General features: G+C 39.5%; 7 protein-coding genes and 1 long non-coding RNA gene across 10 annotated transcripts; 2 read left to right on the plus strand and 6 right to left on the minus strand.

Annotated features, from left to right (window-relative positions):
* Positions 1-11,798: 11,798 nt before the first annotated feature.
* Positions 11,799-13,286, minus strand: foxg1a (forkhead box G1a). Its single transcript, XM_027000377.2, has one exon. It carries the CDS (start codon positions 13,055-13,057, stop codon positions 11,837-11,839), a length of 1,221 nt encoding a protein of 406 aa, XP_026856178.1. The 5' UTR covers positions 13,058-13,286; the 3' UTR covers positions 11,799-11,836.
* Positions 13,287-17,205: 3,919 nt separating this feature from the next.
* On the minus strand, positions 17,206-59,862 carry sptbn5 (spectrin, beta, non-erythrocytic 5). Its single transcript, XM_035532476.1, is given in 72 exon segments — positions 17,206-17,901; positions 18,366-18,470; positions 18,555-18,652; positions 18,834-18,947; positions 19,208-19,299; positions 19,517-19,600; positions 19,745-19,810; positions 19,909-20,694; positions 25,190-25,297; positions 25,584-25,760; positions 26,377-26,566; positions 26,649-26,866; positions 27,040-27,195; positions 27,446-27,622; positions 27,880-28,084; positions 28,367-28,563; positions 28,923-29,135; positions 30,849-31,036; positions 31,147-31,207; positions 31,209-31,403; positions 31,590-31,727; positions 31,893-32,039; positions 32,254-32,344; positions 32,449-32,621; positions 33,023-33,100; positions 33,179-33,367; positions 33,596-33,758; positions 33,836-33,957; positions 34,115-34,228; positions 34,709-34,823; positions 35,021-35,139; positions 35,275-35,370; positions 35,506-35,697; positions 35,819-35,974; positions 36,072-36,263; positions 39,905-40,009; positions 40,282-40,431; positions 40,703-40,906; positions 40,991-41,170; positions 41,312-41,422; positions 41,507-41,621; positions 41,924-42,069; positions 42,193-42,325; positions 42,408-42,565; positions 42,655-42,768; positions 42,871-43,071; positions 43,498-43,684; positions 44,050-44,276; positions 44,639-44,803; positions 45,090-45,260; positions 45,390-45,489; positions 45,572-45,711; positions 45,863-46,106; positions 46,185-46,472; positions 47,189-47,440; positions 47,630-47,760; positions 47,913-48,065; positions 48,338-48,541; positions 48,687-48,823; positions 48,951-49,113; positions 49,533-49,739; positions 50,069-50,269; positions 50,577-50,730; positions 51,235-51,458; positions 51,655-51,793; positions 52,007-52,640; positions 55,162-55,394; positions 55,503-55,660; positions 56,104-56,220; positions 56,416-56,583; positions 58,909-59,034; positions 59,741-59,862. Coding segments are annotated over 71 exon segments (12,189 nt in total). The 5' UTR covers positions 59,741-59,862; the 3' UTR covers positions 17,206-17,767.
* Positions 59,863-61,501: 1,639 nt separating this feature from the next.
* Positions 61,502-75,712, minus strand: ehd4 (EH-domain containing 4). Its single transcript, XM_027000376.2, has 6 exons — positions 75,230-75,712; positions 73,827-74,003; positions 72,006-72,103; positions 67,363-67,775; positions 65,576-65,740; positions 61,502-64,284 (listed from the first exon to the last, which is right to left on the minus strand). The coding sequence occupies exons 1-6, from the start codon at positions 75,457-75,459 to the stop codon at positions 63,727-63,729; spliced, it is 1,641 nt and encodes a 546-aa protein (XP_026856177.1). The 5' UTR covers positions 75,460-75,712; the 3' UTR covers positions 61,502-63,726.
* Positions 75,713-76,579: 867 nt separating this feature from the next.
* Positions 76,580-87,646, minus strand: traf3 (TNF receptor-associated factor 3). 2 transcript variants are annotated; one of them, XM_027000318.2, is made up of 11 exons: positions 87,303-87,646; positions 83,044-83,255; positions 81,978-82,029; positions 81,730-81,834; positions 81,172-81,336; positions 80,645-80,725; positions 80,372-80,446; positions 80,015-80,107; positions 79,482-79,622; positions 78,731-78,908; positions 76,580-78,321 (listed from the first exon to the last, which is right to left on the minus strand). In XM_027000318.2, exons 2-11 carry the CDS (start codon positions 83,250-83,252, stop codon positions 77,750-77,752), a joined length of 1,671 nt encoding a protein of 556 aa, XP_026856119.1. In that variant the 5' UTR covers positions 83,253-83,255; positions 87,303-87,646; the 3' UTR covers positions 76,580-77,749. The 2 variants fall into 2 exon arrangements, with proteins under 2 accessions (XP_026856119.1, XP_026856120.1); XM_027000319.2 differs by lacking the exon at positions 83,044-83,255.
* Positions 78,811-80,633, plus strand: LOC113571408. The gene is made up of 3 exons (XR_003409997.2): positions 78,811-78,890; positions 80,027-80,118; positions 80,379-80,633. It is a non-coding gene; the product is annotated as an uncharacterized LOC113571408 (long non-coding RNA).
* A 1,060-nt stretch (positions 87,647-88,706) lies between the features above and the next one.
* rcor1 (REST corepressor 1) lies at positions 88,707-97,127 on the minus strand. 2 transcript variants are annotated; one of them, XM_027000321.2, is made up of 12 exons: positions 95,719-97,127; positions 95,562-95,615; positions 94,848-94,928; positions 94,502-94,554; positions 94,181-94,342; positions 93,403-93,521; positions 93,089-93,167; positions 92,435-92,638; positions 92,215-92,292; positions 91,947-92,004; positions 90,787-91,025; positions 88,707-90,611 (listed from the first exon to the last, which is right to left on the minus strand). In XM_027000321.2, exons 1-12 carry the CDS (start codon positions 95,873-95,875, stop codon positions 90,570-90,572), a joined length of 1,326 nt encoding a protein of 441 aa, XP_026856122.2. In that variant the 5' UTR covers positions 95,876-97,127; the 3' UTR covers positions 88,707-90,569. The 2 variants fall into 2 exon arrangements, with proteins under 2 accessions (XP_026856122.2, XP_026856121.2); XM_027000320.2 differs by having other exon boundaries at positions 95,562-95,621; positions 95,719-97,126.
* Positions 97,128-97,238: 111 nt separating this feature from the next.
* ankrd9 (ankyrin repeat domain 9) lies at positions 97,239-100,356 on the plus strand. Its single transcript, XM_027000309.2, has one exon. It carries the CDS (start codon positions 99,273-99,275, stop codon positions 100,128-100,130), a length of 858 nt encoding a protein of 285 aa, XP_026856110.1. The 5' UTR covers positions 97,239-99,272; the 3' UTR covers positions 100,131-100,356.
* Positions 100,357-101,721: 1,365 nt separating this feature from the next.
* Positions 101,722-120,393, minus strand: tecpr2 (tectonin beta-propeller repeat containing 2). Its single transcript, XM_027000307.2, has 20 exons — positions 120,246-120,393; positions 119,197-119,448; positions 118,972-119,100; positions 118,552-118,683; positions 117,783-117,940; positions 115,603-115,909; positions 115,179-115,311; positions 114,290-114,733; positions 113,307-114,028; positions 112,043-112,226; positions 111,135-111,308; positions 109,451-109,631; positions 109,152-109,293; positions 108,682-108,922; positions 108,259-108,348; positions 107,409-107,642; positions 104,181-104,329; positions 103,651-103,792; positions 103,163-103,312; positions 101,722-102,921 (listed from the first exon to the last, which is right to left on the minus strand). Exons 2-20 carry the CDS (start codon positions 119,413-119,415, stop codon positions 102,770-102,772), a joined length of 4,083 nt encoding a protein of 1,360 aa, XP_026856108.2. The 5' UTR covers positions 119,416-119,448; positions 120,246-120,393; the 3' UTR covers positions 101,722-102,769.
* Between the last annotated feature and the right edge of the window lie 23,494 nt (positions 120,394-143,887).

Genomic DNA, 143,887 nt, shown 5'->3' on the forward strand with positions numbered 1-143,887 from the left:
TTTAAAAATCGTAAATTTAGCGAAGGTGCCTTGACCTAATGAGTCTTTGTATGAAGAAAATGCAAAATAGCAAATGTCTACACATTCAATACACGGTAAATGAAATGGCTTTCTTTTATTTGGAACTGGAAAAAACTGGATGGAAACGTAACCATGCGTCAGGTTTACTTTACTTAAACAGATCTTTCATGTGTAAAGGCATGCTACACCATATAGTTCAAATACACAGAGACTTTCATTTCTTATATACAAATCGAAATATCATACTGATTTTAATTTCACATATATCGAGTTTAATTTCAGTTTATTACAGTAGTAATCGTCTTTATTAACAAGTAACGTGCACATCTTCCTCTTCCACCAGCGTAGTGCACATCTCCTTCTTCCACCAGCGTAGTGGGCCGATTTATGCCACTTTTACATTCAATCAGAATACAGCAAGGCATTTCTTTATAATGTGATGCTTCCTGTTAGCCTTCAAAAGTTTCCTCTTGTAATATTATCTTCAGAAACTTTGAAAACAGTAGTGAAAAGAAAATGGACGTTTCTTTTTGATAAACAGGGCTTCGGATTCCATGCACGATGTCGTTATTAGAAGAAAGCGTTCTCGTGACACTCCAACTTTGCAGGGGGAATCAAAACTTTGAATTTTTTTAGTAAGATAACTCTGTCCGACACAATGCCTTGGTTTTAGCCAAAAAAAAACAAACAAACCCACCACCAACAACAACAACAATAATGATAATAATAATAATAATAATAATAATAATAATAATAATAATAGTAGTAGTAGTAGTAGTAGTAGTAGTTGTTGTTGTTGTTGTTGTTATTGTTATCTGGGTATACAAAGCCAGCACCAGGTTTTAGTTTAAGCACTAAAAATGGTCCAATTAGCCTACAAGTACTGATGTCTTAGAATGCTGTCAGGCAAGTGAAGTAATGCTTGTATTTTCCAAAATGGCCCCTATTTATTTATTTCATACAAATAATCCTAAAAAAAGAAAAGAAGTAACTGAAATTATACCCTGACAAATGTTTACTATAAGACAAGTAAAGTAGCCAAGTAATGTGTTCTTACATATTTCACATATTTGCCCCAATTAAATGTCATATTACATTAAGAATGCTGGCCCCTATGTAAGTAATAAATTACAATAAAGATATTCTCTAATATAATAGAAAAAAAAATTGTTGTTTGCTTGCTTATTTTGTCTAGTATGTGAACTGTTATATATATATATATATATATATATATATATATATATATATATATATATATATATATATATATATATATATATATATATAATTTATTTATTTATTTATTTTAAATTTCTCTCTCTACAGTGTATAATTATCTATCAAATTGGGCAAATAAGTGACTTAATATTGCTTCTTCTTTCCTTGTTTATCTCCTTTTTTTCCCTCCCTTTTTCACTTTTTTTCTCCTTGAAGTGCAATCACTCTGATGGATGGATGGTGAAAACTATTCAGCATGTCACAGGATTGAGCACAGAGCATTAGAGGGCCTGGGCTTAGGTCAGGATAAGGGCTGCCCACATATCCTCCCATCCACCCAAGCTGAAGACCCCAGACTCCTCACTGTAGATGAGGACACTCTCACTTCCTTTGCACACTTTCCTTTCTTGCCCACAATATCTGATTCGTGCATATAAACCCCCCCAACACCCACCCACCCACCCACCAGTGTTTCCTTGAAGGCTCACATTCCTCATCCTTTAATCCAGACGCACGTCCCACTGGGCATACAGCCCTGTTTCCACATTGATATCTGCTTGATTTGTGTGTGATTCTGTTGAATAAATGTCACATTTTGTTGCCTTTACAGAAATCTCGCTAAGCAACAGACAGCTAGTTCACACTTGAAATCACATTGGGGTGTAGAATATGACCAAATGTAAACAATATTAACTTTAATTATGAATACAGCATTTATTTCAGGCCACAGTATGTGGATAGCTGACACAGTATAGGAATGTAAATCTGCTAGCTGGGCTGTTTCTTCGATTCCTTCATAAAAACATATTCTTCAGTCTGCACTCCTGCTCTTACTCATGCTCAAGTCATTTAATGTTGGCCGCCTTTGATTCACATCAAGTCAGCACATCTACACTTTCTCACTGTCCACCCGTTCCTATTTACCCCTAATACCTTTCTGTAACCTGGGAAAACTCCTGGAGAACAGTTCCTCTTTTGCAAGGAGGCCCTGGATGGAGCTGGGGTTAAGGGGAGCATGGTAACATGATGCAGCACTCAACTTAGGGTTAAGTGCTTCGCTCAGGTACACAACATTTGTTCTTTACATTGGGACCCTCTCATTGCCTATTCATTGTCCTTGGTGCCTTATTGGGGGAATAAGGCCTGCCTGCCTCCCATTTGAGGTCAGGAGCTACCCAATCCGAACATATGGACTCTGTCAGAATTCCCATCTAATTTTGTACAGTTCCCATGTCTTGTTCCCCAAATCTAAGTCTGTTCAAACTCCAGTGGTGTCTGTACAGTTTGGCTTCCAATCCAGGTGTCCGGCCCTACATCAGCATTAAAAAAAAAAGCATTTTAAAAGAGTGGCTAGTGTAGAGGGACACCTGGGAGATTTCATGTAGATTATGGAGCTGGACTTGTTTGTTGAATGGTCAGAGCCCAGTAGAGGCACCTGTTTTTGACATCCTAAAAAGTGCCCTGATGAGATTCTCCTTTGAACTAGTGGAAACCTCCGTCTGCTATATTTGGACTTACACCACAACAACCATTTTACTGAATACTGCCTATTTCCAGAAGTATACTTCATAGGTGTGAAGCTGAGCTTCAGGAGTGTTTGTTCTGGAGTGTAGCACATTTGCACATCAGCTGTTGAAGAGGCTGTTGAAGAAATTCTTTAATTTTCTTTACAGTGGAAGCAAAATAGGGGTTAAAAACACAGTGGCAAAGTATTTGTATCTTAAGTATGGAGAGTCTTCTGTTTTCTTGAGTAGAATCTGTAATGTAATGTTTAAATAGACAACAGTAGAATCCATTGACTATTTAAACATTAATAGCAAATAATAATACATAGATGATAAGTGACTTAGTTTGTTAACAGTAATCATTAGTATATTATTTTCACTAGACCTACAGTCAGTAATCCCAAACTTGCAATATTTTGTCTCATGAAAATATTTCTTCTGCTTTCTTTGTATTAAAGACGGGTTAATGACCTAACTTAAATGTACCCACATAAAAGGAGTAATAAGCATTAGATGAAATGAAAAATCTATTTGGCTTCCAAGAATATAACAAATATGCCATGAACAAATGGCTAACATTTGCTTCTGATAATGCATTATTTACAAAGGAATATCTGATTAGCCTCATTGGACTGACACCACAACTCTCTGGCAAAAGGCACCACACTTCCCTCCCTGGCTGTTGGCGGTCTATCAGCTGCACCGTGTACGGAACATACTGATAAAGCGGTGTGGTGGGTGAAGGTTGTATGAATGAATCTCCGTGGCACCACTGGAGACGAATAGTCCTACAAGATCTGAAACTAATCTTGATATGTTTAACAAGCAGCTCAAGGAGAGGCCTGATGAATAATAAAGGAGCTTTTAGTGGATCCATTTTATGAAACATTAACTGGTGGGCCATAATGGAAGTAATTAGTTTTATCTCACGTTGAATGTTATTGGACACTGCCCCCGCTGAAGGAAAACTTTTATTTTCCGGCTTAATTGTAAAGACAACGGGAGGGTAATTTTCTGCAGCGGGAAAGAAGGGTGGTCTCGTATGCTACACGCCAGCTCGAGAGATCTGGATGTTCAAGATACAACACAGTGTTTATGTAGTACTCCCAAATGTGTATCAAAGCTCACATCCATGGAAATAAAAGAAATGTCAAACAAAACAAGCATTAGACTGCATAAAGTAAAGTATGGACAAGGGGAACAGGTGAGGCTTTGTTTAGGTGGCTGAGGTAGATCAATATCTCGGCTTGCAAGCCAGGAATCTTGCCCGTTTTCCTCTAGCACTTTGCAGATCAGCTTACGGCTTGTAGACAGACTGTCGCCTATACCTCACTGACAGACAACCTGCCTCACCCCAAACGTACGGAATAGGAAAAATATCTCCATTCTTCTTCTGGGAGAGAAAAAAGTGGGTTAAAGTAGTTCACCATTTAAGAGGTATTTTGTCTTGGGTTGGGCGAACACAGTAAATAAAGTGATGTGTATGCAGATTGATAAATCAATTAGGCACTGTAGGCTTGTCCTTTCAGTTTTTTGTATTTTGTTGTGTAGGATGACCAAAAAAAAAAAAAAATGCAATTTATGAAAATGATGTGTGCACATATGTAAAGAGTGGATTCATAGTTATGAGCATGCTAATTGACTAAGTCTTAGTTATGGCCTATTTGAATACAAATAAGTACATTTTAAAAAATAAAATAAATGAATGAATGATTGACCAACATATCAACCATTCGATTTTAGACAAAACTGGATTCAATGGTCAATTCTTTATATCCAAATTCAAAATCATAATTTCACCATAGCCTAATGACCTGCCAGTTCATTAGTTACTTTAACAATTGACAGCGTAACTCTACAGCTCCCTTGGGTGGAAATCGAGAGGCTCAAAAACTCTGTACTTGGACAAAGACACCAAATATCCGATCTACAAGAAATCCTCTTGTAGAGAAATCTCTTGCATAAAGGCCTTGGTCTTTGTCGTTTGTAGCATTTTTATCTATAGCACGTCTATTCTTAGCTGTCACAATTTAGACCAATATGCTGACAATGTTATTGCTAGCCAGGCAGCTTGGAAGTATCTGTGTTTCAGTACAATTTTAAGTAGGCTTAACAAAAGCACCAAGACAACAACAATAACAATGTATTATTATTGTTGTTGTTGTTGTTGTTGTTGTTGTACAATATCTTTAGCTATGTTATCTTTGCTGTTGCTTTTGCATCAGTAGCAGAGGTTCTTATTTAAAATGCAGGCAATTTATATTGTATTTATATATATGAAAACCCTAAGGATGCCCAGGTGTTTACAGCAAAAACATGAAGAGTAACATATTGCAAGTAAACAGTAGATGGATTAATTTTTAAAAAAAACATGCATTCGAGTACTAAGAGTGTGAGCACTTTTAAAAGAGCTTGGTCGATTTGGAACTGGGCAAAGCCAGGTTATTGCTCAATTACCCCAATTGTAGTAGTATATTAAAACTGGCATTAGAGAACCTAACACCTGAGGCCTCATGCCTGGTTATAGAATATGCTTTAAGTTAAAGGAAGATACAGGCGGAGCCGCAGCCTAGATGGCTGAGGAAACTGGCTTGCTTAAAAAGAAAAATTAAATCCTGATGAATATTACCACATTTGTATAAGTGCTTGTTATAATAGCTTACTGTCGTTTCAGAGTCACTAGAGAGAATTCATCACAATCGGGCAGGCCTTTTTGTCGGCCTGTTGGTTCCGTTTCGGATAGTCAAGCTGCACTGCGAGTGTGCAATGTGATACCAGCACAGCCGTGATTCCACGCGTTGTCTCCAGGCGGCTTGCCTCACAGCTAAGACAGTGATGTCAGCGGCAAAAACATAGTGGCGATCATTTCATATCAAAAGCAACAATAACAACAACAATAATAATAATAATAATTATTATTATTATTATTATTATTATTATAAATGTAACAACACACTTTACTGGCAATAACTGATTAAGCAAACACGAAACATTGCTCACAGTGATATCATTATGACTCTTAAATTGATTTACGATTTGTCTTGGGGGCGGTAGGGCAAAAGAAGTCATATCAACTTTCAGATCCACTGAGTTTATCTTGCTGAGCAGTTAAAACAAACAAATAATTTAACAACATAAAAATGAGCAGGCTAAATTACTGCCAGCAACTAACATGCCAGCGTTTTTGTATGGCGTAATGCTACGCAGACCCTGGCGTTTTAATAAACACATTTACAACAAGCCCACCAAATTTATTCATGTCATGGATAAACAAACATACGCACCAAGAGTCACTCTCTAGTTAACACGCTGGCCTATCGTTATACTGGATTAGGCGTGTTAACAGATTTTGAAGTTGCGTATTTCGCGTTTCGTTTTTGACTGGCATCTCTGCTAGTGATTACACTGTATATTTTTATAATCTGATACACCAAACGGCTGTTGAGTATTCGAGTAGCTAATGCACTGTTAGAATGATCAAGTTCAGTTTGCGCGTGAGCGAAATCGTGACTAAACGCGAGCACAGAGTGAGTGAACGTGCATGCGCGCGAGAGAGAACGAGCAAGCGCGAACAAGGAGGAGGCGTGCGCATGGGTCAAGGGACAAGCGGCCACTCTCGAGAGCTTCCACATCAAGAACTTTAAGTCGAACAGAAAGTCTTTCATATCTAATGAATATTTGCACAATATTTGCATATTACCATACTATATCGATATCAGTTATTTAGCATCTAGGCTACCTTTATACGATTGATCATTTGATTCTCTCCACATTACTGTTTCCCAAAAGCAAAGTAGCCAAAAGATCACAATAAAGTGAATATTGTATCAGCTTTCTAATCTAATCTTTAAGACCTTGGGAACCGTTGCTCGATATGGTACACGATTTACTAAGTTAGTTAAAGCTATAGGCTATGTCGAAATTACATTAAACAAAAGTATGTTAAATACACCACGTTTCTGACGAAACAGTACGACAAGCGTAACATCGGGCAAACGTATGGCAAACGTTTTTGAGGAGACTCTCCCATTTTTTAATAATTAAATAAATTAAATAATTAGTAAAAAAAAAAAAATTATAAAAGAAATTAGGCATTGGTTAGTTTTTGCTGTCCTTAAACAAATATATTAATATAATATAATAATTAAACCCTAAAATTTACATTTGAAATGTTTAAACGCTTTAATATTAATGGTTTGTAATATAGTATATTTCAGTATAGAATAGTATTATTTTTGTTATTGACAAAATTAACTTTACTGTGTATGATCTTTGGACATACTGAAAGAGGCAATGGATTGGAATGACACCATTTTGCACTTAAACAATCAGATGTCGTCACGGCACAAATTGTTTGTTTAACCCGACAGGTCGGTACCAAGTCGCACGATTTGCAGAGACTCATTAAAACGATTATTTACGTTCTGTCGAATGTTTTCTAAAACGTTCTGGAGAAACTCATTTGCTAAAGTTCAAGCCTGGTATCGAAAACCCTCAAGTTACAAATCAGCCTGTTGCTTCAGTAACAAAGGAACATTTAGCTAATGTTAACAGCCATAACAGCTCCAGATTTTGAATTTGCTATGTTGTGCAAATTAAAATATAAATGGTATATTCATGTTGGCTAATTACACAAGCCTAATATTAGGCATAAATATCACATCTGATTTAAAATAAGAAATTCTGACATTTACTAATGTATAATAAAGTAAACTTTGCCCTCCATCATACTAAAAGCATTAGATGAATGGTAAATGGTAAAAAGCATTTATTGGGCTGTCAATTGTTCTTGTCTGTTGTTCTTGTGAACAATGAAAAAATGCATTTTTTACAATAACCAGCAGCATTATTTGCTTCCTGATAATAGTAGCATCAGTAATGCTCTGTAGGTTAAGCTGCTTATTATTGTACAATATGTAAGATAATAATAAATGTTCGGCTACAACAACGATAACAACAACAACAGTAACAACAACAATAATAATAACAATAATAATAATTATATATATATATATATATATATATATATATATATATATATATATATATATATATATATATATATATATATATATATATATATATATATATATGTGTGTGTGTGTGTGTGTGTGTGTATAATTTTTTTTTTAAGAACAAAAATATTTTTAAAATATTGCTTACTGATTTTGCAACCCTCAAACACTCTTGTTAAAAAGATCAATATGGCTAAAGAGCACGCTATTACACACAACGGATATGCATTATTTTCTGTTTGTTTATTTCCTTTTCCCAACATGTTGTTTTACATGTCAGAGGGGTATGTAAAACTTTTAGGATGTGCATTGTAACCTGCCGTGTTATAAGGTAGGTGTCTCCAGTATTTTGCGTCACTCTAGCGCCCTCACTCTGCTTGGCTCATATTACATTAAGGGAGGAAACTTCCATTTACCATTTAGAAGAATTTGGATAGTTTACAAAAGTTCTCAACTTAGATAAACAACTCTGAAATATATACCACTGTGGAACCGATCACTTTACATTGAATTTTTCCCCTTTGCATAGGAAAGAAAAAAAACATCACTAGCTGAAGAGGAATGCTACAAAGTTTAGGATATATTTAGTAAAATTAGGTTAGTCGGATTGTCTAACCTCTCCAAATAATCTACAAACATATAGCTGAAATATTTCTATAATTAGACCAATGTATAATAATTAGATAAATTCCTATAATTTAGTAAATGCATCGTGTAAGATGGTTAAGAGATGCAGAAGCTCGGTTGCATGAATAAAACTCCCCAAACGTCTTGCGCAACCATTCAAAGTGTTATCATTGTGTCAACTCAACCAATATCAATAATAAATTATGTTATTCAATGTAACGTCCATATAATGTAAACAATAAATGCACACGATATGATTTCCATGTAATCTATGTTTACATAAAGGTTGTGATGGAAGAATGAGAATGTTAACAAAAATACGGTGCGATATTTATATTTTATACGATAAGATCTCTGCACTATGGTCTATGGAGTATAATATATCTATTTCTATTTTTCATGAATTAAATGTCATTAGGCGTATTCGCCTTATCCAAAAAGTATCGTCGTTCAGTATTAGTCTGAGGACATACTGTAACAAAATAATTACGATCATAATAAAGCAGATGGTAGGCTATTTACAATCTAACTATATCATTATAAAGTGGCGGTAAGTAAATCGTCAATCACGTCAAAAATCTCGACTATAGTGAAAACAAATAAATGGGCTATGTAATGCCAAAATACGTTTTGTTGTATTTAAATATGATTTAAATCAGTATAAGGAATGAATGCATCCGCGAATAATCCGCGAAGACCATTTGCAGTGGAGATTCATTCGTAACACCACACCTTTTGCTTATTGTACTATTTTAGCCGACACTAAACTTATACTAAACGCTAAACCTTACCTCGAGACTATAGTGACAGTAAGCTGGCCAGTCTCATAACGTTTTTGCCCACGTGCTCCAGGTAAGAATAGGAAACCATATCTTTTTCCTATCATAAGATTGGGCTGTATATGTATATAATAGGCATATATAATATCAATATATAACAGAAATATATAAATATGTTTATAAAATAAAAGCAGTGAAAACTCTATACCGTTTTCACATAAATGTCTTTAAGAAGATACAAGCTTTCCGCATGCAGCATATTGTGCTCTGTGGGCCCGCAACGGTGCAACGAACGGTGATTCACTCCAATCTCAATTGATGCTTTGTATTCGGTGCGATTTGAGGCCTAGTTTATAGTTCAGGTACACTGAGGCAAAAAAGGGAGAAGATGGGGACTAATTAAAACTTCCAGTACAACGCACAACAATCACTGCTTCAAGCTCATTGCTTTGTTGTCACAGCAGCATCTTGCCATCAGTGCAACGTAATTTTTTCCCCCCAGCTAATGCACACAGTAGCACGCAATATATAGGTTATACAAATATGCATGTACCAACCATGAAATTGAATTCGCACACTCAGACATTAAAACATTAATATTAGTTAATACGTACTCAAACAAGAATCCAAACAAATACGATAAATTTACAAATAAGTAGCCACCCTTTTCTATATTTTAAATTCGTATTAACTGACGTAATCCTGACTGGAAAAAATAGCATGTGATTAGCAGAGAGTGGGCCTATTCGACCTGCCTAAATTAAGATTAGGACAGTCTCTGTTTGAGCAACCAGGTTCACATGGTGCCCAAGTTTAATTACTTTAGCGGTTATAGTGTATTTCTAACATTCAGAGAATATTGTCCCTCTAAATTTAACCCCTAGTCTCTTAGTCTTTGTCTTCTGAGTGGTCACCCCGTTTAACATTTGAGTGATAACATCTTGCAAGGAGATATTGAGTTCCACCAGTCCTTTGTGAAAAGCAGTGAGGTTATTGCATTACAGCTGGGCACATTTAACACGATGCCTCTTTAAGAAATGAACAAATTACTGAACTAAATGTAGTGAAAACTAAGTTCTATTTCATTGCAACTAACGACTCTGTTGTCTACGGAAATACAAAATAAAGATGAAAGTTAAGACTAGGTCTATGCACTAGTCAGTAAATAGCGAACAAGTCCTATTTAAATACTACGAAATGTATTAAGCCGAAAAAAGACCAGCCTATTTATGCCAAAGAAGCAATCGCAAGAGATTCGGGAAAATTTGGCAGAAGTTGGCGAATAGACCCATAACAAATCTCTGCGGTCACGTCAACAGTACGCTGTCTTGAGTAGCATTTATGATACGCGGCACGTGCGGTTTAAAGGGTAAATTTGAGATATTTTGCGCTCCCTTGTTATTTTGTAAATTTACATGAAACGGTAAAATAGCCAGAAAAAAACAATTTGGTAAGTTTATCCAAATCAAGACCGAATCTCTCGCCACCCGCAAACTGTCGCTTAAATGTCAGAACGAAGTAAACAAACAATGTATGACTCAAAGCTATTTTATTTACCTAAATTTTGAATCTGCAAAAACGACAAAATGTTCATGATAAATGAACGTAACCTATTCTTTTTATTTTGTTCGGTTAACAGTTTAAGCGACAAACACGGGCATAAGACCACAAAATCACAACCATGGAATTTAAAGACGACATAAACATTCACTTAATATTGTATGAGGCATTTACTCAACATGGTTACACTTCGCAGAGTTAACCTATAATTACAACAGGAATTGACATTTCACTAATTACAAAAATAATGTGACCTGGTGGTGACCACATACAGTAGCCTAAAATATGCAAAACACAAGCTAAAAGCATTCATTCATTCTGTTCCCTTCAAAATTGTCTGTCAGATGGTGAATACTGAAAAAAAATGTATTTCGATACCCATTCTTTGGTCTATAAAGAAACTGTACTTTGTATAAAAGATATGTATAAAAGAATGCATTATGAATGCATTTATTCCATTAACAATAGCCTATGAAAAGGACAAAATAACAAGGAGCCATGGATTTGAACGGGTATTCTGCACTTATAGAGCACATTTATTTAAAAAATGAAAATAAAAATTTGTGTTAATTTGTAAAGTCGTACTCCACCGGTGCGTTCATGATACGTGTAATACTGCAAACATGAAGACTGGTGTTTTATACGATGGTATTAGATTTTTTTTTTTTTAACATTTCAAATTAGACAAATCTGAAACCACTATTTAAATACACATTCTAATGCAATTTTACTGCCTTTCCCCAAAACGCTACGCTTTACCCTCTTTTTTATCTTGTCACATTGCACGTTGCTGACAGTGGAATAATAAACACTTCCGCGACACTTGACGTTTGTATACAGAAATAAAGGAGAAGAATAATACAAAATACCTGGAGTTCGGCTGCTTGCATTTTCCTTTATCTCCCAGTATTTTTCCGTTAGCCTATATATATATATATATATATATATATATATATATATATATATATATATATATATATATATATATATATATATATATATATATATATATATATATATATATATATATATATATATATATATATATATATATATTACAGTGTAAATGGGTGTAAAATGTTCACTTACAGTCTGATCCTGTGGATGTTAGTTAGTGTATAAGTGGATTTGATGTTGACCCTTGATTTTGATGTGTAAAGTAGTCAGAAAGTCCGCCAGACAGTCCCGAAGAGAAACTTGGAAGGGAAGGCCTTAAAGATTCACACGGGAGCGAGGAGGCCGCTTGCGGCGACGAGGACGAAGCAGCCCGGGAGCTCATCGAAGTGCTGCTCTGGGATGTCATTGACGGGTGAGGAACGTGGGGGAAAAAATAACTGGTTTGTCCTGCGAGCAGGTTAACTGAGCAGGGGTTCAAAGAATAAGTCCCGGAGCAAGGTACAGAGAGCCCACATGGCACGGACGCGGCCAAAGCTGCCGCTGTTAAGTGGTGAGTAGCGTAAGGAATTTCTCCATTCACAAGTCTGTCAACACTTAGGCCATTGGAGGCTGGGAAAGAGTGGTTGTTGCCCAAACTGTTTTGAGTCAACATTGTGCTATACGACATTGGGTGACTAGGGTAAGCTGACGATGTGCCATTGTAACTCAGTGCACTACTTGCCCTTGGATGATGAAGTGAAAGAAACGGTGACATTGGCCAGTATAAAGACCCAGCTCTATCCATGAACGTAAGCCCAGTTGATGTTAGCCGTGCGCCCCGTTTAAAAGCTAACTTTGCCCTAGAAGTCGTTGATCTCCTCCGAAGTTTGCCCGTTGTCCCACCGATGAACACATCGTCACTAGAGGGGTCAAGCATCCAGTAGTTTCCCTTGCCTGGGTCATCGTAATGCCGGGGAACTTTGACAAAACATTTGTTAAGACTTAAGTTGTGTCTGATGGAATTCTGCCAGCCCTGTTTATTCTCCCGATAGTAAGGAAAATTTTTCATAATGAACTCGTAAATGCCGTTCAGAGTTAATCGTTTCTCCGGACTCTGCCTGATGGCCATCATAATCAATGCATTATAACTGAAAGGTGGTTTCTCGTACTTGCCGTTTTTCTTTTCCCCGTCTTTTCCAGCTTCACCCTCTTTGGAGTCCTTTTTGTCTTCTTGCTTTTCCTTGTCATCCGTGCAATTCGATTCAGAATTGTCACTTTTAGCACAAGTGTTCTCCGACTTTGCATCCTGCGCTATAGGTAAAGGGATCTTTTCCTCTTCTTCGGGGATGGTTCTGTGGTGGTTGTCACTTTGGACGGCTTCAGGCACCAAACTGTTTATACTGAACGATGATTTCGGAATCATTTTTACTTCTTTCCGTTCTCCCATATCCAACATCACACGTAAAGGTAGAATAGCAACAACCAGCAGCACAGTTGGATCTCAATGTCTAACGCCGCCAACTCCTTCGATAAAAAAAAACACAACACAACAACTATTTCATGGTCCTTGAAAACGCATCGATAAGAGACAGCTAGCTACAATTAATTACGGAGCCACAGACACTAAGCTGTAAAAAAATTGGTTGAACCTTTACAGACTACAGCCAACCACATCACCATAAGTATTAAAGCGTCCTCCCTCCTTGCAGCCAATCATTGAGCAGTTTTTAGCGGTTGTTCAAGTGCGTAAGGATACACAGGGTCCACCAATGCAATGAAGAGTGCGCTCACACAGTCAACAATGGCTCTCATTTCTGCAGCAAACTCCTACCAAGAAAATAGACCACATAACCTCAATCCATTCCACAGTTTTTGATAATTTTAGAGTGCTGTTTCAACATACCCGTACGCTCTCACATTTGTTTTCATACCGCGGGGGGAAACAAAAGGGATTCAAAGGTAGCCACCGAATAGAGGTACTACTTCCTGTATCGGATATTATTTTTTAATACAACATGAACATATTGCCTACCTAAATTCATAATCTCCAGTGCACGGATTTCGCGTGCATTTTGCATTTACCGTACTTCTTTGCAGAGAGATGATAGCCTATCATAACAAATAAGATTTATTTATGAATCCACACGTTTGACGCAGGTTCGTTATAATTTGTGGTTTATGAGAGAAGAAAGTCCTTATATTTAGCGTATCTTAGGAATGTTTTGCTTGTTTGATAGGCGTCCCTGTTACACTACACACTAATTCATTGTATTTTATATAGTATGCTACATAAACGCAATGTTAATCACAGTTATTCATTCAACAACGATAAAATGCTATCGATAACAATTAATCCTAAAAAAATGTAAAAAATCTAATAATTATAGGTGAACAAATACGATATCTTACAACTTAAAATTTATTGATGTCTGCACGACATGACAGTTCTAACTGCATGAAGAAGTTACATATAAATGGGAAGATAGAAAGCTTGCAATTGCTAACTAACGTCGTTTAAGGAAGGCCAAAATTAATTTGTAACCATAAAAATCCTGTGACAGAATATGGACTTGCACTAACTGTTTCTGTAAAATGTATTTAATCCTATAATTCCTCACCTGAAAACCCAGCCACCGAAAAGCCTTTCTCTAGTGAAGACGTAAAAGGACTTAGAGTATTAAGTGAAAAATTCTAAGTAACTCTAAGTTGCATGCAATAGTTCATTTTATTTTAAAGATAAGAAACAAGGGACATCGATATTAACTGAAATATTGAAAGATAAATACTGTGGTTTGAATTAGGCTGAATTTTAAATGCCTGATATGTATCTCGGAGCACTAAATGGGGTTCAACTGAAAGAACAACAGACACATGCACGATACACACATAATCACATCCGCCAACAAATTGTCCACTCAGAGATACACACATAACAGCAAGCATGCGTGCACACACAAACAGAAGGTTTACGAGACTACGGACACATTTGCATACTGGCGTTTTTTTAAGGCCCGATAACTTTTTTTTTTTTTTTTTTTTTAATTAAAAACTGTCGTGAAGGATGCATTGCAGTAGATTCTAATTTGTGAAAGTTTTGAAAATAGCAACTGTTTACGACAATACATGTAAGTAAGTAAAATAAGCGCTATAACACACCTGGTTAAAGGTGGTTCTTAAGGCTTAATCTAATTCATTTTCTTTTGCCATTCTTCTCTTGTATTTGCAGAAGTAGATTTGTTACATAAGCGTTACTTTACCAAGATTAATATGGCTAATAATTACAGTGTACTCTGGATAAACTGAAATGATCGTTGTATTATTATTATTATTATTATTATTATTATTATTATTATTATTATTATTATTATACATTAATATGGATATATAAATATATTTTCTGGTCACTTAGACATTGAACACAATGTGTTAGGCCCTGGATGCATTCTTAAACACTCAATTGTTTTTGACACCAGACATACACTCATTTTCGTCGAACTGAATATTCCAGATGACACAATAATTAAAATATATAATTAATGAATAAAAGTGGATGCATTTCGTCTTTCTTTGAATTTTGGGCGCTTTCTCAATTAAATAAATATGAAACATTTAAGACTTTAGGCAGCTTTTGTTTACACCCACGTGTTGCTTAAAATACATTATGTAATTATTTAATATATCGATCTGGTTAACCATTCCTTAAACTGAAGAAATACAAGTTTAAGAAAGTTTTTGTCTTTTTTAGCGTAGTCTTTTTTAATAAATACGCATGAAGTCCTTGACTTTGAACTTATTTTTTAACTTTACTTTTTCTTTTGGACGTCAAAGTAATCTAATAGACAGCGAGGATGTATGTTCTACGTTCTCACTGAAGTAGAAAATATTTGACAACTGTAAAGAGTTTGGCTTGTATGTTTTTATTGCGACTTGTACTCAGATCCGATATCGGGTTAGAAAAAAAAATAGTTGTATCAACTTAAAATTGTGTAACGTTTTCATTTATTTGTATATATCATAAACCAGGATGTTCGCAGTTTATTTAGAAGTGTTCGTGTTCATTTGCGGTTTTGCGGCGAATAAGGCATTTTAAGCAAAACCGGGAATAAGTTACTAAAACATTCAATATTCTAGCATCTGGAGTTTGGTTACTGGACAATGTATGCAATATACATTTAGTATGTCAAGATTTAATTCGAAATTTTAAGATCACGACCCGAGAAAAGACAGAATAGCTTCATAACCTTATCTTTTTGCCATCTTAATGTATGCTATTACAAGACGAACGAGGGTTATATGCCTGAATTTCATGTTTTATAGGAAATACGCAATTAGGCATAAATTAGACAATATTCTTATTTCAGGCATGTTCCTAAATATCAGCTCCAGGTCTTACTTAAATGAGAGATAACATCAGTTCAAAGACATAGCTTCACTTCATGGACAACAGTGATGCAAAGTTACTGGAGAGAAAGCAGTTGTTGACCATCCTATAACTAATCTAAAGGAAGGTTGTACCCCCGCGCAAACCCGATATGTTCATGCTGTACTGAATAAACATAGTTACAATATACTTCAATTTATATACACCGAGACGTCGAAATGATAAAGCTTTCCTCTCTGTACGCAAAGTATTTGAAGTGTTTTAAACCTTTAATATAGTAAGAGCACCTCCCTGTGGCTAGAGAAATGACTGCATGTTTGATCTTTATGTAGATTGTGAGCGGCTGATCGTTCCACTCTTTTGGGGTTTTGGGCAATGATGTCTAGAGTGTGGAATAAGTAACATGTTTTCATGTAATTTTCTGCTCAGTTTTGGAATTTTATAGTATGTATCCTCCTGTGTCTATTTTATGCCCTGGGTCGAAATTTTAAAACAGTGTCAATTCCACCAGCATAAGAAATGGTCCAAGGCGTAATTGTAGGTACATTTTAAGAAGTCGACATTATTAGTTAGTTGAATAACCTAGCCTAAATGTAGGTAACTTGTTAAATATATTTATATCATTAAAAACTCTGGCTATTGTGACTGCAATTAAGTTTATAATCTTATAGAAAGATGTAGTTAGTTGTATCAGTCCGAAAAACTACAATACTCTGAAATACACATTTTAATTAACGTTTTGTCTTTTTATTCAGACAACTTGCGCTTGAACTTCTGCAATTTTCAAAAACAATTTTACATAGTTCTATGTAAAACTAATTTAATGTTATGACTGAAAAATGGTTGTTAGACCTGCTTTTTGGCCTTTAAGTAAACAGATATTTGCCTTTAAGCAAACATTGCGATGACGACAATTCTTCTTCCTCTTCTTCTGCTTCTTCTTTTTCGCAGACTTGTAGGCTAGCAGGCTATATGTCACACACATTACACAAATAAAATCTAGAGTGCAATAATAATTGCTAAACTGCTACATTTACTTTGGTGTGATTTAAACATATGCGATCTGTGAAGCCACCTATGTCAGCGTAGTAGTATTTAGCGTCGGAATTGGGAAAAAACATTTTATATATATATATATATATATATATATATATATATATATATATATATATATATATATATATATATATATATATATATATATATATATATGAAAATGCCTAAATTATAACAGCTATTGCAAATTATTATATATAACATTTCTGAGCTAGACCTTTGAACAGTTCAAAATAAAAGCTTCAAGGCGTTCCTGGACACACCACGGTCTCCAAAGTCTTTAGCGCCATCATGTGGTAAAATTATCATGTGCTATTTCGAGCCAATCTGTGGTCCAATGCAAGCTATTGTTCACTATGCTTATGACCAAAAGCTTTCCAAAAAATATTTTCTCGAATTGAGCGCATCCCCATCTTGGGACGCACTCAAACAGAACAGGCTGTTCTTTTGATAACATTTAAGGTTAAAAATAAAGTTCATAGATCTCAGCATAGCTCTCATGTCACATACTTGTTAGCGATTTAATACATCTGTAATTAAATAATTCAGTTTACAAAATATATGAGAATGCTTAAATTACATCAGCTATTGCAAATTATTAAATGTAATTTAATTGTTTGATTTCATACTGCTATCACTGATTTTGTATTACAAATCAACTTCCACTGAAGACCAAGCAATGAAATCAATATGGGCTGGCCATAGACCATTTCTGCTAAGCTGCACAAATTATATTTTGAACAATTTCTTGAAAACATTCTTGTTTTTCGATTTTTCTTTGCTTCCACTTTCCTGTTGGTTTGGGGGAGGAAGGGGTGGAGGAAAGCAGGGAGGTTGGTTCCTTTGCAGAGTTTGCAAAGTTGCTGAATATAAACAAATAAAAACAGCACAGGTTAAGCCAAATCTAAATTTATATTCCAATATTCCAAATTTCTGACTTGTTTCTCACAGGAACTTTTCTGAGAAAGGACTTACATAGAAATGGTTTAAAATTCAATATAACATGTTTGGAATAAAATTTTATTTAATTTTTCTGGTGATTTTTTATGTTTAAGGCATGTCATCCATTATATATGTCAAAGTTCTATCCTAGAACAAATTGTCCTACAAGTACAGATATTTGGACCTTAAAACTTGGAGCTGGGAAGTTTTATGGTTTAGATAACTTTTGACGACAGTACAATGAAGAGGTAAACAAGCAGCACCTCATCACATGTCTATGTTTCATTCATAAACTGGAAACATATTGAAATAATACTTTGGAATGTAAATGCCATGGCCAAGAAGTGGCGTTTTGGAAAACTGGAAGATCCATGATTCATCTCACCTGAGACTCGCCCCTCTCCTCCATCTGGGTAGCAGTGTTTGTCATAGTATGTGTGTGGCGGCTTTGGGGGTGGCTCCCTCTCCATCTCTGAACTCTCAGTGGACTCTATAGGTTCAGATCCATAGGATGGCAATGTGTACATGCCTGCATGCAGACCCACATACATACAGACTTTGTTCAGTTCCTCACCTTTTTGCGGCACTGGCTCTATGGTCTGTATAACTGTGGTGTCAGCTGTCACCGAGACCTGCTGCTTCACTGCCTCTTCCTTTTCTAATGTGCTCATCCTGAAAAAAATCATACATAACAGTGCTGCTATAAAACTATGATATATTTAATATAATATTTAACTTATATTTAATATTTAACAAGAAGCATATACATCTAAAACACTGTGGTAGCTATATGCATATGTACACCATATACAGAAGGTGGCTGAGAAAAGCATTTCTATATCTGTTTGTTTACCCAGTATCCACTGTGAAGTTTCTCTGACCAGTGCAGCTCTGTAGCTCTTTCATCCACTTCTGCTGTTCAGTTTGGGATGATGCAGCAAACAGGTAGTGGCTGCCATCATTCAAACTTAAGCAGGCAGAGCGAGAACAGAGTTATGACTTTACTTTCTAATCAGTTTTGCTTGGGTCTGGAATGGTTTACTGTGAGTAGTTATGGGAAGGTAAATAACTAATAAGACATTTGGATCACAGACTTATATTCAAAGTTTGGGTCTTGCAGAAGGGACTGGTGCTGCAGTGAGTCCTGGAAACACTAGTAATGGGAAATCCCAGCTGGGGTTTCCCTAACCATTAGAAGAACCACAAAATCTACTGTTTTTTACTCACATCAATTTGAAGGTATATTTTTTTCTCCTGTAGTATGGGTTATCTTTACAAATGGCTCCAGCTATAGTGATAGGCGGCCATCGGGTGCACCTCTGTAAAGGATTAGATATATATGATTTAGTGTAACAAGTTGTATTGAAACTTTCTATATGCTGTTTTTGCACATAGTTGTGTTGAATTTGACACTTTGTTTATAAATATGATTTCAGTCCTTCTCTCTTTTCGGTCCTCTTTCTTATTCTCTTCCCTCAGTGTATTTGAGTACAAGGGGGAGCATATCTGTATATGTAAGAGTTCATTATGCAACACCTTCTCAGCAGCATCTGGGTCTTTAAACAGACTGAATGTCTCTTCCTCTAGTAGTACATAGATGGTTTCCCAGTGATCCACACCCTGGTCCAAGTCAACACACCAATATTCCACAATTAAATCAAACTAATCCTAGTACTAACACACACAGATTAGATTGGATATATGTAATTATAAAAAAGGTTAGGGCAATCAATATATGCATTTGATGTCAGTTATATGGCTTACTTGAATCCCTCCTTGTTTCAGTTTAATCTCCAATTGACCCATCATTTTGACAGGCTCTGCTGCAGTCTAAAGGGTACAAATAATTTATTCCCCCAAATTTAAAAATGCTGCATATAAACACTAAAGTAATTACCAGCAGAAAAGCAATGTACTTCAGGCTTCACCTTGCTAGTTACAGGAGATAGCACTGGAGAATCATCAGAAGTTTCCTCGTTTACTCTCTCAGCTTCCTCACTTTTCATCAGTGAGGGTGGAGATGATGGTGATGGTGGACGTGATGGTGGTGGAGATGGAGGAAAGGTATTTTCTGAAGCAGTACTGGCGACTGCAGGTGTCCCTGGCAAGACTACAGAATGTTCTAGAGATGCAGGTGTAAGAGGTTCCACAATCTCTTCTTTTGGGCTTAATGATCTCACCTCTCTGGAGGCAATTCTTGGTTTGTGTACATGAAAAGAGGAGGGTTTGAAGCTTTGCTCAGTTTGTTCTGAGGCATCAACTTCATGCCCAATTATAGGAGTTTGGTTTTGTTTTTTGGAGGGGATTGGATGGGATCTGTAAATAGCACTGGTGGAAACTGAAGACAATGATTTTTCTACAGAGTTCTGTTCTTCAGGAGAGTCAAAGGATGGTTTGACAGAGGGAGTCTTGGAAGCTACAGCATCACTACTGCTGCCAGTGCTCCTCCTGAGTAAAGATGCCACTCGAGGAGCTGCAGAGGAAGCTTCACCCTTGCCACTGCTGTTTCTCCTCAGAATCAATGGCTTTGTGGGAGAGGTCAACTCTGAGCTATTACTCTTGACACTGTTTCTATTCATGATGGTGTTGGATATGGTAGGCTGAAGGGTTGAGGCAAGTTGATCTGATGACTTTCTCTTTAGGGAAGTCACACGAACAGGCTTCTTCCTGGAGCCATCATCTCCTCCATAGGTTTTGTTCATCTTCTGCTCTTTCTGAAATGCCACAGAGTTCATTACTGGATTTATTGATATTGCATACTATTGTTCCGTCTCCAAATATTTTTAAACTGGTTGGACCTCTGTAGTTCTGATTCATCTATGGTCCCTGGTCCTGCCTCCTTTTTTTACTATGCATTTGGAATCCTATGCAAAACATTCTAGATCATCATTCAGTTCAGTTGTTATTCTGCTACTTTCATGGATTTTCACAATAACTGTGAAGGGTGTCTAATAAAAAAAAAAAAAAAATTAATCAGAACACAGACTGACAGTATGTTACTTTAACATGTCATTTCCACCTTATATGAAAATTTAATTTAACTGGAAACAATGATAAATTTATATGGTAGCAGATAAATGAGGTAGCAGGGGAATAAACTTCAGAGAGCTGGCATGTTACTTTTCTAAAACTAGCATGAAAAGAAATAGCATTTTATATGCTAAATGAATATGTATGGCACCTTGCAGTTATTAGTGATATCTGCTAATCTGCATTATATCTGTGCTGCAGTAGGTGATGCAAATGTCTCAGTAATTTGTATGAACACATAGCTAGCAAACTAACTGAAATGATGTGTAGGGTGATTTGTCACTGCAGCGTTCTGTGGACTGTCATAACCATAGAATAGAGCATTCCATACATTCCTTTCTGATATTATGTTTGCCTGTTGGCATAAAAGCATGTGATGTTTTTTCTGCTACTGGAAGATACTACAATACTACAATCCACAAGTTATACAATGAACGTGGACATAGCATTTTAGTACCTCACTGTTCTACAGGAGAAATTCATTGGCTTTACAGTATCAATGACAAGGAACTAATCATGTTATATAACTTTGACAAGTCATGAGTTGCACACTGATGTCTGCATTGAATTTCATAGTGTAATTGAAGATGGCCAAATACTAATTGGTTGCACGCCCTATGTGCGAAGAAGAAGGCAATAAATCTCGCCTTGTCATGTCTATGGTGTAAGTGAAATACTAGAAGAAAATGACTTGCTTGTATTTGAAGCATTGATTCTACTGCAGTGATAAGCTGTTAACTGATAATGGGAATTTTCACACAATTACAGGGGAGAGTTAGGGATATGATAAAAGTGGCAGACATCCAGACACTCAAGGAGCAGTGGAACATTGTGAGAGCATGTGAGACCAGTGAGCAGTTTCTTCCTGTTTGTTGATTGTGTGTCTGTTGTGGCCCACTTGTTTTTCAACATTTGGCAAAAATTAAATATTTCATAATGAAATGATACATTTTGCAACTTTCAGATAAGACTGAAGGACCTTTGTGTTTTGCATATGATAGTATTCTCTGTTTTATTGCACAGCTTATGACAGGTGACTTGTCAGAAATGTAGGTGCTATGTTTGTTGTGGGTGACTGAGAAAGTGTAAAGGTTAAAGTAAACAAAAAGGTTAAAGGAAAAAAGGGGCCTCCAAGTAATCTATACCAAAGTTATTTGGCAACAAAGACAAAGACTGGTTTCTGATCCCTGTAGTACATTATGCTAGCAATGTGGGGCATTGGATCCTATTAGCATAAATCATCCAAAGCAAGTGAGAAAAGGGACAGGACTGCTGAATCACCCATGATTATCATGATCCCTCTAGATTAACCCTGACCTGGAGTGGAGTTTGATAATCAAGTTAAACATCACACTGGATACTTATGTTCTAAGTATTGATATTTTGAATTCTGTGTTTAAGTACTTATTTACAGAATTATCAATATACCACGAAATTATTAAAACTTCAAATGGAACTTTTAAGACATCCGTCACGCTCCAGCCAGTACCTACCCAGGACTGGCACACCAATTACGTCTCCATTCCACTTCCCTGCTCACAATCACTAGTTTACTGATTATTAATTGCATATGTTTTATTTCAAACCACCTATTTAAAACCCACTGGTGCACCTAGCCTTGACTCTGCTGTACTGTCCTAATGCTTTTCTTTGTTTTCATAAATAAAGTTATGACATTTCTTTCACTCGCCACTCGCTTGTGCTTCTGCAGTGTCAGCCCATCAAAATAGGAGGAACTTGGAAGGGGCTGTATTTTACATTTACATTTATGGCATTTAGCTGAATTTAGCTGTATCTTGTTCTTTGGTCTGAAGGGATTTATGCTAACCTGTTCCTTTGGGACAGATTTTTTTCTTTTCCACTTTTGGGGCAGTAGTTTGGATTCAGGCTCAAACTTATTCTTTTAGTAAAAAGAAAGTGACACTTCATTAGGCTTTAGGGGGGAAAAAGGTAAACAGTAAAAGGTAAAGAGGCCACATTGATTTCTTCTTTTTCAAAGTTTCTGTTGACAGGAAGATCGTAGGAGAGCTTGTTAAGGCTAATATATCAGTTTTTGTTCTGGGGCTCATGTCATGGGGAAACTTTGCTGCAACAGTTTCATTTGTGTTCATTATCTTTCCATTTGGACTATTTTCAAGTGCATTTCATAGCCTTGTAGACTTTTTGCCATATTTGCAGTTGCTGCCTCATCTATTTATATGATATAACTTTGGGAGAACCTTTGATGTCAAAAGCTCTGACATCTTCAGTTGGTGCTGAAAACTCCAGACTTCAGTTGCCTGTTATAATGTTGCTGATGAAACAATTGATGAATCTTAAGAAAATGTTGCTGAGAACATGATCAACCCCATGTGGATTATATACTATTTCTTCTTAAAAATTATAAAATACATTTTATATGGCTTGTGAAAAAAGTCAGGGGCCTATGTTAAACCAGTACAATTTATCACAAATTTGAGGAATTGTAGCAATTTAAGTATATTTATACCTTTGTGATTTTGACTTATTTTTCACAAAGAAAAATAGTAATTTTGGACATAACAGTGGGTCTAAAAAATCTAGATAACTGCCAGAGATGAGGAAAATTACAATGGATTCTCCTTGGTTGCCAAATCATGCAAAGCTAGCAATAAATAAATAAATAATACCCATGAAAAATACTTATACAGTGGACATCCTCCAGGAATCTTGGATGGCGTGGTTTTTCCTCATCCAGTAAGCATAGCGGATGATAAATTCCACAATTGTACAATGAATTGACCTCACCAGGACTGAACTGAGGTAGCTCCAGTTAGCACTGCTTAGATCACTACATGAAGAGAGGCCTTACTGACTTCAAAGAACCACAGCAGGTGATGCACCTGCATCGACCAGTCAAAACACATCAGTACTGCCCACACAATAAGGTCATTATTAGCAGAAAGACTGGAATCTTCAGTGAAATCCAGTAATGTTCTGTTTGTATTAGTGGCTCAAGCCTGGCTGCTGGGTGAGCACAAGGGATACAGACACCCTTAGGAAAGGCACTGACCAAACTATGTATGTGTCCTTAGGCATAGTTCATTGATTTTGAATCACTCATCATGAGATCAAGTGGAAACAATGTAAATTTAGGTATGGAAGGATAATGGTCTTTATCCAGGAAGTCATTTAGGAACAGCAGTACCACTGAGCACTAATGGCAACAGAAATGTGAGGCAAAAGGTTCCCTTGACCTCAGGCCCTTTTGGTGATTGATGTAAGATAAAAACCCATAGCTTTGTTGTCTGACCTTATAAGCACAAGGTGGTGCAACAGCATTGGCACAAAGTGACTAAGCCCAGATAAATAGCACATAATTCCATCTGAGTGGTATGTAACCCTGAACATGGTGCATTTTGGTTTAACAGGGTCCAAAATCAAGATTTGAAATCAAAATTGCCAAACTGCAGACATCCCAGAAATATCCTAGTAAATGTAGGGGACAGAGGAGTGCAAGGAATATCCCAAGGAATATCTCAAGGAATATCCCAAGCTCAAGTAAGAAATCAGGAGGGCATCATAAGACATGGGACATTGAAAGAGCTAAAGACTAAATTCTGAATTGGGGTGGTGCAGGGTCACAAAACTCAAAGTTTGTGTGGGGTACAATCTGAATATGAAGAACAAAACAGTGCAGCTAAACTCTGTAATTTTTCTGGCTACACTAGATGTAGTTAGTTATATCATTAATGCTAATGCTTAGAGTTAGCATTTAGCATCCAGAGGTTTTGCCATGGATACACAAGACTCAACTATGTGTGTAGCTACTGTTACAATGACAGGAAAGCAGTTATCTTTTCAGCTAGGTCACAAAAGAAGAGTGGACAATGTCCAGGAGTACCAGAGTATATCTTTAAGAATTTATATTTTTTCCCAGTGCTTTGCAAATTAAGAATTCATTTTACCAACAGGAGACATAGACAACCCTGTATGGATAGACTGAGCGGGTAATATTGGTCCTTAAGAACGGAAACTCTGGGAAACCCCACATTATGAATGCAAACTAATAGTTAACTAGTGTGGGTGCCACTCTGGGGAAACCAGTGATTGAAGTCCATGCTACTAAAGTCTCTTTCACAGACCTTGCAACACAGAACATGGTTCCAAAGAATAGAGAAAAAGTGTGTAATGATCACACATACTTTTCTACTTGTTTACCTGAGTTTTCTTTTCATATAAGGTGTTAAATCGTTCACTCTGAGCTACTATCATGGCCTCCAGATCCTCCTGTTTTTTCATTAGCTCCAGAACATCAGAAACTGAGTCCTAAAACACAAAGAATACTGTTGTGTGCATGTGTGTCTGTATGTATGTGTGTGTGTATATATATATATATATATATATATATATATATATATATATATATATATATATATATATATATATATATATATGTGTGTGTGTGTGTGTGTGTGTGTTTGTGTGTGTATGTGTGTGTATGTGTGTGTTTGTGTGTGTGTGTGTGTGTGTGTGTGTGTATATTTGTGTGTGTGTGTGTGTGTGTGTGTGTGTGTGTGTGTGTGTGTGTATATAGGTACTGTTTCATCCTCACCCCATAATCCTTTTCACAGAGTGCATTTTCATACGCGTTCAGCCAGTGTTCAGCTTGCTCCAGCTCTCTCTGCAGCTGCTCCTGCTCCAGCTCCTTTTGATAATGATCTTTCCTCTCAGCCCAACTCTGAAGGACTTGCACCTCAAGCTCCTGCAGCTCTGCTATATGCTCCTCCAGCTGCAGAGCACATATGCACTCATGCATAAATGTTCACATGCACACATGAACGCACAAACACACAGGCACACACACACACACACAGGCACACACATATACACACAGGCACACACACACACACAAAGCTAAGCTTATTAGCCTCTCTACTGGCTCTGTTAGAGTAGCTGACTGCATCAAAAAAAGAGTCAGAAAATAAATGTGTCCAGTCTTAGCTGCAAGTTCTCATCACAACCAAGGTGCAGCTTGTTATGTTGGCTACTTTTTAGCCAACTTAAATATTTGTAGTATTTATATAATGTTTATAGTGTTTGTCTAGTTATTTAGTGATTATAATATGTTATACTGAAGGCTGATAGGAAGTGTTAAGCAATGATTTAATTGTACAGCACAACTGTGGGTTCCCTGTGCATATGGCAATAAATTATCTTGAGTGCAACTAATATCATTGAATTATCCATTTGGTCTCAGCCTTTAAACAAATAATCATGTGTGCTCCCACTGAACAGGTGTGCTCCCATACTGCACTGGAAAAGACTGGACACTTCTGTGATAAAGTATCATCAGAAAGTATCATCAGTCTGTTAGTGTGTTGTTGGTAGGTGTAACTTTTCCATACCTCTTGACTCATGAAGTTTCCTTCCTGTATTAGACATCTCCCCTCATTTTTCACAGTTTCTGATTTGCCAAGTTGTCGATCAATCTGGGTACGATATTCCTCATGCCTTTTGATTAGCTGTGCCAAATCTTTGACTTCACCTCTGAGCTCCTCCCCCATCACCAGAGACAGCGACTCTTTAAGCCATGCCCTGGGTAGATATTAGAAATATTTGACAGGTCCAATGGCATATAACATCATAAAATGACAAAATGATAAAATTAACGACTTGCATGAGCTCCCTCCAGTCAGTCAGATATCTCTGGACTGCTTCAACCTGCTGGAGCCTGTGTTTACGCTGGCTGGCTTTCTCCATCAGGTTGGCCCAGCTGTCTTCCACCTCCTGCAGCCTCTCAGACAGACTCTCCCTCACCTGGGGATGTCGCCTGACCAAGTCCCTGCCCTCTTCCCACTGGCTTTGCACATCCTCCTCTATGACTGCCAAATCTCTCTAGAGGGAGAAGATGGTATGATATGTCTGTATTGATGTTGATAAATTGCCATTCTGATGGGTACTATAATCTTATATTCTTCTGATGTCAAATTTCTGCTGGTCTAGCCCCAGATGCTAATTCATAGGTGCTTTATGGTTTTATTGCTTTTGTGTTAATGTTTACTCTGTACCTCAAGGCTGGTATGTTGTCGAATCAGAGCCTGGACACTGAGCAAGTCATTTTCCTGGTCCTCTGTGTCCAGTGCCATTTCCTTCTCATTCATCCAGCTCTTCAGTTCATCTAAGTCATGGTCAAATTGGTGAATCTCACGAGCAGATATCAGATTCTGTGGAAAATAATCAATGTCAAGATACAGCAGAACCATATAAAATGTTAACGTTGAAATTAGTTAAAACCATGTTTCAGGATAATATGTGTTATATGTCACTTCAAATTGTCATACATAAAATAAACAGTGAAATTTCCAGGGTTTACTTATTTATCTATGTTCCAGATTCAGTAATAAACTTATTCTTTATATGAATTAAATCAAAATAAAATGGTTATATCCTTTCACGTATTTGTTAGTCAGTTACCTCTGCTCGTGTTTTCACAGCTTTGTTTAAGTCTTCCCATAAATTAAGTAGTGATTGCTCTCTTTGCTGGGTCTCTGAGGATTTCACCTGTTTTTTCAACCTTTGCACTGAAGCCAGTTTGTTCTGACCCAAACTGCTGATTTCAAGAGCAAAATCTTCAAACTTTTTCTGCAGGGTCTGATAAAAGTGAGTAACCATGCAAAAACACAACACCCAAAGATAATTCTACAATGCATATTGTGAAGCTCAGCTTCTAATTGTGTTTTTCTATTAGAGTTTGTTTTGAGGAATATTCAGAAATAATGTTTACCTAACTTTGAAGTAATTACTACACTCTTCTTAGTTTGACTCAAGTGCAGACTGTACATTCTAACTTTATATTTGGCTAGACATGACACTATGTCATACAAATCATAACACTAGGGAAAAATTACTTCAACATCTTCCAGATCTTGTCCAAGGTCATCTGATTCAGCAAGGGTCTTGCGAGAGAGGAGCCAGCTCTGCATGTCTCGGACCTCTCTCTCAAACACATAGAGGTTGTACTGGTCCTCCAGCATAGCACGGCGCTCTGAAGACAGCTGCAGCAGAGACTCATACCGTTCTTCCATCCCTGTGACACTCTTACTTATCAAGTGGCTGCAATGAAACATTGTTCAGTGACACAAATGTATTCATTCAATCCAGCTTTTTGAAATGCAAAAGAAAGAGCCCTAGAATTGTGTAATTTAATAAGTTGTGCCAGTTGTGTAAAATTACCTTTATAGAATGTTATCTGCCTATCTTTGCTATAATTGTAAAGTTAGTTAAGTATGTTTTTAATCCTGGTTTTTGTTCACAAATCTTTATATAATGTGAAAATCAGTTCAATCTGACTTATGCACACATGCATTGCAGACTGGCTGCCCTAAATGTCTGCACCTATAGGGATGGCCACACTGCTGCAGCTGAGCCCCAGTCTCCTGCAATGACTCCACTTTTCCACGGTGGTTCTCAACCTCCAGGTCCAATGTGTCCAGCTTCCTGAGGAGCATCTCTGTGGCCTCTTCACTTTTCCCACAGCCCCTGGACTCCAGCATTGGCATCAGATCTTCCATCCACAGTTCCAGCTCAGAAACCTATGACAAAAGATGGAGGTGGAAGACAACGTATAACAGTATGTATAGGCATGCTATACCAAAAAAAAACCAAACAAAAAAAAAACAGTAAAAATCTGAATAATGTTTTAAGACTTGGCAATGTTGCAATATCTCGTCATCACATTGTGAAATAGTATATCTTAATTAGGTGAATCTTAGTAAATCAAGCTAAATGGACTTATACATGTTTTAAAGTATAAAATGTAATTAGAATTATGCAAACTCCACTGTAGTTCTTTCACAGATATTAATATTACTATGTAACACCTATTATAGGCCAAATCAAGTCATAGTGAGTGTTAAATTACTAATATAAAATGGAAAGGTTGCTCACTAACCTCAGAGAGAAAGTTCTGGATTTGTATTGCTTCTTGAAGCAGTTGGTCCTTACTTTTGGACTCTTTCTTCAATGTGTCAAAGAGTTCCTTTAATTTAGCCACTCTCTTGCTGATCTCCTGAGATGCAAAGTGCTTCCCTCCCACCAAGTTCTGTCCTGCTTCCAGTACGGCCTGCACCAGAGGGCTACGTCCCACAATTTCCTTCATCATCACCTGCACAGAATGGCATTTCACAGTCATAAATATACCACTTAGGCTATCTAGTATAGAGCTTTGTGTTTACAGCCATGCCAGAACCTAGGACAACCATGTTCTCTACACACTTATTCACTGTAAGGTATCCACAGATACTTTAATATGATAGTTTGTGGAGGAAGAAAAACCCTGAGATTCATTTGTTTCCATCAAGTCATAATTAATTTTTAAACCATATGTAATTAATTAATGTACACTGCCTGGCCAAAAAAAAGGTCGCACACTCTAATATTTCGTTGGACCACCTTTAGCTTTGATTATGGCACGCATCGTTTCCACAAGCTTCTGCAATGTCACAACATTTATTTCTGTCCAGAGTTGCATTAATTTTTCTCCAAGATCTTGTATTGATGATGGGAGATTTGGACCACTGCGTAAAGTCTTCTCTAGCACATCCCAAAGATTCTCAATGGGGTTCAGGTCTGGACTCTGTGGTGGCCAATCCATGTGTGAAAATGATGTCTCATGCTCCCTGAACCACTCTTTCACAATTTGAGCCCGATGAATCCTGGCATTGTCATCTTGGAATATTCCCATGCCATCAGGGCAGAAAAAATCCAGTGATGGAATAATCTGGTCATTCGGTATATTCAGGTAGTCAGCTGACCTCATTCTTTGGGCACATAACATTGCTGAACCTACACCTGACCAACTGCAGAAACCCCAGATCATAGCACTGCCCCCACAGGCTTGTACGGTAGGCACTAGCATCACTGGGTGCATCACTTCAGCCGCCTCTCTTCTTACTCTGATGCACCCATCACTCTGGAACAGACCTTCTTCCATTACTCCAGAATCCAATCTTTACGCTCCCTAGCAAATTGAAGCTGTTTTTGCCAGTTAGCCTCACTGACATGTGGTTTTCTTAAGGCTACACAGCTGTTTAGTCCCAATCCCTTGAGTTTCCTTCACATTGTGCATGTGGAAATGCTCTTACTTTCACTATTAAACATATCCCTGACTTCTGCTGTTGTTTTCCTATGATTTGATTTCACCACACGTTTAAGTGATTGCTGATCATGACCATTCAAGATTTTTTTCTGACCACATTCCTTCCTCAAAGATGTTTCCCTACTGTCTTTTTACTTTTTAATAATGCGTTGGACAGTTCTTAACCCGATTTTAGAAGTTTCAGCAATCTCCTTAGATGTTTTCTCTGCTTGATGCATGCCAATAATTTAATCCTTCTGAAACAGATTAACATCTTTTCCACGACCACAGGATGTGTCTTTCGACATTGTTTTTTAACAAATGAGAAGCTACTCACTGCTTCAATTAAAGTTAAATAACTTGTTGCCAGCTGAAACAATCACCCATGCAGTAATTATCCAATGGGAGGCTCTTACCTATTTGCTTAGTTAAATCCAGGTGGTGACCTTTTTTTGGGCCAGGCAGTGTATAAATTGTTAAATAGTTTGCTTGAATCAATTAATTAAACTCCTGTTTTTAATTAATTACAACATTCTGTGTAATCCCAGTCTCGAATAATTATAAAATTATATATTAGTAGTTAGTAAAATAGTATCAAATTATTACTAAACAGACATTTTTATGTTACTTGCCATAATTTTTATTGCATTTCTTGTAGTAAACACTGAGGTAATTCAATACATCTCTATCCCCAATGCAAAAACATATAGTTTTAGTAAAATGTCCCAGTTTAGTACTTACCAGATGCTTTTTGGTCATGGCCTGGGCACCCTGTGGGAAAGTGCCCCAGTCCTTTGAAGTCATGAGCTGTAGCTTGTCTTGAATCCATACAAGTTCATCCTCCATGTCCCTGTAGAACTGGAACAGCAGCTGCCATGACTCCAGATTTTCTCTACGAGCCTGCAGTGGCTCAGCGAGACTATTATACCTGAGGAATAAAAGCTGTAAGTAAGCAACTCCAGAAGCTTCCATTTTACATTTAAGTCAGTCTTTCTTCTTTGTTTAAATGACAGAAATAGAGTAAGACATAGAATAACCTTGTTCACCATTTTCCAAACTCGTTGCTGTATCTCCCCAGCCATGAAATTGCCTTTAGAGCCTGAAATCTTTGGCTTTGTCCACTAGACCCTGGACTTTCTCCAGGTGTCCATCCACTATTTCTTCCAAGCCATGTAGAGCCTTCAGCAGCCTGCTGACTGAGGCCAGGTCCTCCCCATAATCCCCTTCATTCAGTTCAGCTTCTACTGAATCCAACCAGAATTCAACGTCATCCAGAGCGCGCTGGAACTGCAAGGCCTGAGGGGATGATGGACAGAGAAAAAGGGCACACAAAATTTCTTTTCTTTTCTTTTTTTCCCAATTTTAGTGTAATTTGAAGTAATGGAGGGCTGGAATGTATAATTTACAATGACAGACTACAGCAACATACAAATTGGTAAAACAAAAACTATACCAGTCTACAGTGACATTCTCATTCTGTACCTGATATGCTTCTTGTAAACGCAACTTTTTCTCCTTGCAGTTCATTAAAAGATGCTCCCAGCCATCATTGAGATCTTTGATTCTAGGTTTAATCTTGTCCTTGGCTGGATGATGAGCAGCTAGCATCTTCTCACCTTCCTGCAGTTTAAATATCCTCTGCATTAGATTTGTAATGCTGAACCTTTTCTCAGTGTTATATAGGTCATCTTCTACTTTGAATTTAAACTTCTCAGAAAATAAGAATGTTATAATGATGTTGTGACATGTATCCGGTATCCAGTATTGGTGGCTTTGACAGAGTACCTTTGTTAGAGCCTCCACACTGTTGCAGTTAGCCAGGACCTCAGCTTCAAAGCTCTGGTGTTTCAGAAGCTTAGCTTGCAAATTGATGGGATCTCTCCAACTTTCATCTTGAGCCACTGATTTCTTCTCATTTAACCATGAGCACAGCTTAATAACACATAAAATAGTAAGTCTACAATCATATCAAAAGAAATCAGACAATTTCTTTACAATTTAAATTATTAAATATATTTAGCAAAACAATGAGAATACAAGACTCAGATGCAAATGCAGAATAAGGAAAATGCTGAAAAGTAGAATAATACTGAGAGCTTTATTGCTTGTATTCTCAAAAATCAGTAGCTGGTTTTCATTGGCATACCTCATAGCTACCTTCCAAGAATTTTTGAAGCTGGAAAGATTCCTTCAGTGCTTTCTGTCTTGCATTGCTCATCTCCAACAATTTCCCCTTTCTGGAAAAGAACAATTTTATAAAGCTTGTGGCAGTACTGGACCATTAACTTGACATGTACTCTATGCTCTACTGTACTCTATTTAGGAATGGCTTACAACTGACCGGAGCTGAACAGTTTTGCTCTTCTTCTCAATGTTGTCTGAGTCATAATGTTTCTTCTGTATGAGTTGTTCTGCGAATCTCTTCACCTCTTCCCCATGCTCTAGCTGAGCTTCTAGAGAGTTCTCAAATAGAGCATGCTTCCTCTGAAGTGCCTCCACCTCTGACAGGGAGCCCTGAAGCACAAATAAAGAAAGGCACAAACTCTATACTTTTCTAAGGACATGTCATGCGAGTTCTAATGTTTGTCAAACAATGAGACTAAATGAAGCATATATTACATAGTGCAGAATGAAGCGCTACATGGCTCAGAGGACGGCAGAGTAAGGACCAACAATTTCACTGCCAAAATAGTCTTATGTATATATAGTAAAACTATAGGAAAACTAACATTATTGGCATTCATTTGAGCCCATGACTACAAGTTTGGGGATTTTACTATGTACTCTTTTTTGAACCACTGTTATATTTTTAATGTTTTACTATCTTCTTCTATTTTATATTACACCACAGAACTTATTCTGAGTTCAAATATTTAAAATATATGTGATTGCTATTCATATAATAGAGCACTTACCCCAAGATCTTCATTGGCCAGAAAAGCTTCCCCATTACTCAACAAACTCTCACTTTGCTCCACATAGCCAATGAATACCTGTATAGCATACAGCATTAGCAAATTCATATTCTTCTTTATTCTTATACTTCTCAACTCTTCTGTTTAATTGGGTACCTGAAGGTTAAGCGCTTGGTCCAGTGTTGATTTTCTTTCTTCCCATGCTTGAATCAGCCCAGATTTAGCATCTTCAAGTTTTCTCAGGGATTTTTTGATCTCTGGTGTATCACTATGGCCAGACTTCACTAGATTCTGGCCAAAATTCTTCACTGAATCAATTCTCTCTCCACGTGTGTCTATCTCTGCCTGTAATTATAAAGGTCACATTTCTTGTTAGTAAAAAAACAAACCAGGAATTCGATCGCAGGATTAAGTTAATGTTTGTTCTTTCTTTCTCCCCAAGAGCTAGATTAATGTACATTATAATGCATATATCAACAGCATATTCAAATGAAAAAAAACTTTTCCTGTGATTTAGTTCATATAAATCTACCTCATCATTCAATGCATGAATGGAAGGCTGGGAGGTTTTACCTTCCAGTCATGGTGCTCCACAAGAAAGCTTTCTGCTTCAGCTTTGTTTTTGGGCAAGCCCTTCTTTCCCATTTCAGTGGTTTGCTTCAGAGTCCAGCATAGAAGCAGACGTTGGTTAGCCTTAAACAGCTGGAGCTGGTGGGACTCCTGTAAACGATCCTTCCTACAATGACATATCAGGGTGAATCAATTGTTGTGCCTCAGCATGAAGATTTGCCCTCAATATTACTGTCCACACACCTTAATTTTACTTCTTTGTCCAGCTTCATTAAAGTGGCATTTACTTCTCTCTGCTTTTTGGTGAGCTTGTCAGAAAGGTCAGAATGAGCCCTTAGTTGATCTTTCATCTCCCTTTCCAGGACCTGTTTTCATAAATTAAAGCATGCTCTTGTTAATAGCACTACAAGCAACAACGGTGCACCGCAAGTCCATTAATAAGACATGTCTTCATTTATTGTGACTTCACATTGTAATTTGATTGATCATTATCAGTTTACCAAAAAAGGTAAGAATACTTACAGTGCCTCTCTCTTGAATAACCCAGACCTCCCTTTCTGTCTCCTCATGTCTGCGTATGAGGTTCTCCACGCCCTCCACATCTTCTCCATAGCCTTGACCCTGCAGCAACAGCATCTGCAACACCACAGAAATAAAATATTCAAGACACAGCTATGATTCCAGAAGATGGAGGACAGGAGATGTGGTATTGAAATATATCCCATTGGTTTAAGGTTCTTAACTTTATGCAGTAGTAGTAAAGAACCTCAGATTAGGTGATATCATAGAAAGATTTTTTATTTATTAATTGTGACTAAAGTTGTACTTGAATTGGGATACTAAAAGCATGTATGAAAAACAGGAGCCGAAATTGCTCATATCATATTTTCTTACTTATTTGATGAAACTTGCCATCAGAATATGCTTAGAGTCATTTGTATTAATTGTGGTGCAATCCAGACTTGAAAAAATCTAGGTAGATGTGGTTATTTTTAATAAAGACTTCAAAGATCATACATATCCAATAAGGAAACTTGAAGAAGATAATATTTCATAACAATTGCATTGTGTGAAAGTCTATCATACATAATCTAGATAAAGACAGAGCACCCTTACCTTTTCATTTGCCCTGTCCCTGACTTCCTCAAGGTCACGGATCAGAGAGTGGACCTCCAGTGCTGCTTCCAGCTTCCTCTTATAACTGTTCAGATTTCCATGAAAATTACTCCATCTATCCCCAGCGACAGTGAATGAACAGTTAGCAATAGCTAGCTACACATAGAACAGAATAAGTGTGGCACACTCAGTAATATAAAGAATAACACAGATCTTCACCCAAATGTGATAATTTTGCTTATAATGACTGACAGCCAGAGGGGATCAGTTCCCAGTTGCCAGTGACCAAGGTTAATATAATGAAGGGGAGACCTTTCATTCAGTTGCTGTCTTCGCTTTTTCACAGTGGCCAGGTCATCACAGTTCTGCCTCTCTAGACGAGCTGCCAGGCTATTGATTGTCTTGATGTGAGCTTCGTCTACTGTCACTTCCTGAAAAGTGATTCATGATACACACACCATGCAAGTTATATTTTCAAAGATAGCAAGTATTTTAATAACCCAACAAATATTATAATACTCAATTTGGGGTGTTTTTTAAAAGGAAAGTAATTATAATGCACTTACCCCAAGGATGGAGCTTCTAAATTCACTGAGCTTCTTCAGTATTTGTAGACCATGCTCATAGTCCTCCCCAAGATCCCCCACATTAATCATAACCTCCTATAAACCAAAGCCAGGTTGGAAAAAGAGACATGTCAACATTCTCAAACAGTGTCAGTGAAGAGAGATCACATACAATCTGTCTTTTTTACTCAAATGTTGATCAATCATGATTCTAGGAATATGTTTTCTTACTCTCTGTCTGATCCAAACTTCAACCTGCTCCACTTTCTGAAGGAACTCCAGAAAGTCTCGATGGTCTTCTAGAAATTTTCCTCTGGCAGAGACAGCTTGTTTTAAATCATCCCAGTGAGAAATGAGAGCAGAGACACTCTGTTGCACCTCGTTTGACTTGGGATGACGAAGTGTGACCAGCTCATCTCCTGTCTGATGAAGTTGAGGGAATTAGTGAAACAGTCTAACAGTCTAATATAGTGCTCTGCTTGGTCAGCCCACCATTACCACATCATGAAACCCAAAAAATGAAGCACAACAGAATAGCCATCACCTGCTTGACAGATTCAATAATTTTTCCATGGGCCAGAATCTCAGCCTCAAACACCTGATGCTTCTGCAGTAGCTTCATTTTGGTTTGAAGGCTGCTCAGGTCCACTTTTGAATCATCCTGCATTTTCTGCATACGTTCCAATACCCATTCCTCAGCCTGTAGCATAAACAGTAGCAGATGAAAGGCATGATACAGAATTCTTTGTTCAGTTTGGCTAGCTTGCAGTACAGATAGATAGATAGACAAGCAATACCTCATTTGCATCCCGATTGAAGATGCAGAAAACCCTAATTCTATTAAGTTCCTTCCAGCGTTTCATGGACAGATTTTTGATGCGTTCTCTCCTGGCTCTGAGAGCCTTCAGCTTGCTTTCAATGTGACTGGCTTTCTGTCTTGTCAGGCCCCCTTCCTTCAAACTCTCAGCCAACCTCTGAAGAGTAACCATCTGCAAACATACAGACCAATTTATTCACTATTATTTGTAAGTGTATCTTGATATGTAATGCTATACTACAGTAGGTTAGGCTGAAGACTGAAGTATCTAATGGTGAGTGTTTAAGGTGAGAATATTCAATGCAGGTGCATAAAATGTATACTTATAGCCATGCAGAGGTGAATGTGGTCAGTGTGGATAATGGGTAAATTAGATTTTGATGAACCATTCATCAATAGTCAGAATCATTTTGCAGTTCAAAGGAGTGATCACAACTCCTAACATCCTTCTATCTGATTATACCACACAACTTTTAAAATCTTTTGGATATTAATACAAGGTTATCCTTATTTCTCTGGGCATAATGGGAATCCTGGCCACACCCATCTAAGGTGAATTCCTATTATGCCATCAAGCCAGGGAAATAAACCAGTATTGTAACGATCGTGTCGTGAGAGTGGGATGCCAAGACAATTCTCCTCAATTAAACTGGTCTTTATTTAAAGTAACAAACACGAAGAATAGCGTCATACTCACCAAACATTAACACAACGACCGTATACATTAAGCTTCTTGTGTGTTCACATACGATACATGATACACACTGGGTTAAACACCGACAACTTCGATGACACGACACAAGACTTATATACACACACATGACAATTACACACAACAAGGATCAGGTGAATGACACGAGAGGGTGTGGCACTACACATACACACACACACACACACACACACACACACACACTCACTCACTTGAGGGGGGAGGCTATAGCCCCAAGGCCAACGCCAAAAGATGACGGTGGAGGACCGGGCAACCTGCCACAGGCCAGCGCGAGCAGGGCAGCGGGGGGAAGGACAGGGGCCAAGACAGACATAGGGACGCACACACTAACAGGATTTAAGCACACATGTTAACAAGGAACATAACTACAAACAGGTGTAACATGGACAATCAATACATCAGGGGTGTAACAGAACCCCCCCTCCAATGGCGCGACTCCTGGCACACCAGCCTACCGGCCCCGGCTCCCAGACCAACACCAAGCGACGAGGTTAGAGGACCGAACGACCTGAGATGGGCCAGCGAGGACAAGACAGAGGGGAGGACCACCAGGACTAAGACATTGACAAGCACAGGGATGGGCACACTGACGGGAAGGGGAATAGACCCAAAGGGAGGTAGAGGGACTGACAACAACTGTGATGAGCAACAAAACAGTGACAGTAACAGGAACATATCTGATATTTCCCAGAGGAAGGGTAGGCAGAATTCCCATAGCTGACCAGAAGGGAGTACTGGCCTTCCCTCCCAATGCTGCTTGAGGGTGGTTTGCTTTGGCGACGAAGGAACCCCTGCCTTCCTGGCGCACTTGCCAGGGAGCACTTTTTGCCATGGCTCACCAGATGATCCACCAGCTATAGTTTCGGGTGCAGTAGGGACCCTCACTGTCCTGACGGACTAGTGAGGAGACATATAGACCCTGGGGCAGCGCATGCCGGATGACACCTGTACCTTCCTAGAGGACCTATGAGGGAGTGCACGGACCTTTGAGTGGCGTGCGCTTTTCGTAGGCTTGGGTACAGGCGAGGCTTCCACTTCAATGCAGGAGTCCACGGAATACTCTGACTCCACATCTGAGAGAGCCTCCAGGGGCAACTCCTCCATGTGAGAGGAGAGGGTGTGCTCGGATCCCGCCTCTGAGCATGAGTCGTAGTGGAACTCCTGTCCCTCATTATAGCTCTCAATTTCCTGGTCCATCGAGGGCTCGTCGACCCCCATTGTGTCTGATCCTGAATCTCCTGGATCTTCCGTCAACCCCTCAGGTTGACCCTCCTCCTCTAAATATGGGTGGAGCATATCGATAAGAAGTGCCAGCTCTGTTTCTGAGCAAATGCATGACGGCTCCTCCAGGCTCAAAGGCTTTGTTGTACAAGAGGCCTCTGAGGGAGCACAGTCTCTTTTCTTCTTTTTCCTCCTCTTAGAAGGAGTAGGGGAGACGATCCCTTCCCTTTTGGGGCCATTGAAGGAGATGCTAGTAGGATTCCCCGGGATTTTTAATGGGTCCTCAGCTGCCTCCCCTTCCTGGAGGAGCTTACCCAAGTCCTGGGCAAGGCAAGTGAACCTTGCAACTCCCATACTAGCTGTGTTCCTCCCTAGGAATGCGTCCATCATATCGGCAAACGTGTGAGTCGCTCTTCTCTTGTCCTCCTGCGCGTGCTTGGTATCCTCGGGAAGTAGCGCCAGGTACTTTGCTCCCACTAGCAGACCGTGGGCAGAATAGGATTCTTTTTGTATCCCTTAGCAGTCGGCGTTTCTGTAATGATCGTGTTGAGAGTAGGATGCCAAGACAAGTCTTCTCAATTATACTGGTCTTTATTTAAAGTAACAAACACGAAGAATAGCATCAGACTTACCAAACATTAACAACACAACGACCGTATACATTAAGCTTCTTGTGTGTTCACATACGATACACACTGGGTTAAACACCGACAACTTTGACGACATGACACAAGACATATACATGCATGACAATTACACACAACAAGGATCAGGTGAACGACACAAGAGGGCATGGCACTACACACACACACACATTTGAGGGGGGTAGGGCCGTATCGTGACCAGTATTAGGTGAGTGGTCATGCTTGGCCTTGTTTTACCATACATTTCTGCAGAGGACTTAAGAGCAAGATGTTTCTGACCTTTGAGCTTATTGGTTTATTTTTATTATTAGCCTATTTTTGCCAAGTTATCAACACCAAATTCTACTTATTTTATACCTCCTTGGATGACTATGTCCTGTGACTTTTTTAATTGATTAAAGGTCATAAAAGTGAGACATGAACTACATTGTCTGGGCTGATTGTATTCAAACCATCCTGCACCATTATGCACTGCCTTTGCATTTTTTATGGGTACAATGTATGTTTTGTTTTGTAGTTATACTCACAGTGCTGTTGCTTTGTTTATTTCAATCTTGGTTAAAAAATTATTTGGTCAATAGTTTGGTCAACATTCTCTTAATTGCTAAGAGATCGAGAGTGAACTACCCCAGCTATAGCTTTACCACCCCAGCTATTGTGTATATCTACTCCCTCAGTACACTTTGCACTTCTTTCAGATTGGCGCATGGGAATCTTACATAACTCATGATGTTCTTCACTGCATTAAAGAAAAAAAGTGCTCTATAAGCATTCTGATTTTAGCTTTTGCTGGACTACACAACAGAGTATACACATAATCATAGCATAACTAATATCTAATAACTAGTATCTATTTAATAAATTGTGAAGTCATAATAATTAATCAATTCAGTTATCATAAACATATTTTCAGCTACACCTATTTCTGATGTTGGTTTTGGGCAATCTGGGTAGGGTTAGTTAAATAAACATAAAATCCTCTGCATGCTAAGCTTCATGTAAACTTCATGTAGTCTTCCTCTTTCTCTACCTGCTGCTGAATGTGTGCATGGAATACCAGATTCTGTGTACTTTCCTTGTCTAAAAAGGCCTACACAGACTCACTACAGCACTTGTACATAACTCCTTTATTGCAAATCTGTACTACAAATAATATACAATCTGCACCAACTATGAGCTGTAATGACCATGACCTGAATAGTATGCAGGTTACTCAACCTTGTCTTCCTGAGTGCCAAGAAGTTTTTCAAAGGCCTCATGACGTTTGATTAGAGTATCTGTTTCATCCACTGTTGTTCCCAAATCACTGTTGTTCAGCTGCACCTGTAAAGTATTGATCTGAATTAGAGTTTGTTCTGAAAAACGAGCCAATTTTCATTTTTTACACACTAAAATGCTATGTGATTCATTATTACTTGTAAATTAGTGAAGTCATGGAAAACAATGCCTGAGTTAAAAAGCAACATAGTTTCTTTGAAATCTGCCTCCATAACACATGATTTTAATCTCAGTTTCATGAACAAAAAATCCTAGTGAAATTAGGGTAATAAATATAATTTGGCAATCAAAAAAAGGTTGTGCCTCCTAGTTCTAACCTCTTGGGAGTTGGTGAGCTTCTCCATATGTTCAATGTCTCTGTAGAACACCTGCTCCAAGTAGGTGTTCTCTAGCCATTTCTGCTTGGATTCCCATTTATCTGTCATTTTCTCCCTCTCATCCTGCACTGCACTCAGTTTTCCTTGAACCTGTAACCAAAATACACATTTACATTTCACAGCTTTGATTTCACACTCAAAATGACCTCTTTCTACATTTTGTCCAAGTGTTAGCACTGAATTGTCTAAATGTAGTAAGACATGCCAATTCTGAGCTATATTACACTTAAGGTGCTATGTTGCTTGTCACTGATGTTAATTTGGTGACTAAAATATACACTACATGAAGGTAACTTCAGTGCTGACTTTGAAACAGACAGGTTACAAACAGATTAAATCACCTCCCACCAGACACACTCACCTCCCTAGCAGTGTGACTGTCCTGCTCCTGTAGACACTGGCCCATGGCTATAGCTCGGGCATATGTCTCCTCACGGGTCACAATCTCAGCCCGCAGTTGCCGATGCTGCAAAAGCTGCAGGTTGCATGTGGCCACATCACGAATAGATTCCTCTGCCTTCATCCCGCTCAGGACTTGAGCACACCACAGAGAATACTCTTGCACCTAAGGGACCACAAAGAAAAAGTGGAATAGAAATTGAATTATGAGCTATGACAACGTACCTAATCATACCTATGTGTATGTTACCGTGTTGAGGAAGATGTAGCGTTGCTTAGCAAGTCTGAGCTGCTCCTCTCTGCACTCCATGTGCATGCGGAGTCTCTCCCAGCCCTCCATCACCTCCTGCTGCTGAATCAACATCTGTCCTTTCAGCTCTGGAGAGCACACATCCAAAATGGAGTCTGCGGCATCCAGCAGCTCCTGCAGCTGTAAAACAGCAAGCAAACACATATCAGAAACTACGACAGCATCAAACCTGCTTCCATTCCAGAAGACATTTTATTGCATCTTTCCAGACCAGGTATCAGGTTCATAATTTAGAGGAAAAAATGTGGACATTATCAGTACCTGCTGCTCATTTCCTGCAAGCTCGTACACCAAAGACTCATGCTTTCTTAGCTGCAGAACTACCGCTTGCAGGTCTTTGGCAATATCATCAGGAATGCTTTTGTGCCTGTCCTGTTAGATTTCAGTAAAAGGCAAAGGTTAGCTTAAAAGTCTTTTGGACAGGCACACCTTCTAGTACACATGGGGTTTACGTACCTGGATGTGTCCAAGGGCATCATTTAAGTCTTTATAGACCTTGTGGCACTTCTCAGACTGATGCAAGCACTCTTTACGATCTTTGGCCAAATGCTGCAGCTCATCCCATAATTCTCTGATATAAAACAATAAATATCTATATTGCAGTTTCTATAAAATAGTATAAATTTCTTTCCTCGAATATTACACATCCAACCATAACACATAATGCAATTTGTAGAATTCTTGTAATAGTAGTTGCATAATTGAAATAGACAACCACAATAACAACTACACACTTTATGTGAGCATAAAGTAGATCACTATAGAAATTTAATTTAAGTTCTTCTGTGGCAGACAATGCTGTATATTTTTTGTAAAATGTATCTGTGGTATTTTTTTCTGGGTGACACTCAGAGTAAATATAGGTATAGGTACCTAAGCAACCCTTGTGTTTCTTGAATGAACTTTATCTCAGGATGGTTGTTTTTGATGAGCTTGTGAGCTAACTCATTGTTTGCGCGCATTCTTTCCTGGCCCATGTCTAACTGTTTGAGGAACACGTCAAACAGCAATTGCAGTTGCTGTAACAGAAGAGGTGACCCATTGATACCACTAATACTTCTCATCCATTAAAAAAAATCAAGAAATATTTACTTTATTTAATGGTTTTGGCTTGGTTCATATCACATGTTTATAAGCCTCACCAATACATGCTCATAATCAGAGCCATAGTCATCAGAGGAGGCAACCTGGAGTTGCTGAGCTATCCACTCTTCAAGTTCAGAAGACTCGCGTTTAAATTCATGCAAGTGGAGGCTCTCTTTTAATCTTTGGTTTCTGTTGGAGCAAACCATGAATGCTTTGTTAAGGGGTGCATCTAAGGCATTGACACAGCTTTAATTACATTTTGGTAATTTACCTGACTGTGGCTGAGTGATGTAGTTCACTTAGTTGAGTTCTGATGTGATTGTAGGGTCTCTTCACTTCCTCCAAAGCCCATGCACGCACGGCCTGGTCTACACTGGACTTGAGCTCATCCACCTGGGCAGCATGCACCTCAATCTGCCCTTCCACTGCCTGCAGACATAAAGCAGCACCAGATCTGTACCTCCAGCACTAATTAACATGGTACAGCAGAGACTAGCATCCTACTGATTTCTACTTACCCGATGCTGCTTCATAAGGCTCTGTGTGGCTAATTCATTTTTGCCATAGTCAGTACTGACCAAAGCTGATAATTCAGACAGACGGGTCTCCAGCTCAGCACAGTCAAGCAAGATCTGCAAATAATTATCTATATTTACTGCAAAGGCATATTTTGTCATGGCACATTCTAGTGATCTTGAATGTGAGATTCTAGTAGGCTGCAGTGGTGTAACTACCCGTTCCCGCGTGACTGCTTTGTTGAGGTGGGCTGAGCGTTTTTCACAGGCATCCACTAGCTCCTCCCACTCTGCAGTTAAGTGGTCACATCTCTGGTTCACCTCTTGACCATCCCATTGGCTGGACTTGGCCATGGTCCACCCTCGGTCCAATACACGCTGAAGATACTGACTGTGGCCATTAATCTCTACTTGTAACTCCTGGTGCATCCAAAAGACATAGACTTGAAAGACATCTTGAACAGAATTATAGAATGGCTAAGTAACATGGGAGGTCATGAATGAAGTTCTCATAAAGGATCCATAACTGGAATGTTTCTGATAAACAGAGTATTGTCGTTTTCAGCATATTCCATAAAGAGACATTGTAGAGATGACTGTTCCAAGGAGTCGAATCACCAAACAGTTTGACAGGAAGAGAAAACTCATGATGATTGGAGGAAAACAGTATTGGGGAAGGACAATTTAGAACTTCAAACAAAGTACCCTATGTTTTTCCTATAAACAAAGCCATATGGGGAAAAAATGAAAACTGCTTCAGAATAAAAGGGATATCAATCCAAGATACAGCTTCACGTAATCATATATGGGATTATGTGATTAATATTATGGAATGATCATATATACTTTGTGTTTCTTTAGGAGGTTGATGGCCCCAGTCAGGGATTTGTCATAACTACTGGTATCTGCTACAGGGTGATGTTCAGAGATCCAAGTAAGCTCCAGATCCACATCATGGTAGAAGCTGTAGAGGGTGACCGCTAATTCCAGCTGGCTTCTACGAAGATCCAGAGGGTTTTGTAGGGACTTAAACCTTTCAAACAGAACAATGGCAAACCTAGTGAAAATACTGCATGTCCAGGTGTTTAATACATAAAAAGAATTAAGTGTGTATTACAATATAAGATGATTGTCAATTACAATATTTAAGTTTTAAATGTTTATGTACAGTAACTCTGCATTAATGTGTAAGCAATATACAATGGATTTAACTGTACATTAACCAGAAGAATATTTGATAGTACAAAAAACTGACAATACCATCTATTACATCACTGTGGCTCCCTCATCAACATAACATACAGTTCATAGTATAAACATTGAGCCACTTTTCTTACTAATAAATTTAAAAAAATTGAAAAATATGAAAATACAATCTGTAGCTTCTGGTAAGCTCACAGTTTCAGATAGGTGTCTGTCTCATGGAGGATTCTCTGAGAGTCGAAATGGATAGTAGCCAGGTGTTTGGCCCGGGTGATGATGGAGTTGATTTTGCCAGCCAGCTCCTGAGCCTCCTGCTCCAGCTGTTTGTGCTCCTTCAGAAGCTGCCGGCTTGAGCGGAGGTCATGACCTTTAGCTGCATACTGCAGCATCTGCTTAATTTCCTCAGTTTTCACTCTGGCATCCTAAAAGTCAACAATTATGGCATGGGTGTTGGTCAGAAAACTGGAATTAAATATTCTAAATGGAAATTTCACCTAAAATTTGGATTTTGATTTTAGCTATGATAGTCAGTAAGTCATATTCTGATCTTGTACATTCATAAAGACTGGGAAGGTCTTTATTTTATATTTGTCACCTTCTTATGAATCTGAAATGGGTCTGATTATTTATTTTATTTCAAAACCGGGAAGTGGCCGTTTTCTTGGCATATATTGGTTCAAAAAGCTTTAGGCCTCAGTATATCAGTGACAGACATGTAAAATTATATTAGGTCAAATTTTTAGGATAATCTCTATGGTGACACTCAGCAGTGGGACAGACTTACCTGCAGTAACTCCATGAGTTGCTCCTGTTGACCGGCCTGTCTTAGCTTGTCTCCTCTTTCTGCCATCTTTTTCTGGAGCTCGCTCCAGCAGCTCTGCACCTGCTTAGACTTTCTCTGGACACTCTGACTGTTGTAATGGTCCTCAGCCAGCATCTCTTCTCCTACCTTGTTGTGTAAAACACAGTTCCACTTACAGACATGTATTTTGAAAGAATCAGGATGCCTTTAAGAAAGATGAATGAACAATCAGTAAGTCAGCACTTACTCCACCACTTTTTAATGCTGATTGGTTAGGTTCCATTAGTGAATACCCAGTCATAGAGCACAATATTGTATCTGTGTATTGTTTGTGATTTTATTTTTGATATTGGGCATAAATTATTATGTCACCTGTTTTAAATGGCCTAAGAGGAGGTGGAAGGCCAGCTGCAGTATACCTTCCATAGCATACCTTATTCAGTCTGTCCAGGCGGACTTGATTGGCCTGCATCTCCTTCTCCGCAGCCTCGTGTCTTTTGAGTTTGTGAAGGACATTGGTGGGGTCTCTATATGACTCATCTTCTGCTATTTTAAACTTTTCCTCCATCCAAAGCAGCAGCTCATCTGCATCTCTGTAAAACTCCTACCACAGATAAAAAGAAAACCACCAAAAATAAAATGGTTCCTTAGTCAGTTTTAAAAACAGGTTGTTCTGTCTGTATTCCTTGGCTATTGTAATGACTCAGCAGTCATACACAAGCATGAGTAATACCTGATACTTTTTTGAGGCAAATAATTCCAGTCTTCTCTGTTTACAGCTATCTTTGACCTTTCTGTTTCTTTCTTCAATGGCCTGTGATCGCTTCTGAATCCTGACAAAACAAGTTACCATGAAAGAGAACAACAGTAGAATATTTTATAATAGAAATAGAAATAAAATAGAGTTGTCCTCACTGTTTAGAGGCAAAATGACGTTTCTTGATGAGTTCCTGACTTCTATCATGAAAGTTCCTAATTTGTTTGTCAAGAGCTCCGAGCAAACCTTCCAGCTCATCTTGCCGGCCAAGCAAACTATGAACGCTATCCACAGAGTCCTGCACATAAATATCACCAACGTTACTAGAACAAAATTAAACCAGTTTGGAAGTAACAGTACTGGAAACTAGAACTTTCACATCAGCTACTGCTTTTCTACTGAGGGCCTGTCATTGAAATATATACTCTCCATATTAAAGCAGAACTCACCCCAAGGTCCTTAACCTTTAGTCTGGCTTCATGACCAGACATTGTTGCTTCTACTCTGTCTGCTTCCATGTTCAGCCTCTGGAGTTCAAGTCCTTGCTGTAGCCTCTGGTTTCGACTGACCCACAGTCTGTCCAACCTGTCCCATTTATGGTTAAGCTTGGTCATTGTTTGCTGGACATCTTTGGTGCCTCTGGCCCCAGATGAGATCTCTAAAGACTCACCTAGCTTCTCTATGCCTTTCAACCTGGGAAAAAAGCACTATTAAAAAATCTATTACATGTTTCACTTTACAAATATAACTGTTCTATTGCTCTTTCAAGACCTTGCTCGCTGCTGCTCAATCTCTAGCCTCAGCTCCTGGTTCTCCTTCAACAGAGCTTGAGCAGAGGCTACGTCGGAGGCATTCTCCTCCCCCAGCAAACCCTCCTCCACCACCTCAGCCCACAGCAGCTGATCCTTGGACTCCCTGTGGAAGAGCTGCAAGTGCTGAGCCTCAGACAGCATGCCTTGCCTCTTGTTAGCCTGGGCTTTGACTTGCTGCAGAAGATCTTCCAAAGCACAGACCTCCGCCATAATGGTAGTGCTTTCAGTGGGACTGCAGTCCTGTTTCCTGTGACACATATGCAGGGAAAATATAATGAGTCACAGGAAATACAATTACATAATAATTACTCACCTGCCACATGAACAATAATTTTTCAAACCCCCAGAAATTTTACATTCTGTCACAGAAGGCTCCTCCCCCCATGAGTCATGTGGTACGGCCCGCCGTGTGCAGGGGGACTCCCGTGTGTATTGTTTGTAACCACGTCCCCCGGGATTGCACACACCTGCACAGGGTTTAATGTTGAATGTCTGTCTGTCTATTTAAAACCCTGTTTGTGCATCCTCATTGGTCATTGTCACTACGTATGTGTTAATATCGATCTCTGTAGCCATAAAGTTGGTTTGTGTGAGTCACGTGTTGCTGTGTATGTGTTCTTCGTTAATTGCATACTCATGATTACCGTAAATGTTGTATGTGAGTGCCACCGTTGTCATCTATGTATTATGTCAATAAACGTCCTTCACAGTCAAGGGAGTCTGTGCATCCTGCCCCATGCCCTGTGGCACTCGGGCCGTGTAATACTAAGGTTTTACTAGGTTTCAGGAATAAGAAGACATTATCAACAAAGGTATGCTCTGCTACACCCCCTCCCCTTTATATTTGTACTTGCAATTTACACAGCTGAAGTGCACCTGAGCCTCACACAAGCATTTCAATGTACAAATGTACTTTCTGTGCACATAAAAAATGAACTGGAAACTTGAAACTTTCATACTCACATTTTAGCTACACTTTTTAGGTATTGTATCTTCCTCTCAAGGACTTCTATCTCCCTCTCAACCTGGGCCTGACTGCGTTCTTCAGCTTGCAGGGTGGAAGGGGAACAGCCCATGTCAAGCACATCTAGCTGGGCCACCTTGTCCCAGAGCTGGGTCTTGGTGTCCTCGCAAGTGTCCAAAAATGACTTGATGTCAGCTGAGCTGAGCAGTTCATGTGCCTTCTCATCTTTCAGGGCCTGGATGTGCTCCCACCTAATGACAAAGAATATATTTCGAGTTTATCTGAGGAAATTAAAGTACAAAAACTTTGTCACTTGTCTGTGTGTCCATCAGTTTTTTTCTCTTTTTGTTGGATTCTTACTAGTTTGAACAGTGAAGATGTGGGTATTAAGAATTACTGTGATGGAAAGAGAGTGGTTGTATAAGTTTCTTTTCTCCTACCTGCGACCAACTTGGGATTGTTTGGACTGAATCTCTCTCTTTCTGCTGTGCAGCTTTTTCACAAGGTGTTCACCCAGTTTGGTGATGTCATCAACTTGCCCCTTCCCACTAGCCAGCTCTGTGAGAAAATTCTTTATATGGAAATAATGATTCATTCAGTGCAATTGCTTCAAACAATGCATGGGTGCACATCTGGCAAAATCCATGTATGTCTTCCCACAGTGTGTATTTTTTTAATCTACTGGCTGCTTTCAGTGGGTTTCTTGTATTTGAGAACACCCACCTCATATTTGCCCTGTACCACTTCAATGTTGTCGGCATCAGAGCTGAATGTGTTGAGAATGTTCTCCTTGTCCTCCATCCAGGATTCAAACTCCTCACAGGCATTGTAGAAGTGATGCAGGTGAGCAGTCTCATCCAGGACCTTTTTCTTTGACTACAGACAAAAACAAGATTCAGAGATTCAAACCATAACATATTCTATACAATTATGAAAAGGATTAAAGTCCTTACAAATTATTAGTGTAGTTAGTAAAGTTAGCAAAAATCAAGAAAAGACAGTGTAACTACATTTCTTTCATCCAATATCTCATTCAAATACAGTCATTTGCATGTTTGTTTTTTGACCCTCTTCTCCATCAAAAAGAGAGAAATAGGAAGAAAGTTTTATAGATGCTATGTGTGAATTTAGAAGGCTATAATGTTCACCTGTGCTAACTCATAGAGGCTGTTAAAGTCCTTCTCTAAGTCACTTTGTGTTTTCTCTATGGTGTCTTTCTGGAAGTGTGGGTCTGGCATCGAGGCAGAGGTGACTTCAGCGGTGCTGCGGCGCGTGGAGCGGCTGCGTCGGGGCCGGCTCACTTCTTGCCTCACGCTCTTCGGAGCCACATCTGGAGGCGCAGGCGGTGCTTGCTGCATTTTCGAACATAAAATTGTAGGCCAAGATAGAAAAAAATTATAATAGGGTGTATCATAAAAAAATCTCATAGGAACAAATTAAAGTCATAAATTGTAATGACTTTTTAATTGATTTATAGTCTCATGTGGAGAGTCTTACAGTTGATGGCAACTGTGTAACATATGTACAAGGCACTAGTTGCTCATTTCCTTTACTATCTCGTAAAAGCATTTTATCATCTTTCTCTCTGCTGAGGATTGTCACCATTTCCCCACGATCCCAAGTTAACGTCATGCCTGAAGAGAAAAACGCACATGATCAAGCTACACAGCTCAGTGCTGTTCTTTTGAAAGACATCCATTAAATCCTGACTAACAGAACTAGTATGTACCAGACTTCTTCAAGAAGGCACAAATTTCTTACCTCTGTATTTAAATCTAATTTTGGCATTAAACTCCTGTGTCTGTTGTGAGGCTGTGGAGTTTCCACTGTTTTTCTTTGAAATTCTTCCCTTTTGTTTCAAGGACTTTCCTTCATCACCCGATGAATCACTGTAGTGGACCATTTTGCTCTGCTGAGGTTCCATCTGAATGAAATTAAATGAAACTATTGCTGCTATTTTTTATTGTTCAAAGTTAAATCATAAGATGCCTCTTGAAATACTGTCCATTTCTATTAAGAATCATGCACACACACACACACACACACACACACACACACACACACACACACACACACACACACACACACACACACACACACACACACACACACACTTATAACACCAACAACATTATAAGGAGTTTTCTAACACATTCTTTGGAAAAATATTTCCACATGAATCACACAAGAATAATTATTTCCATGCAAAGAACTACAGAACACATGAAAATCTAAATATGTTATAAAATATGTTCACAAACGTATGCTTGAGCTAAAGAGGCCCAGACTAAAGGTGAAAACTGGCAGAAGGTCCTAGTGGTTCCTGTGGTCATTATTACTCACTGTTAAGGGAGTGAGCTGCGCGGCATTCTTGGCCTGCTCCCCAAGCCTCTTCACCTCTAAAGCATATACCTCCATTTCCATCTCCAGCCTCTGGTGGCGCTGGAGCAGGGCACTAGTGCTCAACTCATCCTTCCCATAATCCTCACTACTGAGCAGGGGCCTGCGGTCATTAAGCCATGAGTTGGCCTCACTTGCATCTGTAAAATACTGTGAGAAAAAAAAGTGTAAAAAAGTGAAAAGGGATAATCACACTGTATTCAAATAATAGTCACGTATGTAAGCAAATTTAGGATGTCTCTATAACACATTTTACAACTAGCTATTTTGTAAGTACCTGTTAAGGCTGTAAAGCTGATTTTACATGTAACATACTACATAAAAATATAATTTACATATTTATTTTATAATATGTATTAATATACTAATTAAAAAGCACTACCATTGTCCTGAATGAGGGAAACAATTATATATACATTTATATAAGCTCATATAGGTAACTTAAATGTGGTTCTAGGGTATGAGATAGCAACATCTACCTGTTTGATGACATTAGCAGCATGCAGTCTGTCCTTGCGATAGGTGACTTGGTCCCTTAGCTGCTGCCACTGTTTTTGCAAAGTTTGGATCCATTTATGAATTTCCGTTTCACTGGGGTGCCTCCCTCTGCACAGCTCTTGACCTCTGGACACAACTCCTGAGCACAGAGACTCCTGTGACTGCACTTCTGCCTCCAAAGCCTTGAAACACACAAAATTTGCTCATTGCACTGCTTGGAAGCACTTTTTAATAAGCTTTAAACAAGTTTATCTATTAGCATCCAGCTAAAATACACATGAAAAAAAATTACTGACAACATAATTTGGCAGTACACATGTACATGCCTACTTTACTCATTGGATACTTTTACATTTCATGGTAAACTGAATTGGCCTCAAATGTTCAAGCATGAAACTTTCCGATGATTTTATGAAAAGTTCAGATGTTTTTATGAAAACAGCAGGTTATCTTTAACATTTTTGCACTGTGTTACACAAAAGGCCAAACCTTATGGTTCTGAATAACTTGTTGAATCTGACTGAGGTCTCTGCCCAGTGGTGTTGTTTGGACCAAAATCCACTTCTCATAGATCCATGCCTCTACTTCTTCACAGTCATGGAAGAACTCAAAGAGCTTTAGCTGCCCTTCCAGTGCTTTCCTCCTTTTGGAACAGAGTAGTTTATCTACCACTCACAACAGGTATTGTATACATTCTTTTTTGTTACATCTATACATTGACATTAAGATTGTATCCTTATCCTGAAGATGTTTAGATTTCAGTGAAGAAAAAGGAAATAAAAATAGCAGTTGCTACATACATTATTGTTACACATTTAGAATATTGGGATAGGTGATATTTAACTTAAAATCTTTGCTTTGCTAAAGATGTATAGTCAACCATTATCCTATATGGAAGTCATTTTTCTGGAAAAATCTGATGCCCTGATAAGCACTAAAGATGACTCAGATATAAGGTGATCACTGCAAGCAATTAAACAGAGGGAATGAAAACCAAAAAAGACAATGTGCAATGACTGATGTTAGCAGTGATATACCAGACTGACACAAGGGAGCAGAACAAAGTAGAAGTTTTGAAATGACCCAAAATAGTCCATACCCAGCTATAAAATCTTGACCAAGATAATATTTAATGCAAAGGTTTCACCTGTTCTTGCTAAGAGTCAGAAGCAAGTTGTACTGAGCATTTAGGTCCTTTAGTCTGCTCTGAATTTGAGACACATTTCTGTGTCCACCTCTTAAGGCACTGCTGCTGATGGCACTCAGCGTTTCACCGTGAGAGAATATCTGGGTGTCCAGCAGGTCCTGCTTCTGCAGCAGGTCCACCACATCTGGCAGCTGTTTTCCCAACTCAGAGGACTCTGCATGGATCTAACCACAAGAAAACATATTAGATTGCATTATGTTTGGCATTTTGTTGTTGTTATTCTTATAATTCAGTACACATACTGCTCCATCAAGCCTTGATATTCACTAATAATCTACAACTGTGGCATGTTGCATTACTTGTTTTAATTATGATGGTGTGCATTACAATGAAAAGACTGCATAATTTTGAGAGAATGACCTGTAGGTCCTTGAGGTCCAGGGAGATTAACCCGATGTCCTTGAGAACAGCCAATGTGTTTACAACATCTCCGGTGTAATCTCTTTGTTGCTGCAGCTGCTGGAGCAAATGTTTCCATTTGTTGGAGATGTTCAATTGCCTGTTTCACACAAATAATGAACATACTCAGATCACATTTGTTTCAGACAAAAATAATCCTACTCTTAGTTGGTATCAATTACATTGAATATGCAGCTAAAAACATATAGGTGCCCTAACTATGTGCTAGGTAAAATAGGAAAAATATCTTAGTTCCATGTCAATGCCAGTAACTTTAAGCCACGTCATCACTTCCACCTCAATGGCAACCCACCTGCGGGTGACCTGGTCTTTGCAATAGTAGTCCTCCCTCTCAATGACAGTAGCCATCTCACTGAGAGCCTGGAAGCGTGGCTCATGAGCCAGCACGTCTGTGCACAAGGCCTCCAGCCGTCGGGCTGCAGCCTGGACCTCCTCCAGGCTGCCCAGCCCACTCTGGTCCTTCTCTTTCTGGACCAACTGCAGGGTGTCCTCCAGATAGCTCTCCCTAAGTGCTGCCTTACGGCCAAACTTCTGTGCCAGCTGCTCAAGATGCTCCAGCCTCACGAGGGCACTCTGAAGGTTATGCTCACGATCATGTTCGGCCCTCTCTAGCATGGTCCAGCTGCGCTCAATGTCCCCCAGGGTCTGGCCTTCTGGGGGGATGTAGGACCGCTGGTTATTGGCCCGAAGTTTTGTGCGCAGGCTCAAGAGATGGGCCTCAATTGTGCCTCGCTCCTGGTATTTAGGGGGCTTCTCCATGGTGCGGTATGTCTTGAATATAGCTACCAGCCGCTTCATGCCTGGCAGGGAATTCGGGAAAGAACGGTCATCCAGCGCCACAACCTTGGCTTTGATCCAGCACAGGAGGTCTGAAACCATGTGTTGGTATTGGTCTTTCATGTTGTCTAGTTCTTGCAAGAGGTCCACTATCTGGAAGTAGAGCAGATGATCTTCACAAAAGGCTTCAGACTGACTCACAATTGTTTTGCTTTCCATGAGCTTGCATTAAAGAACAAAAGTCAAATACATTACCTCATTGGATACAAACACCTCTGAGCACTTATTCACAGAACCACAAATACATACCATCTGCTATGATTTGCCGCCCTTTAAAGAAACAAATGTCCACTGAGTGCTAAAGAGAAGCTCAGATCAGCTCAGACTTCCATGCCACTTTGTTTTAAAGCTACATTGACTTGAAACTGTGAATCATCTGTGTTATTTTAATGATAAAATGTATGTTGTTTGTATAATTGTGGCTATTTATCAGGAATGCCAGGACACATGTGGGTTTGGATCCAAAAGAGGAAGACTTTATTAGGATCGCAATATAGATAGGGGCTGTGTGAGGAGTTGGTACAATTGATATCAGTCACTGGGAGATCTCAATGCAGGGAGTAGTCAATCAATTTCAGGCTCAGAACTGGTAGGCAGAGTCCAGAGAGAGCCAAAGGGCTAGGAGTGCGGCATGGTCTAAAGAGGAAGCAAAGGTTGGTAGCCAGAAGAAACAACAGGCGAAGAAAATGCTCAGTATGCACACTGGGATGGCAAGACTGGGCAAACGGAAGGCTTTAAAGGAAGCAGATGGACTCAGGAGAGGGTGATCTAGGCCTGACTATGGTAAGACTAGTGAGCTGGGTTAAATTCATTACACTATTCTCATAGTTTGTTGGATAAAGCCTATGGTGTACTTGCTGGCTACTAGGTTCCCATAAACCTTTTGGCTGGAGATATCAGGGAATGGGAGGCAGGCTGCACAGCTATGTTTGAGATGCCATTAGCTACCTAATTGATTCTATGTTAAAGGTGACATTAGCTAGCTGCTTGGCCCACTCACGAACCGACAGGCATCATGAGTTGCTCCCAAATTATTCCACATTTTACTGTTAAAATAACACTGATGGTTGACATCTTTAAGATGATGCAGCTTTAAAAAACAACATCATAATGTCAACTCCAGTGAATTTATTTTTTTGAAGTCCTAACTGAGGTTTTTTCCCACTGTTACTCATCTCAAGCCTGGGAGACCAAAGGCTAGGGTTTATGTGCTAGTGGGAGTCTTCAGGGTTTGAACCAGAAATCACCCAAAGAGAGAGCTCATGCTTACACCTCTGAACAACTCAAGAGCCCAAATGGGATCTGTTTTAATAGCAAAGCAATCACAGGGTTACACGAAAAGCTGAGCTTCTCTTTAGCACCCCCAGTGGACACTTGTGTTCATAGGTGCAACTTCCTATGAGACAAGGCAGAAATTACAGGGACATTTCAGTAGTCCCACAAAATACAATAATTACTTGTGTGGAAAAATAAATAAAATCTGCCAAAGCTTTTCTTATTAACACATGTAACTTTTTAACTGTATGCCTATAGATTCTATGAAGAAGAAATTAGTGTTATGTGATGCTTTCTTCTTCTTTCTTTCTTTCGCTTTCTTTCTTTATGCCATAATGTTACTGATACTTCACATAAAACTGAAATATTATCCTAACATGATGACAGAAGCTTTAGGATGATTTTTTTGTTTATGTGAAATAAACTGTTGAAGAATTAAGTGCTGAGGGGACCCAATGTAACAGCCCCTGGCCAATGCAAAATAGCACACTTACATCTAGCAAGTTATACACACCTTTTCCAGAGCCGTCACTCTCTTTTGTGGTTTAATAATGACCCCTCTCATAATCTGCCATCTCAGCCAGTGACTGCTGAAACTGCCACTGAGAGACATTGCCACCCATTGACCTGGCAGCATGCACTAGAAACAAACACAGCCTCCCTCATCCTACAGCCAGACTGAGCCCATCTCTCACATAGCCTAGAACAATTTACAAACTAATATGTCCATCATTATTTAACACAATTCACTAGCTAGTACTCTGTTCTGTTGTGTGGATACGTTGGCGAACGTTGGTGCCATCCTGTCACTGCACTGTTCCTGCAAAGTTGGACACTTCACACCCTTGTGTCTCTCTATGGACCTCAAGCCAACATACTAATAGAATCTTCCACCCCTATCCAGGTCACCTCTAACTGTCTGCTGAGAGAAGCTAATGGAACCTTTTCTGTCATGGTGCTGAAATACAGCAAAGGTTATTTCAGCATTTTTCTAACTGTGCTGAATAAATCCCTCGTTTACCTCTATTACCAGAGCTGAGTTCACACTCATCTGATTATGGTCACTGCTCCTTCCTTTGCCCTACCATGAAATCCAATAATCCACAGTTCCTGCGCTCTTGTAGGATTAAAGGATGGAATTCTCTGGGGAGCAGGCAGGGAGTGTTTTGATTGACCTTAGAGTAAGAAACTAACCTCTCATAGTGTGTATTTAGGTTTGGATAATTGTGTGGTTTTTTTTTGTTGTGGTAATGTCAAATCCAATTAATGCTGACAATATATTTTAAGGAAATATGTCTCATAACTTTAATAATAGATAGATTCTATTGGCCTGACAAACCTTGGCAATCCTCTTCTGGATGGTCTGCTCTTGTTTCACTTTAGAGAAATAGTGGTAGTAGAGTGAAACATAAGTCATGATGGACTTCTCATCAGGATGAGGCACCACTATATCCTCCACATCCAGCAACTGCATGATGCCAAATTCACTCTCAGCCAGTTCAAATGCATGGCCCAAGTTCCTCCTAGTCTCGTCTGGGTGAAGGTGGTTGTAGTTGAATAGATCTGGCCTGGAAGGAAATGCCACCAAAGTATTATAGGTTGGAGATGTGCTAGTGGTGCTACTAAAGATAAATTGAAGTGGTTTGAGTGCAGGATTGTGTCCTGAAGAAGACTACCGATGGGCATGGATGAGAGCATTGAAGGCCAGCCCATCCCTCCAGCTGCTAGAGAAGTCCTGAACGTCCACATTGGTATAGCCAGCAGTCTTCCGCTGGCACCAGATCAGGAGAGCCTCCTTAGCCGAACGCCGTGCTAGGCTGGAATCACCGCTGTCCTAGAAAAGCAGTGGACCAATGTTTGCTTGCACCAAAAGCTCTACCTATGTTAAGGAGTGTATTTGGTTCTTCTCAACACAACAGTGATGACATACAAAAACTACCGCAACACTGCTGTGCCGGATATACTTGTACCAACTCAACATTCCTAACCATGATGCTACCATGGTCCCCCCCAGTCAGAAGTAGATCTTTGGATAGAAACTGACCAGCTATGAATGGGAAGACAGTGATGAATGAATTTTGGTTGGCAACAGATGGGTGAGAATCTGTAAATGTACACCTATAAAAAAAAAACCTGCAGTATAAAATGGGTGTACCTTATAGTCTTTTTTTTCCACAGAAGTCACTAGAAAGTCCCTACACATACACTTTGTAGCATTCCCTTTGCAATTAACCCAAATGTTTATGGCATGCCTATCTTAAGATGTTTGGGCAATACCTCATCGAGATTAATTGCTCCAATCTGAAATCTGAGAATGATGATCCAGATGAGGCCAAGGATCAGAGTTCTGTCTCCATCTACAACATTCTCGGGGCCAATCAGGTCTACCCGGATCTAAAGGTAAGAAAAATGTAGAATGTCCATTCTAATTTTGAAGAGTTTCATAAATGAAGAGGAAGTTCTCTGAGGAAATAAAAACATGTTGGAAGTGAAAGTCTTTCAGATTATCATTATTTTTGCTGGTGTCTGTTTCCTATTTGTATAATGTGCATAGGAGGAGTCAGTTTATGCTGATTATTCTGACTGCACCTTCGTTTTGAGGAAGTTTATGGCAATGCTATTGTTTTCCAGATAGTGAACTCTGAGAATGCGTTGGCTTGGTGTGGACAGCTTCTCTCTGGAGATGAGCTCCAAAAGTCGCACCAGGTGCACCCCAGTCTTGAGCTCCGTATACACATCTTCTAGGAACACCTTTTCCTGAACACAGAAATACACTTTAGCTACTTTATCCATGCAAACTGAAATTACAGTTCAATTGCTGGTTACTGGTATAGACATTTAACAAAATGCTGACCTCAAATAAAAGGGCAAAATAAATTCTAAATTTTGCCTACATTTTCATCTTTTTATCATACATAATGCACCATTCATAATGCAATATTATGCCATATTTCTACAGCATCACAGTGTCTATTATTATGCTTTATGAACTTGGCTGTTGTAGGACGTAAGCTCTATACAGGACAGATATATCATATGTGTGAAAATTACAACATTCAACAATACCAAACATCCTGAGGCCAGTTAGACATGGGACTATCTCTGTCATGACAGTGACTAATAAAGTCTCATGGCCTTTTGTTATAAGTCCAAATTCCCATAGCTGGGGCTCAGGTTGAGCTGACCCCTGGCATTCCCTCGAGACTCTGGGGTTAGGTGGGGCAGGAAGCGTCGTCTTCCCTGTACCAGCAGCAGCAGACTGGCTGTGAACATTGTGTTTGGCCTACAGCCACCATATTCTATTCTAGCATGACTCACACACTCCTCCCAGTGTGCCGGCTCCACTTAGAGCACTGCAGCCACTCCCTAATGCAAGGGCTATGGGAATCAAATGTCTCTGACTGGATTTTCATTCAACTGAACGAACATCTACCTTTCCACAGACAAGCTGGCATTTCTGTGATTTTCATGTTTCAGAACTATGGGGAAAACACTCATTACAAACACGCATGCATCGTCTAATTATATCGCCACATATCAACACTATGCTTGATATAAGGTATGGTACAGGTGTTAGTTACATTTTTGTTGTGTCAAAGTATAGATGCTTGATAGATGCTATGAAAAATGGAGCAATACCCATAGGACCCAAATAAAAGGGAAAAAGGAAAAGGAAACACTTAAAATCCGTGTTGGCAAGCTACACAGAGCTATTAATATGTCCTTTAACAAGTAGTAAAAACTCTCATTTGTGGACTATTAGGGCATATTTTTAATGTTCATTGCAAGTTTGTCAGAAGATGTTTTGGAACATTTGTGATTTAAAGTAGTACACATCTGGTCAGTGTTTACTGAATGAACTGGCCTTCATTCCTCATTTTTTGAACAGTTGAAAGGTATCAATGGTTATTCCCCAGTGAACCTGCTGTTCTCCACAGGAAGAAAGTGGAGCTCAGAGTCTTGGATGACTATGAATGTACCTCATAAAGTAGTGATACTTATCATGCTGTGCTCTTACTTCCTGGCTTCACCTGTTTATGAAATGTTTATGCAAGCCCTTGACTTATGTGCCACATCCTTTCCTTCTTTTTATAATCATTCTCACTGAAGTACCACCAAAGGGTTATGTAACAGCTTACAATGGATTGACTAGGAGAGATAAAAAAGGTTGTTAGGCCCCATTATCCTCTGTGCTACTGTATTAGATAAACTACATTTTGATTGCAAATTTATTTAGAGTTCAGCTCACTTTATCTTATAGTAACTTATCGATTTGATTGGGTATGCATATTGAATATATGTGAAAAGTACATGCACTTCCTACAAGCGAATTACCACTCATGACGCTGTTTGTATGATGTGTATATTAACGTTACTTCTATGCTTCTGAGTCATGAGAATATGAACATTATATTCAGTTGTGAGGACTTATAATTTGAGAGGATCCAGCACTGGTATTATTATGTAGCTATCATTGTAATATGGGTCAGAAGACTGCTAACATCACAACACTAAAGTTAACTACCATGTTATCAAGACAAAGAAAATGGAACACAGACTGTCACTTCTTAACTGATGACCCTAATTAGCCTAGTTTCTATTTCAACAGAATACAAAGGTTTGGCCTAAATAACAATTACTGCATATTTGCACTTAAGAGTACTGACTCTATGTTGTTGTTTTTTTAATGTTTTTTATATATATGGTTTTTATAACATGTTTTTTTTTGGGTTTTTTTATAAAATGTATGATTTTTATTCATGGTTTTTATAACATGGTTTTTATAAATGATATTTATAACATTCAAGTCTAAGTCCTAAAGGCTGGTACCACCTTTGTTTTAGAGAAAATACAATTATTGTTATCTTATACTAAAAATAAAAGTGAAGACACAAATGAAGCACATTTAAAACACATTAGGTACATATTAAATATAGACTTCAGTCTGCACTAAATGCACTTTGATTCTCAATTAGATTTTTTAATGCTAGGCATAGTCTAGTGCATTGGAAAGTGTCATGGCCACTTGAACATGAAAGAGCGAACATAGACATGAAAGAGCGTAGAGGCAATTATGGCTACCCCATTCTTGGAGAAGACACTGTTCATCCACTTGGTGTAGGTCTTTTTCTGCACAGCCATGCGCTGTTCTTGCAGTTCTCGGATCCGTCCCTGCTCATACTCGTCCACGTCTTCCTGCTTAGACATCTGGGACATCACAGCAACATGCTCTTTTAGAAACAACACCTACTTAGCTGGATTCAGGTAAAAGTATAAAGTTAATATGAGGTCTAATTGATGGATTTTGAATTTAGGGCCAGAAAATTCAATCATGCTGCATTTAACAAATTACTCAAAAAATGATAAAATTGCGTTTAATTAAGGAAGGCCAATACAAGTCAGTTAACATTAGTCTCATGCAAACCTGCTTAACTTTTATTCCATGTTAGTCACAATTGCATAACTATAAAGTATTTCGTTAACATTCTATTATGGCTCCATGTCTCGTAGCAATGATTGTTAGTTCACATTAAATGCAATAGCAATCATATGACAAGTTTAATAATTAAGCTTCACACATTTTACTAGAGCTTCAGCTAATGGTAGGTCCATTAAGAGGTTGTAAAAAGAAACCATAACTATTCAGTACATCTTTAACATTTTTAAACAAGTTTTAAAGGATTACTTTGTACAAATTTTAGTAAATAGTTAATTAGCTTCTACATAAGCCTCTTATGCTAGTATAATTGTGATACAAAACTTTGGATCAGTATTCAGTATTACGAAAAGCAAATGTAATATTAGAAATTACCAGCAGAGCTTTTATTACATATCTTGACATTACTGTAGAAGCATCCAAAAATGAAAAATAAAAATCAATGCAGACCAAATACAACTAAACGTCATCACAAACCTTCACAAAGTCCTCTTCTCAGCCAAAATACAAAATGGTCTAAGATGTAGAAGTATTCATGATTTTAAGCCTGTATGAAGAGAGCTCTTTCTTTGTGGTTGACCAGTGAAGTAGTGAAATGAACTTTGAAGTCATAGTGGGTAGTAGATTGACAGGAAAGGCATCTTTCACCTGACACTGCACAATAAAGGTTCAAAGGTTGCACCACTCTGTGCAATTCAGCAGTGCAAATGTTTTAAGGAAATAGTTAACTCAAAATATAACATTGTAAAGAGTAAAGGAAAACCAATAAGGGAAGATCATAATAATGGATTCTGTGCTTCACTACAATTTTGAATATACACACACACACACACACACACACACACACACACACACCTGACACTTTTATCCCAAACAACTTACAATTATGACTGAGTACAACTTCAGCAAGTGAGGGTTAAGGGCCTTGCTCAGGGGCCCAACAGTGGCACCTTGGCAGTGGCAACCTTCCAATTACAAGTAAAGTACTACCAATGCCCAAATATGCAAATTCTCTATTACATTTACAGAATTTTATCTGACGCTTTTATCCAAAGCAACTTACAATTATGACTGAGTGCAACTTGACCCCCCCCACCACACACACACACACACACACACACACACACACACACTCACTTGATTGCCAGAAAATAGAACAAAACTGCTACTGACAACAAGCCATTGTGTTTCCATTGCTGTGCCCTTATGAGGGATGTGGAGAAAAAACACATTAGTGCACAAGCTATTAAAAATGCCTGTCCTAAAACATTTAGTCTTAAATGCAACACTGATATTCACTTAGGTCCCAACGTCCAATACTAAGAAATGCATTTACTCATTTACTACATCTAAAATTGAACTGGATACTTATTTAAAATGGAGACAGTGTTTTGCTGTTTCAGAGACCCTAACATTCATTCAAATGTCCTCCTTGTACAGCATGTTTTTCTTTTCCTCTTTTCCCTTTTTGTTGATTCATGTTTTCTCTTAACAACTAACATCTGATACTGACTCAGTTACTAAAGTCCTCTGTTGAAAAATAATTTTCAGATGTTTGTTACTAATCTGTCATAGGACCTTAGCAAAGCGGCCTAGGGCCACACGATTGTCCTGAATGCTGAAATCATGAAGTTCCTGAGAATCAACTTTTGGACCATGCTGTGATGCTTAGGAATGAAAATGTTTACATATTATGCAAACAAATACCCCAATGTAACACTTCATGTGCTGAATAGAAAAGACTATATAAAAAAACAATAACAGAGGTTTTATATTGTATATAAATATTGCTTTTCACATGAGTAACTCAGAATAGCTCTAATAGAAGCATCAGGCCTCATCTGGTCAAAAAGATGGGAGTCAGTGTGCACATTATTAGCAGTAACAATGTTAATACTACAATGATTAAAAAAAAAAAACTTTTTACTTTCCATTTGTATTAAAAAAAGGTTTCACATACTGATTAGCTCTGCTCTGCACATTAAAACACAATCTTCATGCCTAAATATTTGAATCGTTTTTAATAATATACGATACTGGTGTGACATCATTATCGCAAATCAAATGTAAAATTAACCAAAAGTAGAAATAATGACAAATGTTCAGCATTAGCATTTGAACATTTGGTGTCAATATGATGATTTATTAATTATATGCCCTGGATGACCAGGTACAGCTCAGATAAATCGAGTTGGCCAAGTGGCTTTCTACCACAAAACAGACAAAACTTGAACAAAATCAAATCAGATAAGCCCCTTTAATTTGATTTACAACAGCACTGTCCGTATGTGTAGTAGATCCAATACATCTTTATCAGCATCATCACCTACACATGCATATATGGAAATATTTATTATCATCAGGAATGGCCCAGCAATATTAGCTCAGGATATCAGTGAATCGTGAGTCCCTGTTCTACTCAAATCATGCAATTACATCATTTAGTATGGAGGAGTTGCATACCTCCAGTCCTCTTACCTACAGCGGAAAGAGATGCATCTGGAGGTATAGTGCATGTACAACTTAATCCATTTATCTGACTCCAAACTATAATTAACAAATGTGATAGAAAGAGCAAATTCTATTGCATAGCTTAGCATAAGATATGAAAGCCTAGGCATAAAGTTCCTTAATGCCAAAAAATAGCCTGCTTTGACAGAGGTTTACTGTTCAGCTAGCCTAACTTATGGTTTAACCTAATAGATGTTTGCAGCACTCAATACTTTACAGGGAACTGGTGTCAACATTATATAAAACTATAGCTGGTTCTTTACAGCATTCAGTGGGTACTTAAGCATTTACATTATGTAATGTTATCTTAAGAGCAGAGCTTCACATGAGTTCAAGGTAACAGGATTTATTAGCATAACACAAGCCAATTAATTACAACACTACAATTGGTTAAATATTGTAACAAGGCTGTGCACATTATAAATAACAGAAATGCAGAATACAAAATACTTCCTGAATGTTACATAATAGATGGATAGAGACAAAGAGAGAGAGATAGAGAAAGAGTGAGGGAGAGAGGGAAACAGAGAGAAAGAGAGAGCAAGCCCAAGAGAGATTTCTCAGTCCACCAGCTCTGGCTCAGCTCCACTTCAGATCTCCTCCAAAAATCCTTTACACCCCCCACCCACTGACCCACCCATCCATCCCACACTTCTTTCAGTCTTATTTTGACCAAGAACAGTTTGCCACCACTGACCAATCAAAAGCAACCACATTGAGGTATCACCTCACCACAGGATAAGACACATGAACTCATAACTGTTACATTGATTTACAAATCCAAATAACAGCTGACCATTTTTGCTGGTGCAAAAGATAGGCCGAAGATGCGCACTGATCTCAATGAGTCCACAGATGTGAACAGCAGTGGGGGTGAATGAACAAATCTTCTTAGACTAGTGCTTGGCAGTGAAAATTCTTCACTGCAATTTTGGTATTCCTTTGGCACTTATTTAGTTGCACAATACAAGCTACGAACAGCTGGCTGTGTGACTCGGCCAGCTAAGGAAAGGTAACGTGTCACTCTAAGTAAGAGTTCTCTCTGAGAGCTAGACTTTCTTCAAACTCACTGAAAATGATTTGTTGGATGGTTTTCTCAGCAACCAGGCTTGGCATTCGTTAACTTAGGCTACCTCTAAAACGTGTGCAGTGTGCATCATTTAATCAATTAAGTTAAAAGACCTAATGTCAGTATTATGGAAAGCAAACCTTCCATGTTGTCTCTTCCAAAACTACAAGGTCAGAGAGCACAACACTGACAGTATGTTCATCCTTTTGAATTAGAATTAATGGATAAAGGAAAATATTCTATTTTCTTTCTGGTGTCTTTTTGTATGCATTACATGTTGTATAAAAGTAAATGTCTATTTTAAGAGGTATATTAAAGTAAACTTGCTATTTAGAAGTTCCTTGTACTTCATACATACAACTTGATGTGAGAAAAATATGAAATATATAATTGGCTGCTTTTAAAAACATGACTATGAATCCTTTTTAGTTAGTTAGACATTGTGATATGTTTTCATTGTTTTCAGTGTGAAGCACGGTTGCAGACATACATCAGACTGCATCAGATGCACAGATAGAAAGGTTTAAAAAGTGATATCAATATGAGATAGCATAACCCATTTTTATAGTCACTGTGATAGCATAAAGTTATGCAACCACTAATTCCAGCCAGTCTAAATACAGAGTATTTGGGAATATAAAACTTTTCAGACTGTCTCCACATTAGGACTCACAGCAAATCATGTTGGGTTTTTTTGTTGTTTGTTTGATTTCTTTGGTCGCTTGTTCCTTCCGTTCTGTCCTAAGCAGAGTTCCTACAAAACATAATAATGCTAACTTGCAGTACCAGATTTCTTTCATTATCTGCTCTGTTAGAATTATTGGTTGAAGGCTACATTGTGTGCAGTTTACATAAAAATAGAAGACGTGGTCACATCAGGTTCTCAGTCCTCTTGGTTTGTGTACAAGATGTCTGCAGTGGGGTTCTTTCTGTGGCCTGGGGGCACCAGATGGGCTGGCAGCTCTGAGGGCAGCTCGAAGCCCTCCAGCTTGACCTTTATAAGGTGCTGAGCCAGGGCAAACTCCTCGTCATCCAGCATCCCATCCCTGTCGCAGTCAGCCAGTTTCCAGATCTTCCCAAGCACGGTGTTGGGCAGGCGTGAGCTCATCATCTCCTTCTTGGCATTGATGCCAGTCACCTTGCCATTGATGGGCATCAGGGTGTAGAAGATCTCATCGTAGCGTGGCTTGTCGCGGCTCACGATCCAGTCCTCGGCATCCGCGCCAGCGCTGATGCCCTCGCCGTAGCCATGGCCAAAGGGGCCATCTCCGGAGCCATCAAAGGCCCCGCCCATCACCATCTGGGGCGGCTGCTTGCCTTCTTCCTCCCGGATCATAATCATCAGTGAGGAGATCTTGTTGCTCAGCATCTTGTCCACTGATTCGATAAGCTTTATTTTCAGGGAGGGGAACTTGCTGAAGTCGTAGTGCATGAGTTGCTCCTGTGTTCACACACACGAGAAGGAGTAACATGGAAAAAGTATTATTACACAATGCAATATATAAAACAATATAAAAACATTCTTTTTAAAATTCTATTTAATTTACTAGGCTACAGTACGGTACAGAGATAAAAAGGCTAAACAACAAGGGGAAGGGGTAGTTTTCTTTTTAGAGATATCCGAGACTACAAATGCTAATCAATGTTGTCCTTTGAAGGTTAATCTATTTAGTGGACAGCCTGCATCTTAAGTACTGCCTGGAAACAGTTTCGATTGCCCTAATGCATCTATTCTATTGTTTTCTATTCTATTTCATTCCATTCTATTATGTTTGGTTCTATTTAGGGGTTTTCACTATCAAAAATAAAAATGAAAATCCATCTGGGTCTCAAATACATCAAAAATCATTTCTCTGTACCCCACTGGTAAAGTATGCCAAATTCATTAGATTAGGCAAGGCAAGTTTATTTGTATAGACTTTCATACTCAGCAGCAATTCAAAGATTATACCATTCGTCTGGTATTTTAATGGTTCGTGCACTACGGTAAGTCTCAGGGCCTAAATGTGGCAGCGTCCAATGTTACACAAACATCCTCAGGCGAGGCCTGGAGAATGTGACACCATAGTGGGTGGTTCCACGGCTTAGCACACAATAGCACCACCAGGTCTCGTGTCCTCCATGGGGTTCAAACCACACTGCTAATTGGAGACTGTTCTACATTAATTTAGGCAGTTTGTAAAATCAGGGCTAGCAATGTTCTTATTCTTTCCATCCAAGCATCAGAAGCTGAAGGGTTCATTAAGTTGTCATCAACAGTTTTCTCTTTTTTGCATCAGGTGTGTGTGTGTGTATAGTGTCTTTCATTTTGACAATTATATGCAAACTTTATTATTCATTAATAAAGGGACCATGAATTACAAATAATTACCATAATGTTGACCTATTTATGCTTTTCTTTCCATTTTGTTGCTATGAATTGCTGATACAATTTACACATTTTCCCCAGTCACACAACAGTGGCCCCAATCTGGGAAAGCAAGGCTACATATGCTTTCTCCAAAGAGAAGCAATCTAATAATTCCCCTTTTAAATTCTATTGCTAATTGATCAGTACATGATCAACTGTATTTCCTTTGAACATATCTCTCTGTTAGGGGATTTAGAAGTGTTTTTACCACTCAGAAAGCACTGCTTTATTAAGGACATTACATTGGTTTAAAGAAAGGGACATAGTAAGCACATAAGTGATTAAGTAGCAACTGAGAGGAGTGACTGTTTATGGGATATACCTGCATCTTATTAACATTGGGGAAATCTCCAGGTGAGATGTGGTGCTCCCTCTGCAGCATCTGATAGATCTCTGGCAAGTGGGCGATCAATTCCTCCTTCTTCTTCTCCTTACCAAATAGAGAAGGCATCTCCTTCTTTAGGTGACTGATGATATATGCATGCACCTATGGGGATAAAGACAACAAAGCATGTGTGGCCTTAGAAACATAGCAAAATATTTGTGAACCATTTATATGATGTTCAACTATTACTAATTTGTACAAGTGAAAGGGCAGAGTAAGATTTGGTGCGAAACAGGATATACAAATGCTATATCTGGATAATGTATTCTCAGTGACCGACAGAGACAGGTTGTAATTAACACCACTAAAAAGGTCTTCACCTCACAATCCTACAGCTTGATTACATAATCTGAAGCTATCAACTGGCCTCCACCTTGGGTCTGTCCCTTTCCATGGGAATAGTTAACAGTGTCCGTGTTTACTTAACTCCATCCTCAATAAAGAGGAAACATGCTGCAGGAGCAACTAAAATAATGCCATGCTTTTTCTATGCTTGTTCCTTCCATGAAGTACCAAAGGCCAGCAACAGCTAGGAATGGCATAAACATGAAGGGCAGTACACTAGAGGAAGGAAGTGTGAGGGGAAAAAGGGCTTTCCATTTACTACACCAGTGTGCAGCATTCCTTGTACCAACTCCCCACCGCCATGCAATTTTGGGTGCATGGAAAAAGGGGTAGTAGTAGCTCAGTGGTTAAGGTTCTTGACTAGTAATCAGAAGGTTGCTAGTTCAAGCCCCACCACTGCCAGGTTGTCACTGTTAGGGCCCCTGAGCAAGGCCCTCAACTCTCAAGTTGCTAACACATAATGCAATGTAAAAGGGTGCTACACAAGGTCTGTACGGGGGACAGAAAAAAGTGCTCGTCCTATTCCTTTCGCACAGAATGCTGGGCCAGCTTTGGGAAGTGTTGCGGAAGAGATAAGAGACACTCTTGGTGGTAAATGGAGCACTTGGAAGGGTGCAGTCTTGACTGTGCTAGGCACATCCAGGCACAGTGATGGGAGCTCACATTGCGCTGTGTGAACCCACCCACTGCGCCGTCAGCCAAAAACAACACCGGCTCAACAATGGTCAAGGGTGAAGAGAAAGACAAAACAGCCCAGACCTGCAGTGTCAGAAAGGAAATGTTATCTAAAATGGGTCCAAACATGGACCTAATAAGTGTAATGGATACAAACACCCAAACGCTCCTTCTTGCTAGCAAGTGTTTAGGCAAACACTTAACAGGACTGCAAACCAAATGAGTAAACAATGGATTTCACATCAGACTACTCATGTTAAGCCAGACTACTCATGTTAAGCCAATTCTTGAGGACTTCACACAGTCCATTTTTGTCAAACCACCATACTCTGGACCTGGGCATAGAAGTCCTCAATTTCCTGCTCTGATGCATCTGCTGTTGGTGCATAGACTTGGATGATGGTCACGTTCAGAGGTTTCCCTCTGATGCAGATGGACATGATCCTATCACTGATGTATTTGGGGTTTTCTACACACCTTGCGATCCTTTTATTGGCCACAATGGCAACCCCCTTTCTCCTTTCAGTGTAACAGTCACACCAAGACTCTACATCTCAAACTTGTTTGGAAAAGTCAAAACTGTGGCATGGTTAAGGGTTCTCAAAGACTGTGCTGTGGCCAAAGCAATACTCACTGTACACAGTGAGTTCTAGGAAACTCTGTCAAAGTTCTAGGAAACAGCTATGCTCTAGCAGCTAACTCACCTTGGCAAGTCGTGCTCTTTTAATGAGATCATTGAGCTTTCGCAGGGCAGCATTGCGTGGCAGGGCCTGGATATCCCGGAAAAGGTCCTGCGCCTCAGCCTCAAAGAGGCGCCGGTTGTCCGTGTTCTGCAAGGGCTTGGCCCAGAAGGAGCCCAGGTAGACCCTCACCACCTCTGGAGTGTTGATCACCTTGCCTAAGGACCACATGAGGGCCCCATAGACTCGCATCAGCTGTTGAGTGTCCACCTGGTCAGCCTTGTTCAGCACCACACGGATCTTGTCATCTTGGCCGCGCAGGGCCTTTATAGCCTCGGAGAACTCATCTGAGATGTCCAGTTTGTGGGCGTCAAAGAGGAGGATGATGCGATCCACACGCTCACCAAACCATCGCAGAACTTCAGCAAAATCATAGCCTGAAGAAGAGAAAGTGGGAGACTTTACAAGGAGCCCTCTTTTTACACTGCATGGGGGTGTGAGAATTCACCAAATGTGGTCAGCATGGACATAATTTATAAATGTTCATTCATTAGCAGATTTGAGAATAGATAGAGCTCCAGGAAGGGCATGGAATAGTACACAGACATCTGTGTAAGGTTGCGCAGTACAAGGACAACTCCTAACCATAAATGTAATTTTGAAAAATGGAGCTCTGCTGAAGCTCATTATTTACTGCAATAAATTCAGTGATACACGATTTGTATATTTTAGTACCTAGGAACATCACATTCTGTGGAAAAACCCAATTTGTTATGTAGGCATAGGAAAAAGTGAGACAGACCAGCACCTGGATGGAACATGTAACAAAAGTTCTTCAGAATGATTAGAGCACTTTTATGGGAAGTACTTCTATTTGCAACTAGAAATGCTTGACACAGTCAGTGTAGAAAACATAATGCTGGCTTTGATTGAACTTAATAATGCATGGTTATTTACACAGGCATTCTTCCAAGAGTGAGAGGGAACAGGAGGCTGGTTCAAAGCAGCTGCACAGAGAGATTGCAGGTTCTGTATCACACTGTGACGTGCAGCACAAAGAAAAACTGTTACCGGCATGAGGCATGCATGTTCCTCAGAGAAAATCCATTTCATGTAGAATGGGCATATTTTATAGTGAGCAAACTACTGCTCTATCACTGGCAGCAATTCAGTGCATCTGCTGATGTACTCAGACCATAATGTAACAAGATATCCATCCAGCTATTCTATAGCGATAAGGAAATTAGTGTGCAAAACAATGGCATCGATTACATCTCACTGGAGAAATGTTCGAACACGTGCCAAGGTCTTAAAAATGAGGAGTTGGGAATGTTGGAACCATTAGGACTGTCCTTGAGTATTAGAAAATACCAAAAAAATAAATAAATAAATAAATAAATAAATAAATCAACTGGCTTTTTAAAAGGACATGACCATATATACCAGTGGAGGGGAAAAAAAAAAATAAATCACTTCAGAGCTGTTTAATCAGTCCTCAGCTGTAACTGCAAAATGTAAAAAATGTACACTTTTTCAGTATACATGTTTATGCAAAACAGACAAATGCACATGAAGTGTTCTTAAAAAGTAACAATTTGAAGGCATATCTATTGCTTATGGATAGCAAAGAAAATTCCTTTTACTAACTTCACCAATTCAATAACAAGTCTAACAGGGTGGAGCATTTTTTTAGAGAAAACCCACATAAGAACTTAAATGCAGTGCTGGACCCTTAAGTCATCAAACACGTGACCAGCTGACTTCATCAGCCAGTCAGTGCACAATCAGTGGATCTGACAGAAGGGAAGAGCATTTTGGGAATCCAGGCACAAGTTAAGGGGCCAAAACAGTGACAGATGTGGAACGCCCATGGAGCGCTGGTCCATGGGTTGATAGCAGCGTCGCAAAACATCTGTGAGACTCTAGCACTGCTGCCCTGCTGTAATCTACAGCAGGTTCATCACATGCTTCAGCAAGCAACTGGGACATTCTGTTGCCTAGATGTTGTAGGATCAGCACTGGTCCTGACTAGTGTTAAATGGGATACAGGGTGGCTACCAAATAGTGAATCGCAGCATGTGGCCTACAGTCTGTAACAGTACGTCAGTACGCATATACAACAGGTGTACAGATGCCCTATGAGTGAACATTTTTCTAATATAGTAAGTATAAACTTAAATAAATGAATAAATAAAGAAGGCACAGGACCTTTGCTGTATTCTGTGGGGGAGGGACATAAGTAAACAGACACTGGCTCCAAGGAGGTTCCTATAAACCTCAGCTTCACCCTCAGTACAGGAAGACAATAGGCCAGGAAGACCAAACTTGGTCTATAAGCACCTCTTCGCTTAAAACTGCTATTTATAATGCCATTCTTAAGAAACTTGCTCTTGATTCTGCCTTTTGGAAAATTATTGACCTATTTTTAATCTATGCTTCCTGGCAAAATTAGAAAGGGCTGGAAACTCACACTTACAAACTTTTCTGAAAAAGATTATTCTGAACCTTTTACATCAAGCTTTTATACAGTACACAGCACTGATAATACTCTTCTGTGTGTTGTAACTCATCTCCTCCTGTCTGCTGAAAACAATACACTCATCTCTCAGGTATTGGTATCATTGAAGTACAGCTTGCCTTGTTTAGATAAGCTCTCAACAACAGACAGTTTTGTTGCCAATGGAAAACATAAGTCTGCCTCTGCGACTGTGACACAAGGTGTTCGCCAGGGATCAGTCTTTGACCCTCTATGTTTCACCCTCTTGACTCTGTACCACTGGCTCATACAATTTATCAACATAATCTTAAATTTTCAAGGTTTTGCCAGTGACTCTCATATTGACAATACCACAGACCCCACAACATATTTCCACCTACTACCCTGGAGAAGGGTGGCCACTTTAATAACCCCTAAACGGCAGACATCACACCCTCAAAAGGAGGACCCAGGCAGCTGAAAAGCTGCACTAACATCAGATATTGGGCTACCCTACCCTGGGTCATGGATTTAACATAAAATTATGGATGAACTCCAACTTTCTGAAACACATCACTATTAAAACTCAAGCTTTGGTCCCAAGACCCTAGTTATTATTCTCTGTCAACGTCATTAAAATTGATGGAAAGTTGGTCAGTCCCATCCCTGTAATACAGAATATGGGAAAAACCTTCAACCTCTCCTATATATATTTATTTTTACAGTGGCATTCTGATACATAGAACACTCAACAGAAAGAGTTATTGCACATACCACAAGAACAGCTCACATCAACTCCATCCAAGTCATTTACACTGGCTTCTGTTCTGTACCAATATCTGTGAGCTTCTCTTTCCCTACACCCCTGGTGAACACAGTGGGCAATGTAAACTTGGAAACACCATCTTACCATTTCCAAGTTGGCACTGCCCACCACAGGGAGCAGGTATTTAAGTGTCTTAGTTCCTAAATTCTGGTTTGTTCTTCCATGATTTCTTTAAAAGCCCAACTCAAAACATTCCTGCTCATTCAATATTTTCAGTAGTTTTCTTCTTCCTGTTAGAGCTTGTGTGTGTGTGTGTGTGTGTGTGTGTGTGTGTACATTGTACTGTAAAGCCATCTTTAGATTAAGAAAGTTATCACCTTTAAAATATTTTTTTTATTTTTGTTGTTATAAAAAACATAAAAACCCATATAGACCCTATACCACCAAAACCACAATCAACCCTCCATTTCCTATGACACTATGTCAACATCAAAACCAAGTTTCTAACACTGAGCAATATTAGCATACATTTATAAAATAACACAAAATTGCAGTATCAGAAAGTGCAGTGTTTCATTCATTAGCATCTGACCTGCTATTATATTAAATGTATTTAACTAGAACAGAAGCATTTCTAGATAGAATAGCCTATATAATGCTCTACTGTACATGCTGCATAATGCAGTATCATTTGTCTTTGGGGTTATAATCAGTACTATTATTACTGTATTCTACCACATATGTATGTTTTATAGACAGTCCTCTGCCAGTAAACCTCTATAACATGATTCACCCCTGTCACCTGTCAGTGACAGAAAGGCATACCGAATTTGTTATTTGGGTACATGTAATTATGCCCAGTGGCATGTCTAGAAAGATGAAACCAACGTGGCCTGAAACTTGCAAAATGAGGAACAGAAAGTGAGAAATGCTGACAGAGTAACGCCACAGCCCTGTGCTAAGCCTGCTGTGTGAGTCCTGCCATGCCCACAGGATGGAAGGCAGAGACGGAAGTCATAGCTCAGGCTTGCATCTGGTGAGTGGGGTTAAAATTAATGACCAAAGAACATATTGTTGTGAATCATGTTCCTACAATACACAAGTGGCAAATCAGGTTTTGGTGGACATGACTGAAGAATTCTGTCAAACAACCTTAACAAAATCAGGGTCACTGGCTGGTCACATGACATCTGGTCACTCTACAGAAATCCTTTTTCTGAAAAACACGATCCTGCTCTGTAGTTTACATCAAGAGGAACACTTGTGAAGGCCATAAAAAAAAGAACAGGCTCTGTGTGAAAACAGATTGTTATTGTTATGTATGCCTTTTTGTATCTGAATTCTCAGGTAGCACACATGACTCTGATCTTTGGACTGCAACCTCCTGCTGGTGGAATTGATGACAGCACACACACAGCTACTAACCTCTGCTAATGCGCTGCTTTTCTCCAGATAAGATCCCTGGTGTGTCGATTATGCTGATGCTTTGCAGAACTTGGTTGGGCATCTGAGAGCAGAAGAACCTGTCGGTTACAGACACAGACAACTTGCTGAGTGTCATCAAAAGAAACAGGTAGACCAGCACAGATACTTGTTGACTATATGTTTAAACCACTGGGTAGGTAACCAGCTGATGCCCTTCCCCTTGTCATCATCTTTACTTTCAAATTTTGGTTGAAACTTTGCTGGTCACTATTAAACTTTCATGGTCTCCATTAATTTGTGTTCAGGACCCGTTTCTGACTCAGTGTCGAATGTCTGCAATAAAACTTAGAATCGACCTAATCTAAAGTTATATATGGGTTTTATGCAGGGCCTAGGCTGAGTCATGCACATTCATACAAATAATATTTGAAATGCTCCATCTATGCTCACTAATTGCAGAACACACTAATCAGTATTCTGAAAATGTGGACCTCACATTGATGCATGTGTCAGTGGTCACTGGCCCTATACTATATTTAGTGTTTTCTAAGAAAAGTATTAAGAAAACATTAGAATAATGTTATATGAAAAGCATTACAAAACTGTGCTTATAATTATATTATTCAATGATTCTTTAGAAAAGAGGAAATTACAACATCTACCATGAGATATTAGTTACATAGTCAGCAAAAAGCAAGGGTGGGAACAGTTATAATAAAGTTCATTTAAATAACTGCTTAAGTTTCATTTTCTAGAAAATGATACATATTCATTTGCTCAACTGGACAGTCTCTGGAAAACACACACACACACACACACACAGTCATATGACGCACAGAGTGCTCCACAGGAAACTAAGTGCATTGTTCAAGGTTCCTTTGGAGAAGAGGAGATGCTCTGTTGAGTGTGTCTTTGACCTTGGTGGCAGTGACTGTCAAAGAAGCACTTATCCATTTCCCCCCACACATAAATATCCAACGAACCAGACCCCCCCTCCCCCAACTGTCTACTTGCTAAAATTAAACATTAAAAAAAATGTGGCGCCACAAACAGCATCCCTGACCGCTTATAAAGAGGAGTGACCAGCCATTTCCTGCAGCTAACTTGTTTGTGGAAAGTGGATAGGAAGTGAGGCTGCATACCACCTAGTGAACACACCAACTCATAGTGTTCTACTGTAGGAATTAAGAACAGCAATCCTATATACCAGGCCATAGCTTGAAGGACAAAGAGGTGTGTGTATGGGAAATTTATATATAAACCATATAGTTGAACTGGTCATTTGTATGTTTTCAACACCTGGGAATGGATCCTGTTTTGGCAACAGCTCGGGTAGGTGTCACACCTGTATTACAGTTGTGAGGGACTATACCTGCCAGTACACTAGATATTCAAATACGCCTGCAGTATGCTTCACAGGGTGTTTCTTTAGGAGAGGATCACACACACACACACACAACACCCTTGTGACAAGAAAATATAGAGTAACTTCATTACTACTGACCTAGAGAAATGTTTGCCAGCATAAGTCCTGAGAGGCCAAAGCTCTGCTCATGGTCTTAATGATTTGGCCCAGTAACAGCTGGGTCTTTCAAGTCTTTCATGCATGAAAAGTAGTGGACTGTACAGTGCCATGGCCTTGTGAGAAGGCTGAGAGAGCTTGAACGGCATTCTGTTCCACTCAGGCTCACTTGTCAAACAGCAGTATAAACATTAGGCCAATACATTGGGTGTATTATCACAAACAGGAGATGGAGGACCTGAAAGCCTAACTGAGGTCCATGCTATTTCCAAGGGGGAGAAGCCATGCATTATTATTACCTGTTCAGGAAGGCATTCCCAAAGGCATTGAGCTTGCGGAATGGTTTCTTGGGATCCACAACAAGGGCGTTGCCAGGAACAACCCCCTCGTTGTCCCCATACATCACAGCGATGAAACCATCTGTTGTTGGCTCAGGCCCGATCCGCATACCCGGAAAATCCTGCTCTAGGAGATACCTGTAGCCAGAGGAGCAAATGATAAAATACTGAGTGAAAATATTATTTTCACAACAGTTTTACTGGCCATTTGCAGTTTTTGTGTCATAATAAGTCTATTATGGAGTGTTAAGGTGTGTTCAAAACATGATGCAAATTTTAATTTTGGACCTGAAGATGAATGAGGTACTGACTTTGGAAACTATTTTGTTATGCATATGAGTACCCATTGAAATTAAACTGAAACTCAACTTTACAAAATAAGTGGAATAAATAGCGCTAATGTAAATCAGGCTCTAAAACTGCTGCTCTTTAAATACTCAAAAAGTGCAAATCATATACTAGTTAAATGCTAACTAAAGAGGAAGGAAATGAGGGGTCAGATTTGTGATTGATATTCCACAACCAAACAAAAAGAACCTATTGTGTAACTTCAACTGGTAAGAGTTAATCAAACTAAATAAATATATACAGTGGTTGTTCCGCAATTCACACTAAGTATCATTAAAGGCTGGGACCAGCAAGACTGTCATGGCTAACATCAGTTGACCAACGCTGGACAGAGGACTAGGTACAACACATGAACAGATGTAGCCATACTCATCAACCTTCCTGTAACTCCGTAGCTGCACCATTGCCCACGATATTACGCAATAAGAGGATGAGGAACTTAAGGTTTCTCAGAAAAGCACAATTAGTGTTCCATGCACAGATTAACTAATTAGAACTCGCCTATATCTCATCGATTAGGGAACCAATCTGGTTTGGGGGAATAATTATTCGATTTTTAAAAGAGAATTGGGGGGAAATGTCTGACTCTGCTTCGAGTGTTTAAATGACATTATAAATGAAACAACGTAGTGTTCGTCAGCAGGTTCTCATTTCTTGGGGAATTGCTGAATTTCCAAGAGGAAATGTTCTGTGCCTAAAACTAATAAACTACTGTGAGGAGGCTTCCCAGAAGGAAGCGCCCCAAAACCGCTGACATATGCTTAGCCTACGCTTCTCTCGGTACGCTTATTTAAGTCGATCAGGGACAGAAACGGTGACTGACTTACCGTACCCAAGTTTATTACGGGCGATAAACTGCAATTCATTTAATGTTCTTACAGCATTTATGAACTGTTGATTAGTGGGAAAGCGCCCAATCAAACACTTTAGGAAAATAAACTGGTGCCCTGACACTTAATGTTGCAAAACATACTTGACATTTCTCGTACATTACGAAGTGTCAATGCTATCATTACCTTATAAAAGTAGTTTTCCCTGTGGAGTACTGTCCCACCAGAAGAACCATAGGTTTGCTCTGAAAATCCGCTTCTTCCAGTGCTGGTGAGTGGAAATCGTGGAAAAAGTAGGCTTCCTCTAAAGGTAGTAATTTTTTGGTATAAAGACTCTGAAGTCCCTCGGTCACTGTTTGAAACATATCGCCCTCTTTGTTCCTACCACCCTGCTCCTTGTTTACCCAGCTGAACATAATGCCGCTTCTTTTAACCGACCAGGGATTGCGCAACCTTACTTCACCTTTTCGTATCTTATTTGAACGTTGCCAGCGATTAGGATTCTGTTCTAGTGCTGTCCTGACTCACCACCAAGGTACCTGTTACCAATCTAAGTGGCTTCTTCGCACAGTTTCAGCTGTGCAGCTGTTACCTCACCTGGGCTATGCCACCACCCGGCCTGCTACGTATAGGACGCATGTGAATATTCATGACGCCCACAGCATCTTGTTTTGCGCAGTAGTTACCCGAAGGCCTGCTGGCTGGGCGGGATTTATCTTCTCTTAGTAAACCCAGCCCGGCCTTATTTGCTGACGTAGGACCAGTTTTATGTTTGTATGCTTGTGTATTTACAAAAAACTCAGATAAGAAGACTAAAGTTAACAGTAGACCAGGGTAACGATGACTTGACATTTTCCTGTCCTGATGCAGAGGGTAATTATTTACCTTTTTTCCGCATGACTATAAAACACTACTTTAAAAATCAGGTCATTTAACAGCACTGTTGATTCGCCATTCCTTCTTATTTTGTATGCCAACGTTTTCCACAGGAAGAGTTCTATACCCATGTGTCTACTGCTCTTCCCAGCGTTTATATATTTTACAATGACTTGTTTGTAGTCTGAATGTTGTACGCCGAAGTTTTCCTGGCAGTTGTACGCTTTCACCATCGTGTGGCCAATGAAGGAAGAACAGCAATCGTAAACTTTTCTCTGATGACAAAACCCGACACATTTACTTATAGCCAAGCTGTTTTTAATGTAGTTTTAAAGCATAAATTGTTGTAGTATTTTTCTACCGTCATTCTCTCGAATTCTTATCTGAAGCGGACTTTATGTTAACCATGTTTCTCTATTGTATAGGTTATCGTGGCATATTAGTTTCCATGGGAAAACGCAGCAAAAAATTGTTCCGCATTACCCGAGTCCACCCCGTTGATTTCCGACAGTTTAAATTCAAAAAGACGCCTATTGAACTTTAAAACGAAAGGTGACTTTCATTGTGGTGAAACACGAGACTGGTAAATAGTAGTCATATAGCGTTAAGAAAGCTGATTTTTACCTTGACTTATGCACCATCACAAAATCATACAGCATATTAAAATGTTTTAAACTTTTTATATTTATATACTTATACATTTGTATCACACATTCAAAAACAATAATTGTGCAAATATTCTCCTCCTTGAAAAGTGATGATTAAACTGTAAAATGTCAGCATTGCTGCAGGCTTAAAGTCTAGTATTTCAAATGGTGTTAAAAAAGAACAATATATTCTGATGCACAGCATCCATCAAGGTTTAACATTACAAAAAATAATGTGTCAAAAATAGTAAACACAGTTTGGAGGTTAGGTCATGTAATTATTGTAGGTTTACATGCATTTAAAAAAAAAAAAAAAAAAAAAAAAAAAAGAGGTTTTTGCCCCTCATGAGGGAGCAATTGTACAGTTACTATTTAGTGCCCAACGTATTTCTTCATGCCCAGGTCCTTTACAACCAATACACAAAAACAAAAAAAGGTCTACTACCACATCGCCCGCACATACAACACATCCTACTCACACAGTTCTTCTCTACAAGAACACAACACTTAAAACTTTTTAGCCACCAAAAATTTCCACCAAAATTTCACTGGATACAGTCAAAGAACAAGGCATTTATTGTTCATCAAATATGAAGGCTTGCCTGGCAGGTCTACAGCCTGCAATACAGATGGTCTGTTAGTTTTCACTGGTTAAAATAAAAAAAATTAAAAGAATTTCAGCTAATGTCAAACACATTTAAGAGCAACACATCATTTATGGCAACCCCCCCACCCCAGATCTCTCACAGCCAGTGAGAAGGATCCTTGTGATGTCATGCTCCTCACATTGGTGGCGTTACATACTGTGTCATTTTCTTTCCCTTACCATAGATCAAATCAGATGCTGACTCTTACTTTTGTCTAGAGTTGCAACATCACTTGCTCTTTCAGGTTCACTGTGGAGACCTCAACTTACCCCCAGTCAATCTCACAAACACAATCCGGTCAGGCCCCACCTCAGTCAGTCCGCCAAGAAGGGGGACACTAAAGTTGACCATTTCGGGAGCATAAGCCTGACACTGAGGCCTCACAGAACGCTCACGTGTTTCCGTCATCCCTCCAATCAGATTGGGCTCCTTCTTCCCACCCCTTCTGGGCCTCCTCCACAAGCACATTGCCCATTTTGGGAGCAACTAGGGAGGGTGCAGAGGTGGGTCAACATGGCTCCTCCCCTTGCCACCCATCATGGGTCAGGCAGGTCTGAGGTGTCCACCGTGACCTTTATGAAGATGGTATCATCCTTGATGTATGTGCCATTCTCTAGCACGGTCTGTGCCACAAAGAGCGGGCAGCCTGAGGCAATGTTCATCTCGCCCGTGGGCCGCCTGAAACTGCTGCTGTTTGAGTCAGGCTTGAAGGCATCACCCAGGTGCTTGCGGGCCGGGCCCTGGTCCATCAGCATCAGCGTGACCTTCTGCTTGAAGGGCCAGGGCAGCAGCGCATCATATTCTCCACGCATCACCACAAAGAAGAGTGACAGGTGTGTGCCCTTGCCCATGCCGTCGCCATTCAGGTAGATACGCGCACACATCTTGTAGCCAAAGTAGCCAGTGTAGAAGGGCTGGCTGTAGAGTGAGAGCGTCTTGGCAGCTACCGCCTCCTGCTTCCGCCGCTTGTAGTCGCGGATCTTCCAGATGAGCGTGCCATTGAAGCTGGCCGTCTCCAGCACCTGTAGTTTCAGGTCCATGTCGGCCAGACGGATGTCATGCACGCTGAGCATCTCATCGTGCCGCGAAAGCTGCGTCTCTAAGGAGGCTACATGGGGGCGATGGGACATTTGTTAACAGAAAATGAACTTAAGTTGGCATTCATCTATGGAAGGTGCTACCAGTTGAGGTCATGGAGAGCTACTAAGTTTTTGTGTCTTTGGCCATCATGTTAAATACTTTACAAAGCATATAGTATAGGAGTATTCTGAATGTTTCTGGTGAGCTTAAAGACATTAAATAAGGGTTGTAACTAAACTCAGGGGAAGGTAGTTCTCAAATCACAAATATGTGAAAGTGTTTAGATGTACATATCTTCATATTTTCAAATGTTCTGTTAGATTTCTGCTAATATTATTAGTAGGGGTAAAGACTGCCACAGCACCCAATACCTAATCTTGCTGTAGATGCATGTTTAGCCAACGTGTCACTTATAACACAGCTGTGTGTGCACTCACCCAGTGTGTGTGTGCCGGGGCCAGTGCGGGTGGAATCAAGCGAGGCCACCACTGAGCGCATGCTCTCCACTGCACCCCGCAGTGCCTCCACCTCCTCGCGCATGGCCCTCAGCGGGCGCAACTCCCGTAACTCCATCTCCACCTCCAGAAGCTTTTCTGAGTGAGTGCTCATCAATTTCTGCTCACACACACACACACACACACACACACACACACACACACACACACACACACACACACACACACACACACACACACACACACACACACACACACACACACACACACACACACACAAAAAAAGACAGACTTACTTTACAATACCAAACATTCTTTGTGTGTTAAACGACAACCAAGGATTTATCAAGAGATCTAGAAAGTGAGATTAAAGTAATGCGAAATACTTGGGCTGCAATCCTATTTTAAATTCTGATCCAAAATCGAAATCTGGCTTTGGTGCCTTCAAGCCAGCAAGCATGCCATCTGGTTCGCTGAGCAAAACAAGATAGCTGTTTAAATTTTCTAAAATGCCACAGTGATCACATATGCTTTCCATTCAGTGATTCTGGGCACAGGATGGGCAGACCCATAAACCAGTCTTCATTTAAAACTAGTCAATATCTCTCCTTTATGTTTGGGTTCCAGATCAGTGCGTACTGGCAGACTTGCGCCATCTGTAGTAATAGTTCAGCAAAACCTCTGTAGCATGGTGTCAGCGCTCAAAGAGAGTTGTGTGAGAAGCATCGCTCACCTGCATAGTGGCTAGTTTCTGCTCCAGCTGCCGGTACTTCTCCCTCAGCTCCTCGTACTGCCCATCCACTTCTGTAAGGCGCGTACTCAGGCTTGGAAGAACCTTGTAGCGTTCCAAAAGCTCACTTTTAACATTCTCCACCTACACACACACAGACATATTTGAGCTCATCACTGTTGTTATCCATGAAAAACAAACAAACACAAAAAAAATATATCAGGTAAATGATAAGATCAGGTAAAGCATTTTTTCTGCATGTTTTGGCATTATTTCTTTTTGCCACTTGTCACTGACACACTGATTGCAATATAGGTTACTGCATGACAGTCATGATGCATGAACGGGTCAGACGTGTACCCGGTGACCTGAACACCACAGAACAAAAAAATGTTTATGCATGACTCACCTTAAAATGACAAAACCCAGTTTATTGTAGCCTGTAACTGTTACTATAACAAAAACCCTAGCCATGGTACCTGTAATATGGCTAGAGAGTGGGCGAGGTAAAGGCTGACATGGATTTCATACTGTACCTTGGCTTCTAGTGCACTGTTCCTGGCCACCATGAGGCGCAGGTGTTCTGAGGCAGAGCTTGACTCGTGTTCTCTCATGTCCTGGTTGAGACCCTGAGAAGCAGGTAATTAAAAACCAGTTCATCATTGTGTACATGTGTATTATGTTGCTTTTATCCGGTCTTCTTATACTGTTCTGTATTCTGTTGGATTTTCGTAAGCAAAACTAAATGCCTTATTATTGTTCATCTTCAGCAATATTTCTAAAGACATAAATGTGATGGGTAATGCTAAACTACTAATATATAGAACATCTCTATTTATGACAACATGAGTTGTATTTTATTGTCATATCAGCAAATAAACCATCAAATTCACCTTATAGGAGCAGCCAAAGCGAAAGAAAGAACATGTGACTTGAGCCTTTGGGCAGTCATGCTGGTGACTGGACAGCTACAGAACACATGAAGAACATCTTAAATGAAGTTTACATGCCCACATGACTAGAGAATCACTTTTCTAAACTCTGGAGTAAATGCTCTAGTAGGAATCACACCTAGAGATTATTATATATACATAGGTCCTTACACACACACACACACACAGACAGACAGAGAGAGAGAGAAAGAACGACATTAAAACCAGGCTTACCTCACTCCTTAAAATGGATGAAAATGAACAGTGATTAGGGCATGCTACTGGAAATGCAGGACAGACTGTTTCTTTGTGTTTCTGCCAACAGACAGAGAACCTGCTGTTAGTTCAAAGTTAGGGTCTTGAAAATAAAGACCTAGATGCTGACCCTATAAATTCTAGAAATTCCCACTGACTCAATTAAATCCAGGAATTGATTCCATAATCTCAGAAGTACATCATCATGCCTACCATCATTCCTAAAATGGCAATTAGTTACAGGAGATTCCCCTAAAGTTTCCAGCTCAGTGTCAAACTGAAAAGGTCATGGGACATTTTTGGCACCAAAGGAAGGGGAATACTCAGCACAGAAGTAGTTCATTCATTACAACCAAGGATTTAGACATATGTGGAATACCGTATACTTATAAAAAAAAAAGTCACACTTCCACATAAAAGAAAAACCAATTATGAAACTACAAAAGTACTTTCCATTTCTTGCATGGCTAGTCCTGAAGTCAGCTGACAGGACTAAGGGAAGGTACCTGTAGGTCCGTGAGGGCCATTTTGTGTTTGCAGAATTCACATGTGCTCTCGCGGTGTTTGCATTTGCGGTTCAGGTGCTCAACCATGTCTTTCCTCATGATCTTCTCTTTACACTTTCCTAGAGGGCAGGGCACTTCAAAATACTCACACACATTCAAATGGTCCTGCCCGCCCAATGAGAAAGAGAGAGAAAGACACAGAGTGAGCAGGTGAGAGACAAGCATCAGAAAACATCAGAAAGCATCAGAAACTCCTTAATAAAAATCAATACGATAAAAAAGTATATTTATAAGATACATACACTGCATTGCAATGTAATCAGAATGTTTAAATGCATTATATCATAGGCAATGTCTTGTCTTTTAAAAGAAAAGTATAAGGAACAATCTGAAACAAGGCATACACTAGGATTCTAAAATAAAATTATTAAAGAATTAAATCAGAGGTGTTTCATTACAGGAATATCATTAAAATAAGCCATTGTATTACAATTTTACAAAGTCTCTCCAAACAGCACTGGGCATTGTCTAAAACAGTGCTCTTATAAAGTACCTTACCATAACCTGCTGTAGACTCATTTGTTCTTTACACCCATTCTTCGCACTCCGGCAGTAGACCTTCAGAGTCATAATCTCTCTATGGCAGCACACATCACGGAATATCTGGCAAAAAGGACCCTGGCAGTTAAAAACTAATGCTACAGTGTTATCAGCCTCCTGTGCATGACACTCTGCTTTCAGTTTGACTTTATTTGAGATGGCTTTGAGAATGGTTAGGGGAGGGGGAAAGGAAGGGAGGAGCTTACCTTTTCTTTAAATAGTGGTTGCAGGTCAGCTGGACATACTGGATTAGGTTTACTGCATCACAGTGAAAGAAGAAAAAAAAAAAAACAACATAACTTTCCCTTACCCTTAGGGAACTGAAGATATCAGTGTTCAACTTCTGTAAACAACTTAGCACATACTGTGTGTAATGGCTTAATTCCTATTTTCTCTCTCTCTCATTATATTATATATATATATATATATATATATATATATATATATATATATATATATATATATATATATATATATATATATATATATATATATATATACACACACATATATACATATACATATATACATACACATACATGCATACATACACACAAATTCATGTAATATTTGTTGATTCTTTGCTAAATTAGTAATATTAACACTGAAATCTGCCCTTAGAGCTAATAGCTCAAACTGAGATATCTATTAGGAATATACATAATAATGAAAACCCCAGGTACTTCAGAAATAGGAAGCTTCCTGCTCATTTGCCTCTACAGTGACTTTAAACCAAATTGAACACTTGTTCCATTTAGTTTTCTCAAAAGAGACAAAAAAGACCTAAGATGCAAGAGACAAAAGACCCAAGAAAGATAATATGACGGCATCCTTTTGTCAGATAATACTACTGTCTTCCATTGCATATCAACATTTTGTGCTGCTTCAGTGCTGTCCAAATGGCAGCTCTATCATAATTAGAACTGGAAGCTAAAGATGCAGTTTTCAAGGAGGAAAAGTAAACTGTATCCTTGGTGATTTACTGATATTCGGGGTTGTTATTCATTTGTATGCTACAACCTTTGAACTTTTCCTTCTCTAAAAATGCTAGCACAATCCCAACCCCACATCACAGAGCAATACAGAACAAGGGCAACTACCAGACAGGTTTTCTGAGAATGTTTCCAAAGAAAAGTCAACACTCCTCTCCAGATTGATCATTAGGTCACCACCCTTATGGTTATTTGTTTGTGTGTCACATGTCAAGGTGACAACACGGGTACTGACAACTGCCATTACAATAGCTACTACCCCCACATCCAACCCCCTCACCTAAGCAGGTCAGCGATGCAGCTCTCACAGAAGCGGTGGCCGCACTCCGTCTGCCGCGGCGTACACAGCACCAAGTGGCAGGACTCACAGCAGTACTTGGGCTCGGGCGGCATGACGAAGTGGTCTCGAAAGCCACCGCGCGGAGGGTGGAAGCACTGCTGCAGGACAATCTGCTGCTCCCGCCCGTCCACACTGCGGCCCGCTGACATGACCTGCACAAGATGCACATGTCACGCCCAGCTAGCGCGGCAAGCCGCTACCACACGCCAATGGCTTCAACAACAAGGAAGGGTTTATTTACATATTCATACGTGATCCCAAAGGCTACTGTTACTAATAGCAAATAGCAGGCTACTAGGCACCAGTCATGGTCATGCAAACTGGATGGCTTAGCTTTTTTGGGGGGGGAACATTCTGAAATGTCACACTGTTGCTTGAACGATAACCCTGCTGGCCAGAATTCATTCCTGCAGCATCCTAGAAAGTTACCAAGTCGATCACTGCTTGGTCTCTGCTTGTTTGATGAGCGATTGTATTGGATGGCTGGAAAGTCACCAGTGGCTGGCACAACTGATATCACTTAGCCATGCAAAAAGCACCACATTACACCCTCAAGCTATATAAAAAGGCAAACTGCATTCCAGTGGGATCGCCACATTGCAGTGCAGTATTTTCCAGAGTGAAGTAGAGCAAAATAACTAAAACTTCCTAAAACTACAGATCAAGGCCCCATCAAAAGCACTGTAGTGTTAAGGACCTCTTATATGACAGAGAGAGCTTTAAAGTGTGATACTCACTCTACAATTTAACAATGTTCATTGTGTTATGATGCTTTTGGAAAACCTGGCCTAGAACAGATCCCTTCTACAGTTTTTACCAGTAGACCGACATCTGTATTTTAACAATGTCCGTATAATTTAGTTTCATGTTGATGTTCATTTCAGTAACTATCTTAACACATACTTTTGTACAATTCTATTTCACCGTGTTGAGATTGTCTGCTTATCCGCTCTGGTCCTGGGGGGGTCATGCTTTTCCTGCTTACCTGACTTGACTCATGTCTCTCAGTGTTTCTCCTTCATAATCTGCCACAATCCTGTTAGAGCTCAGCACAGTTACAGGTTACAGTCAGTTCCTGCTGCATTTTCATATGGAAATGGCTGGTGATGCTGCGCCTCCACTTAAACCTTGGCCTTCTGTAGCCACATCAACAGCTCCTGCCCGGCAGCATGCGGCCTGGGAAACCCCTTCATAACAGACATAGCTCTCTGGCACTAATAATATCTCTCCCCTGAGCCAAGCTCCATGCTAACCACACATACGCACACATGAAGGTTCTGGCAAAGCCGCAGGCTCGGGTTCGGTTAACACTTAGCCACAGCTATGGCACTGGTGCAGTGCCGGTGCAGCGCCCCCTCTCTTCTATTGCTGCACAAAACTATCCCACAATTACAGCGTTCAATGGGCCAGTTTACATGAGTTCATATACAGCCCTGCGGGGAAATGGTGGGGAGAAAGACAATAGCCCCTGCATGTGGGCAAAAAGTGCTAACTGAGGACCGGCCCACACTAAGAATGGTCTACAGCTGTCAACAGCTCTGTATAAACGAAGAAGGAAAAGGAAATGACTTGTTTGCTTGTTTGTTGGAATTGCTTGCGCATTACTTTAAAAACTGAGCTTTTATCAAGACTGGACAGGCTGGATCATACCCTGGATGATTGGGAGAGTGTACTAGAATTCATATGTAACATTTTTCGGGAATCTGAAAAGGCGCATAACAGTAGCGACACTAACAAAAGGACTAGTGTCAATTTTACAGCAAACATACACAGTTTTAGTAAATTAAAAAAAAAAACACTTTTCTGCAAATACTGTACTCCAGTGATGCTAAAATTATATGCAGTTATGCTTTTGTAGCAGTCAAACTTATTGCTAACCCTCATAGTACTGTACTATGCATCACAGATACTGGACCTAGTAAATATGAGGTGAGCTTTCTGAATTTAACACCATAAAGCTGTCACCCAGGCTCTCTCACAATGCCAGCATCAGTGGTAGTTTAATTTAAACTAAGTGAATGTGAAAGCTCTCATTAAAATGAGCCCTAATCATCTTTTGATATACCACAGGGACTGTGCAGTCAAGCACAGGGTACATCAACTTAGCCAGACTGATGTAATGATTTTTCAGCCAGGAACACAGATGAGGCCAAGTTTTGATTTCGGCACTTTTTCACCAGATGTATTTGCATCTCTACGGTCATTCTCCTACTGTACTTAAAAATAAATAAATAAATAAATACATAAAAAATTTAAAAAATAATAAATTATAGAGCATGAGGTTTTTGTTTTTTTTGTTTTTTTTAAATCGAGCTTAAGTATTGAATCGTGTACTGTCTATGAAAGAGGGCACTCGAGCAAGAATGAGAACACATGAGATGCCATTCCTCTAAAACAAGGTCAATTTGACAATCAAAGCTTCCCAGGGAAGTTGGTACACTAGTGGCTGACCAATATGTGTAGTTCTCTAGGAACTTCCTGGAATATTTAAGGGGCATTTCCCATCTGCTAATAACATCCCTACATACCGATACACACAAAGAAGCAAACACACTAAAAAGGTAGCCCATAACCAGTTGTAAAAATTGGAAACCCTCATGCAATGCTATAAAAATGACAATTTCTCAACAACATACTTCAGAGTTATTAACCATAAGACTGCCTAAAATAAGCAGTGTAATTTACAAAATTACACAATAATGTAAATGCCAATTCTCTTTTACAGCCCAAAACCACATTTAGGCTTTTACACCAACCTTGTGGAACAGAGGTTATATGTAACAATGTAGTTTTGTTGTAAAAAAAAAAAAGGGGAGGGGGGGGTCAAAACAATGAAACATGCCTCAAAACTAGACAGGGTGAGAGCAAAACTTCAGATGCAGAGAGACAATTTACGCACCCTCGCACAAAGCTTCGCATCCAAGCCCTATAGAACCTAACACCAGAAGGAGCTGGCGGGCGATGCGTGTAACTCAATACAGCGAGTGTGTAAGTTCAGGACTGAGTGGCATCCAGGTAAGGAGGTTTCTTTGCACATGCTTGCCTGACTGAGAAATCATACCAAAAATGAAACAAAGTCTAAAGGGGAATAGCAGCCTATTCTCATCTGACCTTTCAGCAGAGGAGGAGATAGAATGTGACTGACACTGCTCATTAACGGGAAGAAAGGGCAAGGTTAAATGCTGACAGATGATAATGTGACTGTAAATATGATGAGGCAAAATCTGGTACCTACAGAAACACAGAAGAGTAGTAACAAAGGTATATCTGTTCTGATCTTTTGCTGACATACAGTCCAAAAAAAAAAAAAAAAAAAAGTGTGTGCACTGTAGCATATCAGGGGGCCTTACCATGTTATTCCGAGAGTGAAACAGATGTTAAATTCAAATAGAATAGGTTCTGAAGTGAATCTGTGAAATAGTACCCAATCTTTCAAAATGACCATGTCATATTTTACAAATGTTGAATCTTTGAATTCAACAAAACACTATGATGATGCTTAACACTACGCTGTGTGTCATCATGGTTATTTCCCTCAGTGGCCCACAGGCCTCAACAGATTTCCTAGGTTAGGTAGGCTACCTAAAGCTCTGAGAAAAGCAAAATAGTGCATGCTAATGGCAGAGGAGGTGAGGTTGTTGTACTGTAGTTGTACTACATGCACAATTATAATAGTGGCATTTTTATGCAACATTATGCCCTGACTAAAATTTGGCTGGAAAATATAAGCATTCAGTCAGCAGTCTTTTTCTAAGTAGGTGATATTAGCAAATAAGTGTTTTCATGGTAGAGAAAGTTCTCATTCATAACCCAGGAAAAATAACCAGCTAGTCAATGATGTAGGCTTCCTTAGGACATTACTGGACACTGGAAGACACCGTTACACAGAGCATGTCCTAGCTAGCCAACTATGGTTCTGAGGACAGGATAGATTTAACCTAGCGATTTTGATGTCTTGATTATCCCACTAGCCAGGTGACTTAGCTAGTCCCTCTAAAACAAGATTTAGCTTTGATAGCCCATCTATAGAGGCACCTTGAGACGGCAGCTAGCTATACAGGTTTGTGGTAGACGAGTACATGCCTCCTATCACAGCCCGTTGGGTTTGCCTTGACACAGGTTGTTGCTAACCCTACCTTCTACTTACATATTAAGATAGCAATATTCACAAAATCCAACGTGTGATTTGCAGTACTTACATGAATCAGTTAGCAACGTCGTCCAAGATCCCAGCACTGTTTTTCTGAACAATGTAGCTAATAGATAGAGCCTTGGCGGATTGTCCACTCATGAAAGACACCAAGACTAGCTACAACGACTAATTTACACGGAGAAAGCTGTTTCTGTTGGTTTTCAAACCGGCAGAAACTGCCAAGTGATCAAATGTTTTCATTGTCGAATGTACAGTGTCAAAAATTGCGCAGCTCGAATATGGAAAAGGTAAAGACACCAGAGTAAGCCTTATACTGTTGATGTCAATTCTAGTAACTGGAAAGCCCCCTTGCTCTGACTTCCTCAGGAAATCCCCGTCATGAAAAACGTAGTAAATGGACGCCATTGAAGTCAGGAACATACAACCAGTAGATGGCGCAGCATCTACGTACATCCAGCACGTGTTTCAATGCGTCTTTAGTGGCTCCATATTTATAAAAATTGTTAAAATTATTTGCCAAATTTGCATGCCACGTATAAACTCTGTTCATTATCTCATAGGACACACAACGAGTATGTGTGTAACTCAAAGTAAGGTTATGAAAAATAACAAGTAACGGCAAAACCACAAAAAGACTATTAATGACAAAATTGGTTACAATTAGCTAATAGTAGGCCTTGGATATATTTATGCATATTATAGTGTCATTTCGAAAAGTGCATATTAATAAAAAGCAGAATATATTTACAATTAAGTTTAATTTCACAATTACAAGAATTATTACACCTGTGACGTCAGACCGGTTTTAGAACGGTACAGCAAAGGGTATAGGCCCAATTACGATTAAAAAGTGCAGGATTGTGTCGGTTCATGACTTGGTATTGAACACGACTTGCTTGAATGTTCTAACTCCATTCTAAAATACTCTGTATAAATACGTTGATTTAAAAAAAATTGTTCCTGTTGTTAACCGGATTAATTCAACTGAATGGTTAACTTGATAAATTCAATTGAATACCATTTAGTATCAATTAAAACATGCGTGCGCAACCTCCTCGGTCCATCATAGAAATATTTTTCGAATGTAATAAACTAAATAATTAAATTAATAAACATACGTTCAGACTACACACTACATTTACTCATTGGTCCACTTTCTTGAGAAAACCTGAGATCTACTGGCCTAATCATGCATCTTTTCAGAAGAGACCATTGCGGAACGTTTTTCCTTTTGCACAAAAACCTAATACTTGCATATTTAATACACTTTGCTTAAATACGCATACTCCTGCACATCATTTTTTTGCAATTTAAAATGGGTGCTTTACTTCCAAGTTACTGTAAAACAACATTAAGAAGTCTATTAATAGCATTGGCTCATAGAAGACAAAGAAGTGGTGTTTAACTATCAGAATCAGAATCGAGGAACAAAAGCACTGCATAGTCCTGATAACTTTGACTATTTTATTGTGTCTAATGTGCTGTATTAATTATATATTGGCAAAGCATGTAATGACATTAGCACGCACACACACCTTCCAACATACTTACTCTGGTACTAGTACAGTAAGAAAATAAATGCGAAAGCTGGAAATGAATTGACCTCAGAATTTATTTGACACTCTCTCTCTCTCTCTCTCTCTCTCTCTCTCTCTCTCTCTCTCTCTCTCTCTCGAGAGAGAGAGAGAGAGAGAGAGAGAGAGAGAGAGAGAGAGAGAGAGAGAGAGAGAGAGAGAGAGAGAGAGAGAGAGATCTGCAGTCCTTTACGGTTTTACTATAATATGGAAACTGACATCCACTGTTGCCCTCTTGCGTCTCATTTTACTGGAGTCTATGCTGTCAAAGTTGGGCCTAGACTGCCATAATTATTGCCCATGCATGCAAGACAGCACTTGGTACACATTAAAAAAAAAATTTAAGGAAAACACACCAAGAAAGCCTATAAACCACAGCACTTCCAACACCAGGAGCCAGTACTTGGTCAACAGCCCTTGTTATAAAACCACCATAAACACAAAATCCCATATATGTCTTTCTCCATATTCACACATCCTCACCACCTTATGCAATGGTCCATTATCAAGCATGTATCTTAATGCATTACATATGAAATTCAATTAAAACAATCTTTATTGAATGAGATCTAGGTGACTATATTTATAAATGGGTACAATAAAAAATTCTATTTAAAATCTTGCAATTTGTCTTCAATGACAGAACATCTTAAAGGGACAATTCAAGATTTATACCCATACACGTCTTCTCGTATTCTTTTGATCAAGTCACTTGGTACCACTCGTTTTGAAATCTTCCAGAGGACCCATTCAGCAGTCCAGGACCCAAACTCACATTTGCACTCAACATTCTACAACCCCAAGACAACATAGATCTCCTAATGATATGTAAGAAAGTAGACAGTAAAAACTGTCATGTCTTGTGTCTGGCTTACTTACAAAGAGCACCCAGTTGCTTTTGAAACACAGTCCACTGTACTATATGTGAGCCAGTTCACTAGTTCAATCAATCAATGACAGTTGAACTCGAGTAACTTGAAATTGAAACTACTGTCAACATAAAGAGCTCATTCTCACCGATAACCCAAATGACTACATGGACCTCAAAATAACCAAGGCTATTCTTTCAACCTTCAAGTAACTTATAAAAATGTGTATATGTGTCAAAATCCACACTATAATATACAAACTTAATTTTTTTTTTAGAAAGTTTGCCATTTTCTTGAAGCTACACTGTAAGCAAATAAATAGACTCAGAGATTAACTCATGATAGAACAACTGACAGAAGTCACCTAAAACCACAAGACACTAAATATGATTACTTTATAAGCTCATAAGGAAGAGGGGGGGGGGGAGATTTTGATGCACTGTGAAATACACTCAGGTATTTTCTCACATGAACTATTCACAAAGATGAAGCAAAGCTTGGTGAACCTGGGATGTTTGAGTGTGTATCCTTGACAAGATCATAAAATCCAGCCATCCGCAACATTTATAGCATTTGCTGCACCACGCATGATTTTGACCTGGTGGACAGCCAACTTCATATTTGTGCTGGCAGTGACAGAACATAAAAAGTGAAACAATTCTTATTCTTCAATCACGCCCAGTGAGGTTTGTGTCTCCATCTTGGGCGGGGAAATTTGGCTGAGGTCAGGGGAGCAGGGGTCAAATTGGTATGAAGCGACTACACTTGTGTTGGGCAACTGCAAAGGCCCTGGTGCCTCTTCAGCACAGCAGTAACATCAACTGGATTGCGTTTAGGTTAGGAGCCATCACCTGACCATCGCATCGCCACTCAAGAGGCTGAGTGAGTCTGTGGTTCTGTAGCTGCAAGTTCCTGAAAAAGAGAATATAGAAAAATGTAAAACTGCCAGTTCCTCTGATGAAAGACATGCCACCTAAATTTTGGGGTTTGGTTCTTGTGTTTCAGATGGATGGCTGTTGGTGGAAACTGCTAAGAGCCATTAGCAATAGCATGAGCAATTTGCTGTCATGATGTAAGACCTTCAGACCTCCTTTGGGTCGTCTGGTGGTACTGGGGTGGTGGTGCCCTCCTCAGATGACACCTCCATCTTATCCTCCTCTGAGCTTTTAGAGCCCTCCACACCGTGCTCAGCCTCCCACTCCTGTAGCACCTCATCCAGGTTAAAGCGGCGCCGGTAGTTCACAAAGAAGTTCTTCACCTGCACCACAGACTTGTTGCCAATTACATCAGAAATGGCCTGGAAATCCCTTCCGTATTTCCTTATAGCTGACAGAAGGAAAAGAGAGAAGAAAAATATTTAATCCAAAAATGCTAAAATTCCAAAACAAACAACAACAAAAAACACAGATGACTTGATAGCATAAAGGAAATATAATCATGTTAACTGACCCTGACTAGTTTTTACTATTATCCTAAGTAGAATATTTAAAGCCCTGTGGTTTCTTTCTAATTAGGTTATTCTTTCTCTTATGGGCACACTGTCTACATATACAAAGTGCGGCCTATGAATACTGCTACTAAGTCCATTAAATGACCAATTTATTTTCAGAATTTCTACCCTTCAAATGTAAAATGGGAGGTACTAATTTTGAGTAAAGCTTACCCAAGTTTTGCATAGGCTGATATTAATTACTCAAGCGTAGGTCAATGCTAGGCTGTTATTGCAGTATAGTCTATACAATTTTTCACTGATCATGGCTCTAGTTGTTTATGTCCAAGTCTACAGTGACATTTTCATCTTGACATAAAAAATAACCTATCATTCCTTCAGCACATGCATACAGGGCTTATCTGATATAGAAAATTCAGAATTATTGCCCAAATCCTCATTGATGTTTTTACATGTTGTATGATTTTATGATTTCAACTGTACCAGCTTTCACCATTACATTAAATCCTCGAGTAGCACAGCAGACAGAGTCTGTGACAGTGCGCTGTCAATCATGCACACTCAATGGAATATTAGAACCATGCAAAGACCTTCTCAGCTAGAGGTGACAAGCCAATATGGTTGGTGTTGTGCATTGTTTTATATTAATGCTATTAGGTATTTTTATTGAAAATTTTGCATTATGCAGAATTTTTACAATATGTTCCCAGGGTGTTTAAAAAACATTTGTTCTGATCTGAAAGTATCATATTTGTGAACAGTCAAATGCCCTGCTATTATGTTCAGTTTCAAAACACCTTGTACTGCAAAAAGCTGCTCCTCTGTAGTCCAGCGTGTGTTGAACTTCTGATTCACCTATAAAAAACAATGAACTTATATCACACAGAGGAACTCATCAGTATACAGAAAACAAAACAATATTAGCAGAATCAGAATACTTAATTACAGTAAATTAGCATACACTTCATTTTTTATTCTGCATCTTCTATTCCTTTTTGGATCCTAGTGAGCAACAGGGGAACACGACAACTGAGTCTTAATGCCATAACTGGACTGCGTGATTACCTCAGAAGGTCTGAACTCCTCCACTCCTGTATCCAGTGCCTCTCTCAGGGAACTGTTATTCTGTTTGATGCTCTGGATCTGTAGAGAAGTTTCACAGGTGTATTATTACAACTATTTAACAACTTAACTACGTTAGATAAAGTTGTTAAAAAAAATCTGTGCCAAAAAACTGACTACATCAAAACAAAAACTGACAAATAGCTTTAAAGAAAACTCCAACCTGTCGTTTAACGGCGATGAGCTCCATGTCCAGCTGCCTCAAGACACTGACTGCGGCCGGGCCGCTGCTCGACATAGCTGCCACGTCACCCTGGCTTAGGTGCATGCCTTTGGGTGGCTTCCTTTTCGCTCTATGTAGGTTCCTCCCAGTCAGACCCTGCACCTCTTTCTTAACATGCGTTGGCTTGTCTACAAGGCCTACCGGCTGAAAAGGGGTCCAGAATAATACACAATAAAATTGTCTCAGTTTGTGCCCTCCTTAACTTAAAAGATGTACAATTGCTCATCAGGGAAGACACCAGGGGAAGGCAGTCAAGGAGCCAAAATGTGTGAAATACTAGCAAGCACCAATCCAGCACAACCATTTGCCAAATTGTTCTCCACACCTGCTTTAGTCTCATTTATTCAGTTAAAAAACAGCCTTTGACCTGATCTTCAGCAAAGGCTGAGAGGGAGGCTTGGTGAGCCAGAGCATCAGACCTACCATCACATCAGTATTTGCTAAGCATCTCAGTACTGCCCCTCTCTCATTCAGGCTATAAACTATTCTCCTAGCAGGAAAATATTTATATCATTAATTGAAAATATGCAAACTTAGTACCATCAGCACCTCGTATAGACAAATTTACTTTAACTAACTACAATTTAAATTTACCTCTTTTTTCTCCTCCTTGGTCAGTTCACACTCTGGGTCACCAGGAGAGTTACAGTTCGTCTCATCTCCATCTTCATCACTAGAAACAAACAGCAAATACTGTTACAGCTTCAACAGGCAATTGTCACTACATAGATTTTCAATGATAAGATAACACCTGTGTGACAAAGGTTTGAAAACTAGCAATGTGGTGCAAAATTTTTAAAAAACAAAGCACCAGCCATTTTTAATTATTAAAGAAAATAGAATTCACATAAATCCAGTGACCTCCATCGCAGTGATACTAATTGGTGGAATTTTCTGAAATGTCTGACCTCTCCTCACGATCTCGCTTCTGTTTGCGGGCATGCCGATCCATCACACTAGTTTTGCTGCGTGTTTTCTTCCATGAGTAATAGAATCTAACCAGGCTCGCAATAGACTTGTCTGGAAGCTGCGTAAAAAACAAAAATAAATAAATAAAACAATTTAGACTTCAACATGTCTGACAGGATCCCTGAGCATGTTACTCCTACTCACAGAGTTGAATGCATATTTTACCCAAAAGATGCTATCTAGACTAACAATGAAAGCTGTTAATTGAAAGTCAGTGGGTACTACTCAGCATGATTTCATTTTCTTAGTGCCAATAGTTGCTAGCATTTTTAGCATGTTAGCATTTTTATTTTAAAAGATATGTACTGGTGTGTATATATAGGTAGCCAAAATTGTAGAAGTACAAGATTTCCAGGGAAGCTGTATATTTTGATCAGAGTTCCTATATCAGCTGAGCAAGCAAAGTGCTTCTGAGGTTCTATGAACTGAAACCAGTTTGTTTTATGTTATTTATATTTTTATAAAATATATTGCTATCACCTCCTAGAGGCACACCTTGTGTATTTCACTGCAATTTTGACTCATGTATAACATACACAATCATGCAAGCAGTCATATAAACTCAGTTGTGTGGCAACTCCCAATACATTTTCAGCATGAGAGCAAACATCTGTTATGTGAATTTCAGCATATCCCCTGGCAGGCTAGCACTAAAGAACATGATGCAACTTCATTTTCTGGTTATGTGCAGTGCTACAGTGCTTCCTGGTGGCTCACCATCTGTTGAATGCGGTGGAAGGTCTTTCCATGAAAGCTAAAACCCTGTTCAAATAGCACTTTGTCCTCCACTGTCCACTCATCTGGAAAAGGGGTGAAGTTGGGCAGGTCTGCCAAAGACTTCTCTATGTTGTGTTTGTGCCAGAACAGCATGCCCAATGCCTATTAAGCAGAAAGAGTACCAGAGTATACCTTTGGACAGGTACATTTATTGATGAACTCAAATCAGGTATAGAGAAAATATTCATCTGGCAAAAAAAATCTAAAAGAAAACAATTTCCACATTAATCTGAATTGACCAATGCATTAATATTATTTTACCTGCTCCATATTGTATCCATGTTTCTCTTTGGCTATTGAAATATACTCATCCACTAAAAGAAAAAAAAACAATAATAAAAGGGTAAACAACCAACCATAAAAGCAATGAGAATGTCAACATGGTTTAAAAACATTTCCCACCATTTCACATACTCCAGGAAATCATAGGCTTGTACAATAACACTCATTAATATAAACTATAAAAGCAGAAGTGTAGATAATTCATTGAATTCTGTTCAGCAAGACAAGCATAACACAACCATATATGTAAATATATGTAAATTGTACAAAAGATGGCCCCATCTGATATATCGGAAATATAGTTCAATATAAGCACCCAACTCACATTTTGCCTCTGCCAGGTTCTGGCTGGGAATCCACACCAGCATTCCCAAATTCTCCCTCTCTTGGCTGGCCTTTGCTACTTCTAATGAGAAAGCAAGAATTACTTACACTAAACCCAAGAAAATTAATCCAGCATTTCCTACAACCCTTGCTTATTCCTGCTAAGGCCACAATGAACCAGGACATGATGAACTCTTGAGCGAGGCCATGTTTCATGCCTTGACCAAGGACAAGACAAAGACAGAGGAACATCAAGTAACTTGCAGCCTTCTGGTACTCATTTAACATGCATTGCCCTTTGTGGCAATTGGAATTTGTTTCAATGTACTTTAAACAAACAGATATGTCCTTACTAAATAAAAAGTCTTTTAATTAACATGTACTCATTTTCACTCATTGTGGACGTATGCGCCGCAGTCGGGCTTCTCAATAAGATAGCATTCTCACATAACCATATTATTACATACTACAGCGTTCTGAAGACAATTTCTGTCGTTATTCTCACGAGTTAATCATCTGCGCGACAATACAGACACCTAATAACTATTATGCATGTTAAATTTAAAACAACTAAACGAATAAATAATATACTCTGTATGCTGATGCAGTTATGATCCAACTAAAGAAACTATCTAAACAACGGCGTGTGTTTGAGGCTACTACGCTCTGTAACCTGTTCCATCATTAGACTCTGTAAGATTTAAATTCCACGCACCAGGGTCATAATCTGGAACGACTGCCTGATACTGCGGACCCACTCGCATCCCACCTGCGGCTTGTAACAAGTAAAAAGGACAATCAGGCATACAAACTATTACAAACAAAAGTGTATGAACTTATCGTGATAGACCGAGGCTACCATCACGCCTTACCATGGTCGTCATCACTTGAGGAACCCGAACTTCCTTCCTCCCATGAATTGTTACTGTTCCCGTTTGAAGTAAAACTTTTGGTTGGGTTATTCACCGAGTTTCTGCCTCTTCTCTTACCGGTTATTTCGGTGCTGCTCTTTTCTAACATAGCAGGCATCTCGAAAAAGGCACGCCGAACAGCCAAGGAACTTTAGCTAGCTAACTACAGATCACACAGCTTGCTAGCTAGCAAGCGAGCGAGCGAGCTATCTAAGCCAGCCACTGTTTGCTAACGTTGCTGGCCACAGATGAAACCCGTACACTGGTGGTGGCTAATTTGCAGCTAACTAACGAGGTGGCTCACAACGGCCTCCACTACAGAAAACTCGAACTGTGAATGTCAAATCACAAATGGTCAAGTTTCTTCAAACTAAGCTCAAAACAAGTGAAGGCTAACTAAAACGGCTGGCAAATCAGATTTTGTTATTTTGCAAGCAGTTAGCTATACCAAGCAAGCTAAATTAGCATCTTACCCGGAATGGTGCGAAGCTGAAGTAAATGGATTAGCCAGCTAGCTGGCTAGCTAACTGTTAGCGCTCCCTAACGTTACACACAAGAGCACTGATAACCTAGCTAGCTAGCCTGCTAACAAAATACCATTCGCTAACGTTAGTTTTTATTTTACATATTTCTGCACAATATCAATAAACGATTACTTCCGTTCAGAACAGACGTTAAAGTCTCGGCAAAATAGCGATTTGCCATTAAACACAACTCTACACAACTATGACCCGCTTCATCAAATGCAACTGGGAACTTATCTCCACTTCAACTTCCACTGAGGGCCCAAGCTGTTTCAACGATGAATGGGTTACACGTCCACGTTTAATTCCTGAGTGAGACGTGAGGGGGGATGGAGACTGAACGCTGTGTCTAAGACAAGGGAGAACACGGCAGGTTGCCAGTAACGTACAAGTTATGCTATAGCTTTGTGAATAACTTCCAGTTGAAAATCAGAAGTGATGGAATTGTATCATTGTATCCACACACAACTATCTTCTAAGGATTCCAAAGTAAAAAATAACACTAAAATATATTTTTTAAGTGCATTATCACTCCCAAATAGAAAAGGTATTACGGAAAGATTAAACTAATAATAAAAACAAGAGTATTTTAACATTCAGTGACCCTGCTCAATAGCCTCACTACTAGCGAACACAATGAACTGTAAAATGCGTTATAGTCCCTTTGTATTTTTATGCCCGAGAAATACTAAAACCAGGCCCATTTTTAACGCAAAACGAATCTTTAACCTGTTGTGTTCAGGTTTTGTACAATTTATGTAAAAAAAAAAGATCAGTTCTCTTTGTTTTTGTTTCTGTTTACGTAACCATTCAGGACCTCCAAGTCATTAAATCTTTGTACATTTTTAAGTAGCCTACGGATTTTCCACATATATATATATATATATATATATATATATATATATATATATATATATATATATATATATATATATATATTATATTTCAGTGCAACAACAGATTTTTGGTGTTTATTCTGATGGTTACAATTCTTATGTGAAGTGCTATAAAGAGTGTAGTGTGCTGTTTGAGTGCCCATGGTTCTACAAAAAGACACTTATAATCAAATTGACAATCAAAATTCTTAATTTTGACCAATGAGAAATAACTGTTTCGACTATTTAAGATGTTGTAGTCTAATTGGTTGTACCTCAAAAAAATCATTTAATAAAACTGTAATATCGTTAATACTTATATGGGCATTTGCAGCAAGTTACTCTGTTAGAAAACTGAACTAGTCCTGTGACTACTGTATCACGTTAGGAACAAACTTTAGCCTACCTAACTGAAATAAGAGCAGTTGTTTGAATATAAATCAAATTCAGTATGCAGTACTAAAATATATGGCAAATACTGTCTTTCCGGGTTCTTTGTGCTGCCATCAAAGGCATAATTTTCGCCATCTGAAGCAGGATTACAGAATCTTCAGAATGTCTTCTACATCGTGTTTTAATCTACTATCTTTATGGATTGGATCGAAATTAATCTGGGTTAACACAGGTTTTAAAATTCAGTTGAAAATATAATAAAAGAGTATAAGTATTACTGGTAGCTCAGCCGTCTGCATAACTGTGGCACAAGGGATCATAGGTTTGAGGCCAGGTGATGGCTACTGCCCTTAAACAAGGGTCTTCTCACTAAGTTGCTTCCAAGTTGCCTTTCCCGAATTAGATAGATGCAAGGGTAGCATATATGTTACATATACAAAATGTAAGTATACTAACATTTTAACTCGGCATAAACCATTAAACAAAAGCTATTTATACTTATTAATAGGTATTTAAAAGTACAATAGTCCCTCTCGTGGGATCGTCGACCGTTTGTTGTCTTGCAAAATATTTTCGCTTTCACTTTCAGTAGAATTCGGGAAAAGCAAAACTTGTTGTCTACGAGATTTTTAAATGTCAGAAATGAATTGATATTAAATGCTTATACACTAGGTGTCGTGGTTAAGCTTTAACGTCCGTTAATACGGGTTTATATAATAATGGTGCCCGCAGCGTAGTATTGACCAATATTGTTGAGGTAAGTTGTACTACTCTTTTTACTCTAGGTATTAGTTCAATAGAATGTAAAACATCTTATTATGTCTTATGTATGGAAGAACGTAACAGAAGATTTCAGCTTTTTAAGATCATCAAATATGGGTTTGACAAAAGAAATTTATGAACATATACTTATCTTAAATTAGATAGCCCAGATTGTTATTAATCACTTGCTATTAATAACAAACGGGAGTTAAAAATCGCAGCAGTCTGTCTATTTGTCTGGTTAAACACTGTACCCAGCAGTGTTCAGACTGTGGAATATTATGTAACCTGTGCTGGTGACCCGCCACTATGCGTCCTCCACTGACATGTTCTGAGTGTACTATATGCAGCAGGGTCACTTGATAGCAACGATGATGCACCAAATAGATCAAGACCGTCGCTCGCCGGTGGTGCTGCAAACAAATAAGGAAAGGTTAGAGACATTTTAGACCCTTGCGACGTTACGTCTGCATCGTTGTAAGTGCTCGTGGCCAATGAGATATATCGTGGCTTAGTGCGCAAACCAACGAGGGTTGTCCGTAGGGGAGTTCCACAGTGATCACACATCACTGGAATATATAAACTGTCGATTGGTGTGTAGTAGGGTTTGACGGCGGACAACACTACCATCGTAGTAAATAACCCTTTTTTTCTTATCGAAAAAATATATATTTACATTTACATTGATGAATCTGTTTAAACTAAGTTGTCGTTCTGGCAACTTGGTAAATGACTGTAGCCAACGATATTTGTCAGGATATACAAAATATAGCAAACTATTGTGCAACAGTAATTTAGGCTATCTACAGTATCTACTGAAACATTTTTGATGTTTCATGGTTATACTTTCAGACTGCACTGAAAGCCAGACTGTGTATTTACCAAAAAGATCTGAATTTCACACAAAACTTTATTACAGAAAAACAGTGGAATTTAGAGAAGACCGACAGAAAAAATAACAATGCCTTTGGATCTGGGAATGTATGAAAGTAATACGGATTATAAATCTGAAAAGCAATGCCAAAGAACCTCCTTTGCGTTCTACCAGGCTGTGCGTGACTTGTTACCGGTGTGGATCCTAGAGGACATGAGGACAATGGAGGTGTTCCATTGGGAAGACGACGGGCGGGCGTGTGCGTTCTCTCCGTCGGAAGCACTGCTGTACGCGTTGGTCCATGACCACCAGCAGTACGCGCGATACCTGCTCAACAGATTCTCTGTTCGCGCGTTGGAGATGCCGAGCAGAAGTTTTTGTTGCTGTCAGGCATCCACAACACCACACCTTACAATTGCCATCCGCTACAATCGGACACATATCCTGAAAATGATCATGGACTCCGTGAAAGACTTCACAGACAACGATAAATACTTGTACATAAATCGCCAAGGATGCGTCCACACTGACGGCAGCAAGACCGCGTTGCATCTCGCGTGTGATTTGGTTCGCCCAGAGTGTTTGATATTGTTGCTAGGACATGGAGCGTGCCCTTACGTGACAGACGGGGCTGGAAACACCCCTTTGGACTGTCTCCTAAACCAGATCGGCCAGAGCGACTTTGACACGCGGACCAAACACGTCTGTCTCGGCTACCTCATTTTATTCATGCCGACATTTCGCTTCCAAATGAAGAGGCAACTCCAGGACGACGCCGTACTCTGGAAGCGCCTTATTGGGGAGCAAGCGTTCCAGTGGCTCTCCGGGCAAACTCCTCAATCTCTTTTTGTTAAGTCGATGCAGAAACTGATTCAGTCCATTTCCAATGAACAACTGGACTCTCTACCTGACTTCCTCAGACCACCCGACTTTAGACTACACTAAGCTTAAGTGCAAATTGGACAATTGATGCGCACTGCTTGACAGATGAAAATTAAAGACTGCTAGCATACAGGAGAAAAGCACTGTAAAAAGGCCTGATTCTTTATGTTTTATAATAGAATATCACCAATGCCATGAAATGTCTGAAAGTTTTGAAATGTCTTAAAATATCAGATTGAAATGATTAAAATTATATTTTTTTTTCCAAAAAGTTATTTTTGAATGCTCAAAGTAATCAAAAGGTTTTTCTAAAGGTCACATGCTGCACTTTCAATTTGCAATCAGCTCATATTTTGAAACCAATCAGCACATTATCAACTCATATTTTAGAAAAGGAACAAACAAACAAAAAAGCACATTTCTGAAAATACCCATGCAGCTTTCACTTTTCAATGACTTAGGCACAGTGTACCTGTGTACCTGAATGAGGCAAAGGCATTTTTTTGGAAACATTTTTAATTTTGGAAATTTGAATGCATGAAGTAAAGATAGCTGGGATTAATGTATGGTTAATGTTAACTCCCAAAGTACATAGCCAAAACATCTCTAGTCTGTGGTGAGTCTAGCAATGCCTACCATCTTACCTTCACCACCAGACTGATAGTCAGAATAGAAGAGGGTAAGTACTCAGTCCCTTCTGGGGCAGGGTGGCTCTAGAGGGACCTACATTAAAGATAGAACTTCACATGGAAAAGTAAAATGACTGTGGGGGAAAAGAACAACGACCAGCACAGCATTGGTGAGACTAATTGCACAATGATATTTCTAAGTTGTCTAGTCAAAAATCTAAAGCGGAACTACATAGACAAGTCACAAAGTTAGACACTGGGAGAAAAAAAGGATAAAATAATATCAAAAGCCAGACCATTATTGTTGTCTCATATTAAATGATCAAAGATACACTTATTCATTATCAAGTTGCATTCTCTATATGAAGTTGCATGAAAAATGCTTATCCAGAATGAAAGCTTCTATCAACCATTTTTATCAACCATGAAATATGGCATAGAATAAGACTGTCTGAACAGCACTAAACAGTCTACTAAGAAAGTGAACCAAATTACAGTCACAGAACATCTGAAAATGCACATCCCCATTCTTCTCCCCATTCTTCCTGTCATTCATGTGATCAAATGTGATATCTGAAAACAGCAGGTGCATGAATATCTACACAGGTATGTCATATAGTTCCTGTTCACATGGGATTAAAGTTACTGGGCTTCTCATCAACTTTACCAATCATGATAATTTACTTTGGCTTTTTTATGATGTCTTTGGTAAACATTGGTGAGCACAAAATATACAGATGTAAAAAATACTGATTTTTTAAATAGTTGTGGACATTATTTTGGTATCTTTTTCTTGGAGGACCTAAACCTATGGAATTTGCCAAAATACTTATATTACACTATTATTCATACTTATTATAGTTTACTGAGTTGTCAGAATAGCAAAATGTCACGATAATGCTGTGATAAATGACTAATGTCAATACAAATAATTAATAGAATCCCCAGTAATTTTACTCCTGTATCAACAGAGCCTTAGCTTGAGCAGTCTCCTTTTGGCTTTGTAATCACACCAAAGGCTTTAGTGAGTGAATTGATTTATTTGTTTTACTTGCAAACTTACTTATTGTAAACTTATTTAGCTAGGCAGCCCCGCTGAGCACCATGGTAACATCTGTTATTTACAGGCTAGGATCATTACTTTACTGAATTCAGAACATCAACTTCCAGGACATAAACAAGGCCTCTTATGCTGTTTTTTAATCTAATTTAATTTAATTTAAAGCCATTCTCTGATAGCTATTAATTGATTCTGTTTAGCAAAACCTTAATTTAAAAAAATGACACCATGCACTTTTAATGTAAACAGAAAATGCATCTTTTTTTCATTTAATGAGTTGAGTCTCGAACTGTCCTTGTAAATTTTCTATTATCGTAGAAATTACAGTATGTAATGCTATTCTGATTAACATGGAGTTAAGAGACCATGCTCTGTATATGACACAAGTGCAACATATGTGCCAAACACTAACATCATTTAACTTACATCAAGTATTCAACCAGTGTTATTTATAAACAACTTTCCACTTTCTTCAGTGTCCTTTCACAAACTTTCAGTCTTGTTTTGTCATATACATCAGGTGAAAACCATATATCACTTTATAAACTTCTCAGACAAAGCTTTTTTTGCTTATTTATCTGATGCACTTAATAAATATAGTCCCAGGTTGTGACAGATACTATCTAAATACAATAGATACTAATCAGAGCTATATTCATATTAAGTTTCTTAGTGCATTTGGTTACTGACCAGGCCTCTTCAAAACCATAAATTAATTGATCCTGCAAGTTTACATAAAAAATGATAAATTGAGGTTTGGTTAAAACAGGTTAATAAAACAAATATTCTAGTCGCAAGTTGTACTGAGACAGTAAATAAAATGACCCTGTTAAGACCGTCTTGCAAACCCCAACTGTCAGAAGTTCTAATACAGAATAGTGCAGTGTCAGTCAGTCCTCTTTTGCTTCTGTACACAGGTTAAAAACAAAACAAATAAAGTGCCCACTAGTAAACTAATAGAACTTTTTTTTAACACATGAACAAGTACCAGCAAATTGTTTCAGTTAAAGGCTCTAAATGACCTCCCACTCCTCCTCGAGCTCCTCCCCGCTGAGAGAACCAGTGTTGCCATGGTTTTTGCCGGTGTTGTGTGGCAGGGTCTTAGTAAGCCGCTGAGTAAGAGCACCAGCTGGAGTAACTGCCCAAAGCTCATCCATTGGAGTCACTGCAAGAAAACAGCACCATGCCAGCTCAGTTAAGCATGGGAAATGTGCTGTCTTACAGGACAAGATGATTAGCAGCCATTCTAAATGGCCTTGGAGCACTCAACAGTGCTAAAATTGCTGAATGTAAAGAAAAAACAGTAGACAGTGTTTGGTATCTAAGTTTATGTCCTCAACTAACATAGATGCATAGAAACTAGCATAGGAACATTTACATTTTTATCAGAGTAGTATTTTTATTACCTGCAAGCCAATTGATCAGACCTGGTACCTTCTTCCAGTAATCACCGGCTGGATTCTTATCCGAGATTCCATATCGGCGGGCCACCTCACCATTAGAGCAGCGCACCCAGACAGTTCTGCTGCTCAGCACCAGCTGACTGGCCTGGAGCCCTGAGGTACAAGTAATTGGTAACTGTTCGCAACATTGGTTTTCTTAGGTTTATACCTAGTTCTCTTTTAAACGTAGTACAGAACCTGTCGGATCACAGCCCAGCAACCTATGCCGGAAGTCACAATGGCATTCCAACTAAACTCAGAATTCAGGTTGCACAGTCATAGCTAACAATCTCATTTTAGGCAGCAAAGGCATACCAGGCAATAACACACTGTAGCACATTAAACTGCATAGAGTGCAGGAAACTTGTAACGACATCATGTCAGTGGGAAAGAAGAAACAAGGTAGAACTGAGAAGGTAAAAACCCAATAAAAGGACATAATGAGGGCATACCCGGGATGTGCTCCCAGGCCGTTCCCACTGGCATCTCCTCAGTAATGCCGGTGCGCACATGCACACAGCCCCGGCTGTCTAGGGCCCACAACATCCGGTCATTAGGACTTGTGTGAACCACCACCAAGTGCACGCCCAGAGGCTGTTCGGGGAAAACCAACAAAGAAGGCTTCATTTCAGCTTGCTTCTGAAAGCTTGTGTCAGTGCTCATTTAAAACAAGGAGTATTGTAAATCAGCTTAGAATAAACCACTGCATTTTGTTCTTCTTATTATTATTATAGCAAACCTGCATCTATTTAGGTTTGGCTTTGGAAAGCTAATTTAGTGATGGGATTAAAGCTTGTGAAATAGAGGAGTTCCTCATATCAACTGCTACCAATGACCTGGAGACAAATTGTCAATGAGTTAGTCATTCAGTTAGTCATTGTCTCTCAACAATGATACAGCAGTGTCGTGGCACCAGTCTACATGTGTTGACATGCCACATGTTATACTGAGCAGAGGGAGGAGGAGAGATGAGCCCATGAACCTGCTCCGGCGGCTCAATGCAGATCCAAGCTGGAAGCATCATGCTGGGGTTCAGAGGCTGCGTTCCCACCCGGAAATAAACCATTCCATTAGCATCACATGCCCAGACATTCTGGCTGCCGCAGGAAAAACTCCGAAGCCTCACGTGACCTATGCACATGAGAGACAGAGAGCGAGAACATAGGATTAGTTGGTCAATGGAGTACAATATAAAATATTTTGCTCCTGAATTGATTCTATATACAGAACTAAAAATTAAACATGTAAAGCAATTTTTTAGCCTGAAGTGGTTGGTAGAATGCCTCCACACCTTAAAAACAAGGTCAAACAGCACCAATGTGGTATGTTCACATTTTATGTTGGGTATAGGTTGTGTGCAATTTTGATGGTGAATTTGGAGATTTTACATATTTGCCAAACAAAACACCAGTAAACATGCACACAACAGTGAAATCTCTGAAGTGATATGTTCAATGAAAGGTCTGACTGCAGGCAATATACTCACTTGTGTTGTTAACATTACACAAATCACTGCCAAGTCCACCTTCCCTGAAACTCTGCAATAAGGCTGAAGCATCAAAATTACTTAAAACCCATTTAATGCTTTCCTCTGTAGGCCTCCAATGGCTTTCGTAGCTGTGTAATACTGTGTAATAACTGAATGATTTAATAGGAGTTGAGTCTGGTTGGTTTGGTTTCATGTGTCTGGATACTTCTGATGTGACTCAGGCTCAATCTAACAGTTGGAACACCCAGAACACATTGTGTTGGGGAGTTTCAATCAAAAACTGATAGTGACACTGCTGATTATATGTTGAACAGAAAGTACATGGTATCATATGACGACAGTGTGACGACAATCAATACTGTCTCTACCAAAGGCAGCTCAAGCATCTCATGAACAAAGGAACAGAGATATGCTTGAGTGTTCTGTGATTGGGACTGTGTTCTGGACATCTGAGACATGCCACTGTGGGGTTAGGGTTAATACTGCTTCCCTGATACTACCACATCATCACATTTGGTCCTAGCATTTTTACATTCTTCACCATGGCCAGCAGACCCATGGCTCACATTCTTCACCGTGGCCAGCAGACTCGTGGCAAGTCTAGATTTAAACATTATCTACCAGATCAATAAGACGTAGAGCAATCTAGTGTAAACACTTCTTGAATAAGCAGCAGGGATGTCATCAGCCTTGTGGCCTTGGACCTTTGACCTATAATTGTTTTTCTCCACAGTGATGTTTATGAGTTGAGAGAACAAGTAAATAACTTCACAGGATTAGTCAATTTATACCTAAATGATTTTCTTCAGGAAATCTCAGTGTTCAGAATGAACTAATTTAAATGATTAAATCAGTTCATGTTTTTAAACTTCCATAAAGAGTATTTACTACAACAATTACAATCACAAAAATACTTTAATAAGCTATTTTGAAATTCTCCAATAGTCTTGAGCAGTTCTTGGCATATATTTTTAAAAGTATGGAAAACACTATGTGCCATGATGGCCTGTGTGCATTCTAAAAATGAGCCTGCACCCTTGAGCTGTTCCAGCACATCTCATATTTCAGTCCCGCTACACATCCACACTGTCCAAAACAGGCAAGGATTCAGCTGCCACCATCACATGACACTGGCTATTTGTACCCTACCTACTTTCACAACACCCCCCCACTACAAGAGTAACCCAAGCTCCATAAACACACACTGAACACTGTATGCCACAAGGAAACTGTAGTTTAAGATCTCCATTTTCCTCAGATTCTTCTTCTCAGCTGTGATCGGTGGTCTTCAAGTTCTTTAGGGATCGTCATCTACCGAGATAGCTAACCTGTTAGGTTTATAATGAGTGTGGACTGGGACAAATTTAAACTGCATTTTAGTATAATACATTCCCATGGACCTTGGAGCTTGAAGGGCTTGTTTCTTACAGATGAAACCTAGATTTCAGGCTAAACTGAAATGCAAACGGTGCTTTACCCCTTAACACATGGCATTATCAGGATCTGGGAACCTAGTCTTTGAAGTGGTGTTCGCAGTGTTCAGGAAGCACAAAATGTCATAGGTATGACCCCACCTGATGTCTACTGGAAATCGCTGAAGCTTAAGAAGCTTGCTGCTGGTGGTGAGGTGGGTGTTCCTGAAGCTGGCTAATTAAAAACAATCCCGTCAAGCAAAGAAATCATGAATAACTACGTTTCAATGCATAATTATGGAAGCTCCAAAAAATAGTGCATTCCATTTGTCTAATTCTTGGTATTGTGTCAATTCAATATTTAGGAGATCTTTAGGAGACAACAGCAGAAGTGCTTCTCTCTTTCTCTACTTGAATCCCGACCCTAGGCCTGCAGGAATCATTAGTGTTATGCAAGAATCACCTGCTCATATAAAAATATAAACATGTCCTTCAATGACAGGCGCGTTGGATACATGAAACCCACGTTCCATGGCTTAGAGCTTCGGTGGCCTGGGATTCTGTTGCTGCACGAAGTGCCCAAATCAGATAAGGACCTGCTGGGTGACTAAACGTTGACTGGAAGTTTTGGGATTGAGGGGGTTGTGGGGGTCCAGCGATGGAGGCAACAGTGACAGAACTAGGTTGTTGGTACATAGCAACAATAGATGGACTGAAGCTCTGCCCCAAAATACTAAAATGAGATGAGCCAAAAATTGCATCAAAACAGGTCCAGTAGGTACAAGAAAGGTGTGCTCTTTGCAGTTATGATACCATTTCATTCACTGTGAATCTGAAGGGCTAGCAGGTAGAAAACTGAAGGAACATGTTTCAAAGCTCTAATCACACTTACTGTTTGTAAACAAGGAAATCTGTATTTGGATATATTGGCTAAACATGTGGGAAAATAAGTTCTTTACACACTTCATGCACAAAAAAATCTCTATATTTATCATTATATACGATAAAGCTAACATTAAAAAAAAATATTTAAAAAAATGAAATTATACAATGGAATAAATGCATATGTCAAAAAATAAACCCACATTGGACACTTCCAGGCTGTTTCAACCATCCTTTATGTTATATTACAACCCCCATCTTGACAAACCCTGAGGCATGATCGCAAACAGCCAAAGCTGAATGCCGAATACTCGAGTCAACTGACTACCCTTGTAAAGAGGTTGTCGGTTGACATCAGGCTGGTCTAAATTCATCCCATGAATGATCTGCTGATGCAGGGGATCATGTGTGGACTGTTTCTACGTACCAAGCTGGCTGAGGTCCAGGGGTGTCCAGTGCATGCCAGTGGGGCAGCTGGCCGACAAGGTGCGGATGTGTACGCGGCTGAGGTGGTCCAGGCCCCAGAGCGCATCTCTGCATGCGGACACCTGGACCATCTCCACGTCCGGGGGGAGCTGGACCGTGAGGGGCCGCATCTGGAGGTCTTGGTCCCAGATGCAGAAGAGGTCTTTTCTGCTCTGAGCCAGCCAGAGAAAACTCCCTTAGGAGACATGCGGAGAGACACTGTTAAGTTACGCGGCATGGTAGACTTGCTGGTTGTCAGTAAAAATTATTTATGAATGTGATGTTAAATATCCATTTCAAATATAAATGTTGTGGTTTGCACAACATCTCTCACTGAAATTAATGGTGAAGCTGAAGAGGAGCACTGACTGCCTAACACAACTTGCTTATTTTAATGGGGAAATGTCTGTTGTCATCTTACATTTTGATGTTCAATGAAGTTAGGGTTAATTTAAAACGATGAATTTCAAAACAATCGCATTATCTAAGCTTACTAATGATACTATGCAATCACATTACCTGCACATGGTGGTGTTATTTCTTTGTTTGTTACAGTCTGATATAGGAATGGTAAGCAATATAGCTTTAGCAGCCAAACTGCAGGCATTATTGAACAAGCACTGTGAAACTGCTTAATGTCATTCAACAGAAGACATTAAAACTTGCTTTACTAGCAAGTGAGCCAGCTGGTTTGGTTTAAGGCAGTCTTCATCTGAATGTAAAACAAGTTGTTCAATACAACACTCTATTCCTTGAGATGAGGTTAAAGGTTAAAGGCACTCCATCAGAACTAAAGCAAGCTATGCACATACCCTCTTTGGTTGGAACAGCGGATGAGAAAACAAAGGCCCACTTAGTAGCAGATGCTGTTCCTCTGGGTACAACAGCTCTCCAGTAAGTCCCTGAAAGAGCAGTGAAAAAGGAGACTTTTTGACTCTAAAAAGAAACAAAGCCAGGGCATGCCCTAATGAAATAGAATCCAGGAAGCCAAAATGACCATCCAACAATTCTAAGCTTCAGGCTAAACCTTCAAAGAAAAGAATATGAACCAGTGTTGACCTTTCGTGTATTCCTGCATTGCATGGTTTTGTGCATTTTCCCTATGCTAGCACACTTTCTCTAGCCAAGGATGTAGCGGTATTCTGTCAGATGCGTGAGACTGCAGGTGGACAGCCCACTTGTCTGAGTGGCATGGTGCAGTGGATTGGGAGCCAGGTCAGGTGATGTTGCCGTACCGACAAGGCTGCCCTTAGCCACGTGGAAGTCGTTACGTCCAGAGGCGATCCATACGCCGCTGCTACCTGCACTGACCAGGCTAGGCTGGCACTGAGAGTGTGGCGAGAGGAAAGCCACGCGCAGCCGCTCAGCCACACGCTCCACTGGAGCCCTGGTCACTGTGGCGACGCTTTGGGTGGCCTGGATCAGCATTTGGAACAGGCCGCCTTGCTCAAACACTACGTAGTCCGTGATGCTCACCTGGGGGGGGGGGGGGGGTCCACAGCCGCAGTGGAGATTACGAGTAAACAAAATGCCAATGATGCAGCAAATTCACCAGCCCTCACAGCAACAATGCACTATAAGCACTATAATGGTCCATTTATTTGTCCCTTACAACCTACTGTGCTTCTTGAACAGATTGCAGACCACAGACTAAGCAGTTGTTCAGAGCATTGAAGCAAGTGCACAAAGTGCTCCACATGGGTACCTGCCACCAGTGCTCATCCTTGCCCTGAGGCTTCTTAGCTGTGACACCCGTACGAAACCACAGACTGCCGCTGGTGTCCAGGGCCCACAGCGTGTCGTTCTCGCCCAGGGCAATACAGATGGACTCCAGGCCCTGACTCTCACTGTAGTTACACACACATGCACACAAAGAAAGGTCATGTCAGACAGATCAGAAGCCATTTTTATAAACAAACCCCAGTAGCCAACATTCATGCTCAGACACAGGGAGAATGTTTGGGCAAAGCTCTGAGTGAAAAAGGCTGAACAGGGGGTGCGTACCTGATTTTGTCATACTTCCACTGTTCACCCTCGGCGCAGTAGCTGCTGAGACCCTCCCTGTAGAAGAGTGCTCTCTGCTCACTGAGGGCCCACACCACACTGCCCCGTGCTGCTATCTGAGCCATGGGGCAAGGGCAGTCCACCTTCACTGCCCGCGCACATGGCCTGTCCACGCTCAGCCCTGAAACACACACGTACATGTGTGCACGCACGCACGCACGCACGTACACACGCACGCACACGGTGGTGTTACTGGAATGGTTGGAAAAGAAAATCTATTTTACAATAATTTTACCTCGATCAGGCAAAAATATTATTAAACCTCTAACAGGCAATATATTACTAAAACCTCATTATTACACTTGGCTTGCCACACATTTGCCATTTAAACATAATTTGCTAAGAAAGCAAAAACACATTTGTATTGTTGATTTTAAATATACACATCAAAGAAAGAATCACTAGAACCATCATGGCTGCAAATATGCAATATACTTTTGCTCTTTATTGTAGATAAGGTCACACAGTGTCAGAAACAACATAGACAAGTCTATCGCAATATTTAACAGTTTGAGGCAAACCGGTGAATATTTCTGCATGTTTTGAATTACGCTAATTGGTAATTATGAGCTTACTTTACTTCTTAGCTACATTAGCCTTGCAGCTCCAATAGAAAACTAAATAGTATGAGTTTAGACAACCAACATGTCTTGGCTGAAGGGATACACTTGAGGTAAGTGGAAATTCCTTTAAACATGTCTTGGCTAAAGGTAAGGGAAAATTCCTTTAAAGGCTTATTCTGCTCAATGTTTTTTTTTCAGTTATTACAGTTGAAATTCCAAAAGGTATCAACCCCTGGCAGCTGTACCCTTGTCCAAGTGACATGGGTTGTTTAGAGAAACTGAAGACATAGCACGTGATAAAACGCTGGTGCTATGGCAACGAAGTGACAGCCAGCAAATTGGCAATAGAAATGTGGTTTAGGTCCGTGGCTGAGAGCACACACCTATCATAAGGAGGGGGATTTCCATAAAAACTGTAGTAGGCCGTCTGGCGTGGCTGGTCTCGGAGCAGCTGTGTTCCATCACACGCCATGCAGTTATGTAAGCACATGCCAGCAACAATGCAGTGGCAGGCACGTGTGCCACTCCAACAGACACATTCTTCCCACTTACAGAACAACGTCACCACCCAGAGTGTTTGGGGGGGAGGTGTGTGTTACTGAATTCAACACTGCAGTGGTCATTTTTCAGCAAATGCATGCTGCTCCATCTAGTGGACAACTGTTGAAATTCTATACAGTTTTCTGTACAGTCTTTACTCTGTCCTTTTCAGTATCCAGTAGACATGCATGACATAGCATTAATTATTCTCATATTTGTCTTTTCACTAGTGTTTTGTTGACATTTCACTGCCTCACAGACTCTCCAACATGCTGCATTTATGGTTCAACAGTGTGTTTTAATACACTGCAGTCGCGCTATACAGCAACAATCCTCTATGGTATTATTGTGCATACTGTCCAGCCCTAATTCTGAGCAACTCCTCTACACCAGCAATATGCACTAGCTTTGGAAACAACTACGGCTGATGGCTAAAACTCTAATGAGCTGACAGGCAGCCTAGGATCAGTGCACGCACTGAGCCACTGACTCCTCCTCCTCCGTCGTCTACCCCACCTCACCTGTCTGCAGGTAAAGATCTCCACTGGTGCGGATGATCCAGGCTGTGTCGTCGCTGAGAGCTACAAAGGCCGTCTCATCCAAGGCCTTGTACCAGTGTCTCTTGCCCTTGATGGTGACCTTTCCGCAGGCATAGGCAGTCATTGTCTTCTGCTCCACTTTCCATAGCAGTGAGCCTAAGAACACACACCAGAATGGCGTGAGCCTTATGGTTTGGGTTCTGGCTTTTTCCCCCTGACCATGCAATGGACAGTTATAAAGTTAATACTCTCCCCACATGGCCATATACTGATAATTAATTCCATGAAGCTGGGCAAAAGAAGGATTCATTTTTTATTATCTTATCAGCCTTTCTCCTCGAGTATCTCCTTCTATTATCTTCTATTCTTCCACTATCCTATCAGCATTTACTCTTCAAGTAAAACAATATCCTATTGCTATTGTTCCTCTTTTTGTGACCAAACTACACACAAAGTTGCAGATTCATATATATGTGTGAAAGGCTACCATTTTGAACAAGGGAAATAATGCACAGCACAGACTCCATTGGTTCCAGATGTGTGTTTTCTGGATCCTTGAATGAATGACTGGATTCACATCACCCATAAAATATAACCAATTTTGAACTGAATAATACACTATATAACAACTATGTAATAAAATAATCAAATAATAACAGCAGTTAGTTCATATTGTACAGCCCAAACAAGAATGCCCAAACAAGAACATCAAGTTTTGTGCATGAACATGCATAAGGTTCTATATGATTCTGTAAGATTCTACGATTATCAACCTGTAATGATAAAGATTGTAAGGTTCTGATACTCTCCATTCCAATTACAGAATATAAAATATACCAAAAATGCACCACTATGCAGCAACAGCTGAGGTTAGCTAAGCTTCCACTCACCTGATGGGGAGAGCGCCACCTGCTGGACATTCTCCTCAAATTTCTGCCAGCTCAGGCTGCCATTGGGAAGGCTACTGCAGTACAGGCTTCCTTTGAAGTCCAGGCACCAAACATGCCGGTCTGTCACTACCAGGCTGAGGATGCCACAGCCAGGCCCGCTGTAGCCCATCCAGCTCTCGGCCAGCTACATCACAGGCATAGAACAAGGCAAAGACAGAAAATGGCAGATTCTGACCAACAGTTTCCTCAGCTACTACACCTTTAACTGTACTGAACCCAGTGGTTAAAGGGGACATTCACTTCTGATCTGACTATTTTAAAACAGGTTATAGTTAGACTTTCAGGAACAGAATGAGAGCGATCCAACATAGTTAGCTGAGATTGAGAAAAGGTTAGAAAATCACAAATACCATTATGTTTTACGCATCTGAAACTCTACCAACAGCAGGAACAAAACAAGAAATGCTGACCAGCACACGCCCTTTGACACCCAGGTTGTACACCTCTGTTAAAATGACAAGTACATGTTGTTTGGAATGGTTCGATAAAAAACACATTAGCTTCCAAAGCTTCCTATTGTCTGTAGTCTGCATTAACCTCGAAGCTCCAGGACAAAACTAAAACATAATAAAGAATACATTTGATACCAAACATGTCTAAGTTGCTAAACTACATCTGGGGTAATTGGAAAATTTTGCAAATAGATTTTTTTTTGAACCATTTCTTTAATATCTTCTCCACTCAACAGACATTTACTAATAACAATGGTATAGTTATCATAAGAATTATACCCCTAGGAAAATTGGGCTTAAAACTATTCATCATGGCAGTGAGGATTTATTGAGTCCACTCAACTGAAGGAATTAACTGAAAATAATTCAGGCTATGTTAAGAAAGGTACGTGTGATATGAGTGAAAGGCACACATCTGACATTGCAAGTCAAAGGGACACATCTGTCAGTATGAGTCATATTTAAACGGCTGTAGGTGTGAGTCAAGGGCGCACAGCTGGAGGTGTGGCAGATACAAATGCCTAGCTGGATGCATCTACATTCCACTGAAAACCATGAAGAAACGAATTACTTATTTTTTTATTAATGCTTAATTGCATTAAAATTTTATTGTACTTATAATAGTGTATTATAGTGTTTTACATGCAAATACTCATTTACTGCCCAGACAAACAACTTACATTCTTAGATTCCTAGGCTTTTGCTGTAACCGAAGCAACTTATCAGCAGTCTGGAAGCTGTCTGGCTCTCACCTGATCTGCTTTGTGAAACCGGGTCTCATCCAGCTCCACCTTCTTGGGGGCACAGCCCTGAAGAGTCAGGGTATTGAGTCTGTCCCCCAAACTAGTGCTGGATGGTATTGCATGCGCATATATATCCTCCTCCTCACTAGAGGGCTCAGGCTCAGGCTCCGGGGAATAGGCCAAGGGCCGGATGGGATCGTATGGTAAGTCCAGGTCGAAGTCCCCCTGTGAGTCTAACTGAGGTTGGAGCGCCAGATCAAGCAGGGTTCCACTGGCATCCAGGATGGGATCCTCCACCACCACCTTCTCATGCACATAGGAGAAGGTGCACTCCAGAAGCATGTCCACATCCGGTGTTGCTGCCACCTGCTGTTCAGTGACGAACTCCCCATACATCTCACACTCCATGTCCTGGAGCGGGAGGGAGGCGAGGCTAGGGGCTGGGGCTCCTGTTTCTTGGCCAATGGGGCCTGGGCTGCACCCATGTCCCTGGAAGAGCTCCAGATGGTTCTGGGGTGGGAAGAGGTCAGTGGTGGGTGGCTCTCCACATACGGAGGTGTCCCGGTCAGGTGAACCCGTGCTGTGGAGGTCCAGGCTGCTGCACATGAGACTGGTGCGGTCAGAGGGTTGCTCGCTGGCGGGTGTGGTGGGGATGGCATCGCTTGCCTGGCCATCGTGGCTGAGCATGCTCTCCGACCAGCTGCTGCGTTCATTGACGAGGTTCCCGCTTTCTGTACGCACGTGCACAAACACACGGATACAGGCGCACCCCCCCCCCCCCCCCCCCCCCCCCCCCCCGCACAGGCACACACACACACACACACACACACACACACACACACACACACACACAGCTGAAGTATTGCTATGATATTTTCCATAAAGTAAAAGACAGTAAGGCAGTAAACATGTCCAGTAACCTTCTGTAGAGTGAGTGAATGCTATAGTGTGCTAAAGCTGAGCTGATGGAGTGGTGTGCTCTGCTAAAATACCCTGACGTCTTCTCTTGCCCTTCCTCTTCAGCTTGACTGGCTTGACCACCAGCTCCTGCTGGAAGTCTTCCTGGGTGATAGTGCTGTAGCGGCTGGATGAGAGCTCTGATGTCTCTGTGGTGCTGGCTGTGGAGAAGCCCTGTGTGCTCTCCCACGATGTGATGGAGCTGCTGCGGCTCCGCTCATCTGTGAGAGCTGCCCCCCGCTTCTGGCCCTCCACCTCGTCAGCCACCTCCAGGGCCTCCAGTGCCTGACTGAACTCCTCCTTCACCTCCTCAGACTCGTCCACGGGGGCACGCTCGTCCTCAGGGCCGAGGCCCGCATCTCGCTCGGTGATGATGGGCATGGTCCGGATTGGCTGGGCCGTCTCCACGGCGCCATTGGGGGGAAGCAGGATAGTGGGTGTAGAGAGGGGGGAGGTCAGGCGGATGGAAAATTCTGACACTGAGAGAGAGAGAGAGAGAGAGAGAGAGAGAGAGAGAGAGAGAGAGAGAGAGAGAGAGAGAAAGAAAGAGAGAGGCAGACAATGAGAATTATGCTAGACACTTAAATCCAGTGACTAAGGACTGCCAGAGTTGGAGAAAAACAATAATTCTGTCCAACTGGGGTTCCCCAAAGACTGGATTTAAAACACAATTACACAATTAAGTAAACACAAAACAAATAAATGACAAGCAAACAATATTGAGATTCAAATTAACCCCACAAAGCATCATGGGCCTCTTCCATAATTATCCAATTATGAACAGAACCAGTTATTAAAAAGAGTTTCAAGATCGGGGATGAACCCTACTGCAGGTCATTAAAGTGCACATAGGATCTGAGTAATACTTCTAATGAAATGCTGGGATGTTACTTGAAGAATGAGATGACTAGAAATTAGTCTTACTATTGGAGAGCAGTCCCTCAGGGCAATTAGAAATGCGCATAATATCCCGGTCGCCTTTCAGAATGAAGATTTCATAGTCTGTACATGCCACGGACACTATGTCTCCACAACTCTCCAGCCCGCCAATGATTACCTTCAGTGTACAGACAAAAAACAAAAAGTTTATTTACGACCCTGGTGACAGAATCAAGAATAAAATAATGCAACAGAAATACCTTGACTTTAACATCAAGCCCACACCACAAGTACATAGACCTTTCTCATAAAACCAACCACAACTAGATCACAATGGCAAAAAGCTGTTACATTATATATCTAGAACAATCCCCCACATAAACAACAATCATATTAACCAACCTATTAGGTACCAAGCAACAACCAACCTCTATAATCACCCACTGCCCTACTCCCACCAGCTCCATACCTGGTTGGTACAGTCCACTATATAGACACTGTACTCGTTCCAGCTGAGCACCCATCCCTCCTTGAGGAAGCAGCTCACCACGCCCAGCTGTCTGTCAGTGGGCTGGTAGCTGCCAGCAGGGACGGAGCGTGGGAAGAGCTGGAACTTAGGCACAGCTTGGTTGAAGAGGGGCTTGAGGACATGCGTCTCCTGAACACGGCCGCGCACATCTGTCCGCCAGAGGCGCAGGCCTGGCCGCGCAGCATACACCAGCAGGTCGCTCTGCTTGCACAGCGCCGGCTGGAAGCAGGCACCAAATCTGCCATTGCTGGGGTGTTCGGTTGGAGGGGAGGGGGAGGGGAGACAGAGCATTTATGTCATGTCCAGGCTTGCAGTGTGAAGAGGCAGGAATGAAAGTGGTGACCGTGATGTGTAGTAATATCTATGCAGTGTTCTCATTTAAATTAAAGGAGATATAGTGAACAAAACCCAAATTTCCTTGGAACTGTGCATATATGTCACTTGTTATTTCAGGCTTCAAGCTGTGAAATGTGAAGCATCTGTCATTGTGACCTATTGTCTTGTTAATAGAGACGTAGTTGTACAGGATATTTAGCTTTGCTGATCTGGATATGGTGTGATCCATAGCAAATGCCCTGCCCAACTTAAACTCCTACTCCCACAGCCTTCAGGGTTGTTACTGGGATTTCACATGTGGATTCAACTTCTGCACCTAATAGAACAGACAGAAGTGTATGTCAGTGGAGCTGCTTCTGTTTCTGAATCCAAGTCAGGTATTTTTCCTCAGCATTTTAGTTTATGTTTACAAAGAGCTCTCAACCACAGTACAATGTTCATCGCACGCCAAACTGAAGTGGCCAATAAGAACAGTGGTCAGTAGCATATAAAATCCACACCCACAAAATTAGATTTTCTTTTCAGAGAAGAAATAGCCACAGTAGAGCCCACTATAAAAGATGAATTTGAAAGTACTCATCACATCTAGACTTGGGTGATGTACATTTAGACAAACAACAACTGTCTGCAGAATTATAGTGATAATCAATATTGTTGTGTTGCAAACTTGACTGCTTTTGTAGCCACTACATAAGATATTGCTATAATAATCATCCATTAAATTTTTTAGGTGTTCACGTCAATGAGTATATTTTAAACTCATGTCTAAAGCAATTTAAATTCAATGAGCATCAGGCATAGTGCCTTTGTTCAAAATGTATTTTTATTTTATGTAACACTTAACATCTAAGCAAGATTTACATGTTCATTTGATTGGAAACCAAAACACTGCCCAAATGGAGCAATGATGCCCATCTAATGGACAAGCTTGTTCATTCAAGACATACCCATATATCAGAGTTCCTTTGCTTAATTTGCATGTACCCCAGCATTCTTTACCAAAAGCAAATGGTTGAACAAAAGCAAAAACATTTAAAAAGTGGACGTGGCAATTGTATGTGAGAGAAAGCAACAGAATGATAATTTGTTGTTAATTTAAATTATTGAAATATTTGATAATATTATTTAATCAGCCCAAGGTTAATTATATCACTTTTTTTAAGGAGGACAGGGAACTAAATTAAACTGTGAAACATTGCTTCTTTAAGAGACTGGTTACAGTCCTTGAGCCACTGGTGTATCAGTGAGCAATCAAGCCACATTCTTCATACACTGGGGAACATCAATATCCATGATCAATTTCCAAGCAAAATTCTAAACTGATTATATATTTTATGGATGTATTTTCCTGTCAGGCTTTATCTTTTTGTTTTGCACTTTTTGTCAAGTAATGCAGTGATTTGGGCACACACATCCAAACTATGCAAAGTAAAAGTTATGGAATCATAATTAAAGCCCCTAGATGAAGAGTACATAGGGGAATATGTACTAGTGTATAAAAATACTGGTGTATGATTTCAATAAAGCATCAGGCTTGGTTATTTTAGGAACACTGCAGTCACACAAGTTATTTCTAGGATTGTACAAGCATATCATATTTCCTCACTGCTTCCAATGTGTTATATATTGTATTTACAGAAATCAATAAATTAAAATAGAAATATGAGGAAAAAATACTTTCAGGCTCCTGAAATTGTTAAGGATATTCCATATGGAATGGGAGCTCACCAGGCAATCACAGCAGATGTAGGTATAGGGAAGGGTAAGTCTGTATGAATATTCACCTTTTTCTGGGTTTGGTGCCCAGCTGCACCAGAGACTGCTCTTGGGTGTTGAACAGGAGGGAGTGCTGGCAGGTGGAAATCAGGAGCACTTTCTGACTATACTCCAGCTGCACTATAGCTGAAGGCTCCTCCAACAGCACTACAGGGTTACACACACCCTGGGACAGACAGGCAAACGGACACATGTAACACACAAACATGCGCTCGCACGTGCACTCGCACGTGCACACGCGCGCGCGCACACACACACACACACACACACACACACACACACAAATCACCCTTTTCAGTGGCAACTGTGGCCCAGTTGTAGGGGTGCCAAAAGATTGAAACATCTTACCCTACATCTGTGGGGGGGGGTTTCAGATAAAAACTAATTTAAACACCACCCTCTGCAGGTCAGACATGGTTTCACAACTTCTACCAAAAACCATGCAAAGAAAGAGTACACAACAAAAAACCCAACTAAAAACCTTTAACAAGAACAAATAATTTCCCTCTCAACACAGGTATCTGAGGAGTATCAAGTCTGTATCAGTGAGCTGACAGCATAAGCCCTTCAGAAATAGTTAGCCATCTGTCCTCGGATGGTACCAGGCTGTGAGAAGGCCATTTGTAGTGTTTGTTATGTTGTGTAGTGTATGGTATGTAGTGTAGTGCTTCTACCAAATGTGGCACTGCTCAGACTACATTTTATAAGGAATGCTGTGCATTAGTCCAAAGGTCCAGCTCAGCCAGTCCTACCAAAGCCAAGCTCAGCCAGTCCTACCTTGTCTAGGTCCACAGCAGAGTAGACCACTTTCCCTTTGTCATCACCAGAGAAGAGCTTCATGCCATTAGCACTCCATGCTAATGCTGTCACTGTGCTCTTGTGCAGGCCAATAACATCAAACCGTCTCAGCTGCAACCAGAATTTTTATAACCACAAATGACTAATGAATTATTCTTATTATCAAAAATGAATGTATTTTTCTCAAATAAAAAGGCAACCTAGAAACACATGAGATGGATCAAACCCTCCAGAGCTGACACCTTGTTCAGATTATATATTATATTATAATATCACACAGCATTGGCCTGTTACCAAACTGAATACTTACAACCACTACATTTTTTAACCTGAAAATGAAAGCTTCACTCCAATCCAAATAGCCATTCCATGACTCATAGCAAACCATGTGATATGCACCTGTTTATTCCTGCCTGGCAGCTGTGACACGAGCTGGAAGAGAGCCACCCGGCCAGATGCCGTACCCACTGCCACAAGATCGTCGAAGCAGCTTAGCAATTTCACTACAGTGATGGGCTCACTTTTCCCCTATGGGAGAACACATACAAAATGCCACATGCAAGAAAGTTCCCTAGAAGCCTTTACAGAGTGATGTGAATAAGCTAGTGAAAACTACAGCCATACCTCCAGGTTGTATTTGTTCATCTGGCTTACTCTCCTACAGTAGAGATACAGCATGCCAATGCTGCTTCCAACAGCTATGTAGTCACTGTTGCTGTCCAGGGCAGTGAGATAGACCAGGACTGAGCGGAAGCCTTTTTGGACTTTTGCGGGAATGGCATTGAGCAGGTAGTACAGGGGACAGAACTCCCGCAGTGGCAGGGAAGGAGGATGCGTTGCCATGGCTGCACGATGGCCCAACGATCCTGCTGATTTCTGCCCATATTAGACAACAATGACAGCACACATTTTACAGAGATGAATATTCAGTGCGAAAATAAATCGCATTTTGTTACATCGGTCACACAGTCACGAGAGTAACCAAAGGAAGGGAAAGCTATATATAGGCTGGCAATAATGTATCATTTTAGTCAAAGTAAGTGCTGTGGTACAAAACCAAAATAAACGGATTCAAAAATTCCTATCTAGCCAGCTAACCTTTAGCTATACATACTCTGCAGGGGACAAGCTCGTGTTAGACCTTTAACATGTTAAATCCAAGACATAGGCGAACTACGAACGTACAATTAATTGTAGCTATTTCATCACAGCTTTATGTGACATAGTTAGCTAACTAGTTAGCGAGTTATGCTAACTTGTTTAGCCATTTTCTACACTCAGGTTTAACAAATTTCACACGAATTGTTTTAAAACGCAGTTAGATGTTGCAAACGCTACCAAACTAGTTGGTTAGCTAACGTATATATTATGTTATATCCACGTTGTAAATTAGGTTAATAGCTTCGTTATTTTAAGTTACTCCCAGTGCCACCCTCACCCTAGGTATCTAGCTAACGCTATTTAGCTAGTTAACGTTAGCTGTTCATCTAGTGATGTGTAACACGACAAACTAACATCACCCCTTAAATAGCAAAATTCAGACTAAATAACTTAGTTCATACAATGGCATCGTTCTTGTTTGAACAGTATTCAAGTCAGCAAGCTATCTCTAGTTAGCCAGCATGTCAGTGGCGAGCAAATTAAAGGCCAACTAGAGTTCCTCAGTAACTTACCACTGTCAACTTATATTGAAGCTGAGCGGTTATCCAATTACGAGACGAATAAGAGCAATATCGGTATTAAATTCTCACTCTGACACCTATGTTTTGACATTTGACAAGAACAAATCATAGACATGTCTACTCTTGTTGATGTTCTCCAAAGACTTCTTCTTTGTTACAATTAGTGAAAGAGAAATGAGACAGCACCGCCGCCTAGCGTAGAGGAGTCAGTCACGTTATGAAAAACAAGCTCAAAATGCTTTCATATTCGTCTCTATAAGGCAGTGGTGATAACTGTCACCCTATTAACTAGATTAACTTTTAAATTTAAAGAGTGACTTTCTTTTTTCAGTTGTGCAGGCTCTGTGTGGTGCTTCAGCAATTATTACAATTTCATTTTTTTGCATGGACTGTAGTGTTTATCATTGTTTTTTGGGGTTTTATTTATCCTAAAATGCTTTCCAGAGGGGAGCTTCTGAAATATGTGATCACTGTGGTTGAAGGGATTTGCATAAATATTTGAAACTGTCTGACTATAACCTTAAAATGTTTCCAGATACGAAGATCTCCTGTGGATTACCAACTCCACACTCCTCTTAAAGTGTTCAAAAACAAGACAATATAAAAGTAAGTTAATAAATGGATTTACAGGATGCATGCAATGCATTCTTCATGTCAGAGGCATTAGATCTAGACAGTAATGTAGTACCATGTTTACAGGTAGTACACCACAGCGAATACCTCCTCATTTAATGTTTAGCAGGTATATTCTGGTCATTTAGTCATCAGTGGTCATTTTGCAAGTCAGAATGAGCTACAGCAATCTTTCCACTGGCCTTGGTCTAATTGTGTGCACTCATTATTGAGAGAAATTGTTGTGCTTCTTTCAGGAACAAGCTGCTCAAATGGCAAAGGACACAGGCAGCAGAGTAATTTATCTCCAAGACAGGAACAATCTTTAGTAAAGAAACAGTTCAGAAGCAGTAACCACCTGGTACTCACATGTTTCTTCCATCTAAGCCAGCACAATTTGGATGGCAGTCCTGCCATCAGTCCCTTGAAACTGGAGAGTGAGGTTTACACTGGCACAGGAAACAAAAACACCCACAGACGTAACACTGATTTTTGCTGTATCCAGAAGCCATGATGCCCTGTTGCCATAATAGGCCAGAGTGTGTGGGTATAGAATGATACAAACACTCTGAAGACAGAGTACATCAAAATCCAGATGGACTGGTCTCTCCAAAGAGGAAGGGGGGCAAAGGATACTCTGTGTATTTATTCATTTTTTAAAAAGAAGGCCATGGTCTTTTAAGGTGATCACCAGTATCCTTTGCATGTTCTATCAGTCTTTTTTAGCCAGTGCATTTTGTTTGACATTGTTATAGAGGCTATAGGGGTGGAGATGGGTTGGTGGGGGAGTATGGGTTGGTTTGGAGTGATAATAATCAGGAACTGCTGCTCAACCTCCTTCATACCTACAGATATCAGCCTCTATTCTATCAACCTCTTTATTATGAATCTTGTGTACTGAGTTGTTGCTGTTTATATTTTATTGATAAACTACTTACAAAATATTTATACTTAGGATGTTTCATCTATTAAAATTACCCCTTTGGGATTAATAAAGCATTATTTACATAAAAGTTATATTACACGCCATTCCATGTTGATCTCCTTTCAATCTGTACAGAGCCTTGTATAGTATGAGTGACAGAATTGAACAGATTAATTCCACAAGTATTCTTGTAATAAAATTTGACCTACAGAAGGGGGCGCTATGATAAAATGAAATCGTCAATCAACACAAAGCAAAACCAGTGATTCACAAATTAAGACTATATTTCTTTTTTTCAGATGGCAAAAATGATTACTAAAAACTTATTTTCAATGCAAAAAAACAGTCTTCCACCTTTTTAAATGGCTATGAAATCCTCTCTCATTCCATGTTTCCTATCTGAAAGGCCTACATTCATATGAGCCTGCAGGCAGCTTTAGTGATATTAGTGGTATTATAGTTTATCAGAAGATCTGCAAAAATCTTGACCATTTTTAAAATAATTGCAATCATTATAATTAATACATGTATTTAGAATAACCTCTTAACCAGCACCTATTTTAGACAATAACCCTGGCCTCAGTTGTTTACTGAGAAAACCAAGGCAGATTGTATGTGAACATCTGGAACAGCCAGTCACTGCAGTATAATCAGATGTGTTGTCTATGTTTGAGTGTGTCTCTCCAAATCCATAAGAATGAAATAGTGTAACGCTCCCATTTTATTAAAAGCAAGCAGCCATGCAAAACATCAACAACAACAACAAAAAACTGAATGATCACAGGTATACTGACATGGGCAGCCAATATCAGCTGTCTCACACTTACACACAGTGCACAAAGAGACCATACCAAAGTACAGGTCCTTTCAATGACCTGAACAAACTAATATTGCTGACTTTTACAATATGACATAATCAGCTTTGGATTGTTAAGACTCACAACCAAGTGCACTAAACCCCAACAATTACCATACAATTTAGTTAAGCCCTGAGCTTCTAAATTTAATTGAAATCTCTTTAAGGTACTGATGGATTTAAAAGCCAATGTGATATGGAGAAATCCACTGTTTAGTATTTGTAAACACATTAAAGGTTGATAAGGTGATTTGCAGTATGACTGCAAACCACAACATTTCAGAGGGTTTCATGGGAAGAGTGGCTATGCATCTTAACAGGTATTGATTGTGCTTTTTATTGACAGAGAGCAATTGCAAGTAAACCAAGTCTGATTGATCCAGAGAATATGAGGATGATGTCACTGGTTGTTATTAATGGGCTGTTGTCAGTTTTTGTTCTATTACCATATCTGACAGTAAAGGATGGTCCATAAAGCCAGTGATTACTTGACCCCTTGGTCTGTATAAGCAAATGTTTCTATCATAGAACACAAATCAACACTAAAACAGATTTATCTTGATTTATTGAGCAATTTGGTAACTGGAAAAAAACTTCTTTCACACTCCAGATAGTAAGATACGGCACCCAGGTGAAGTTATATAGAAGCTGTCAAGGCCCATTGCTGTTAGACTGCACGTCCCTAGTACATAACAAAATGGGAAGACTTCTGAACCACCCGTTGTGATGGCAAATCCAGTTAGAACTGTTGGATGTGGCACGGCTTTTGGGCACACTAGGAAAACAACAGCTGCTCTCATTTAGCAGCTAGCAAAATTAGTACCAGGCCTCCCACTGTGCTACAGAGGGTTGGTGTTCTGTACCCCACCACCCTGTCACACACTCACACCCAAATTCCTCTACAGCACACTCTCACATGTCTCCTAATCCTAGTCCCAGAGCCCAGGTCACCCAACCCGCTGAGGCATTTCAGAATGGCTGGACATGCAGGTGGTTTACTGAGTCACGGGTTTGTTGCCATCTGTTTCAAAGTTAATGTTTGGTCAGAGGTGATGATAAGTCTAAATGTTTTCAATGTTAGACCATATAACTATGGTCCAGGGTTGGTCCAGGATTTATAGCCTAGTTCTTTGCAAGTTTTCATGGTAAATGTCACCAGAGATTCATTTAACTTATTTTACTGTTAAATTATGTACAAAATCAAATGCTCTTATATCATTTCATCCATTGTTTTAAAAATCATCTACATACACCAACTAAGAAAGTTGGACTAAGAAAGACAACAGGGTACATTACTGATCTTAGTTGTTCACTCCACCACTACAGTGACCTTCAAATCATCTGAGAAACAAGCAAGCAAAACTAACAGGGCAGTAAACAAGACAACAAGCTATGAACAAAAAATTAAGATGCCAGATCTCAGCGGTCTCAGGGACATGCGATTTTTACTGGCGAATATATTGCAAACATGATTTTAACTGACTAATAAATTGCAAACAAAGGACCCATAATGATGGGGCAGTCTGTGTTAATTAGTAAATTGTTTATGGTTAATTAGTAAATTGTTTATGGTCAAATGTATTTACCATCTGTCATTTAAAGGAGAGTGCTGTCTCACAGTACATCATTTACCATTTGAGAGGACTTCTAGCCTTTATTTGAATTTATTAACTTAATTTATGAATTTAATTTCATTTAAATTCAATAAACTAGTTTTTAGTACATTTTTCTGCAAAATGAAACATTTTAAATTAAACATAACAGGATTGCCAATGGGGCTAGAGGGCACAAGTAGAGAAGCTGTTTTTGACAGGCAATAAATTTTATGTAGAAAAGAACACTGCAATTAACATTAATTTCTTCTCAAGAAATTGCATTCTCTTTTAATATTAAAACGACTCTGATATTGCAAAAAAAAATGCAATAGTCAATGTGCATATTTCTTTTTATCTTGAGTTGTTTCAGAGCCATTTTGATTTCATAATGGAACCTAAAATGTAAAAAATAGCTAAATCAATGAATACAAAATAATATTAAAAATGACAGCATTACACCCAGGTTAAAAATCTAGATATAGTTAACTTTTAGTATAGATTCATGATAGTATTTTAGTATAATCCATGATAGTTATAAGGAATATGACATGTACTGTTCATCAGGAACAATTTGATTCTGCTGAGAATAAATGAGCTCAGCTTTTTTTTATTGATTTCACTGATCTAAACAGTGTATTCATGTCAATACCTAAATGGATTAAAGATATATTGTTCAACCAGTTAATTAACGCTACGCCAACAGTGATGATGATAGACATCCATGACTCCTACATCCCCCACAACCAACCCCCATCCCCCCTAAGCAACACCACCCCTGTCTGGCCTGGATTCTTGAGTTACTATGCCCTCCAAAGTTCTCTTGGGGTTTGATGGATGTATTGCGGATCAGTGAGGTCACAGATCACTTCTGTGCACACTGTAAAACACAATCACATCTGATGAGCATCTCTGATGTAAATCAGGGCACGGTCACCCGAGCCGGAGCGCCATCTTGAACATGCTGAGGAGAGCTCCTCACCTTGGATCTCCTCACCCTTATGCAGGAGGAGGATTAGAGGGAGAGGGAGAGAAACGAGTGAACATAATTTATGACCCCAAGAGCTTTCGAATGGCCAAAACAAAACAGCGTGCTCATGTTTCTGCAATCAATTTTTCATGGGTTTTCTTTTACAAGGTCACAGGCTGGCACCCTACACTGGACAGTGGCCTCGTCCACCCACATCTCTGACAAACAAATAAACAGCCAAACAAATAGAAAATAAAGAGATGGATCACCTCAAATCGCTTGCGAAAGAAATCCGGAGTGAGATTCCAAAGAGCCGTGAATGCCATGAATGCTAAACCATCAGTTTTCTTCATGCTTGAGTGACCAGTGGAAAAACCCACAGAGTTTAAGGCTTGAGGGCATGTGAGTTAAAGCGCCTCCTCTCTCTCACACACTCAATGACGTGTTCTGTCTCGACCTAAATGACAGACCAGAAGTCTGTGTATAGCCTTTACTGATGGTTATCCAAGGCTAGACAGACATCTCCATGACAGTTTCGAGTTTGAGTAGTCTGCCATTGATGAGTGGAGTCCTAGTTATTTGGCCTTTGAAGGAGCAGGATAGATGCAGGGTGGCACAAACAAGGTCAGCACTCTGTATGAATCTTAACAAATCATTCTGCATGAGTCAAATACAATAGCACAAAATTATATGTGGCAGTTAGCAAAATGTACTGCTCTGACTAGTATAGCAGTTTTGTGCATGTCACTTTTAAGGGGATCATAAAAAATGCTTCTCAATCTGTAAAAACATTTAAGATATCACAAATTTGAAAACAACTACATGGTGATTTGAATCCAGTTTTCTAGATTTTTTCAGAGACCCAGTCACATTAACAGGTAAAAGACATAAGAACTAACAAAGGCTACAAACTGCGTAGGTGAAAATGTACATGAGCATCTCTCTGTATGTATGTGTAAATGGGATGTGAACAAGTCTGTGTGTGGGTGTGTATTAATAAGAGATTGATAGCTCTTTTCTGCACCCAAGTTTAGTGGGTGAGGATGGTGGTGCAGTGCTCGCCCTTTCCTCAGACGTGCCGTCATTGCAGTCAGTGACATCACCCAGACTGTGTGTGCTTGTGTGTGTGTCTGTGTCTGAAGAAATCTCGCCCGCCTCATCCCGCCAGCTGTCTTGTCCACCCTCCGACCTGCTCCAGACATCCCAGCCGGTGGACTTGTACCCATGACACCCAAACTGGGTCAGGTGGGAACCAGAGCAGGTGGCTGCAGACATCCGAGTGGAGTGAAGACAGCTCCTACATCCACAGGGGGTCCACTGTAGATCCCAGCAAAGGCAGCTGGGGTTGGTGGCAGCGTTGTATGCGCACACACGTGTGTGTGTGTGTGTGTGTGTGTGTGTGTGTGAGCACAGGGGGTAGCACCCAGGTGTAAAGAGCGCCACTGCAGCCCAAGATTACAGTTCCCCAAGAGCTGGCTTGCATTACAATAGAGGTGTGAAAGGGACTGGAGCATTGTGAGCAAGCTGTGAAAATGGAAAGACAAAAGCAGAGGATGAAGGGGATGGAGGGGACAGCCCAGCCTGAATGAGAGAGTAGCTGGAGTGCTAAAGGCAGGAAGAATATGTTAATGGAGCCACATGATGGGCTGAGGAGAGTTGGGCTCAGGAGTACATGGGGCTTCAAAGTTGAGTAATGAGTGAATGTAGGCAGGGCTTGTGCTACTGGAAACAAAGGAGAAGCATGTGTGTGTGTTTAGGACCAAAGTAAGAGGTCACAGACAGCAACCGTAGAAATATTAGTTGGTACTCGCTTTCTTTATCCTACCAGTTTCAAAGACATAATTGTTATTCCTAAGTTAATTATTCTTCTTTTTGTTCAAGAACAAACAGCAGAAGCAGTACAATAACAGCAAGAACAACAATAATAAATGAGGAAATTACCAATTCCCAGTGGATCCGATTCCATTCTCACTGTATTAGGTCAGAGATCTGAATGAGCAGTGACTTCATCAAGAGAATACATTGTTCAGAACATGACTTAATTGTTAAGTACATATTTCATCATTCAAGTCTTTTGTTTTGCAGTTTAACCCCACTGAAGTAGAAAAATCACATTTATTAGTATAGAGTTTAAACTTTTGATTTGTATGCAACATTTGAGCAGCAAAATAAATAAGAACATTATAGGTTGCCATACAATGTTATTATCACCCCTGCTGGAATGATATGTACCCAATGTGAATGGACCATTTTGGTAATGGTTTTAACAAGAAGGGACATAATGGCATTGTAAAAGAGTCATTCAGCACCAGAATCAGACTTTCTGGGTGGAGACCTTATTTAGTACCCAAGATCATTAGATGAAGGTGACAATGGGGCAGTTACATGCATGATTAATTTTCAATCCCTCGACAGTTTGATGTAGCTTGGTTTTTGCTAAATTAGTAGATTTTTAAATCATAAAATTAATCCATGGAGTTATAAAGTGAAGTGTAGAACAGTTGTTTTTCCTTACATTTAGTCACTTCCTAGATGTCATAGCAATAGCTAGTATTACAAACAGATACATCATTCATGCGGTGTCCATGAGTATTAACATGCCCGCATATATATATATATATATATATATATACCCCAAAAAATTATTAAACATTATTCTATTCAATATGTTTGTAAATTGTCATGTTTAATTTTTTGTATTAAATTATATTTATTTTGAAACTACTTTGACTGAAATGACTGAGAATGAGAATTTGTAATACTATTTATAATACATTGGACTATATAACCATTAATGTAACAGTTATTGCAAATGTCATTATACTTGCCATTGATATTCACATCACATTAGCCCCTTCATTTTGTCACTTCATGGTGGCAGTTGTGAAGGGTGAGAGGATTCAGGAGAAAAGCATCTTAGACCTGGGTGGGGGACTTAACAGCAGTAAACAGGCAAAGGGGATGGTGTGTGTATTTGTGTGTGTGTGTGTGTGTATATATATATGTGTGGACATTCCAGGAAGATGATGTCATCATAGCTTATAGCTGCAGGTGGCCTAAGGCTATTTAGAAGAGCAATGTCAGCATGTTTTCATTTGCATCTGAATAGAACAGATGAACAGAGAAGCCTAGAGGTGAGGACACCCTCCTGAGAAGAGCTTCTTTTGAGACTTGGTTGGTGTATTCACATAAGCCTGATGCACAGGTGTCAGATCAGATCCATGAAATTGTCAGGCACTTTCGCTGACTCATTTTGGCTCCTAAAAATTAGTTGAGGTTGGGAGTTTATTTACTTCCACTGGGAAATGTTTTGGGACATTTTCCTTTATGCTCACTTTATTAAATATATTATTTGTCTTCATGGAGCACAGCATGTTACAATTTGTCCCAGCTGTTCAGTTCTGTGACTCAGTCTCCATTACAAATGCCACAAATCACTTCTCCAATAGGTTCACTCATTTCTTTAAAGTGGAATGCAAATCAAACCAATCACTATAAAATGTTCAGAGACCAAGTATAAATAGATAATTAAATAAATAAAATTGATTTATGGATGGATTCTGGGGTAGATAGGAAAAGATTAGACAGGACATTAGAAGAATACTTTAAACAATTTGTAAATTTTTAAACAGCACCTTACTAGAATCATTCAGTGAGAGCTCATTCAGTTGGCTTTTACACACACACACACACACACACACACCTCTTTCCTCACCGACGTTTGGAATAATTCAGTGCAGTAGTATGCTTTCTATCTTGGCTCATCACTAAGTTTATGTTTACATGCCCCCCACACACACACCTGATGCTGGCAGCGATGAGAACAAGATTGTTTTGTTAGCGAGCCACTAACTATTGGTGTTGACATGAATACTTGTCAAACCCCTTTGATGTTGTGTTGTCGATGCCATTTGTTACAGCTTAGACATTCTGGCACACACACACACACACACACACACACACACACACACACACACACACACACACACACACACACAGACACACACACACACACACACACACACACACACACACACACACAGGTTTAGGCACACAAGCTGACACAAAAGTCAAAGAGGAATTCTGAGAGATGCAGCTAGACAGGAGTGTGTAACTTTGATTTACAGCACTTCCACCATTTCACAGTATGCAAGCCAGGAACATTGCCTTGAGGGTATTGAGTGCTTGAAAAGCTGAAGGGAGGGGGCTATCTATGTATGTGTTGGGGGGAGTCTGTGTGTGTAGTCTGAAGTGAAGCTTCATGGTCAGTCATCTCGTTCAGATCACATTTGTCTGTTCTTCAATCAATACTCGTGCTTTCATGTGCCTCCTTAGGATACTCCCCCTCCCCATGCACACAAACACACAAACACATGCACACACACACACACACACACACACACACACACACACACACACACACACACACACACACACACTCATTAGTGCAAGTGGCAAAGTCTAGCATGGCTTACAGATTTGGAGGTGGAGCTAGGGGCCACTGCAAATGCAAAACCATTCTTATAACTCCACCAATATGCAGTATTGATATAAATTTGAGCATTTCTGCACATTAATATTGGCATCCTCCTGTAGCCCACTGTTGCTATTAAGATATCCACATGATCATGCTACATGAGGTGCTTTCAGAGAAAGAGCAAAAAAGTCCATTGATATACCCCCCACTTCCCAACCCAAACCAAGAGATCAACAACTGTGCCAAAAAAAGCCCTGATCTAGATCAGATGTGGAGCCATCGAACACAGAAGCCACACAGCAGCAAGGGGGCATCATCGATCAGAATGGGGCCTGAGGCAGAAGGACCATACACATACGCCAGTGCGGAGCGAGATGAGTGGGATACCCAGGGGTACAAAGAGATGATTCTATTCTAGCCACCAGAACAAGCTGATGGCACGGTTAATGTGGACCTGGACTGGCAACAGAAATTCATCAATTTTTCTCTCTACTCAGTTACAGTATATTTTGAAGCCATATACTAATTAGCTTCTGAAATGTTATTTTTTCTACTTTTTTCTATTTCTATTTGTCTATTTTTTTCTGTTTTTTCTTTATGCTTGTACTAAGACAAAATTTTGTGTCAAATATTATTTCGGGATCATTAACAAGGTATTCTGAGATGCAAGAGTTTTAATACCATCGAAATGACCTCTCACTCTATATTAACTGCACAAGCTTGTGAAGGCCATGCTCACATACTGGAGTGGCTTTCTTGATGGATTTGTTTTTCATTCTTATGTCTATTGATCGCTCAAGTGATACAACAATCCACTTCAAAGAGTTTTCAACTTCAGCAAGGCTTTAGCTGCATCACCTTACGACCCAAGAATATGGTAGTGCTCTCAAATCTTTAATGCCCTGAGCCTAACACACACACACGCACACACACACACATAAACACACACACACCCTTTCTCTTTCTCTCTCTCTCTCTCTCTCTCTCTCTCTCTCTCTCTCTCTCTCTCTCTCTCTCTGTCTTTCATAAACTTAACATTAAAACATCACAATTCACTGTATATCACAAAGCGGCCGCTATCCAGGACCCGAATTCACTATTAACATTAGGCAGTATAGGTTTAGAATATGAGCTGGAGATGATTAGATGCAAACTATCCCATTACTTCAACTCTTACTACTGACCTTTTGAAACAGAGCTGACTAGCATTTGGTGCCACTTTTACGGAAGAGTCTAGAGTTGAATCTTTAACCCCGAACAGATCTTACTCTCTCAGACCTTGGTTTGTACAACACTGAAACCTTAGAAACAGCTACTAATTATCAAAGTTTACCCGGGATTCTTAATCATTTAACCAGGAGAGTATAGTGGACTGCGATGTTGGTAACAATGCCACAGCTGAACAATATGGAGGACTTGGTGGAGACTGTCTTTCCCTCATCAATATCTGATAAGCAGAGGGAGCCAACTGAAGCCTAAATGACATTCACTGCAGTTGTTGATGAGTTGTCGGGTTGGAGCTGATTGATGGCACTTTTGTTTTCCGCGTATTAGGGAATCTGACTTCACCTCTGTGCCCACAGAGTATCTTCCCATTGCACTGCACACTGGTTCACTGTGGCCATCCCTTGGGTACAGCACTGACACACAGGGTGAGGATAGAGAAAAGGGATGGCGGGAACAACTGCCAGTGCCCCCCGAATGATCTGCTCAACCTGTTGACCCAGACACACACATTCTCCTCAGACTCTGTAAGGTCAGGTCAGACTGGACACTATATCGCTAGCCAGTCTGGGGACCTTGGACCCTGTCTCCCACTTCTCGGCAAGGACAGTAAATAATTGATGAAATATACATTAAGGGGCATTCATGGCTTGATATATGATGTTCATGAGCCAGCTAATATTTCACCTAAGTCTGGATCAGAAAAAAGCAGGGACTAAATGATTGATTTCTTTCTCTACCTCTCCCTCTATCTCCCCTTATCTCTCTTGTTCTCATTCTCTCTGTCTCTTTCCCCCACCTCCGTCTCTCTCTTTCTCATTGGCGGTCGTCTTTATATGAATAATTAAGTATTATACCCTACAACTCCTCCCTCATATTCATTACTGTAACTTAACCATGTTGTCGCATTTGATTTCTGCCGCATGATAATATGACCATTATTTGAAACAGACCGAAATGAATAAGTGAGAAGGCACAGATCATCTCTACAGATAGCCCAGCGTTATGTTGCGATGTCAGACCTCTCAGCCTCCCAGTGGTCTTAGGTAAAGAATGCAAGTTACAGTATGTGTGTCAGGGTGTGCATGTCAGTTTCTTTTACCATATGTATATTGTTTCACTCACGTTCAATCATTACTTGATGTTTTCTGGCATTGCTATGACAGTAATGGCTCAGAAGGTTGGAGTGTGGATGAGTTTCACATCCACAGGATTGTAAGTTCAAGTACCCATGAACAGAAACAAATAACTAACACTATTCCTTTCTGGTGTTCCAGTGTCCCTGCCCTTCTACTGACTCTAATAGCTCTATGCTTTGACATCAGTTGCTAAACTGTAATGGGAGGATATGACATAAAAGTATTAATCTTTTTTTCTTACCCTATAGATAGGAGGTGTGTTTGGCTTTAACATATTTTCTTGTAACTTCATTTTCATTTCTTGTTTGATTTTCTTTTAAACATATATCACTGAGGCTACACTCTTAAAAAATAAAGGTGCCAACTGTAATCAAAAAAGGGTACTTTGGAAAAATGCCAGAGAAAAATCATTTTTGATTCTTCCAAGAATCAATACCAAATGGTTCTTCAGAAACAAATGGTTCTTCAATAACTAAACATAAACCTAAATGTACTGGAACTACAGGAGTCACCAGACTAAACGAGCAAATTCATTTTGTTTATTGTTACTACTAACAGACTTTAATACAATCACCTGTTAAATATATAAATAAGGAGAAATCAGCTTTCCAGAAAGAAAACAATTATTGTGTTTTTACAGATTTTGAACTGTCATTAAAAACAATGTGGAACATCCAACAAATGTAAGTTTGCTTTACATGTCCCAGTCCAACTTTATTAAGCCAGTAACACACTTGGGCGAAAGTAGATAACAGAAATAACTATTAGTTAATGATAAGCAATTCTTTGACACATTCTTTGAAGCACACTGCATCTGTACAATAAGATACAGGCTAGGACTTAAAGGCATATTATCAAAGACACAGTTTTACCAATAGCAATTTTACCACTTTACCAATACCCTCAGCTCTCACCTAAAATGTGGGCCACTTCTTCACTTGGTCTGACTTGGCTAGTTAATCTTATAAAAGTAATTTTTCTACCCTTACACAGACTTTCAAGCTACTGCAACTGTTCACTGAGTTTGTGACTAATCACTAAGCCCAGCCAAATGTATGTTATATTTCAAATATCCATGAACAAATCTAAAAACAGGGGCCATTAATCGCTTTAGCTATTGGAATGGTTCCAGCTATCTCAGTGGCACTGCTAGCTAACAAGTTAATTAGCTATCTTATCATACATTTCTACCCTCTGTGAATACAATTATATTCATCGGGATAACACAGTAAGGCTAGCTAACTAGAGAGCTAAGTAAGCTACCTATTGATACCTAACTACTTTAGCTAGCTAGTTTCAAAATATTTCAAGAGGGTTGTTTAAATCAAACAAATGTATTTTATAAAATAAATTTCAACTCAACCATTCCTAATCAACATTAGATAGCTTCTGTGTTCCTGCCCAAGTCTTAATGTTAGCAAGGAGATTAGAAATAATAGATAAATAAGAGAGATTTTTAAAAAGTAGACCTGTGATTATTTGATCTTGTAAAATTTTATGCATATTAAAAGGAGGAGAATTTTACTTAAAGCTGATGACACAATGTTAACCTTTTTAAAAAATACACATAATGGAGGGAAGCATTTAAGAACATTTTTAAAGATTAGGTAGAATGATTAATTTAGCTGCAGTTCATTCACTTCCACAGTACAAATTTGTACAATAAACATTGACCATTTTAGGACTTTAATGCCATTCAGCTTAATCAAACTCATTTAGGAGCCATATCATTCTAGGCATTATATTTTGAGCTGATCTATTTTACACTAAAACATGTCAGGGTTATCACCCAAAAGTGCACCTCTGTGTGTGTGTGTGTTCGTCTGTAAAGCATGGGCTGAATGACTTTCTCTGTTGCCCTGTTGGCCTGTAGTCATTTTTTTTCTTTTCCCTGCAACGGTGGTGTGTTGGTGAAATAAGAGCCAGCCATGTCTGAGGTCACTCTCTGATTACCTGTTCCCACCCAGGGTCAAATGACTCTTAAATGTGTTGTTTACACTTCTGCCTCGTCTGTCTTTGGTCGGAGCCCAAATATTCTCAACTGCTTGATCATGCTCACACACACAGCCCCACAGAGATTTGAGTCACGAGGTGCTAATCTTATAACACCCAGTAAGTCATATACTAAGTACTGGTAAATACTGTTGTCTATTCTGTGGTACATACTGTTGATGTATATTATGTCAAATGTTATTCAATATATCTATTATATAAATGTACTTTCTATTTGAATTATGTTACATTGTAATTGCAGATTTTGTGACATTGCACTGTAGTTGTATGAAAGTTTGCGCCTTGCTACAAGCACTTTGTTACAATAATTACGTAATACTGTAAAACCTGTTTGAATGGCTCTTTAGAAATTCATTGCAAAATTCTATACTTCTGCTACTATAATTGTAAGATTCAATACTTTTCTAAACATTTTTTACACTTTTTCATAATTTATATGAGCTTGATTTAAGTGGTATCTGTTCAAATCAATTTTATTTTTGTTTGTGTAAAGTACTGTTAATTTAATAGGCAAAATAAGTCATTGAGGCCTCTATGTTAAAATCATCAGAATGTTTTAAGAGAAATTCTTCTGTGATTTGGTCAGTCCTTTTCAATCACTCATCCGAACCGCATAGGAAATGTAATGGTCTGTGGTCTAGGCCAAACATGGCAAGCTTGTGACATCATCTCAGCTGCATGAGGTAATGCCTCCAGGAGCTGAAAATGACTCATTGCTTTGGAATTTGAAAATTTAATATTCTATAAATAGCCAAAAGCAGCAGCACCATCAGTAGGAACCAACTGTGATAAATCTGAATCGGTTTGAGCACATTCTTCCTGTAAATGCACATTTATAAAGTAATTAATAGATTAAGCAGAAACTCTTGATTATTATAGTAATTCAGAGAGATTATTAAAATAACATGACAAACAAAAATATAATGTATAACTTTGTAATATAAAGATTAAGATTATTGTGAATTTAAAACATGCATTTTGAATAAGAAGTCAATGTTAAACACCAAATGTCAGAGTATTTTATTTATCATATGCATAACATATCAGAAAGATTGTACATTGAAATATTTGTTGTAAGGGTGTACACCAGCAGTGAAAATAAAAAATAGTAATAAATAAAAATCTAACAATAAAAATAGTGCAAGATATATGCATAAAGTAAAAATATATCAAGAAATAAAGTGTTCTGATGTGCATTATGTCAAACGTACTGATGTGCATTGTATAATTGTGCACATTATAAAAACTACCTCACTACCTCACTGTTCAAGGGTATTGATCCTAATGGACTAGCCTCTACCACGCATGCGCATCTTAACCTTACATGGCCTGAAGCCTCATGCTGTTCTCCTGAGGCTTTTTTTTTAATCACACCTTGAAGAAGAGAATTCCCCTTCATTTGGCTATTCATCTACCTGTGAACCAGACACCAGACAGCCTTTTACAGGAGGTTTAGGCAATTGACCTTGGCTAATTACACAAATCCTGGAATTTAAGAACTGTTAGTATTAATCATTAAGCACAGGTGGGTAGTTGGGTAGTACAACTATAATCTGATCTGCTGTCTCCTGATTCAATAGTTATTTTTACATTCCATGAACAAAAACAGTACAAAATACCTTTTTAAATTGGTTGTGAAGTTATTACCTATTCATTTTATGCCAGGTAAAAACCTCTGGGACAGACATACTTGTTGATTCACAATTTGAAATGGGATATTATTTTGTGTGTGTGTGTGTGTGTGTGTGTGCGTGTCTGTGTCTGTGTCTGTGTGTTTGTGTGTAGGCTGTTTTTTTTTTTTTTTTTTTGGTTAATAGTGCTTGAATGTTTCAGGAGGTTCAGTTACTGCTGGCGAAGGGCCGGAGGCGTCTAGTGTGGGGAGCAGTGGATAATTATTCTCCTGGCTGTAAGTACAAATTGTTGAGAGCTCCTTGTGAAAGAGCCTGTTGATACATGTCAGCTACAGCTTGGCTGCTAAACATTACCACATTACGATCTCTAGAGCCAGGAAGAGACTATCATTAACATATTGTGTATATGATATATTGTGTATATCTTATTCTTGGACAACTATATATATATATATATATATATATATATATATATATATATATATATATATATATATATATATATATATATATATATATAGAGAGAGAGAGAGAGAGAGAGAGAGAGAGAGAGAGAGAGAGATTCAAAATGAGAGATTCAAAATTGTACTGAAATAGTACTATATATAGTAATAGTAATATATATATATATTACTATTTATATATACGTGTGTGTGCACTGATTTGTTTATACAGTTCCATGAGAGCAAATGTAAAAATTTGAGATGAGATAGTAATTAAACGATATTATTAAAAGGAATGAATTGCGATTTTTCATGACCCTTCAACATGTGTGTGCTATGTACATATGGGCCACAGCACCACAGGCCAGTGTTTCTCCTTGTCTATCTAAGATATAAGAGAAAATCATGCATGAGGTAGTAGCACAGAACACTATGGGTGTTATTTTCTACTGTTGGGGTGTTTTGGCTGCTCTTGTTTTCCCTATAACATGGATAATTACCAGGCGGCTTTGTATATGTTTTATTAACTGCATGATATGAAAATAACACACTTAGTGTTACATCAGACAAGTTCCAATATAAGAAAGTAAATCTGTCAGCAGTCTTTTTTTATAAAATAGTACATTGGATGATGCAATTAGATGCATCTATGTTGTAGTAATGCCTTGAAGATGTACAGTGTCTTCATGTACAATCTGTGTTTGTCCTTCTCCGTCCCGCCATTAAAGGTCAGTTTCTGTCTACAGGACTACTGTTGGCTCAATGTTTGTAGGTAGCAGATCACCCAGCGGTGACAAACAGATAAATGTACCCTAATAAAGTGGCCAGTGGACTTAATTTTTCCCCAGGTACCATTCCAAAATGTCAAGAAAGCAATATTTCATATTTAACTATCCATATAAATGTGTTTTAAATTTGACAGTTTTACAAATCAGTGAGTTGGCAAAATAGAAACCTAGTAAATGCCTCTACGCCATTCATGGATATGGTTTATCTTGACACATTTGGAACACTATTGGTGAATGACTTAGCCATGTCTTGGCTCTAACCATCCTGTGAGCATTGCTGTGATACTGCTAAATAAAAAAATAGACAATCAAATTTCTCATTTAATTTTTTATAAAATGGAACTGCTTTGAGTCTGTGTTTTTTAGCTTTTAGTTTATATAGACATTTTTCTGTTTACCACTGATTATGTCCATTGATTCACCAAGATTATCTTTTTTGGAGGCCATCAAGTATATTCATCTGATATTATCTTTTTTTTTTTTTAAATTAACACATTTCTAGCAGAATCTGATGGGTCACTTCCCTTTGAATGTCACTAAACCCATAAATGATGGCAGCATGTCATGACATCAGCAGTCATCAGGACACCTGTAGGAGCATTTTTTCAAGCTTTCTTTTCAAGCTTTCTTTTCAAGTCATATGCCACCATTTTTTTGTACCATGTATTGTGCAAAACTTGTTCAAAAGCAAAAGGCTGAGTCTGCAGACATGTGTGGTTTCATCACTGGGATGAAATGCAGAGGACTTGGTTTTATAGCTCTTTTCACAGCTGTGTTGCTGGTGTTAGTATGCTGGCACTATGTCTGAGTGTGTGTTTCGGTCTGAGGGTGCCTGTGCAAAGTAATGTGTCTAGTTGTATTTGCCTGGCTGAAATAATGTCTGCAATTACCCCAATTTTCTATATGCTTGTGTGTGTATGTTTGTGTGTGTGTGTGTGTGTGTGTGTGTGTGTGTGTGTGTGTGTGTGTGTGTGTGTGTGTGTGTGTGAGTGTGCGTGCAAGCACATATATGTATATGTTTGTGTCTACTTGTCTGTGTGTGCATGTGTGGGTGTTGTTTTTTTAGTGTTTGCACTGTCTAGTATCAGGTAAGGGCCTGTCTCATTCCGACATTGTTGGGTGATAATGGTGCCTGATTAAAAATGGATGACGGCAGATAAATGTTTAGTAGGTGGACTGAAGGCCGACACCGGATCCGCTGGCCTGGGCCGGAATAATTAGCAGCCGTTGAGAGACTGTATCAGTGGGGCCTCTCCTCAATCTCTTAGGCCCCTCACTGAATCTCTTTCATGCAGCCCCATTTTAAGCCGTTCATGGGTAATTAACTCCTAAATAAACCTCAGCACGTCTGCTTGCTCAAGGCTCACTCAGGTTGGTAGATGCTTACATGTAATCCAGGCCTGCTTTTAATGTGGAGAGGCATGAAATAAAGCTGTTAATTTTATTCTGTTTAGATCTGCCTGGAAATAATAAAAAACTAAATAAAAGTGGCACCATTTAAATCTGGTGTTTTTTACTGTAAAATTAGAATTAGTTGCTTTTTTAACAATTCTCTTTGCACATACGTAATTATCTAGAGTAGACTAATAGGTTCCATATTGTACTGTATATAGAAAACAAATGGTAAAAAGGATGGGCTAAACAAAGCATGTATTATGTGCAGCTAATTGTTGGGTAGTTTAATTTTGAATTTACTGGCTTAATTTATGACCATTCATTTAAGAAAGGTTATAAATAAAACCCATCCTGCATTCATGTGATGCATAATGTCAGTATGTTAAATTGACTGAGACCTCACTAATAACAAATATGTGTAAACCTTTGCATGTGTAAATATTGTATGTATTTAACTGTTTACACATAATCATTTGTTTACACATAAATGGATAATAACAATTTAGATTTAATTCTAGATGCAAGCACAGTGTACCCAGCAAAAAGGTATCTTAAGAACAAAATACACTAATGTGAACGCTACAAAACATGCAATTTACTGAAAAAACATCGGAAATTTAAGAAAACATTACTTAATTGAATATTAAAGATAAAACCACGTCCCCACTTAACAGCAACCCTCCATAAAAAACAATGTCAGTAAAACGATGTTCTAATGTCCCCTTCCAACTAAAAAAGCCTACATAAATTTAAGGGATTTTAAAGAAACTTAGATATTTGATCTAGTCACAAATACAAAATACCCACACAAATGCATACCCTTGTACTTACCCATAGGTTAAATACTGTCTTTCTGCAATTGTGCATATCTCACATTGGGATGGGTATCTTCATCCAACTGTGAGGGATACTTGAAAAGAGTATTTAAAACAAATCAGCTATAAAAATCACTACTATCTTACTTTTCTTCCTTGCTGGAAATACTGACTTGTTTTAGCTGAACTCATTGATTCAGGCTGCTATCAGAATTCTTTTGCAAATTTGTATTAACTTGAATGTAAGGTTACAAATTGTTAAATTAAGTGACAGGCATGGGATTATTATTTTCCTGAAATGGCTGCACTGCTCTTCAGCATGGTTGAATAACAGGGATTGGGGTGGGTGGGGGGTTGGGGGGTGAACAACACAATATAGAACCTTCTTACCTGAATTGTAAATATTACAATATATTTCCCCGGGAAAAAGGTTGACCCCACCGTTGTCACTGTATAATTTGCACTCTGCTCTTCAGTTCATGTATTTAACAGTCTGTTCATCATATCACAGACTGTTATTAAAGATTATGCACAGTCTGGGAAACAATTGTAATGGAAAACAGCCAATGTGCCAAACCCACCAGTCCTGTAGTGCCAGGTTCTAATGGAGGGCAAATGTCACAAAAAGATCAAAACAATAGCATGTTCATGACAAAAGCACTGTAGTGACAGTGGTCAGTTTCCAACCGAATTAATGGCTGGCCATAATAGAACTGGTCAGGCAGGAAATACTAGAAAGTCAGACTAGCAGCATAACAGATGGATAAGGTACCGAGTCATTTAATGTTGGGAAGCCTAACTCAGGGGTAGTGCATGGAAAAGGACATTAATAACTGCAGCTGCTATGGATCAGCAGGTGAGAGACCTGATAGGGAGAGATTCTGAGATAACCCATGGAGTGAAATTAATGTTCTGAACATTCATATTGAAATGTAGACTTGTTTATTCAGGTCTGCTGGTTGGATTCAAAGCATTTGTCTAGATAAATCCACAGTGCTTCTAGCTGTCATGATAACTCAATATTCAGTATATATCGATAAATACGCCTTGTAGATATAAAAACTGAGATAGTTCCAAAATAATAAAATAATATTAAAACATTTAAAAATTTATTTTTTACTCCAGGTGTATCTTTGTTTAACATTCATTAGTGTACAAAATACAGTACATACTAAAGTAACTGCACTTGATGTTATTGTGTTTCAAATGCAATTCAGTATTCTCAATTGGAAGATTTGCTTTCAACCCAACAGAATTGACCACATTTGTGTGTGAAATGAAACTCTAAAATGCTTTTTGTTTTCTAGGGATGTTTGGAGCCCTCTGTGACAGGAAAACACGAATGTTGTGATGTAGGGGGCACATGAAGATATTTGAAAACAAAATAGTTTAGAAAAATCTGAAATAGCTCAAAGAATTGCTTTTGCTTTCTGGGGTTTAGATTAAGGTTAGGTTTAGATGCATCTGTGTTTGTGCAAAAAGCTTGAGGACCAGATCTTGGGCATAGGCAGTACTTTGACTCTGCTAAAATGGGGACTGTTAAACCAGGCCACGTTTTTTGGCTCCAAGGGCATTCATTAGTGTGGGTCGGAATTGCTGGCCCTGAGCGTTCTCCAGACATGAATTGAGCTGCTGTCGGCCACTCTCCATTTACCTGCATGGATCAGGTGTCTTTGTTTAATATACGAGGGCATCTTCCTGCATGTGGGCGGCCGACTCTGCATCCAGCCATTTCCCTGTCCATCAGTGGGAGGCTTGGGTCAGTCCTAAATGACCCTCCCCAATGGGCACATTATTCGCACTCCTCCCCCGCTCCGTTCTTCACCTAAGATGACTAGGAGGCATGTGAAGTGTACTTTCAAGAGGGGTATATAACACACACACACACACACACACCCCAGTAAGAGGGAATGTTGTGAGTGCACATGACATGCTTTTGTATTAGGCTGCATTCATCTGAATGGAAAAATGTGACATATAACACCCATATAGATTGTCTACCAATCTTTCCATTGTGGTTGCACAAACAAATATTCTGTTGTTTTGATGGATAACATTTTGTAAACATGGAGAGCTGTTTATTAACAAGCAGTCGACACATAAGACTCCACAGAGATGAAAATAATGATATGCTCTTCTGAGGTTTATTGCTATATTGTAATTCTACTTGATATTAATAGAATCAAAATACTTAAAATAAAATATAAAACAGGCTTTCCTTAAATATTCATTTGCACATAGGAATTGTATTAAAATACTAGGCACTGAACCTACAAAATAAATATCTTTAAATAGCTTTAAATATATTTAGGATACTTTCATATGAGTAAAAATGACTAACTTCTTAAATATTATATGATAAATACTAACTACTAGTGAGCCACACCAGGGGTCTCTCTCTCTCTCTCTCTCTCTCTCTCTCTTTCTCTCTCTCTCTCTATGTCTCTCTCCCTTTCTTTCTCTCTCATGTTCTTTCTGTGTGTGTGTGTGTGTGTGTGTGTGTGTGTGTGTGTGTGTGTGTGTGTGTGTGTGTGTGTGTGTGTGTGTGTGTGTGTGTGTGTCTGTGTGTATGTATCATGGGAACATGTACTTAGCCCTCTGTGACAGGAAGACATAAAAGTTGTAGCGGGCACATGAAGATATCTGAAAACAAAATAGTCTAGAAAGATCTGAAATAGCTCAAAGAATTGCATTTTGTTTCTGAGTTTTGGATTAAGGTTAGACTTAGATGCATCTGTGTGTGTGCATACACTCCTTTTTGCTGTTGGTAACTTCCTGTTAATGGTTCTTTATTTGTTACAGAGGATTTTCTTTCTCAAAAACTTATCTCAGGCCATATAGCATCTCTATGGAGGATAGGCTTAACCCCATAAATATGAATGAACCCACTAAAAAAGTAGTAAAATGATCTTCAAATGACTAATCAACAGTGGACCAATACAACAGGGCTGGAGGCGGGCCGTAAAGGCCAGCAGGCTGTTACTGGGTTAGTGTGTCTGGTTAAGTCACCTCTGAGTCATTGCTATTGGGTCAGTGTTCCTCTTCTCTACACCTGACTGGCTGGCTTAGCTAATGTGGTTGCTATGGTGCTCGTCCAGTCAGAGCTGGCGGAAACCCCCTTGTTGGTCTCTAGGCAGGGTTCATGTGCTTGAGGATGTTGTGATGGAAGACAGGCATGATCATGAATGTGACTGTGTATGAGAAAAAGACAGAAAGACAGAGATAGATAGATAGATAGATAGATAGATAGATAGATAGATAGATAGATAGATAGATAGATAGATAGATAGATAGATAGATAGATAGATAGATAGATAGATAGATAGATAGATAGATAGATAGATAATGTGGGTTTCAGGGCTACTCTCAGAAATGAAGCATGTGATTGTTCAACCATGTGTGCATGTGCCCATGCTGATCACCTCTGGTGGCACTTTCTGTTACAACATTGCAAGACATGACCATATTTCTCTCTCAGGCAGCTTCTCTACCAGCAGAGGAAACCACACATTTATTTTGCCCTCCCTCTGCTGAGTATTGTAAACCAATGATGACACTGTTGCCATCAGAAGACGGGGGACGGCATAAGACACTTGTTTAACCATCTCCTCCTTCTCCAGCCCTTCCTCCGTCTCCATAGAAACACTTTACTGCCAAATGTGTTCTGTCTGTATTTGTATGACTCATTAATCTAGTTTTTACTGCTTACCTTATCAGCAAACCGTCCCATGACAAGGGTTTTGAGGTAAATAATTTAATCTAAATTATGTTATCAACATGTCAAATTTGGCCCTCAAAATCCTCTCAGTGGGAGGATACGGCTGCTCCATGAGGCCTAACTCATTATTCAAACTGGATATCAGTGGATTTTCAAAGTTTAGCTAAAGAGCCCACTTCAGCCAACAACTCTGACAGTTATTTGTACCAAAATATAGCAGTTCATTAGTCTTCATTACATCAGTGTAATACTATTCCAGTATTTACTGGGAATACACTACAACCTACACTATGACCAAACTAGTGTACTACACACAGTAGGTAAACAAACTAGAAAATGGTGGTGGACAGAGTTCCCAGCTGTGGCTGTGGAAATTCCAGGAGAGAAAACATCCCACTGCTGATAGGATGGTAATACAACTGTAAACTATTCACTATACTTGTTACATAGTGGAGACAGTCTGTGTGTACTCAGCCACAAAAAAAAAACAAAAAAAAAAACAACAAAAAAAAACAACAACAAATCCTTCACTATGTCACTGTGCAGGTATTTAATGCAATGGTTATTGATTTATGCCTCCGAAGGGGAAGCTGGATGTCCCTGATTATAGTGGTTTGACACAAAAGCATATCATTTCAGACATCCCATGATATGACTCCAGATGAGAATTGAAGTGAACCTTGTGCAAAAACACCAAAATAATGAATTAAAATAACATAAGTGTAGAAACTACAAAGTGTTGTACAGTGAGAAATAAAGGAGGCTTACAGTAGTTCTGACCATGGCAACTAGGCCAACATGGGAAGATGCTTCCTATTCCTGGCTTGAAGCGCTCATGTTGTTAAATGCAATTGTAGCTATAAAATGATATACTTTTTAAATGTTCCATAGACTGAAATTACAAAAAAGACACTGAAAATTTTTATATTTAATAAAAGCCACACAGTCAGTGTAATTTTGACAGCTACACCGTACCTTTCTAAACCACAGAATAATAAATGGATATAGGGGTTAAAAAATAGCCTCAGTTGAATT

The sequence above is a fragment of the Electrophorus electricus genome, chromosome 13 (assembly GCF_013358815.1).
Source record: "Electrophorus electricus isolate fEleEle1 chromosome 13, fEleEle1.pri, whole genome shotgun sequence".
In the NCBI taxonomy this organism is placed as follows: domain Eukaryota; kingdom Metazoa; phylum Chordata; class Actinopteri; order Gymnotiformes; family Gymnotidae; genus Electrophorus; species Electrophorus electricus.

What these genes read in the sequence shown, in the direction of transcription:
- foxg1a (XM_027000377.2), bottom strand. Translation starts at nt 13,057, where the DNA reads ATGTTGGATATGGGAGAACGGAAAGAAGTAAAAATGATTCCGAAATCA.
- ehd4 (XM_027000376.2), bottom strand. Translation starts at nt 75,459, where the DNA reads ATGTTCAGCTGGGTAAACAAGGAGCAGGGTGGTAGGAACAAAGAGGGC. An exon ending in GGGAATGCCTTCCTGAACAG is followed by an intron (nt 72,104 to 73,826) that starts GTAATAATAATG and finishes TGTAACCGACAG; the next exon opens with GTTCTTCTGCTCTCAGATGC. An exon ending in CCAATGTTAATAAGATGCAG is followed by an intron (nt 64,285 to 65,575) that starts GTATATCCCATA and finishes GTGTGAACACAG; the next exon opens with GAGCAACTCATGCACTACGA.
- traf3 (XM_027000318.2), bottom strand. Translation starts at nt 83,252, where the DNA reads ATGTCAGCGGGCCGCAGTGTGGACGGGCGGGAGCAGCAGATTGTCCTG. An exon ending in TGCATCGCTGACCTGCTTAG is followed by an intron (nt 82,030 to 83,043) that starts GTGAGGGGGTTG and finishes ACTGTGATGCAG; the next exon opens with TAAACCTAATCCAGTATGTC. An exon ending in AACCACTATTTAAAGAAAAG is followed by an intron (nt 81,835 to 81,977) that starts GTAAGCTCCTCC and finishes CCTTTTTGCCAG; the next exon opens with ATATTCCGTGATGTGTGCTG.
- rcor1 (XM_027000320.2), bottom strand. Translation starts at nt 95,875, where the DNA reads ATGCCTGCTATGTTAGAAAAGAGCAGCACCGAAATAACCGGTAAGAGA. An exon ending in TCATCGCCGTTAAACGACAG is followed by an intron (nt 92,293 to 92,434) that starts GTTGGAGTTTTC and finishes ACTTCTCTACAG; the next exon opens with ATCCAGAGCATCAAACAGAA. An exon ending in AGGAGTTCAGACCTTCTGAG is followed by an intron (nt 92,005 to 92,214) that starts GTAATCACGCAG and finishes TGTTTTTTATAG; the next exon opens with GTGAATCAGAAGTTCAACAC.
- ankrd9 (XM_027000309.2), top strand. Translation starts at nt 99,273, where the DNA reads ATGCCTTTGGATCTGGGAATGTATGAAAGTAATACGGATTATAAATCT.
- tecpr2 (XM_027000307.2), bottom strand. Translation starts at nt 119,415, where the DNA reads ATGGCAACGCATCCTCCTTCCCTGCCACTGCGGGAGTTCTGTCCCCTG. An exon ending in GGTTTCACAAAGCAGATCAG is followed by an intron (nt 112,227 to 113,306) that starts GTGAGAGCCAGA and finishes CCTGTGATGTAG; the next exon opens with CTGGCCGAGAGCTGGATGGG. An exon ending in AGATCTTTACCTGCAGACAG is followed by an intron (nt 109,632 to 111,134) that starts GTGAGGTGGGGT and finishes TGTGTGTTTCAG; the next exon opens with GGCTGAGCGTGGACAGGCCA.